Source organism: Phyllobates terribilis, unplaced genomic scaffold (assembly GCF_046119375.1).
Source record: "Phyllobates terribilis strain yellow unplaced genomic scaffold, ASM4611937v1 Scaffold_7__3_contigs__length_470593459, whole genome shotgun sequence".
In the NCBI taxonomy this organism is placed as follows: Eukaryota; Metazoa; Chordata; class Amphibia; order Anura; family Dendrobatidae; genus Phyllobates; species Phyllobates terribilis.
The window spans coordinates 134,917,746-135,061,924 of NW_027362767.1; the positions used below are offsets into that span (position 1 = coordinate 134,917,746).

The 144,179-nt window shown below is 45.7% G+C and overlaps 6 protein-coding genes across 7 annotated transcripts; 5 read left to right on the forward strand and 1 right to left on the reverse strand.

Annotated features, from left to right (window-relative positions):
- The first annotated feature begins 8,278 nt into the window (after positions 1 to 8,278).
- LOC141152943 (nuclear receptor ROR-gamma-like) lies at positions 8,279 to 46,435 on the forward strand. Its single transcript, XM_073637594.1, has 10 exons — positions 8,279 to 8,379; positions 36,639 to 36,724; positions 37,019 to 37,160; positions 38,154 to 38,594; positions 38,690 to 38,811; positions 38,884 to 39,016; positions 39,094 to 39,201; positions 39,278 to 39,388; positions 42,595 to 42,704; positions 45,928 to 46,435. Exons 1-10 carry the CDS (start codon positions 8,337 to 8,339, stop codon positions 46,072 to 46,074), a joined length of 1,443 nt encoding a protein of 480 aa, XP_073493695.1. The 5' UTR covers positions 8,279 to 8,336; the 3' UTR covers positions 46,075 to 46,435.
- Positions 46,436 to 68,896: 22,461 nt separating this feature from the next.
- On the forward strand, positions 68,897 to 73,311 carry LOC141152944 (leucine-rich repeat and immunoglobulin-like domain-containing nogo receptor-interacting protein 4). Its single transcript, XM_073637595.1, has 2 exons — positions 68,897 to 69,282; positions 69,900 to 73,311. The coding sequence occupies exon 2, from the start codon at positions 69,978 to 69,980 to the stop codon at positions 71,832 to 71,834; it is 1,857 nt and encodes a 618-aa protein (XP_073493696.1). The 5' UTR covers positions 68,897 to 69,282; positions 69,900 to 69,977; the 3' UTR covers positions 71,835 to 73,311.
- A 14,883-nt stretch (positions 73,312 to 88,194) lies between these two features.
- On the forward strand, positions 88,195 to 92,417 carry CREB3L4 (cAMP responsive element binding protein 3 like 4). Of its 2 annotated transcripts, none has more exons than XM_073639207.1 (10): positions 88,195 to 88,545; positions 88,778 to 88,979; positions 89,386 to 89,653; positions 90,075 to 90,199; positions 90,273 to 90,359; positions 91,062 to 91,168; positions 91,252 to 91,320; positions 91,418 to 91,502; positions 91,582 to 91,681; positions 91,772 to 92,417. In XM_073639207.1, exons 1-10 carry the CDS (start codon positions 88,262 to 88,264, stop codon positions 92,020 to 92,022), a joined length of 1,578 nt encoding a protein of 525 aa, XP_073495308.1. In that variant the 5' UTR covers positions 88,195 to 88,261; the 3' UTR covers positions 92,023 to 92,417. The 2 variants fall into 2 exon arrangements, with proteins under 2 accessions (XP_073495308.1, XP_073495307.1); XM_073639206.1 differs by having other exon boundaries at positions 88,197 to 88,545; positions 90,072 to 90,199.
- A 918-nt stretch (positions 92,418 to 93,335) lies between these two features.
- Positions 93,336 to 96,503, forward strand: LOC141153925 (cocaine- and amphetamine-regulated transcript protein-like). Its single transcript, XM_073639208.1, has 3 exons — positions 93,336 to 93,666; positions 95,957 to 96,037; positions 96,118 to 96,503. Exons 1-3 carry the CDS (start codon positions 93,505 to 93,507, stop codon positions 96,223 to 96,225), a joined length of 351 nt encoding a protein of 116 aa, XP_073495309.1. The 5' UTR covers positions 93,336 to 93,504; the 3' UTR covers positions 96,226 to 96,503.
- A 15,034-nt stretch (positions 96,504 to 111,537) lies between these two features.
- LOC141152945 (cocaine- and amphetamine-regulated transcript protein-like) lies at positions 111,538 to 115,596 on the forward strand. Its single transcript, XM_073637596.1, has 3 exons — positions 111,538 to 111,742; positions 115,241 to 115,324; positions 115,489 to 115,596. Exons 1-3 carry the CDS (start codon positions 111,596 to 111,598, stop codon positions 115,594 to 115,596), a joined length of 339 nt encoding a protein of 112 aa, XP_073493697.1. The 5' UTR covers positions 111,538 to 111,595.
- A 24,713-nt stretch (positions 115,597 to 140,309) lies between these two features.
- JTB (jumping translocation breakpoint) lies at positions 140,310 to 142,354 on the reverse strand. Its single transcript, XM_073637597.1, has 5 exons — positions 142,229 to 142,354; positions 141,312 to 141,361; positions 141,147 to 141,232; positions 140,985 to 141,064; positions 140,310 to 140,911 (listed from the first exon to the last, which is right to left on the reverse strand). The coding sequence occupies exons 1-5, from the start codon at positions 142,279 to 142,281 to the stop codon at positions 140,755 to 140,757; spliced, it is 426 nt and encodes a 141-aa protein (XP_073493698.1). The 5' UTR covers positions 142,282 to 142,354; the 3' UTR covers positions 140,310 to 140,754.
- Positions 142,355 to 144,179: the final 1,825 nt, after the last annotated feature.

The following is a 144,179-nucleotide window of genomic DNA, read 5'->3' on the forward strand; positions in this document are numbered from 1 at the left end:
GAAAATTTTTTTATGAATTTTCTGTAATAATTGGCGAAACCCAAAAACCTCTGTATCGATTTCAAACCAATAGGCCTAGGCCATTCCTGTACAGCTTGAACTTTAACCGGGTCCATCTCAAAACCTTCGCTGGAGATAATGTAGCCCAAAAAACTAATTCTCTGTACAGCGAACTCACATTTCTCCAGCTTAGCAAAAAGCGAATTGTCCATTAATAACTGTAATACCTCACGCACGCTCCGCCAATGAGACTCCAGATCTGGCGAATAAATCAAAATGTCATCCAAATACACAACCACATTTTTGCCGATCAAAGGTCTAAGGATGTCATTAATAAGATTCTGAAAAAATGCAGGAGCATTAGTAAGACCAAAAGGCATAACCAGATTCTCAAAATGACCCACAGGAGTGTTAAAAGCAGTCTTCCAATCGTCACCCTCCTTCATGCGCAACAGATTGTATGCCCCCTTAAGGTCGATTTTAGAGAACCACTTGGCCCCCATTAACTGGTTAAACAGATCAGGAATCAATGGCAGTGGGTAAGGATTGCGTACAGTAATTTTGTTAATCTCACGAAAATCCAGACAAGGACGTAAACCGCCGTCCTTTTTTTTTACAAAAAAAAATCCAACCGCCACAGGAGACTTAGAGGGCCTAATGTGACCGGCGGCCAAACTTGTCTGTATGTATTCCTCCAAAGCCTTTCTCTCAGGAATAGTAAGGTTAAATAAACGACTTTTAGGAAGAGTCGCTCCAGGGACAAATTCAATAGAACAATCATAGTCTCTATGGGGAGGCAAAACCTGCGATTCCTTCTCAGAAAAAACTCTCCAAAAATCCTGAATAGGAACAGGCAATTCTCCCCTATCCAAAGCTGCAATACGCCCGTTACAACACTTGTCATAACATTTATGGCTCCAGGATTTAATTTCACTGGTAGACCAATCCAGTACAGGATTGTGAAATTTTAACCAGGGCAATCCCAATATTACTGGAGAAGGCAAGTTATTCAAAACTACCAAATCCAATTTCTCATGGTGAACACCATTAATAGTGAGAGGAAATTCACAGACCTTGAGAGTAATATTCTTCAAAGGGGAACCATCCACAGAAACCACAGCAATGGGGGATGATAAAGGTTCGGGTTTTAAATTGAGTCTTTCCAAGAATCCCCCATCAATAACATTCAGAGTAGACCCACAATCAACAAACACCCGAAATTCCATTAATTTTTCCTGAGCAATCGTGGAAGCAGCTAAAAATACACCCTTGGAATTTAAACAGGCAATACGGGCATGACTGACCATTTTTTTTTCTTTCTTGATACGAAGCTCACAGTCTTTAATTAAATGACCAGATTTTCCGCAATAGAAACACAAGCCTTCAGAAAATCTGCGATCTTTTTCTTGAGAGCGAGGTGCCATCGCTCCAATCTCCATCGATTCACCACTGTTAGTACACACATTCTCATAACCAGAAACTGACATAGCAGAGGATTTGCTCTCATTAACCCTTGCACGCAGTCTCCTATCCACCCGTATAGCTAATTGCATAGCCTGTTGCAAATCTTCAGGTGTAGGATAAGCAATTAGCAGGTCTTTAACCCTTTCACTGAGCCCAGCAAGAAATAGACTTTTCAGAGCAGAATCGTTCCACCCTGTTTGAGTAGACCATCAACGGAAATGAGTACAATATTTTTCCACATTACCTGATCCCTGTCTCAAACGTCTTAACTCAGTCTCAGCTGATGAGACACGGTCAGGATCATCATATAATAGTCCCAAAGCAGAAAAAAAACTATCCACTGAACTGAAGCATGTATCACTAGGTTGCAAAGAAAAGGCCCACTCCTGAGCCTCTTTGCGCAAAAGTGACATTATAAACCCTATGCGCTGGGAATCATCCCCAGAGGACTTGGGTCTCAAACGAAAATACAATAAGCAAGCATTTTTAAATGAAAAAAATTCTCGGTGTTCACCAAAAAATAAATCCGGCAAACGTACCTTAGGCTCCAAGAAATGTGCTCCAGGACAGTTACTCACGTGCTGACGGAGCTCGGCCACCTCCAGAGAGAGTCCCTGCAGGTGTTTAGCCAAATCCAGAACCGACACCATGATGGAACAGAAAAATCTTTCCTTAGAGAATTTGCAGGCTGGACTTACTGTTATGTTCTGCTACCAGAGCTAAGGAAAGAGAGGAGATCTGTCCCTACGATAGAACTCAGCTAAATCCCTACGATGTAACAGGGGACCTGATCCTGCGATCAGACCTGCTAAAGTCCTAAGCTAGTCTGTACGGAGACCTATAGATGTGGGGAAGGAATCCCTACAAGTACTAAGGACTGGGAGGAAAATGGGACACCTCCTAACAGAAATAGTAGCAGACAGACGAACAAACAAAATATATAGAACATAGAGGTCCGTAGACCAAGCAAACTAACAGAGTTAGATACAGAGCACAGGCTAGCTAGAAAGTAGTTAAACAATGAAGTCCAGCAAAGCCAGAAGGGCGGAGCAGGATTAAATAGGCCAACAAGGTCATGTGACCAGCAAAGGAAAAAACCTAAGAACAAGGTTCTAACAGTCTGAATATCTACCACTAGCTGAGTTTGCTCTTAATAGCCATACGTCTTCCTCGGCTGGGTGTTCTCCTTTTTTTTGCTGTACAGGGAGGCATCCATCTTTCAGCCCATTTTCTAAAATTAGGGCGGCGGTGCCTGAGGAGGAGAGTTTCTCAGAAAATTTGGAAAGGGTTTGAACCAGGGTACGCCATAATCTTAAAGAGGCGAATAGGAGGTCCAAAAAATATTTTGACAAGAAAATAAGGGAGACATTGTTTGCAGTTGGGGACATGGTTTGGTTGTCCTCTAAGAACCTGCGTTTGAAGATCCCTTCTAAAAAACTGGGGCCTAAGTTTGTAGGACCCTTCAATGTGGTTCAGGTGGTCAACTCGACAGCGGTGAGATTAGACTTTCCCTCATCCTGGAGAATTAATTCAGTTTTTCATGTATCGTTACTGAAGAAAGCGGACACGCCAGATAAGGAGGCGACGCCAACTGTCCCTCCAATTGATGAGGATGAGGAATTTGAAATTTCACTCATTTTAGATTTTAGGTGGCTCAGAGGAGGGTTACAGTATCTCGTGTCCTGGAAAGGATTCGGTCCCGAGGATAATTCTTGGGTGAAAGCTGAGGACGTCTCGGCCTCAAGGCTGATTAAAGCTTTTCACAAGAGATTCCCGAATAAGGCTCGGCCGAGAGGATCCAGAGGATCCTCATAAAAGGGAAGGTACTGTTAGAATCTGTTTATTTGGGACCATCCGCCATTTTGTTGTGGTTTTCTGGCTGTTGGTCTTTTTCCCCTGGTGTTGGTTTTGACTAAGGTCAGATGATTGTATCACACTTTATTACCCAGCATCTGCCTCCTAGTCCTTGCCGGACAACAGTGTTAATCAGCGAGAGTTCTGGCTAGGAGGTTTGGTAGTAGTACTTTCTGTGTTTAGTTTTGTGCAGTTCTAGGATCCTCTAGTTCTGCCTGCTGAAGATTCCTTTATTCCCTCTTTCGTTTCTGCAGCTTCCTCTAGTTACCTGTTAGGAGGTCACCTGTTTGTTTTTTCCCTGTCCTTAGTTCTTTCAGGGTCTCCTTCTCCTCTTCCTTTAGGTCTTCTTTTGAGTTTAGTCTAGGAAACGTCGGTGGGTCTATTCGCTAGGAATAGGTTGCCCACTCCACCGTAGGGCTTCAGTCTAGACCTAGTGCAGGGACAGCTTTTCCCTCTTCTGCCCCAGTGTGGAGTTGCAGTTTCATAACAAATTTAGTATGGAAACACATTTTGAGTCGCCTGTGGTAAATCACAAAAAAGATTCACCTGTGATTAATTGTCGGTGCCTATGTGACATGAATTAGCCAATGAATGATGGCTTCAGTGTTTTAAAAAGCCACATGGTAGGCCCTGTTCCTTTGTCACAATGGTGAAGACAAAGGAGCTGTCTGAGGACATCAAAACTGCTATTAATAGCAAACACAAGACTTCCAAAGGGTATAAAGCCATCTCCAAAGACCTTGGTATGCAAGTTTCAACAGTGCGCAATGTTATTAAGAAGTTTGAGAAGCATGGAACCGTCAAGAACCTCCCTGGACATGGGGAAAAGAGGAAAAATGACAAGAGATGTCGAAGGTTGGTGCAAATGGTAGAAAAAACACCATGCCAAATATCCAAAGAACTGAAGGCCAACGTGGAACAGTCTGGGGTCATGGTTTCAACAAGTACCATACACCGCACCCTAAACCAAGCAGAGCTTTATGGGCTAAGGACAAGGAAGAAACTATTGCTAAAGAAAAGACCTAAAAGGAATGACTGATCTTTGACAAAGACTACCTTCACAAACCACAATCCTTCTGGGAAAATTTTCTGTGGACAGATGAAACAAAAATAGAGCTTTTTGCCAAAGCAACAGTTTGTTATACATAGTCACAGTATTATAGTAGTTATATTATTTCACATAGGAGCAGTATTATAGTAGTTATATTCTTCTACATAGAGGGCAGTATTATAGTAGTTATATTCTTGTACATAGTCACAGTATTATAGTAGTTATATTCTTGTACATAAGGGCAGTATTATAGTAGTTATATTCGTGTACATAGGGGGCAGTATTATAGTAGTTATATTTGTGTACATAGGGGCAGAATTATAGTAGTTATATTCTTGTACATAGGAGCAGTATTATTGTAGTTATATTGTTGTGCACAAGGTGCAGTATTATAGTAGTTATATTCTTGTGCACAAGGTGCAGTATTATAGTAGTTATATTCTTGTGCACAAGGTGCAGTATTATAGTAGTTATATTCTTGTACATAGGGGGCAGTATTATAGTAGTTATATTCTTGTACATAGTGCCTGTATTATTATACTTCAGTATATACAGTATATACTTTGACTACAGCATTGTATGTTATTTCGGTGACTCCCGTGCACTGTATATCCCCTCTCTCTCTCTCTCGCCCGCTCTGTACCTCTTGTTATTGCATATCACTCCCTGTGATGCTTCTTATTGTTGCACTTTTCTGTATCTTTCAATTGGACAATATTCATTGCTGCACTCTATTTGCTTTGCAAGCTTTTTCAAAGAACAGATGTGGTTAGGCCGGGGTCTACATTTTAGTGCACTGTGGTTAACACGTTACAAGGTGTGAAGTGACACGTAGTTTGTCAAACATCCCGCCAGCTGTCACAGGGAATCACGGGCATGAGACGGGCAATGTGCCGGGGAGTGGAGATCCATGTTAGTTATCAGTAACATCTGTATAAAAAATGTGACAGGTGCGTCTCGATATGTCATACATGGGAGGAACGATTGTGACTGCCATTACGTTTGTGATATGTGTGGAGAGAGGGACCATCATACCTAGCAAAGATAATAAAATGTAGAGTACCTCATCCTAGAAAGATTTATAGGATTACGAGCCCCAATTAAACAGTGAACAGTCGACTAAAGGGATTCTGCCCATTTCATACTTTGGCAAAGTGCGGCCCATGGGTCACATAAGTCTCTTTGGCTGTTGTGGTGCAGCCCGCTGACCGGGACAGCCAAAGGGCTTTAGGCGCCTTGCACCATGTAGCTGCCCTCTACCCGCCATCTCACTTTTGCTGGTATCTGCATCCTCCGGATACAGATGCCAGTGAGGACAGTGATGAACGGGGAGCTATCAGCTCCCTCCTCCATCATTGAGCCTCTGTGATGATGTCACTGCATCGCGTCAACTACGCCTAAGTCCACAGCGCAGACTGCAGAAATTGTGGAGACATCATGCTGTGCCTTAAGGGGACTGGGTGGATATATCATTCTGTGTGGGGGGCTGTATGGGGATATAGTACTATGTAAAGGGACTGTGTGAGGACATCATACTGCGTGGGGGGCTCTGTGGTGACATACTGTGTGAAGGACATACTGTAGTACTGCATTGGGACATTCAATGTTAGGGGGCCTCTGTGTGAACATCATACTGTGTGTGGAGCTGTGTGGGGACCTCATACTGTGTGTGGAGCTGTGTGGGGACCTCATACTGTGTGTGGAGCTGTGTGGGGACCTCATACTGCTTGGAGGCTGTGTGGGGACCTCATACTGTGTGTGGAGCTGTGTGGGGACCTCATACTGTGTGTGGAGCTGTGTGGGGACCTCATACTGTGTGTGGAGCTGTGTGGGGACCTCATACTGTGTGTGGAGCTGTGTGGGGACCTCATACTGTGTGTGGAGCTGTGTGGGGACCTTATACTGTGTGTGGAGCTGTGTGGGGACCTCATACTGCTTGGAGGCTGTGTGGGGACCTCATACTGTGTGTGGATCTGTGTGGGGACCTCATACTGTGTGTGGAGCTGTGTGGGGACCTCATACTGTGTGTGGAGCTGTGTGGGGACCTCATGCTGTGTGTGGAGCTGTGTGGGGTCCTCATACTGTGTGTGGAGCTGTGTGGGTACCTCATACTGTGTGTGGAGCTGTGTGGGGACCTCATACTGCTTGGGGGCTGTGTGGGGACACTATACTGTGAAGGGAGCTTTTTGGGACATCATACTATGTGGTGAGCAGCAAGGCGACATAATATTGTGCAAGGGGGAGTGTGGGGATACAATACTATGTAAGGGGGCTTTGTGGGGACATACTGTGTAGGGGGCTGTGTAAAACATCAATCTGTGTGGGGGGCTCTGTGGGAACATCATACTGTGTGGATACATCATACAGTGTGGAGGCTTTTGAGAGGACATCATACTGTGTGGGGAATTGTGGGGACGTTTTACTTTATTAGGGGACATTATACAGTGTGAGGCTTTGTGGAGACATTATGCTGTGTGAGGAGACATTATACAGTGTGAGAGGGTTTGTGGAGACATACTGTGTGGGGGGCTTTGTGGGTACGTCATAATGCGTGACTGGACATTATACAGCATGGGAGAGTTTTGGGGTACATAATACTATGTGGGGAGCTGTGTGGGGACATCATACTACGTTGGGACATCGTAATGTGTTGTGAGCTGTTGATCAAAACAAGGGCTGAATAACAACAGGAGCAGAAAAATTTGCTGCTTTATATAAACTTTATAAAAAGCAGTAAATTATATGGTTTTGATTTGCTGCTACAGAGAAGAACTTGTTACAATAACCCCTATCGTAACATGCATAAACAGTACCAGCAAGTCACCATACTTTATTCTGCTCAATATTAAGTGCTAAAAATTGATATAAAACAATAATAATGAGCAGAATTAAGTTTGGCCAATCGGTTTGGTCCTTCACAATAGTTACGGTCTTTCTTGTGGCCCTTTGTGATAATTCATTACCCACCCCTGGTATAAAGGATATTCCCATCTGCAGGTGCAAAATATAGGTCATACATGTCAGATAGAAGTGGCTTCCCCCACTAGGACCCACACATGTCCCAAGAAGTGGGACCCACCAAGGAAGGGAGAGGTGGCCAAGCGTGCGTGGCTTTCTCTATTCACTTCTATAGAATTTTCAAATTTGGGCGAGTAAGCGTGAACTGCAATGTTCAGACCTCCCATTAAAGAGTGAGGTCTCTCCATCACACACTCCGACAGCTTGGTAGCCATTCAACCCACCATATCGATCACAATGGGCACCATTCTAGGTCCAACACACAGCCAAAAACCTTCCATATAGAAGGCCTCCTGCACGGCACAACTTTACAAATGGCTGCCCACTATGTGGACCAGCTCATTGTCCACTCACCAAACCATCTTCCTCTCCAATGTCAATTGTGTTCAGCCACAACTCATCAGCCTAATAAAACTGTCCCTTTTGGAGTTACGTCTAATGGGGGTCACTCTTGAAACCGTTCCCCAGTTCAAAAAGCACAGGTTTGGTCCTTTATGCGCAAGACACCTCAGACCTGAATCGGTGGATCAGATGAGTTTGCTTCTTAGTTTTCTCTTCTGCTTTGGTATTATCAAGCTTTCTAAAATATCAGGTGCTAGATTAGAGGAATCTTCCTGTCTATACGTGTATATTTCGGATGCTTCTAGCCATGGCCTTGCAGGTGCACTGGTTTATTTCATCTTACTTTGGAGGTTAGAAGATCCTTCACAACTGTGTCAGCGATAGAGCATTAGACGTAGCCAAACGGCATGTGTGGTGCCTCCTCTACCCTGTGCCACCTGTAGGGGGCCCATGTGCCTCTCCCAGGTATGAGACCTTAAATAGCAGAGGTTTTGATTGCTATCAGTCATTGGCTGCTGGTTTTGGGGGCTGCCCAGCCCCCTCAACATTATTGGCTTCTGAAAGCTAAGAATATCACCTGTGATCTGAGGACCACACTGAAGACTGGATGTTGTGGGCAGAAGAGAAGAGGACGATGTCAAACATAAGAGGTATGACCCAGATCAGAGATAACATCACTCCCCCCTATGTCTCTTTCCTTTCTGCATCTGTAGAAGTTTCATTTATTTTTTTGATCAGCTTCTACTACACTTTACATATTAGGAACAACGTGTAATAACTCTGAAATACCAAAATCAGGACCACGGGTGGAGAGGGTGGTGTGAGGGTCCCTTCTTTCTTAGTTGGGGACAATATCTGTTTTTTGAGAAAGGTAAATAGATAAAGCTATATAAATGTACCTCCATATACTTCTCATACAGACGTCTACATGCCATCACAGGGCTGTAAAAAGCCGACGTGAGGCCAGATATCGAGGTGGCATCTCACCACTACTAGATAATGGCTGATCCGAGAGAGTCTGGGCCATGGCCAAAGAGGAGAACTAAATCCGCACATAATATTTCAGCTGCATTGATAGAGTTAACATATGTTTCATTGTTTATCCGACTTTTATGTCTGGGGTGATAGAAACCTTTCCCCGCATAATTATCCACATAACCAACATCCACATATTATCCACATAATAATCTATGACGCTCAGTGAGGTGGACATGATATATTTCCTAGACTCTTCGTTCACAGAACTGAGGTTTTCTAAATCCCAGAAATGTAAGAAAAAAAATTTCTGTAGAAGAAGCAGAGGGTGGCACAGGGGATAGAAAGAGGTGGCAAAAGACAAGAAACCTATACCAGCAGCTTATGCCAGATGACCCGGGTCCCAAGTCCTTAGATTGAGGTTGATGTAACTCTTGAGTCTAGAGGATTGTGATGATTTTTAGATGAGACTTCCATCTAGATTCCTAGTCTGCTTGGTGTATTAACAGTTCATTGTATTTGACTTTATTTGGGGGAATTTTCCATCTTTTATAAAAATCCAGCCAGAAAATGTATTTTTTTGACGTAGAAAATTGCAAAACAGAAGTATAAATGCATTATGTAGTATGTTAGGAACCTTGTGCTTCTGGGTCTTCTGCTGTAATACAGCAGATATTCCCATAGGGAGATAAAAATGTAGAAAAGACAAGAATGTCTGTATTTAATGAAGGGTCTGGAGATCACGAGCATCCAATGTTGACCACCAGCCTTGTCCCTTCTACTCATGGGCATCTCCAGAATATTTGATGATATTATATACTATAGATGGTGAGATATTCACAGTTTTAGCAGTTTTACGTTGAGGATAATTTTACGCACAATTTTTAGATGCAGGTATTCGCAGATTGGCGACCTCTGACCATCTTTGCTTCTGGGAGTCTCTGCCTCTCTCACATGCTCTTTTTATACAGTCATGTAACTTAGTTAAAATTGACCCTCCGGTTGTTTTTCATTAGTACCACTCACTTTTCCGGCCTGTTGTTAACCCGGTCCCAACTTTTTGGTGATGTGTGGCTGCTGTCAATTTCTAAATGTCTAACGTTCAACTTCTGATCTGTGTCCTATGTTCTGTTGTGACTAAAATATGGCAATAAGAGATTTCCAGATAACTGCATTCTTGTTTTCTGCATATTTAAACTGCGGCACAACTTTTAACAACTACGGTATATGTTAATGTACAGTATGTATATTATATATGGATTTTATATATATATATCTTCTGGGCGTGCTTTATTTATGGGCTTGTTATATATTTTTAATATATAATTAGATTAGAATATATGTTAGATATTTAGAAGAATATTTAAATTGTTTCCGTTTCGGTTCACGGTTTATAGTTTAGAAACAATAAAAAACAACAACAAGAGTTTTTTAGATAATTGTCTAACAAAACCAAAACAACAGAAGTTTATTCAAGCTTGACATGTTTGCATCTACCTCTTCTTAGAGAGCATTGTCTTATTTTGTGGCGATCCAATGTCTAGTAATCATTTATCTCCAATCTACAAGTCTCATGTCTATCATACACCTTATACTTATCACAAATCTCCTATCCCTCTATCTGGTGACGGTACTGTTACCTGCTCCCATACATTCTTTAGGTCTGCATAGTATCTGATATATAATAATGCCGCCTGCTATATGGCACCGTTAACCGCTACCTGGTGTGTGGTAACATTACTCGCCATCTCATATAGGCCACTGTTACCCACTCTCTGCTGTACAGTATTGTTACCTGCTATCTGGTGAATTGCACTAATATAGTGATGTGCTGCATAGTCTGTTCCCTACTATATGGTGTACGGCACTATTACCTGCTATCTTGTACAGGGTACTGCTGCCCACTATCTGGTGTACAGTACTGTTATCCGTTATTTGGTGTACGGTACTATTACTTTCCATCTGGTACTGTTACCTGCTCTCATATTTGGCACTGTTTTCCTCTCTCTATTATACGGTACTATTACCTGCATCTGGTGTATGGTACAGTTACTTGTTGATATAGGTTATTGTTACTTGTAATCTACAGTATGTAACTGTTACAGAAAGCTAGAAGAATAGTTCTTCTGGTGTATGGTACTGTTATCTGGTGTACTGTCCTTTTATCCCCATGTAGTGCATGGTAGAGTTCGCTAGTCTACGGCTCTGTCCTATCTGGTGTATAGTACTGTTATATGGTGTATGGTCTTGTTACACCCCCATCTGTTTTACGGTTCTGTTATTCCCTATTTGGTGTATGGTCCTGTTATCTGGTGTACAGTTATGTTATCCCCTTTCTGGTGTGTCGTCATTTATTCTCCATTTGGTGTACGGTTCAGTTATCCCCTGTCTGGTGTATGGTACCGTTATCTGAGGAACAGTCCTGTTATCCCCTATCTTGTGTATGATACTGTTATTCCCTATCTGGTGTATGGTAATGTTATCTGGTGTACGGTTCTTTTATCCCTGAAATGGTGTATGGTACTGTTATCTGGTGTACAGTTCTGTAACCCCTACCTGGTTTATGGTACTGTTTTCCATTGTAAGGTTGTTATCCCTGATCTGATGTATGTTACTATTATCGGGTGAACGGTTCTGTTATCCCTTGTCTGGTGTATGGTACTGTTATCTGGTGTATGGTTCTGTTACCCCAGATCTGGTGTAGGGTACTTTTATTTGGCGTACGGTTTTGTTATCTAGTGTACAGTCCTGTTATTCCCCATCTGGTGTGTGGTACTGTTACTTTGTGTACGGTTCTGTTATCCCCGAACTGGTGTACGGTTCTGTTATCTGGTGTACGGTTCTGTTATCTCCGAACTGGTGTACGGTTCTGTTATCTGGTGTACGGTTCTGTTATCTGGTGTACGGTTCTGTTATCCCCGAACTGGTGTATGGTTCTGTTATCTGGTGTACGGTTCTGTTATCCTCGAACTGGTGTATGGTTCTGTTATCTGGTGTACGGTTCTGTTATCCCCGAACTGGTGTACGGTTCTGTTATCTGGTGTACGGTTCTGTTATCTGGTGTATGGTACTGTTATCTGGTGTACGGTTCTGTTATCCCTTGTCTGGTGTATAGTACTGTTATCTGGTGTATGGTTCTGTTACCCCAGATCTGGTGTAGGGTACTTTTATTTGGCGTACGGTTTTGTTATCTGGTGTACGGTTCTGTTATCCCCCATCTAGTGTACAGTCCTGTTATTCCCCATCTGGTGTGTGGTACTGTTACTTTGTGTACGGTTCTGTTATCCCCGAACTGGTGTACGGTTCTGTTATCTGGTGTACGGTTCTGTTATCCCCGAACTGGTGTACGGTTCTGTTATCTGGTGTACGGTTCTGTTATCCCCGAACTGGTGTATGGTTCTGTTATCTGGTGTACGGTCCTGTTATCTGGTGTATGGTACTGTTATCTGGTGTACGGTTCTGTTATCTGGTGTATGGTTCTGTTATCCCCGAACTGGTGTACGGTTCTGTTATCTGGTGAATGGTACTGTTATCTGGTGTACGGTTCTGTCATCTGGTGTACGGTTCTGTTATCTGGTGTACGGTTCTGTTATCTGGTGTACGGTACTGTTATCTGGTGTACGGTTCTGTTATCTGGTGTACGGTTCTGTTATCTGGTGTATGGTTCTGTTATCTGGTGTATGGTTCTGTTATCTGGTGTATGGTTCTGTTATCCCCGAACTGGTGTACGGTTCTGTTATCTGGTGTACGGTTCTGTTATCTGGTGAATGGTACTGTTATCTGGTGTACGGTTCTGTTATCTGGTGTATGGTTCTGTTATCTGGTGTATGGTACTGTTATCTGGTGTACGGTTCTGTTATCTGGTGTATGGTACTGTTATCTGGTGTACGGTTCTGTTATCTGGTGTACTGTTCTGTTATCCCCAATCCAGTATATAGTACTGTTTTCTGATGCACGGGCCTGTTATCTGAAGAACAGTCTCGCTATTCCTCATCTGGTGTACAGTCCTGGTATTCTCTATCTGGTGTACAGCACTTTTACCTGGTGCACAGTTCTGCTATCCCCTATCTGGTGTATGGTACTGTTATCTGTAGAATGTAAGCCCGTAAGGGCAGGGTCCTCTTCCCCCTATACCAGTCTATCACTGTTAGTTCATTTACTGTAAATGATATCTGTATTTAGTATGTAACCCCTTCTTATGTACAGCGCCATGGAATCAATGGTGTTATATAAATAAATAATAATATCTGGCATACGGTTCTGTTATCCCCAATCTGGTGTATGGTACTGTTATCTGGTGTACGGTTCTGTTATTCCCGATCTGGTGTATGGTCTTGTTATCTGAGGAACAGTCCTGTTATCCCCCATTTGGTGTACAGTCTTGTTATTCCCTAACTGATGTACAGTACTGTTACCTGGTGTACTATTCTGTTATCCCCGAACTGGTGTCCGATTATGTTATCTGGTATACGGTTGTGTTATCCCTCATCTGGTGTATGATCCTGTTAGCTGAGGAACAGTTCTGTTATCTGGTGTACGGGTCTGTTATCTGGTGTACCGGTCTGTTATCTGGTATTTGGTACTGTTATCTGATGTACAGCCCTCTTATCTGAAGAACAGTCCCATTATCCCTCATCTGGTGTAGAGTCCTGTTATTTTATATCTGGTGTATGGCTCTATTACCTGGTGTATTATTCTGTTATCCCCAAACTGGTGCACAGTTCTGTTATCCCGGATCTGGTGTATGGTACTGTTATCTGGTGTACGGTTCTGTTATCTGAAGAACAGTCCCATTATCCCCCATCTGGTGTAAAGTCCAGTTATTCCGTATCTGGTGTGCAGTACTGTTACCTGGTGTATGGTTCTGTTATGCTCTATCTGGTGTGTGGTACTGTTATCTGGTGTATGATTCTGTTATCCCCGATCTGGTTTACGATTCTGTTATCGCCTATCTGGTGTGTTGTAATGTTATCTGTTGTACGGTTCTGTTATCCCCGATCTACTGTTACCTGGTGTATGGTTCTGTTATCCCCTATCTGGTGTGCAGTACTGTTACCTGGTGTATGGTTCTGTTATCCCCTATCTGGTGTGTGGTACTGTTATCTCGTTTATGGTTCTGTTATCCCCGATCTGGTGTATGGTTCTGTTATCCCATATCTGGTGTATGGTACTGTTATCTGGTGCATAGTTCTGTTATCCCCGATCTGGTGTATGGTACTGTTACCTGGTGTATGGTACTGTTTTCTGGTGTATAGTTCATTATCCTCGATCTGGTGTATGGTACTGTTATCTGGGGTATGGTTCTTTTATCCCCGATCTGGTGTATGGTACTGTTTTCTGGTGTATGGTTCTGTTATCCTCAATCTGGTGTATGGTACTGTTTCCTGGTGTATGGTTCATTATCCTCAATCTGGTGTATGGTTCTTTTATCCCTGATCTGGTAAATGGTACTGTTATTTAGTGTATGGTACTGGTATCTGAAGAACAATCCCATTATCCCCCATCTGGTGAAAGTCCAGTTATTTTGCATCTGGTGTACGGTTCTGTTATCCCCGATCTGGTATATGGTACTGTTATCTGAGGAATGGTCCCGCTATCCCCCATCTGGTGTACAGTCGTTATTCCCTATCTGGTGTGCTGAACTGTTACCTGGTGTATGGTTCTGTTATCCCCTATCTTCCCAACCTTACCACTATCTTCATCCCAACCCTAACCCACCTTTTCAATCTGTCACTAACAACTGGTGTCTTCCCCTCATGCTTCAAACATGCCTCGATCACACCCATCCTCAAAAAGCCCTCCCTTGACCTATCCTCTCTGACTAGCTATCGCCCCATATCACTTCTCCCTTACGTCTCAAAACTACTGGAACAACATGTCCACTTTGAACTGTCCACCCACCTCTCCTCCTGCTCTCTCTTTGACTGCCTCCAATCTGGCTTCCGACTGCACCATTCTACTGAAACTGCCCTGATTAAAGTCACCAACCTACTACTAAGCGCCAAATCCAAGCGACACTACTCTGTCCTCCTCCTCCTGGACCTTTCATCTGCCTTCGACACAGTGGACCATTCCTTCTTACTACAGATTCTCTCATCTCTTGGCATCACGGACTTGGCCCTATCTTGGATCTCCTCATACTTAACAGACAGGACATTCAGCGTCTCCCACTCACACACCACCTCCTTATCTCGCCCCCTATCTGTCTGTGTCCCCCAAGGTTCAGTTCTGGGACCTCTGCTCTTCTCCATCTACACCTTAGGTCTGGGACAGCTCATAGAGTCTCATGGCTTTCAGTATAACCTCTATACTGATGACACAGAGATCTACCTCTCCAGACCCGATATCTCCTCCCTACTAACCAAAATCCGACAATGTCTGTCCGCTATTTCATCCTTCTTCTCTGCTAGATTTCTAAAACTTAACATGGATAAAACTGAATTCATCATCTTTCCACCATCTCATTCATCTCCCCCACCTGACCTATCAACGTCAATGGCTAACCACTCTCCCCAGTCCCTCAGGCTCGCTGCTTTGGAGTAACCCTGGACTCTGATCTCTCCCTCAAACCACATATCCAAGCCCTTTCCACTTCCTGCCGACTCCAACTCAAAAATATCTCCCGGATCCGCACATTCCTCAACCACGAATCTGCAAAAACACTAGTGCACGCCCTCATCATCTCCCGCCTCGACTACTGCAACCTCCTGCTCTGTGGCCTCCCTTCCAACACTCTCGCACCCCTCCAATCTATCTTAAACTCTGCTGCCCGACTAATCCACCTGTCCCCCCGCTATTCCCCGGCCTCTCCTCTCTGTCAATCTCTTCACTGGCTCCCCATTGCCCAGAGACTCCAGTTCAAAACCCTAACCATGACATACAAAGCCATCCACAACCTATCTCCTCCATACATCTGTGACCTAGTCTCCTGATACATACCTGCACGCAACCTCCGATCCTCACAAGATCGCCTGCTCTATTCCCCTCTTATCTCCTCTTCTCACAATCGCACACAAGATTTCTCCTGTGCATCCCCCCTACTCTGGAACTCTCTACCCCAACACATCAGACTCTCGCCTACCGTGGAAACCTTCAAATGGAACCTGAAGACCTACCTCTTCCAACAAGCCTACAACCTGCAGTAACCACCGCTCCACCAATACCGCTGCACGACCAGCTCTACCCTCACCTACTGTATCCCTCACCCATTCATTGTAGATTGTGAGCCCTCGCGGGCAGGGTCCTCGCTCCTCCTGTACCAGTCGCCATCACGTTTTGTTCAAGATTATTGTAATTGTTTTTGTATGTTTCCCCCTTTTTCACATGTAAAACGCCATGGAATAAATGGCGCTACAACAATAAATAATAATAATTTGGTGTGCAGTACTGCTACCTGGTGTATGTTATCCTCTATCTGGTGTGTGGTACTGTTATCTGGTGTATGGTTCTGTTATCCCTGATCTGGTGTATGGTACTGTTATCTGGTATATGGTTCTGTTATCCCCGATCTGGGGTATGGTACTGTTATCTGGTGTATGGTCCTGTTATCCTCTATCTGGTGTGTGGTACTGTTATCTGGTGTATGGTCCTGTTATCCCCTATCTGGTGTGCGGTCCTGTTATCTGGTGTATGGTCCTGTTATCCCCTATCTGGTGTGCGGTACTGTTATCTGGTATATGGTTCTGTTATCCCCGATCTGGGGTATGGTACTGTTATCTGGTGTATGGTTCTGTTATCCCCAATCTGGTGTATGGTACTGTTTTCTGGTGTACGGTTCTGTTATCCCAGATCTGGTATATGGTACTCTTATCTGAGGAACAGTCCCGCTATCTCCCATCTGGTGTACAGTCATGTTATTCCCTATCTGGTGTGCGGTACTGTTACCTGGTGTATATTTCTGTTATCCCCTATCTGGTGCATGGTTCTGTTATCCTCTTTCTGGTGTGTGGCACTGTTATCTGGTGTATGATTCTGTTATCCCCGATCTGGTGCATAGTTCTGTTATCCTCTTTCTGGTGTGTGACACTGTTATCTGGTGTATGGTTCTGTTATCCCCGATCTGGTGCATAGATCTGTTATCCCCGATCTGGTGTATGGTACTGTTATCTGGTTTATGGTTCCTTTAGCCCCGATCTTGGGTATGGTACTGTTATCTGGTGTATGGTTCATTTATCCCCAATCTGGTGTATGGTACTGTTATCTGGTGTAAGGTAGTGTTTTGTGGTGTATGGTTCATTATCCTCGATCTGGTGTGTGGCACTGTTATCTGGCGTACCGTTCTGTTATCCCCGATCTGGTATATGGTACTGTTATTTGGCATACAGTTCCGTTATCCCTGATCTGGTATATGATACTGTTATCTGGTGTATGGTTAATTATCACCTGTCTGGTGTATGGTACTGTTATCTGGTGTATGGTTCTGTTATCACCGATCTGGTGTATGGTTCCGTTATCTGGCGTATGGTTCTGTTATCTGGTGTATGGTTCTGTTATCCCCTATCTGGTGTGTAGTACTGTTATCTGGTGCATAGTTCTGTTGTTCCCGATCTGGTGTATGGTACTGTTATCTAGTGTATGGTTCTGTTATCCCCAATCTGGTGTATAGTACTGTTATCTGGTGTATGGTTCTGTTATCCCCAATCTGGTGTATGGTACTGTTATCTGGTGTATGGTTCTGTTATCCCCAATCTGGTGTATGGTACTGTTTTCTGGTGTATGGTTCATTATCCTCGATCTCGTGTATGGTACTGTTATCTGGTGTACGGTTCTGTTATCCCCAATCTGGTGAATGGTACTGTTTTCTTGTGTATAGTTCATTATCCTCAATCTGGTGTGTGGCACTGCTATTTGGCGTACAGTTCTGTTATCCCCGATCTGGTATATGGTACTGTTATCTGTTGTATGGTTAATTATACCCTGTCTGGTGTATGGTACAGTTATCTGAGGAAGAGTCCTGTTATCTCCTATCTTGTGTATAATACTGTTATCTGGTGTATGGTCCTGTTATCCCCTATCTGGTGTGCGGTACTGTTATCTGGTGTATGGTCTTGTTATCCCCTATCTGGTGTGCGGTACTGTTATCTGGTGTATGGTCCTGTTATCCCCTATCTGGTGTGCGGTACTGTTATCTGGTGTATGGTCCTGTTATCCCCGATCTGGTGTATGGTCCTGTCATCTGGTGTATGGTACTGTTATCTGGTGTATGGTTCTGTTATCCCCGATCTGGTGTGTGGTCCTGTTATCCCCTATCTGGTGTGCGGTACTGTTATCTGATGTATAGTCCTGTTATCCCCTATCTGGTGTGCGGTACTGTTATCTGGTGTATGGTTCTGTTATCGCCAATCTGGTGTATGGTCCTGTTATCCCCTATCTGGTGTGCGGTACTGTTATCTGGTATATAGTCCTGTTATCCCCTATCTGGTGTGCGGTACTCTTATCTGGTGTATGGTCCTGTTATCCCCTATCTGGTGTGCGGTACTGTTATCTGGTGTATGGTCCTGTTATCCCCTATCTGGTGTGCGGTACTGTTATCTGGTGTATGGTACTGTTATCTGGTGTATGGTCCTGTTATCCCCTATCTGGTGTATGGCCCTGTTATCCCCTATCTGGTGTGCGGTACTGTTATCTGGTGTATGGTCCTGTTATCCCCTATCTGGTGTGCGGTACTGTTATCTGGTGTATGGTCCTGTTATCCCCGATCTGGTGTATGGTCCTGTCATCTGGTGTATGGTACTGTTATCTGGTGTATGGTCCTGTTATCCCCTATCTGGTGTGCGGTACTGTTATCTGGTGTATGGTCCTGTTATCCCCGATCTGGTGTATGGTCCTGTCATCTGGTGTATGGTACTGTTATCTGGTGTATGGTCCTGTTATCCCCTATCTGGTGTGCGGTACTGTTATCTGGTGTATGGTCCTGTTATCCCCTATCTGGTGTGCGGTACTGTTATCTGGTGTATGGTCCTGTTATCCCCTATCTGCTGTGCGGTACTGTTATCTGGTGTATGGTCCTGTTATCCCCTATCTGGTGTGCGGTACTGTTATCTGGTGTATGGTCCTGTTATCCCCAATCTGGTGTGCGGTACTGTTATCTGGTGTATGGACCTGTTATCCCCTATATGGTGTGCGGTACTGTTATCTGGTGTATGGTACTGTTATCTGGTGTATGGTCCTGTTATCCCCTATCTGGTGTATGGTCCTGTTATCCCCTATCTGGTGTGCGGTTCTGTTATCTGGTGTATGGTCCTGTTATCCCCTATCTGGTGTGCGGTACTGTTATCTGGTGTATGGTCCTGTTATCCCCTATCTGGTGTGCGGTACTGTTATCTGGTGTATGGTCCTGTTATCCCCTATCTGGTGTGCGGTACTGTTATCTGGTGTATGGACCTGTTATCCCCTATCTGGTGTGCGGTACTGTTATCTGGTGTATGGTCCTGTTATCCCCGATCTGGTGTGCAGTACTGTTATCTAGTGTATGGTCCTGTTATCCCCTATATGGTGTGCGGTACTGTTATCTGGTGTATGGTACTGTTATCTGGTGTATGGTCCTGTTATCCCCTATCTGGTGTATGGTCCTGTTATCCCCTATCTGGTGTGCGGTTCTGTTATCTGGTGTATGGTCCTGTTATCCCCTATCTGGTGTGCGGTACTGTTATCTGGTGTATGGTCCTGTTATCCCCTATCTGGTGTGCGGTACTGTTATCTGGTGTATGGTCCTGTTATCCCCGATCTGGTGTGCGGTACTGTTATCTGGTGTATGGATCTGTTATCCCCTATCTGGTGTGCGGTACTGTTATCTGGTGTATGGTCCCGTTATCCCCTATCTGGTGTGCTGTACTGTTATCTGGTGAATGGTCCTGTTATACCCGATCAGGTGTGCGGTACTGTTATCTGGTGTATGGTCCTGTTATCCCCGATCTGGTGTGCGGTACTGTTATCTGGTGTATGGTCCTGTTATCCCCTATCTGGTGTGTGGTACTGTTATCTGGTGTATGGTCCTGTTATCCCCTATCTGGTGTGCGGTACTGTTATCTGGTGTATGGTCCTGTTATCCCCTATCTGGTGTATGGTCCTGTTATCCCCTATCTGGTGTGCGGTACTGTTATCTGGTGTTTGGTCCTGTTATCTCCTATCTGCTGTGCGGTACTGTTATCTGGTGTATGGTACTGTTATCTGGTGTATGGTCCTGTTATCCCCTATCTGGTGTGCGGTACTGTTATCTGGTGTATGGTCCTGTTATCCCCTATCTGGTGTGCGGTACTGTTATCTGGTGTATGGTCCTGTTATCCCCTATCTGCTGTGCGGTACTGTTATCTGGTGTATGGTCCTGTTATCCCCTATCTGCTGTGCGGTACTGTTATCTGGTGTATGGTCCTGTTATCCCCTATCTGGTGTGCGGTACTGTTATCTGGTGTATGGTCCTGTTATCCCCAATCTGGTGTACGGTACTGTTATCTGGTGTATGGACCTGTTATCCCCTATCTGGTGTGCGGTACTGTTATCTGGTGTATGGTCCTGTTATCCCCGATCTGGTGTGCAGTACTGTTATCTAGTGTATGGTCCTGTTATCCCCTATATGGTGTGTGGTACTGTTATCTGGTGTATGGTACTGTTATCTGGTGTATGGTCCTGTTATCCCTTATCTGGTGTATGGTCCTGTTATCCCCTATATGGTGTGTGGTACTGTTATCTGGTGTGCGGTACTGTTATCTGGTGTATGGTCCTGTTATCCCCTATCTGGTGTGCGGTACTGTTATCTGGTGTATGGTCCTGTTATCCCCTATCTGGTGTGCGGTACTGTTATCTGGTGTATGGTTCTGTTATCGCCAATCTGGTGTATGGTCCTGTTATCCCCTATCTGGTGTGCGGTACTGTTATCTGGTGTATGGTCCTGTTATCCCCTATCTGGTGTGCGGTACTGTTATCTGGTGTATGGTCCTGTTATCCCCGATCTGGTGTATGGTCCTGTTATCTGGTGTATGGTCCTGTTATCGTCGATCTGGTGTGCGGTACTGTTATCTGGTATATGGTCCTGTTATCCCCGACCTGGTGTGCGGTACTGTTATCTGGTGTATGGTCTGTTATCCCCTATCTTGTGTATAATACTGTTATCTGGTGTATGGTCCTGTTATCCCCTATCTGGTGTGCGGTACTGTTATCTGGTGTATGGTCCTGTTATCCCCTATCTGGTGTGCGGTACTGTTATCTGGTGTATGGTTCTGTTATCGCCAATCTGGTGTATGGTCCTGTTATCCCCTATCTGGTGTGCGGTACTGTTATCTGGTGTATGGTCCTGTTATCCCCTATCTGGTGTGCGGTACTGTTATCTGGTGTATGGTCCTGTTATCCCCTATCTGGTGTGCGGTACTGTTATCTGGTGTATGGTCCTGTTATCCCCTATCTGGTGTGCGGTACTGATATCTTGTGTATGGTCCAGTTATCCCCATCTGGTGTGCGGTACTGTTATCTGGTGTATGGTCCTGTTATCCCCTATCTGATATGCGGTACTGTTATCTGGTGTATGGTCCTGTTATCCCCGATCTGGTGTATGGTCCTGTTATCTGGTGTATGGTCCTGTTATCGTCGATCTGGTGTGCGGTACTGTTATCTGGTATATGGTCCTGTTATCCCCTATCTGGTGTGCGGTACTGTTATCTGGTGTATGGTTCTGTTATCGCCAATCTGGTCTATGGTCCTGTTATCCCCTATCTGGTGTGCGGTACTGTTATCTGGTGTATGGTCCTGTTATCCCCGATCTGGTGTGCAGTACTGTTATCTAGTGTATGGTCCTGTTATCCCCTATATGGTGTGTGGTACTGTTATCTGGTGTATGGTACTGTTATCTGGTGTATGGTCCTGTTATCCCCTATCTGGTGTGCGGTACTGTTATCTGGTGTATGGTCCTGTTATCCCCTATCTGGTGTGCGGTACTGTTATCTGGTGTATGGTCCTGTTATCCCCTATCTGGTGTGCGGTACTGTTATCTGGTGTATGGTTCTGTTATCGCCAATCTGGTGTATGGTCCTGTTATCCCCTATCTGGTGTGCGGTACTGTTATCTGGTGTATGGTCCTGTTATCCCCAATCTGGTGTGCGGTACTGTTATCTGGTGTATGGACCTGTTATCCCCTATCTGGTGTGCGGTACTGTTATCTGGTGTATGGTCCTGTTATCCCCTATCTGGTGTGCGGTACTGTTATCTGGTGTATGGTCCTGTTATCCCCTATCTGGTGTGCGGTACTGTTATCTGGTGTATGGTTCTGTTATCGCCAATCTGGTGTATGGTCCTGTTATCCCCTATCTGGTGTGCGGTACTGTTATCTGGTGTATGGACCTGTTATCCCCTATCTGGTGTGCGGTACTGTTATCTGGTGTATGGTCCTGTTATCCCCTATCTGGTGTATGGCCCTGTTATCCCCTATCTGGTGTGCGGTACTGTTATCTGGTGTATGGTCCTGTTATCCCCTATCTGGTGTGCGGTACTGTTATCTGGTGTATGGTCCTGTTATCCCCGATCTGGTGTATGGTCCTGTCATCTGGTGTATGGTACTGTTATCTGGTGTATGGTCCTGTTATCCCCTATCTGGTGTGCGGTACTGTTATCTGGTGTATGGTCCTGTTATCCCCGATCTGGTGTATGGTCCTGTCATCTGGTGTATGGTACTGTTATCTGGTGTATGGTCCTGTTATCCCCTATCTGGTGTGCGGTACTGTTATCTGGTGTATGGTCCTGTTATCCCCTATCTGGTGTGCGGTACTGTTATCTGGTGTATGGTCCTGTTATCCCCTATCTGCTGTGCGGTACTGTTATCTGGTGTATGGTCCTGTTATCCCCTATCTGGTGTGCGGTACTGTTATCTGGTGTATGGTCCTGTTATCCCCAATCTGGTGTGCGGTACTGTTATCTGGTGTATGGACCTGTTATCCCCTATATGGTGTGCGGTACTGTTATCTGGTGTATGGTACTGTTATCTGGTGTATGGTCCTGTTATCCCCTATCTGGTGTATGGTCCTGTTATCCCCTATCTGGTGTGCGGTTCTGTTATCTGGTGTATGGTCCTGTTATCCCCTATCTGGTGTGCGGTACTGTTATCTGGTGTATGGTCCTGTTATCCCCTATCTGGTGTGCGGTACTGTTATCTGGTGTATGGTCCTGTTATCCCCTATCTGGTGTGCGGTACTGTTATCTGGTGTATGGACCTGTTATCCCCTATCTGGTGTGCGGTACTGTTATCTGGTGTATGGTCCTGTTATCCCCGATCTGGTGTGCAGTACTGTTATCTAGTGTATGGTCCTGTTATCCCCTATATGGTGTGCGGTACTGTTATCTGGTGTATGGTACTGTTATCTGGTGTATGGTCCTGTTATCCCCTATCTGGTGTATGGTCCTGTTATCCCCTATCTGGTGTGCGGTTCTGTTATCTGGTGTATGGTCCTGTTATCCCCTATCTGGTGTGCGGTACTGTTATCTGGTGTATGGTCCTGTTATCCCCTATCTGGTGTGCGGTACTGTTATCTGGTGTATGGTCCTGTTATCCCCGATCTGGTGTGCGGTACTGTTATCTGGTGTATGGATCTGTTATCCCCTATCTGGTGTGCGGTACTGTTATCTGGTGTATGGTCCTGTTATCCCCTATCTGGTGTGCTGTACTGTTATCTGGTGAATGGTCCTGTTATACCCGATCAGGTGTGCGGTACTGTTATCTGGTGTATGGTCCTGTTATCCCCTATCTGGTGTGCGGTACTGTTATCTGGTGTATGGTCCTGTTATCCCCTATCTGGTGTGTGGTACTGTTATCTGGTGTATGGTCCTGTTATCCCCTATCTGGTGTGCGGTACTGTTATCTGGTGTATGGTCCTGTTATCCCCTATCTGGTGTATGGTCCTGTTATCCCCTATCTGGTGTGCGGTACTGTTATCTGGTGTTTGGTCCTGTTATCTCCTATCTGCTGTGCGGTACTGTTATCTGGTGTATGGTACTGTTATCTGGTGTATGGTCCTGTTATCCCCTATCTGGTGTGCGGTACTGTTATCTGGTGTATGGTCCTGTTATCCCCTATCTGGTGTGCGGTACTGTTATCTGGTGTATGGTCCTGTTATCCCCTATCTGCTGTGCGGTACTGTTATCTGGTGTATGGTCCTGTTATCCCCTATCTGCTGTGCGGTACTGTTATCTGGTGTATGGTCCTGTTATCCCCTATCTGGTGTGCGGTACTGTTATCTGGTGTATGGTCCTGTTATCCCCAATCTGGTGTACGGTACTGTTATCTGGTGTATGGACCTGTTATCCCCTATCTGGTGTGCGGTACTGTTATCTGGTGTATGGTACTGTTATCCCCGATCTGGTGTGCAGTACTGTTATCTAGTGTATGGTCCTGTTATCCCCTATATGGTGTGTGGTACTGTTATCTGGTGTATGGTACTGTTATCTGGTGTATGGTCCTGTTATCCCTTATCTGGTGTATGGTCCTGTTATCCCCTATATGGTGTGTGGTACTGTTATCTGGTGTGCGGTACTGTTATCTGGTGTATGGTCCTGTTATCCCCTATCTGGTGTGCGGTACTGTTATCTGGTGTATGGTCCTGTTATCCCCTATCTGGTGTGCGGTACTGTTATCTGGTGTATGGTTCTGTTATCGCCAATCTGGTGTATGGTCCTGTTATCCCCTATCTGGTGTGCGGTACTGTTATCTGGTGTATGGTCCTGTTATCCCCTATCTGGTGTGCGGTACTGTTATCTGGTGTATGGTCCTGTTATCCCCGATCTGGTGTATGGTCCTGTTATCTGGTGTATGGTCCTGTTATCGTCGATCTGGTGTGCGGTACTGTTATCTGGTATATGGTCCTGTTATCCCCGACCTGGTGTGCGGTACTGTTATCTGGTGTATGGTCTGTTATCCCCTATCTTGTGTATAATACTGTTATCTGGTGTATGGTCCTGTTATCCCCTATCTGGTGTGCGGTACTGTTATCTGGTGTATGGTCCTGTTATCCCCTATCTGGTGTGCGGTACTGTTATCTGGTGTATGGTTCTGTTATCGCCAATCTGGTGTATGGTCCTGTTATCCCCTATCTGGTGTGCGGTACTGTTATCTGGTGTATGGTCCTGTTATCCCCTATCTGGTGTGCGGTACTGTTATCTGGTGTATGGTCCTGTTATCCCCTATCTGGTGTGCGGTACTGTTATCTGGTGTATGGTCCTGTTATCCCCTATCTGGTGTGCGGTACTGATATCTTGTGTATGGTCCAGTTATCCCCATCTGGTGTGCGGTACTGTTATCTGGTGTATGGTCCTGTTATCCCCTATCTGATATGCGGTACTGTTATCTGGTGTATGGTCCTGTTATCCCCGATCTGGTGTATGGTCCTGTTATCTGGTGTATGGTCCTGTTATCGTCGATCTGGTGTGCGGTACTGTTATCTGGTATATGGTCCTGTTATCCCCTATCTGGTGTGCGGTACTGTTATCTGGTGTATGGTTCTGTTATCGCCAATCTGGTCTATGGTCCTGTTATCCCCTATCTGGTGTGCGGTACTGTTATCTGGTGTATGGTCCTGTTATCCCCGATCTGGTGTGCAGTACTGTTATCTAGTGTATGGTCCTGTTATCCCCTATATGGTGTGTGGTACTGTTATCTGGTGTATGGTACTGTTATCTGGTGTATGGTCCTGTTATCCCCTATCTGGTGTGCGGTACTGTTATCTGGTGTATGGTCCTGTTATCCCCTATCTGGTGTGCGGTACTGTTATCTGGTGTATGGTCCTGTTATCCCCTATCTGGTGTGCGGTACTGTTATCTGGTGTATGGTTCTGTTATCGCCAATCTGGTGTATGGTCCTGTTATCCCCTATCTGGTGTGCGGTACTGTTATCTGGTGTATGGTCCTGTTATCCCCAATCTGGTGTGCGGTACTGTTATCTGGTGTATGGACCTGTTATCCCCTATCTGGTGTGCGGTACTGTTATCTGGTGTATGGTCCTGTTATCCCCTATCTGGTGTGCGGTACTGTTATCTGGTGTATGGTCCTGTTATCCCCTATCTGGTGTGCGGTACTGTTATCTGGTGTATGGTTCTGTTATCGCCAATCTGGTGTATGGTCCTGTTATCCCCTATCTGGTGTGCAGTACTGTTATCTGGTGTATGGACCTGTTATCCCCTATCTGGTGTGCGGTACTGTTATCTGGTGTATGGTCCTGTTATCCCCTATCTGGTGTGCGGTATTGATATCTTGTGTATGGTCCAGTTATCCCCATCTGGTGTGCGGTACTGTTATCTGGTGTATGGTCCTGTTATCCCCTATCTGGTGTGCGGTTCTGTTATCTGGTGTATGGTCCTGTTATCCCCTATCTGGTGTGCGGTACTGTTATCTGGTGTATGGTCCTGTTATCCCCTATCTGGTGTGCGGTACTGTTATCTGGTGTATGGTCCTGTTATCCCCGATCTGGTGTGCGGTACTGTTATCTGGTGTATGGATCTGTTATCCCCTATCTGGTGTGCGGTACTGTTATCTGGTGTATGGTCCTGTTATCCCCTATCTGGTGTGCTGTACTGTTATCTGGTGAATGGTCCTGTTATACCCGATCAGGTGTGCGGTACTGTTATCTGGTGTATGGTCCTGTTATCCCCTATCTGGTGTGCGGTACTGTTATCTGGTGTATGGTCCTGTTATCTCCTATCTGCTGTGCGGTACTGTTATCTGGTGTATGGTACTGTTATCTGGTGTATGGTCCTGTTATCCCCTATCTGGTGTGCGGTACTGTTATCTGGTGTATGGTCCTGTTATCCCCTATCTGGTGTGCGGTACTGTTATCTGGTGTATGGTCCTGTTATCCCCTATCTGCTGTGCGGTACTGTTATCTGGTGTATGGTCCTGTTATCCCCTATCTGCTGTGCGGTACTGTTATCTGGTGTATGGTCCTGTTATCCCCTATCTGGTGTGCGGTACTGTTATCTGGTGTATGGTCCTGTTATCCCCAATCTGGTGTACGGTACTGTTATCTGGTGTATGGACCTGTTATCCCCTATCTGGTGTGCGGTACTGTTATCTGGTGTATGTTCCTGTTATCCCCGATCTGGTGTGCAGTACTGTTATCTAGTGTATGGTCCTGTTATCCCCTATATGGTGTGTGGTACTGTTATCTGGTGTATGGTACTGTTATCTGGTGTATGGTCCTGTTATCCCTTATCTGGTGTATGGTCCTGTTATCCCCTATATGGTGTGTGGTACTGTTATCTGGTGTGCGGTACTGTTATCTGGTGTATGGTCCTGTTATCCCCTATCTGGTGTGCGGTACTGTTATCTGGTGTATGGTCCTGTTATCCCCTATCTGGTGTGCGGTACTGTTATCTGGTGTATGGTTCTGTTATCGCCAATCTGGTGTATGGTCCTGTTATCCCCTATCTGGTGTGCGGTACTGTTATCTGGTGTATGGTCCTGTTATCCCCTATCTGGTGTGCGGTACTGTTATCTGGTGTATGGTCCTGTTATCCCCGATCTGGTGTATGGTCCTGTTATCTGGTGTATGGTCCTGTTATCGTCGATCTGGTGTGCGGTACTGTTATCTGGTATATGGTCCTGTTATCCCCGATCTGGTGTGCGGTACTGTTATCTGGTGTATGGTCTGTTATCCCCTATCTTGTGTATAATACTGTTATCTGGTGTATGGTCCTGTTATCCCCTATCTGGTGTGCGGTACTGTTATCTGGTGTATGGTCCTGTTATCCCCTATCTGATGTGCGGTACTGTTATCTGGTGTATGGTTCTGTTATCGCCAATCTGGTGTATGGTCCTGTTATCCCCTATCTGGTGTGCGGTACTGTTATCTGGTGTATGGTCCTGTTATCCCCTATCTGGTGTGCGGTACTGTTATCTGGTGTATGGTCCTGTTATCCCCTATCTGGTGTGCGGTACTGATATCTTGTGTATGGTCCAGTTATCCCCATCTGGTGTGCGGTACTGTTATCTGGTGTATGGTCCTGTTATCCCCTATCTGATATGCGGTACTGTTATCTGGTGTATGGTCCTGTTATCCCCGATCTGGTGTATGGTCCTGTTATCTGGTGTATGGTCCTGTTATCGTCGATCTGGTGTGCGGTACTGTTATCTGGTATATGGTCCTGTTATCCCCTATCTGGTGTGCGGTACTGTTATCTGGTGTATGGTTCTGTTATCGCCAATCTGGTCTATGGTCCTGTTATCCCCTATCTGGTGTGCGGTACTGTTATCTGGTGTATGGTCCTGTTATCCCCGATCTGGTGTGCAGTACTGTTATCTAGTGTATGGTCCTGTTATCCCCTATATGGTGTGTGGTACTGTTATCTGGTGTATGGTACTGTTATCTGGTGTATGGTCCTGTTATCCCCTATCTGGTGTGCGGTACTGTTATCTGGTGTATGGTCCTGTTATCCCCTATCTGGTGTGCGGTACTGTTATCTGGTGTATGGTCCTGTTATCCCCTATCTGGTGTGCGGTACTGTTATCTGGTGTATGGTTCTGTTATCGCCAATCTGGTGTATGGTCCTGTTATCCCCTATCTGGTGTGCGGTACTGTTATCTGGTGTATGGTCCTGTTATCCCCAATCTGGTGTGCGGTACTGTTATCTGGTGTATGGACCTGTTATCCCCTATCTGGTGTGCGGTACTGTTATCTGGTGTATGGTCCTGTTATCCCCTATCTGGTGTGCGGTACTGTTATCTGGTGTATGGTCCTGTTATCCCCTATCTGGTGTGCGGTACTGTTATCTGGTGTATGGTTCTGTTATCGCCAATCTGGTGTATGGTCCTGTTATCCCCTATCTGGTGTGCAGTACTGTTATCTGGTGTATGGACCTGTTATCCCCTATCTGGTGTGCGGTACTGTTATCTGGTGTATGGTCCTGTTATCCCCTATCTGGTGTGCGGTATTGATATCTTGTGTATGGTCCAGTTATCCCCATCTGGTGTGCGGTACTGTTATCTGGTGTATGGTCCTGTTATCCCCTATCTGGTGTGCGGTTCTGTTATCTGGTGTATGGTCCTGTTATCCCCTATCTGGTGTGCGGTACTGTTATCTGGTGTATGGTCCTGTTATCCCCTATCTGGTGTGCGGTACTGTTATCTGGTGTATGGTCCTGTTATCCCCGATCTGGTGTGCGGTACTGTTATCTGGTGTATGGATCTGTTATCCCCTATCTGGTGTGCGGTACTGTTATCTGGTGTATGGTCCTGTTATCCCCTATCTGGTGTGCTGTACTGTTATCTGGTGAATGGTCCTGTTATACCCGATCAGGTGTGCGGTACTGTTATCTGGTGTATGGTCCTGTTATCCCCTATCTGGTGTGCGGTACTGTTATCTGGTGTATGGTCCTGTTATCTCCTATCTGCTGTGCGGTACTGTTATCTGGTGTATGGTACTGTTATCTGGTGTATGGTCCTGTTATCCCCTATCTGGTGTGCGGTACTGTTATCTGGTGTATGGTCCTGTTATCCCCTATCTGGTGTGCGGTACTGTTATCTGGTGTATGGTCCTGTTATCCCCTATCTGGTGTGCGGTACTGTTATCTGGTGTATGGTTCTGTTATCGCCAATCTGGTGTATGGTCCTGTTATCCCCTATCTGGTGTGCGGTACTGTTATCTGGTGTATGGTCCTGTTATCCCCAATCTGGTGTGCGGTACTGTTATCTGGTGTATGGACCTGTTATCCCCTATCTGGTGTGCGGTACTGTTATCTGGTGTATGGTCCTGTTATCCCCTATCTGGTGTGCGGTACTGTTATCTGGTGTATGGTCCTGTTATCCCCTATCTGGTGTGCGGTACTGTTATCTGGTGTATGGTTCTGTTATCGCCAATCTGGTGTATGGTCCTGTTATCCCCTATCTGGTGTGCGGTACTGTTATCTGGTGTATGGACCTGTTATCCCCTATCTGGTGTGCGGTACTGTTATCTGGTGTATGGTCCTGTTATCCCCTATCTGGTGTGCGGTACTGTTATCTGGTGTATGGTTCTGTTATCCCCTATCTGGTGTATGGTCCTGTTATCCCCTATCTGGTGTATGGTTCTGTTATCCCCTATCTGGTGTGCAGTCCTGTTATCTGTTATATGGTCCTGTTATCCCCGATCTGGTGTGCGGTACTGTTATCTGGTGTATGGTCCTGTTATCCCCTATCTTGTGTATAATACTGTTATCTGGTGTATGGTCCTGTTATCTGGTATATGGTCCTGTTATCCCCTATCCGGTGTGTGGTACTGTTATCTGGTGTATGGTCCTGTTATCCCCTATCTGGTGTGCGGTACTGTTATCTGGTGTATGGTCCTGTTATCCCCTATCTGGTGTGCGGTACTGTTATCTGGTGTATGGTCCTGTTATCCCCTATCTGGTGTGCGGTACTGTTATCTGGTGTATGGTCCTGTTATCCCCTATCTGGTGTGCGGTACTGTTATCTGGTGTATGGTCCTGTTATCCCCGATCTGGTGTGCGGTACTGTTATCTGGTATATGGTCCTGTTATCCCTGATCTGGTGTGCGGTACTGTTATCTGGTGTATGGTCCTGTTCTCCCCGATCTGGTGTGCGGTACTGTTATCTGGTGTATGGTCCTGTTATCCCCGATCTGGTGTGCGGTACTGTTATCTGGTGTATGGTCCTGTTATCCCCGATCTGGTGTGCGGTACTGTTATCTGGTGTATGGTCCTGTTATCCCCGATCTGGTGTGCGGTCCTGTTATCTGGTGTGCGGTCCTGTTATCTGGTGTGCGGTACTGTTATCTGGTGTATGGTCCTGTTATCCCCGATCTGGTGTGCGGTCCTGTTATCTGGTGTGCGGTCCTGTTATCTGGTGTGCGGTACTGTTATCTGGTGTATGGTCCTGTTATCCCCGATCTGGTGTGCGGTACTGTTATCTGGTGTATGGTCCTGTTATCCCCTATCTGGTGTGCGGTACTGTTATCTGGTGTATGGTCCTGTTATCCCCGATCTGGTGTATGGTCCTGTTATCCCCTATCTGGTGTATGGTTTTGTTATGCTCTATCTGGTGTGCGGTTCTGTTATCTGCTGTATGGTCCTGTTATCCCCGATCTGGTGTGCGGTACTGTTATCTGGTGTATGGTCGTGTTATCCCCTATCTGGTGTGCGGTACTGTTATCTGGTGTATGGTCCTGTTATCCCCGATCTGGTGTATGGTCCTGTTATCCCCTATCTGGTGTGCGGTACTGTTATCTGGTGTATGGTTCTGTTATGCTCTATCTGGTGTGCGGTACTGTTTTCTGGTGTATGGTTCTGTTATCCCCTATCTGGTGTATGGTCCTGTTATCCCCTATCTGGTGTATGGTTTTGTTATGCTCTATCTGGTGTGCTGTACTGTTATCTGGTGTATGGTCCTGTTATCCCCGATTTGGTGTATGGTCCTGTTATCCCCTATCTGGTGTGCAGTCCTGTTATCTGGTGTATGGTCCTGTTATCCCCGATTTGGTGTATGGTACTGTTATCTGGTGTATGGTCCTGTTATCCCCTATCTGGTGTATGGTTCTGTTATGATCTATCTGGTGTGCGGTACTGTTATCTGGTGTATGGTCCTGTTATCCCCTATCTGGTGTATGGTTCTGTTATGCTCTATCTGGTGTGCGGTCCTGTTATCTGGTGTATGGTCCTGTTATCCCAGATCTGGTGTGCGGTACTGTTATCTGATGTATGGTCCTGTTATCCCCTATCTGGTGTGCGGTCCTGTTATCTGGTGTATGGTCCTGTTATCCCCTATCTGGTGTGCAGTCCTGTTATCTGGTGTATGGTCCTGTTATCCCCTATCTGGTGTGCGGTACTGTTATCTGGTGTATGGTCCTGTTATCCCCTATCTGGTGTGCGGTCCTGTTATCTGGTGTATGCTCCTGTTATCCCCTATCTGGTGTACGGTCCTGTTACAGCAGAGATAGATACTCAAATTTATGGCCTTGTATTCAAGTTATGGGACAGGACTTTGTGCCCCGAAGTGAAAACTCTTTAATGGGTTTCTGTATCTAATGTGAAGACTTGTCTTTCGATATCTGATTAGGGAAAGCCCGGTATCTGCAGAGGCCGCTCCCTATGAGATTGTCAGCTCTTCAAGCTGCAGCCGTGCCTTGTCTGGAGTTTCCTCCATCATGTCACCTGTCCCTTTGATGAATAATGTGGGGATTTATCAGACTGGGAGATCGATGCAGTTACGTTTTAGCACCTGCTGTGGGAGACTTCCACATAAGATGGCTGCTGTGGTTGTGTGCAGTGCTGACACACTTTCGGGAGATTTTCTTTATACTCCCTCTTTGGTCTTTCTTTTATTACATGAATCGATTGTAATTTTTTTTTTAACATAGTACAAAGTGAACCAGATAAAAAAAAAAAAAAAAAGTATGAAAAATAAAAAAAATGTGTTTAGTAAAATGCTCTATATTCATGAAAAATGTCAACACAATTTTTCTTTTTAAATAAAAATCTAAATTGCCCCCAATGGTGGACTGAGCCCTTGGCGACGTCATTGTATTCAAAATAATATAAAACTAAAAGCTACACTACAGGGATAATTTTTCTGGGGCTTAGTCCCCCTATATGACTGTATAGGTGACATCTTGCTATAAAACTTTGCCTTCCGCTAGTTTAGCAATTGTCTTGTAAGTGCCTGCAATGGACCGTGCTGTCTGATGGAAACCTTACATGTCATCGGTGGTGGTGGAGGTAAGAGACGGCTCCTCGGAGGTATATCTGCCTGGCAGTGGCAGCCAGGGGCCAGTATGACCTTTTTGTGGGGTTGGTGTTCCCGTCAGGATTGAGCAGATAAAAGGGAGAGTTACCGTCATTTCAGACTGTCAACCGCTCCTGAGTAATAACCGGCTGCAGGTACTGACTCAGAACGAAATCTATTCTCTGTCACTTTGGTGCTTTAACACCCACAGGAAAAACCTAGACTTACACAACTGTTATCGGGGGTGGTTGAGTTGTGAAATATCCTGTCCAGGGACCTCAGCTCAATGTACTGATTGGAAACACTGCTGTGCGCCTGAACGTACAGAGCGAAGCGTGAGAAACGGACAGAACGTGTCCCAGATAGGCACTATTAAGTCATTATGCCATGGTTTGTTTTTAAAGGTGATCTTTCAGAAGCTTTTTACTACCAAGCATGATATAGAGACAGAGACCCTGATTCCAGCGATGTGCCACTTATTAAGGCTGCCAGCTACAGTTTTGATAAAAATCACAGTTTTATCTGCTGCAGGTTTACTAGTTATTTGCATGTTCAGCCCTCCGCCACTGATTGGCTTCTTTCTGTGTACACCACTGTGCATAGGCAGAAAGCAGACAATCAGTGGTGTGGGTGGTGTGATATACAGATCTACATGCAAATAACTGCTAAAGCTACAGCAGATAAAACAGTAATTTTTATTAAAACTGTAGCTCGTAGCCTAATAACTGATACATCACTGGAATCAGGGTCTATGTCCCTACATTATGCTGGGTAGTAAAAACCTGCTGACAGACTCCCTTTAAGCCATTCACGTTAAAGGCTATTTTACACCTGTGTAACCATTTTTTTTAATTGAGTTCATAAAAATAGAAGACAAGGGTCTTCTAAAACAATGCAGTCATATTTCCTTCCATTACTCCAGAATTGTGGATGAACTTGGGGAAACTTGGTCGCAGAGTTTTCTGTCATTTTGTAAATTTGACCGAAGCTCCAAAAATCTGCAATATGTGAACGGCAGGTTATTAATATCAGGGAAGGTGAGAAGAATCTGCTGAATCAGAAGACAAATAGCTGCAGATACAAATATAGAGAACATATCCAGCTGCCGAGCGCTGGAAATAAACTGCTCTGTTCTCCAACGTCCCACTAGAGTTTCTACAGCTCAGTGGCACCTGGGGCCAACGTACAGGCTCACACTACAATCAGACCACAGGACACAGCAGGGAGCGATCGCCAGGTGAGGCTGTATGAGCACCACAACCGAAGCCTCTAAAAATAGCAGCCGAGACATGCACTATGGCACGGGGTCATTATATATATATATATATATATATATATATATATATATATATATACATATACATATATAATATATACAGTACAAACCAAAAGTTTGGACACACCTTCTCATTTAAAGATTTTTCAGTATTTTCATGACTATGAAAATTGTACATTCACACTGAAGGCATCAAAACTATGAATTAACACATGTTGAATTATATACTTACCAAAAAAGTGTGAAACAGCTGAAAATATGTCTTATATTCTAGGTTCTTCAAAGTAGCCACCTTTTGCTTTGATGACTGCTTTGCACACTCTTGGCATTCTCTTGATGAGCTTCAAGAGGTAGTCACCGGAAATGGTTTTCACTTCACAGGTGTGCCCTGTCAGGTTTAATAAGTGGGATTTCTTGCCTTATAAATGGGGTTGGGACCATCAGTTGTGTTGTGCAGAAGTCTGGTGGATACACAGCTGATAGTCCTACTGAATAGACTGTTAGAATTTGTATTATGGCAAGAAAAAAGCAGCTAAGTAAAGAAAAACGAGTGGCCATCATTACTTTAAGAAATGAAGGTCAGTCAGTACGAAAAATTGGGAAAACTTTGAAAGTGTCCCCAAGTGCAGTTGCAAAAACCATCAAGTGCTACAAAGAAACTGGCTCACATGAGGACCGCCCCAGGAAAGGAAGACCAAGAGTCACCTCGGCTTCTGAGGATAAGTTTATCCGAGTCACCAGCCTCAGAAATCGCAGGTTAACAGCAGCTCAGATTAGAGACCAGGTCAGTGCCACACAGAGCTCTAGCAGCAGACACATCTCTTCAACAACTGTTAAGAGGAGACTTTGTGCAGCAGGCCTTCATGGTAAAATAGCTGCTAGGAAACCACTGCTAAGGACAGGCAACAAGCAGAAGAGACTTGTTTGGGCTAAAGAACACAAGGAATGGACATTAGACCAGTGGAAATCTGTGCTTTGGTCTGATGAGTCCAAATTTGAGATCTTTGGTTCCAACCACCGTGTCTTTGTGCGACGCCGAAAAGGTGAACGGATGGACTCTACATGCCTGGTTCCCACCGTGAAGCATGGAGGAGCAGGTGTGATGGTGTGGGGGTGCTTTGCTGGTGACACTGTTGGGGATTTATTCAAAATTGAAGGAATATTAAACCAGCATGGCTACCACATCATCTTGCAGCGGCATGCTATTCCATCCGGTTTGCATTTAGTTAGACCATCATTTATTTTTCAACAGGACAATGACCCCAAACACACCTCCAGGCTGTGTAAGGGCTATTTGACCAAGAAGGAGAGTGATGGGGTGCTACACCAGATGACCTGGCCTCCACAGTCACCAGACCTGAACCCAATCGAGATGGTTTGGGGTAAGCTGGACCGCAGCGTGAAGGCAAAAGAGCTAACAAGTGCTAAGCATCTCTGGGAACTCCTTCAAGATTGTTGGAAGACCATTTCCGGTGACTACCTCTTGAAGCTCATCAAGAGAATGCCAAGAGTGTGCAAAGCAGTCATCAAAGCAAAAGGTGGCTACTTTGAAGAACCTAGAATATAAGACATATTTTCAGCTGTTTCACACTTTTTTGTTAAGTATATAATTCCACATGTGTTAATTCATAGTTTTGATGCCTTCAGTGTGAATGTACAATTTTCATAGTCATGAAAATACAGAAAAATCTTTAAATGAGAAGGTGTGTCCAAACTTTTGGTCTGTACTATATATATATATATATATATATATATATATATATATATATATATATATATATTACCGGAGCGAGAAAGAAGTGAATAACTCATACATTACACAATGCATTCTTCCATATGTCTGAGTAATGCCCAATCGGCTATGTGTCTGGCGCTGCTATAGAAGTGCGGACATGTCTCTATTATTGCAGCCCTCCTTGTCTGACCCTTTTTATAGGGGCCATCTATTTGGACTTCTTAAAGGAGCCCTCCCAGTCTGCCACTCTCATAGCAGAATCTCCATCTGGCCCTCTCATAAGAGCCCTCCCCATCTGGCCGTCTCATAGTAGCCCTCTCCCCGTCTGGCCCTCTTACAGGATTCCTCCCATTCTGACCCTCTTATAGGAGCCCTCTTTATCTGACCCTCTTATAGGAGCCCTCCCTGTTTGGCCCTCTCATAACAGAACTCCGTCTGGCCCTCTCATAGGAGCCCTCCCCGTCTGGCCCTCTCATAGGTGCCCTCCCCGTCTGGCCCTCTTATACGAGTCCTCCTTGTCTGACCCTCTTATAGGAGCCCTCCCTCTCTGGCCCTCTCATAGGAGTCCTCCCCGTCTGGCCCTCTCATATAAGCCCTCTCTGTCTGGCCCTCTCATATAAGCCCTAACCGCCTGGCCCTCTCATAGTAGCCCTCCCTGTCTGGCCCTCTCATATAAGCCCTAACCGCCTGGCCCTCTTATAAGAGCCTCACGTCTGGCCCTCTTAAAGGATCCCTACATCTTGGACCTATCAGTTCCACAGAAGCAAAAACATAGCAAAAACCTGCTGACAGATTCCCTTTCACCTGAGAAATAATTGCAATGTAGACGTCATTTATTATTATTATTATTATTACTACTATCGAAAATATCAAGGCAAGAGATCAATTAGCAGAAAACCAGTCTATGCAAATATTGCTGCAGTCCTCGAGAAGATGATTAAGACACATCCGGATGTCTGAGGTTTTGCAGCAAGTGGGAAGAGGTTTGCTTGGCTGATGCTTCGTTGTATTTCTCATCATATTCTTTTTTTTTTACTTAACACTTTCAGTCTTAACACTTTCCACCCCAGGTAAAATAAAGGTAATTTCCATAGGTTGAAAATTGCTTACTCAGCAGAGATCATGGAGCAGACATGAATGAAAGCTTTTGAGACAGTGGGAAGTGGGTTTTTTTTTTTTAGCGGCACTGACGGGAAGAACAGCATGTAAATATGTCTTCTGGTTTTTGTTTTTTGTTGTAGCCCAAATTGAAGTAATTCCATGCAAAATTTGTGGAGACAAGTCTTCTGGGATCCACTATGGCGTAATCACATGTGAAGGATGCAAGGTAAGATATCGGGGGAACATCATCCTCTCAGTACACAGAATTACTTTTGCCAATAAAAGAAATAGAAACACACAGAGACGCATAAATCTCAATGATCCTAAATACTGATACAGAGCGCACAGGCACCTTATCGCACGTTTCGCCAACACTGTGCTTCATCGGGAGGAATGAAAAATAAAATCAAACTGCTGTTCTGTACAATTGGTTCCTTAGTGATAAATCTGATTGTAATGTACTGTATGGACCGATTGAAGTGCGTTCTCATAGGTCTGTATTGCTTATTTTATTTGGTAGGGCTTTTTCCGCCGGAGTCAGCAAGGGAAACCAATTTACTCATGCAGCCAACAGCAAAGCTGTCTAATTGACCGCTCCAGTAGGAACCGATGCCAGCACTGCCGACTGCAAAAATGTTTATCCCTGGGCATGTCTCGTGATGGTAAGAACCCATAATGACCTCTCGCTTCCTTGACACAATACACAACACTGAGCACTCTATCCTCTAACTAAGTGTAGACAGTGGTGGTGCCATTTAAACTGAAAAAAATGGCTTTTTTCTTGGGCATGTTCACACGTTTTTATTGTTGAAAGCCTGGCGATCTGTTGAGTTCATCGACAAAAACTCTATTCGGATGAATGCAAATGATCTTAGAAACCCTAATGTCAAAAACTTAAAGGAGTTTTATGAGCTAAGTTTTGGTGCCTCTGTAAATATTGTGTGGGTGGGTGGCTCAAAAATTAATGTGAAGCATCAAACCGAGACCACACGCGGCTGAAGGTGCATGACCACAAGATGTGTCCTAGGGTAACATGGCGAGAACTGGCAGACAGATAAGAACAGTGGTCTGAGTGGTCGGCACCATGGTATAAACTGTGTGACCGCTCCTTGTGATCACAGCCTTACATATCTTGGGTCAGGTTTCCAGGCTTTTATGTGGGTCAAACACTGACAAAGTAGCTATTTTTTCTAGAGAAAAGCTAGTTTGCTTTATTTTTCCCCATAGAGCATTGCTTATAAGACTCCATACATCAGCAGGAAGTCCTCAATAAGCCCATCAAATTTTAAGTGGTTGTCCATTTCCTTGCTTTGGGAGCCTTCCAGCTTCTTGGGTTCTTAAAGATTGACAGTTCAGACCAGCAGCGTGGCCGCATCGTAGGTCTGAATGGTACGTACTCTGATGTCACTGGCAGAGGCAGCATTACCTCTGCAACATCGGAGGAGCTCAAGAGCATCATAGTTGGATCCAGACAACTTTAGAGTTCTAACCAGTGGTCCTTGCCTAGGAAAACCACTACTCTGATAATAATTATAGCTTTATATCATTTAGAGAAAAGCTGGCATCTGAAAATATGGCAATAATGACTGACAATGGTATTATTTTTTATTGTAAGCATGACAACTATTGCAGTCATTCTCAATTTGTGGTTTCAGCTGTCAAATTTGGACGCATGTCTAAGAAGCAGAGGGCTATATTACAAGCGGAGGTGCAGAAACTTCTAAAAGAGCAAAGAACAGAGATTATTGGAGGCCTTCAGATTTCTGACACTCAGGCCGAACAACCAACCACTACAACTCCTGAGCTGCCTCACCCCATCCAACCCTCTGCATGGATAGGTCACGGGAGATGGGACTCCTCTTGTGCCACACGTAACTGTTCTCTGTCTAGGATGCAACTGCAGAGGGAATCTCTTGTGCTTTACACCCCAGAGAAGACACAAACAGAAGCCACAAGTAGGAAGAGCCATCTTCGAGATCTGCAGCCTAATTTGGAGAATGGAAGACCGAATATACTCCACAATCTGGAATCATACTGCAGCCTAAATTTTAGCAGTTTTCTGCCTGTGGAGTGCATGATATCAGCCACTGAGCTTGGTGAGTAGGTCCAATCTAGATGAAAAGGCAAGTCTCGATTTACTTTAGATAAGTACCATCTTCATTAATATTGACTTCTCATTTGATACCTTCAGAACTGCTGATGCAGAATGTGGTCTTTGCACACCAAGAAACCTGCCAGTTTCGTCAGGAGAACCTACAGATATTGAGATGGGAAACGTTTTCATCTGAAGAGATGCAGAACTTCCAGCAAAAGGTGAGTAGATCCTTCATCGCATGGAGCAAATAATGATTGTATGCATGTACCACCTCCCATCTCTCTCGGCAGCCCATGGACCAGATGTGGGAACGTTGTGTCTGTCACATTACAGACGCCATTCAATATATTGTGGAATTCGCCAAGCGACTTAACGGCTTCATGGACCTGAATCCGAATGACCAGATTGTACTCCTGAAAGCAGGTAGCATAGGTCAACATGTACGGAGAAGATCATTAGCTTCTCACACAACCCAACTGAACACCCTGTCTTATCTATAGGTGCAATGGAGCTGCTGCTGATAAGAATGAGCCGAGCCTTCAACTGCTTCAATAATACCGTCTTTTTTGAGGGAAAGTATTCCCAGCTGGAGCTCTTCCATTCCCTAGGTGAGACAATGTCTACAATCCTCACAATCAGATCAGATAGAAGTCAAAATGCTGATCGTAGTCTTTACTCTTTCAGGGTGCACCGACCTCATCAGTTCTATGTTTGATCTCTGTCAGTCACTCTGTGCGCTCAACCTCTCTGAACATGAAATGGCCTTCTTCAGCGCCATGACTCTGCTCGATCCCAGTGAGTTATGCGGTTACTAATACCACTGTTTCTAAGCCGTGTACCTTGTAGCATATTATATCAAAATGATCATAAACTGTGCTGCATAATAGACGTATATCCATGTACAACTCACTGGGTACTATATTTATGGCTGCCAGAAGGGGAAGGAGACTGACAGTAGAACTTAATGGAAACTACAGGTGCTTCTCACAAAATTAGAATATCATCAAAAATGTAATTTATTTTAGTTCTTCAATACAAAAAGTGAAACTCATATATTATATAGAGTCATTACAAACAGAGTGATCTATTTCAAGTGTTTATTTCTGTTAATGTTCATGATTATGGCTTACAGCCAATGAAAACACAAAAGTCATTATCTCAGTAAATTAGAATAATTAAAAAAAAACATCTGTAAAGGCTTCCTAAGCATTTAAAAAGGTCCCTTAGTCAGTTTCAGTAGGCTCCACGATCGTGGGGAAGACTGCTGACTTGACAGATGTCCAGAAGGCAGTCATTGACACACTCCACAAGGAGGGTAAGACACAAAAGGTCATTGCTAAAGAAGCTGGCTGTTCACAGAGTGCTGTATCCGAGCATATTAATGGAAAGTTTAGTGGAAGGAAAAAGTGTGGTAGAAAAAGGAGCACAAGCAACCGGGATAACCGCAGCCTTGAATGGATTGTTAACAAAAGGCCATTCAAAAATTTGTGGGAGATTCACAAGGAGTGGACTGCTGCTGGAGTCATTGCTTCAAGAGCCACCACACACAGACGTATCCAGGACATGGGCTACAAGTGTCACATTCCTTGTGTCAAGCCACTCATGACCAATAGACAACGCCAGAAGAGTCTTACCTGTACCAAGGAGAAAAACACCTGGACTGTGGCTCAGTGATCCAAGGTGTTTTTAGATGAAAGTAAATTTTGCATTTCATTTGGAAATCAAGGTCCCAGAGTCTGGAGGAAGAGTGGAGAGGCCACAATCCAAGCTGCTGGAGGACTAGTGTGAAGTTTCCACAATCAGTGATGGTTTGGGGGGCCATGTCATCTGCTGGTGGAGGTCCACTGTGTTTTATCAAGACCAAAGTCAGCGCAGCCGTCTATCAGGAGATTTTAGAGCCCTTCATGCTTTCCTCTGCCGACAAGCTTTATGGAGATGGAAATGTCATTCTCCAGCAGGACTTGGCGCTTGTCCACACTGCCAAAAGTACCAATACCTGGTTTACACACAACAGTATCACTGTGCTTGATTGACAGCAAACTCGTCTGACCTTAACCCCATAGAGAATCTTTTATTAGGAAGCTATGGGGTATTGTCAAGAGGAAGATGAGAGACACCAGACCCAACAATGCAGATGAGCTGAAGGCTGCTATCAAAGCAACCTGGGCTTCCATAACACCTCAGCAGGGCCACAGGCTGATCGCCTCCATGCCACATTGCCGCATTGATGCAGTAATTGATGCAAAAGGAGTCCCGACCAAGTATTGAGGGCATTTACTGAACATACATTTCACTAGGACAACATTTCGGATTTTAAAAACATTTTTCAAGCTGTTATAAAGTATTCTAATTTACTGAGATAATGACTTTTGTGTTTTCATTGGCTGTAAGCCATAATCATCAATACTTACAGAAATAAACACCTGAAATAGAGTCATTACAAACAGAGTGCTCTATATAATAGGAGTTTCACTTTTTGTATTGAAGAACAGAAATAAATTTAATTTTTGATGATTTTCTAATTTTGTGAGAAGCACCTGTATATTTAGAGCTGACAGAGTGGGAAGGAGATTGATAGTAGAACCTAATGGGTACTAAATTTATAGCTGCCATGATGGGAAGGAGACTGACAGTAGAATTTAATGGGAACTATATTTAAAGCTGCCAGAAGGAGAAGGGGACTGACAGTATAACCTGGAACTATATTTAGAACTAGCAGAAGTGGGAAGAGACTGATAGTAGAACTTAATGGGAATTATATATAGGGGAAAGTGTCTGACCAAGTAACATATTATTTAGAGCTGCCAGAAGGGGCAGGAGACTGATAGTAGAACTTAATGGATACTATATTTATGACTATTAGAAGGTAGAAGACTGACAGTAGATTTTAATGGGAACTATATTTAGAGCTGCCAGAAGGGGAAGCAGATTTAAAATGGAACTTGATGGGACTATGTATAGGGCTGCCAGAGGGAAAAGAGGCTGAATAGAGAACTTATTAGATATTTACTGCTGCCAGATTAGGAGGTAGGCTGACTAATAAAATTGCTAAAAACAGCATTTGCTACCAGAGGGGAAAGGGGACTGACTTTCCATTATGAATAAAAGGGAGTTAAAGAGACATTAAAAAAGTATCATACTTATCAATAACTGGTGACAATACTAATGGAGAACAGGATCCAATGGTAAAAGGTGGATGCAGAAAGATACTGATAAAAAAACACTCACATACCGATCATCCATGGGGGTTTGGGGTTGCTTAGTATTATAATTGCACACGGATAAGACTTGTATAAGGTGCCAGTCACCAGGTATTGTGTGTATAGCTGTAGCTGCATATTTTCCAGTGTTTTTTTTTTTTTAGATTTGATGTCCATTTTCAGTGAATTGGATAAAGTGTTAATATACAAATCCAAACAAGAAGTTTGTGAGTTAGACATAAAAAATTACTTATGAGACATAACAAACAGTCCGACCACAAAAGCACAGAAAAGAAGTGGTGCTAAGGGGAGCACAAAGGGTAAAAAAAAAGAAAATGTTGTGGTTGAAGCAGTGCAAAGTAGTAAAATAGATGGTAGGAAATATTTTTTAGGATAGAGATTTCTAATATCCTATAAGAAAGAAAAAAAACAACTACTTTTCCTTATGCATCATCATTCATAATAATCGCAAATGTTATTTCTAATTTTAAGATGTCATGAAAGTTAATAAAAATACCAAACATGCTGCACATATTCCATTTATTGTCAACTGTAATTACAGATTTAATTTTCTTGAATTGCAAAATTATCCAATTTGTCATGTTCTCAATCTTAATGAATCAGGCTGGTCTTACTCCAGTGGTCCATTACTAAGTCTTGTACCTTTTGAAAATTATCAGGAGAATTTGGATATTGTCTTACTGGCTTCATTTACTCATTTTAGCTTTATCCAGGTGCTGTTTTAACTTACGTATTTCTAGACAGGTCCGTACACAACCATAATAATCTGACTTTCCTTAGGCTACCCCTGGCTCCAAGAGAAGCACAAGGTGGATACTCTGTACAGGAAAATACACTTTGCTTTCAGACATCTTCTCCGGAGGACACATCGCGAATTCATTTTAATGAAGGTTAGATGATTCATTGTTAACACTTGTAATATCCTCACACGTCTCCTTCATGTGATCGTGGCCCTATATAATCCTCACACGTCTCCTTCATGTGATCGCGGCTCCATATAATCCTCACACGTCTCCTTCATGTGATCGCGGCCCTATATAATCCTCACACGTCTCCTTCATGTGATCGGGGCCCTATAGAATCCTCACACGTCTCCTTCATGTGATCGGGGCCCTATATAATCCTCACACGTCTCTTCTTCATGTGATCGGGGCCCTATATAATCCTCACACGTCTCTTCTTCATGTGATCGGGGCCCTATATAATCCTCACACGTCTCTTCTTCATGTGATCGGGGCCCTATATAATCCTCACACGTCTCTTCTTCATGTGATCGGGGCCCTATATAATCCTCACACGTCTCTTCTTCATGTGATCGGGGCCCTATATAATCCTCACACGTCTCCTTCATGTGATCGCAGCACTATATAATCCTCACACGTCTCCTTCATGTGATCGCAGCTCTATATAATCCTCACACGTCTCATCTTCATGTGATGGCGGCTCTATATAATCCTCACACGTCTCTTCTTCATGTGATTGCGGCTCTATATAATTCTCACATCTCTTCTTCATGTGATCGCGGCCCTATATAATCCTCACACGTCTCTTCTCCTTCATGTTATGGCGGCTCTATATAATTCTTACACGTCTCTTCTTCACTTGATCTTGGCTCTATATAATCTGCACACGCCTCAGCTTCATGTGATCGCGGCTCCATATAATCCTCACACATCTCTTCTTCATGAGATGGAGGCTCTATACAATTCTCACATGTCTCTACATAATCTTCACACTTCTCTTCTTCTCCATTTGATGGCGGCTCTATGAAATCCATACACGTCTCTTCTACTCCATCTGATCGTGGCTCCATATAATCCTCACACGTCTCTTCTACATGTGATCGTGCCCCAATATAATCCTCACACGTCTCTTCTTCATGTGATCGTGCCCTTATATAATCCTCACACGTCTCTCCTTCATGTGATCGTGGCTCTATATAATCCTCACACGTCTCCTCTTCTTCATGTGATCGCGGCTCTGTATAATCCTCACACGTCTCTTCTTCACGTAATCGCGGCTCTATATAATCATCACACGTCTCTTCTTCATGTGATGGCGGCTCTATATAATCCTCACATGTCTCTTCTTCATGTGATCGTGGCTCCATATAATCCTCACACGTCTCTTCTTCATGTGATGGCGGCTCTATATAATCCTCACACGTCTCTTCTTCATGTGATCGTGGCTCCATATAATTCTCACACGTCTCTTCTTCATGTAATCGCGGCTCTATATAATCCTCACACGTCTCTTCTTCATGTGATGGCGGCTCTATATAATCCTCACACGTCTCTTCTTCATGTGATCACAGCTCTATATAATCCTCACACGTCTCTTCTTCATGTGATCACGGCTCTATATAATCCTCACACGTCTCTTCTTCATGTGATCGCGGCTCTATATAATCCTCACAAGTCTCTTCTTCATGTGATCACGGCTCTATATAATCCTCACACATCTCTTCTTCTTCATGTGATCGTGGCTCTATATAATCCTCACACGTCTCCTCTTCTTCATGTGATCGTGGCTCTATATAATCCTCACACGTCTCTTCTTCTTCATGTGATCGTGGCTCTATATAATCCTCACACGTCTCCTCTTCTTCATGTGATCACAGTTCTATAGAATTCTCACATGTCTCTTCTTCATGTGATGGCGGCTCCATATAATTCTCACACGTCTCTTCTTCATGTAATCGCGGCTCTATATAATCCTCACACATCTCTTCATGTGATCGTGGCCTTATATAATCCTCACACTTCTCTTCTTCATGTGATCGTGGCTCTATATAATCCTCACATGTCTCTTCTTCATGTGATCGTGGCTCTATATAATCCTCACATGTCTCTTCTTCATGTGATCGTGGCTCCATATAATCCTCACACGTCTCTTCTTCATGTGATTGTGCCCCTATATAATCCTCACACATCTCTTCATGTGATCGTGGCCTTATATAATCCTCACACGTCTCTCCTTCATGTGATCGTGGCTCTATATAATCCTCACACGTCTCCTCTTCTTCATGTGATCACAGCTCTATATAATTCTCACATGTCTCTTCTTCATGTGATCGCGGCTCTATATAATTCTCACACGTCTCTTCTTCATGTGATCGTGGCTCTATATAATTCTCACACGTCTCTTCTTCATGTGATCGTGGCTCTATATAATCCTCACACGTCTCTTCTTCATGTGATTGTGCCCCTATATAATCCTCACACATCTCTTCATGTGATCGTGGCCTTATATAATCCTCACACGTCTCTTCTTCATGTGATCGTGGCTCTATATAATCCTCACACGTCTCTTCTTCATGTGATGGCGGCTCTATATAATCCTCACACGTCTCTTCTTCATGTGACTGCGGCTCTATATAATCCTCACGTCTCTTCTTCATGTGATCGCGGCCCTATATAATCCTCACACATCTCTTCTACATGTGATCGCGGCTCTATATAATCCTCACACGTCTCTTCTTCAGTGATGTGGCTCTATATAATCCTCACGTCTCTTCTTCATGTGATCGCGGCTCCATATAATCCTCACACATCTCTTCTTCATGAGATGGAGGCTCTATACAATTCTCACATGTCTCTACATAATCTTCACACTTCTCTTCTTCTCCATTTGATGGCGGCTCTATGAAATCCACACACGTCTCTTCTATTCCATCTGATCGTGGCTCCATATAATCCTCACAAGTCTCTTCTCCATGTGATCACGACCCTATATAATCCTCACACGCCTCTTCTACTCCATCTGATCGTGGCTCCATATAATCCTCACAAGTCTCTTCTCCATGTGATCACGACCCTATATAATCCACACACGCCTCTTCTACTCCATCTGATCGTGGCTCCATATAATCCTCACAAGTCTCTTCTTCATGTGATCACGACCCTATATAATCCACACACGCCTCTTCGTCATGTGATTGCGACTCTATATAATCCTCACATGTCTTTTTTTCTCCATGGATCTCTGCTCTATATAATCCCAGTATGACCTCGATTTTAAAGAAGTAGAGGTCTAGCCGGAATCCTTTTCTCATGTGCTTTCTTCTTCATGTGTGGATATCTTTTAGCTAATATATTTTTTTATTGTATTCAGCTTCCAGAAAAGGAGAAACTCTCCAACATTTGCCAGATGCACTTGGAAAAGCTGAACATCTTCAGGCAGATGTACCCAACCATTGCGTGGGAGAGATTCCCTCCTCTGTATAAAGAGCTGTTCATCTCGGAAACTGAAAATTCATGAACAGAGCTGGACGTATCGTGTTGCTGACTGCTTAGATCTCTCGTCTCCGCGTCTTTTTGTCCCTAATTAACACGGAGTCCTGGGGCAATAACAATCCTGAAATCATGAAGTCTTCCACTCCATAAGTCCCTACGAAGTAGAGAACTCTTTTATTTGGAACAATGGTTTGGCAATAAAGAGTTTATGAGCAGATCCTAGAATCAGAGGGCATTATAATATAACCTTGTTTTAAGCATTAACTCAAGACATGGGATCCATGACCCCTATGCCAAAAGCTTTGTGAAGAAGAATTAGAATGACCAATGTTCTTCCTTCTATTTTTTTTTTTGCTTATGTTATTGAACCTCTATGCTTGTTTTACGTGGCTGATCATCAATAAGCTATTTGTATGTCCTATTATATCTTTTTGTAATAAAATAAGTTTCCTGATTTAAATGGCATCTTCCATATGCTGGATCATAAACAAGAGACGGGTTATGTTTCTCCACGTGTCTCTTTCAACATCTATGATTTGGACAACCGAGTAGAAGACCGTGCTCTAAACGTGATATCCTCTTTTCTAATAACCAAACTGATGACTTGAACGTTGCCAGGTCAGGGATCAGACCGGGTTGAGGGGATGCGGCAGACGGTAGGGGCTGAGGACATGCTGTGTTTGGTCACACATCACCGAATCTCGGTGTACTACCTATGCATTTCTTCCCCTTTCAGTAAGGGCAGAGTTTATTAAATATTAATGCTTTATAGGTGTAGCATGTCTGTCTCAGTATGATGCCTGCTTTCCAGATGTCTCAGGCAAGCTCTTTCTGGCACTAATCGACATCCAGTAAATGCATAAAGCTGATCAGTGGGACAGAAGCAGGACGGCTGAGGGTGCTGCCCGGCACAGGTAGGCGATCAGTTCTTCATCATTCAGAGCTTTTTGGACAAATCACTAAAAACTAGAATATTCAGATTTCCTACTCCGTAAAGTTTCGATAATGACAGTTTCCAATGACTTTATCATCTTTTGATGATTTTGTGATCTCGATATTCTATAAACTCAGAAATGTATCATTGAAATATTGTATCTTTCCTTAATCTTGGATAAAACAGAAAAATCCAATTAAAACCAGGTAAAAATAACAAACAAAATCAGCAAATGGGGGGGGAGTTCTTCCTCTACAAGTCTGAACCAGAGGACAACAAAATATCAGACATAACTATGGTGTCCACGTGCGTTGGAGAATTGACCACAGACGATCGGATTTTATGTGGTCACATATTTAAAACTTTTCAAATTACAATATGATTAAGAAATTGGGGATATCAAAAGAATTAAGGAAATACGAAAGCCATAAAATAGAGGTCAATAAAAAAATTCCTTTCTACTTAACTTTCCTGTATATGATCCCAGCAAACTGCTAGAGAAGGTATTGACCTGGAGAACCCACCACTTCCACTCATTTACTTCTCATACTTTAGGAGTGTTCCAACATGGACACTTGCGCCCATCTGTGAAGGGGGCCCTTTACAACTACTACGAAAACTAAATAAAAGTAGTCAATCAATATTTCAATAATTGGCCAAGTAATGAATAAGTAATAACTAAAAAAAAGCTCTTTTAAAAAAAAAAGTGGATGATGACAGTAGACTCATCAGACCATACATTGTTCCATCACTGGTGAGATGGGTCCTGGAGAGGAAAGATCAGCAGAGAAACCTTTGTTGTAAGGTTCGCTCACAAACCGAATCACTATGTAATATGTATGCCGATGTCATGAATCTCCCGCCGAAGGCAAATGTTGGAGGAAATAAGTAGGGCACCTGTTCAACTTCACCCAGAGATCTTACAGAGTTGGGGGGGGGGATTGTCTATGGTGTGGTGGCAAAGGGAGGAGAAGAGGTGGCATTCACTCCCAGATTTTCATTGTGTAGGTTGAGGTCACTAGATACGAGTGTGGATGCATAAACATACACCCTGGATAATATGGTGAGACAAACATCCCTATCCTCATTATATAATGGTCTGAGAAACCACTTCTGGACCTGAAAACATTACGTAGGACTTGGGCAAGGTGGAAAAGGAATCAAGACATTACAGAACAGATATTGGAGGGTTGAAGCCAGGTTGAACCCGGGTTAGGAAATGAATTATTAGTGGAAGATGGATGGAAACTAACTTTCAACTGATGCACGCTGCCTTGTATGGTTTTATTATATGACGATCTTAACATCCCAGATGTTGCCCGTAAGTGTCAAATTCTCCTCCTCAACTTATAGCATGAGGTTTGGGAGCGTATGGTCACACAAGATTACTGGAAGGGGATACCAGAATATAATAATAATAATAATCTTTATTTATATAGCACCAACATATTCCGCAGCGCTTTATAATTCCGTGATTCATATACAACAGTCATAAGTAACATAATTAAAGATAATACAAAAATTAAAGCAAAAATAATGACTACCCTGCTCGTAAGAGCTTACAATCTACAATGAGGTGGAGGTGACACAAAGTACAGGGGCTTATTTACAGTGATGGTCCAACCATCTTGAGGGAATGGGGGATTGATCAAGGCTGCATGAGATTTTAGCATCACTTGGAAAGTGCTTGACAACTTGGTCACACTATATAAATCCATGCAAACGGCATGGATTTATATAGTGTGACCATAAAAGAATGATAAAAAATAAATATTATACTTACCTTCTGATGGCCCCCGGTGTCCTTATCTGATCCGTCCTGGCTTGCCGGCAGCTCGCGGTGGACTAAAAGGACCTGCCATGAGGTCATTTAGTCATGTGAAGGGTCACGCGACCGCCGACGTCAGCGGTTGCGTGACCCGTCACATGACTAAATGACATCACCGCAGGTCCTTTTAGTCCACCACGAGCTGCCGGCAAGCCAGGACGGATCGGGTAAGGACACCGGGGGCCATCAGAAGATAAGTATAATGTATATTTTTTATTTTATTCTTTTTTTTACAGGTACTATGGTACCCGGGTCTGGAGGAGAGTCTCCGCACATTGAACCGCATGATATCCGCATGTGCAGAAGCAGTGATGCGGATGTCATGCGTTCCAATGCAAGTCAATGGCGGCGAAAACGCCGCAATTTTGCAAAATAATTGTTAGTGCTGCGGATTTTTCCGCAATGATAACCCGCAGCGGAAATTTACGCAGCATGTGCACAGCACATGCGGATTATCATTGGGGAACATGGCAGACCTTCTACCAAGCGTTTTTTAAGCGTTTCTGCAGTGGAATTGCCGCTGCGGAAATGCTTAGAAAACGCATAGTGGGCACACAGCCTTAAGGTTAAATGTTCCCCTCACTGCACAGGCAAATTTTATTTCACCACCTTACGACCCCCAGATGTTGGTCTATATGGTTCATACAATCTTAGTGGAAGTATTATGATGTCTCTTCCATCAGTGGTTACGGCCAAAGACTCTGGAAATGGCGGCCATCATATTACAATTGAAACTACTGTATAGTACAGTATAGATCAACTTGATACAGAGAGATATGAAGAACAAGATGCACGTAAATTCTTTAAAAAGTGATAAAAAAAGATTGTAGCAAGTCCACAGTGTGAGGATAGAGATCAGCCACAAGTCAAGGGTGAGCTTAGAGAGTGTAGGACCACGAGAGCCAGAAGCCCTAGAAAAGGAGATCAGTACAGCAATGTTTCTTGCAAAACTGTTGGTGTCTTTTATTCCAAAGGTGAAGAGACCTGCACAAAACACAGGGCTGACATGGTGATGCTTGCTGCTGTAACAGCTTAGTCATGGTGGCTATGACTAAGCGTGAAACACGACCAGGTCATCCCAGTGTTTCACGCTAAGGGCTCATACCCATCTGCGTTAATATAATTGGTCCGATGTTGTTCCTGAAAAGTCAGACGAGTGTCATGCAAGTGCCATACGAGCACAATGGATTTTTCTCACCTAGCATCAATATGACATGCGATTTTAACATTAGCTTTTACATAGAGTAATTCTCTATGTCATTTAAAGATAGTTTTCAAAGTAAATATTCTTCGATAGATAGATAGAAATATGTGAGTGAGATATATAATCAGTGCTTTGCATGTGCAGCTTACTGAGTGCTAGTCGATCCCCACTGACCACTAAAGACAACAAGGGGGAACAAACAAGGGAAGATAGCTTAGCTTTTAGTCAACTTCAGAGAGATGAACACCTGTCCTCATAGCTCCAGAGAGGATGAAGTACTGCACTTGCTCCGAGCCTTCACAAAGGGTAATGTGAGTATCACCGGTACCTCCGTCTAGCAGACAGCAGGTATTTATACACCCAGGCCAGGGTGTTAATTAGCCAGAGGAAGGTAGCCGCTGGGTCCTAGAGACAGCTTCTAAGAAGGTGTCTGCAATGCCAAACGTAGAGATCTCCTGCAACCAACTGCAGGACGACTGTCTGTCACTTCTGACACACCCGTGACATCTACTTAGCCTATACTGGTTATTAAAATGGGGGACCCCCAAAAAAATCACGTGGAGTCCCCCCCTATAATTAATAGTTAGTAAAGGCTATGCAGACAGCTGCCGGTGATATTAATAGGCTAGGAAGGGGCCATGAATATTGGCCCCCACCCAGACTAAGAACATCGGTTCTCAGCCGCCCCAGTAATGGCGCATCCATAAGATGCCCTAATTCTGGTGCTTAGCCTCCGCTCTTCCCACTTGTGGCAGTGGCAAGTGGGGTAATAGTATTGGGGTTGAGGTCAGCTTTGTATTGTCAGCTGACATCAAGCCCAGGGGTTACTAATGGAGAGGCGTCTATAACACGCCCCCACTACTTTTTTATATTGTAAAAAATACAAGTCCAGAATAAAGTCCTTTAATTGAAAGAAAGACACTGACACCTTTATTTTAAATAACCCCCCCCTTTTACCCATTGATTATTAAAAAATAATAAACCACCATATTCCTCACCTGTCCGATGAGAAGATAATCTATTTGTTCTGCGACGAGTCTAGCTCTGCCTGCTACATCTAGATGCCTTGCTGAACGGTGGCATGATGCGACTGTTCAGCCTGGCATCCAGAAGAGACACTGACCTGCGCGTGGTAGCGCAGCATGAGTGCCTCGTGGTGACGTGAATAAGGTGAGCGGAATTCATAGCCGACGAACTCCGTTCACCTCACTGCCGTCAGCGCTAGCGCCGTGAGATGAACAGAGTTCATTAACTATGAACTTCCTAGCCTATTAATATCAGCCCTCAGCTGTCTGCCTAGCCTTTTCTGGTTATTAATTATAGGGGGGACGCCACGTCTTTTTTTGGGGGGTCCCACATTTTAATAACCAGTAAAGGCTAAGAATACAGCTGTGAGCTGATATTTAATAGCCTAGGAAGCTCCATGTTTATTACCCCCTTCCCAGGCTTTCAACATCAGCCCCCAGCTGTTGGCTGGTTATTAAAATTTGGGGGGACCGCAATGCCATTTTTTGCTTTAATTTACTGAATTATAAGCTAAATACATGAACATTAAACTACACATGCACTGCACAAATTATATATCTCACTTTTCATATAAAACTGTGGCATGTGTGAAGAAGAAACATTTCTAGAAGAGAAGGGGACCCGTGGTGGTCACCAAGAGTGGCTACAGCTGTGTAATGCAGAACCACAAAGGCTCTGTACAGCTAGGAGGGGCCTGTTACCGTTGCTGCACTACTTTTACTTGAGGTTCAGTAATTATTTTTAACAATAAAGATACTAATCTATAAAAAAAAATTATGATTATAGGCTCAAAAATTGTACATGGCTGCCTAAACAAGAGGTCTCTCCTAGGCACCGGCAGAAAGCTACGACTTGTACATCTTCTCTTATACCCGACGATACAGCTGAAGATCGCGTTTCACTACTGTCACAGAACAGGCAGATAATCTCCTTTGGTTTCAATCAACTGACTGCACTCCCCTGATGTCAACTCTCTTGTCCTGGTGTCTGCATCGAAAGTGAATACCCTACGGGAATTTTCCTGGTAAATGGTAATAAGATGAAGCGCTGCCAAGACCGGACGTCACATCCAGTTATTAATTAAAGCTCTCATTAAGCCTTTCATCATTGAAGTGTACATTGATATGCACAAAAGCCAGGATAACACACACAGACAGACAAACACACACGACTCAGACATACAGACAAACACACACATGATTCAGAAACACGTGTCCAGAAACACGGACACAGCTCAGAAACATGCACACAAATCAGAAACACGCACACACGACTCAGAAACACGGACACATTACTCAAAAACATGGACACAACTCAGAAACACGGACACACGACTAAAACATGTACACGACTCAGAAACACAGACACATTGCTCAAAAACATGCACACACGACTCAGAAACACAGACACATTGCTCAAAAACACGGACACAACTCAGAAACACGCACACACGACTCAGAAACACGCACACACGACTCAGAAACACGCACACACGACTCAGAAACACGCACACACGACTAAAACATGTACACGACTCAGAAACACGGACACACGACTCAGAAACACGGACACATTGCTCAAAAACATGGACACAACTCAGAAACACAGACACATTGCTCAAAAACATGGACACAACTCAGAAACACGGACACACGACTCAGAAACACGGACACACGACTAAAACATGCACACGACTAAAACATGTACACGACTCAGAAACACGCACACACGACTCAGAAACACAAACACATTGCTCAAAAACACGGACACAACTCAGAAACACGGACACACGACTCAGAAACATGCACACATGACTAAAACACGGACACACGACTCAGAAACACGGACACACGACTCAGAAACACGGACACACGACTCAGAAACACGCACACACGACTCAAACACGCACACACGACTCAAACACGCACACACGACTCAAACACGCACACACGACTCAAACACGCACACACGACTCAAACACGCACACACGACTCAGACACAGATACACGGCTCAGAAACACGCACACACGACTCAGACACAGATACACGGCTCAGAAACACGCACACACGACTGAGAAACAAGGACACAACTCAAACACGCACACACGACTCAAACACGCACACACGACTCAAACACGCACACACGACTCAGACACAGATACACGGCTCAGAAACACGCACACACGACTCAGACACAGATACACGGCTCAGAAACACGCACACACGACTGAGAAACAAGGACACAACTCAAACACGCACACACGACTCAGAAACACGCACACACGACTCAGAAACACGCACACATGGCTCAGAGACATAGATACATGGCTCAGAAACACGCAGACATGACTCAGAAACACGGACACAGCTCAGAAACACGCAGACACGACTCAGAGACACAGACACATGGCTCAGAAACACGGACACAACTTAGAAACACGCAGACACGACTCAGACACAGACACATGGCTCAAAAAACACGGACACAACTCAAACACGCACACACGACTCAGAAACACGGACACATTGCTCAAAAACATGGACACGACTCAGAAACACGCACGACTCAGAAACACGCACGACTCAGAAACACGCACGACTCAGAAACACGCACGACTCAGAAACACGCACGACTCAGAAACACGCACGACTCAGAAACACGCACGACTCAGAAACACGCACGACTCAGAAACACGCACGACTCAGAAACACGCACGACTCAGAAACACACACGACTCAGAAACACACACGACTCAGAAACACACACGACTCAGAAACACACACGACTCAGAAACACACACGACTCAGAAACACACACGACTCAGAAACACACACGACTCAGAAACACGCACACACGGCTCAGAGACACAGATACACGGCTCAGAAACACGGACACATTGCTCAAAAACACGGACACACGACTCAGAAACACACACGACTCAGAAACACACACGACTCAGAAACACACACGACTCAGAAACACACACGACTCAGAAACACACACGACTCAGAAACACACACGACTAAGAAACACACACGACTCAGAAACACACACGACTCAGAAACACACACGACTCAGAAACACGCACACACGGCTCAGAGACACAGATACACGGCTCAGAAACACGGACACAACTTAGAAACACGCAGACACGACTCAGAAACACGCACACACGACTCAGAAACACAGACACATTGCTCAAAAACACGGACACAACTCAGAAACACGCACACACGACTCAGAAACACGCACACACGACTCAGAAACACGCACACACGACTCAGAAACACGCACACACGACTCAGAGACACAGATACATGGCTCAAAAAACACGGACACAACTCAGAAAAACGGACACACGACTCAGAAACACGCACACACGACTCAGAAACACGCACACACGACTCAGAAACACGCACACACGACTCAGAAACACGGACACACGACTCAGAAACACGGACACACGACTCAGAAACACGCACACACGACTCAGACACAGACACATGGCTCAAAAAGCACGGACACAACTCAGAAACACGCACACAACTCAGAAACACAAACACATTGCTCAAAAACACGGACACAACTCAGAAACACGGACACACGACTCAGAAACACGGACACACGACTCAGAAACACGGACACACGACTCAGAAACACGCACACACGACTCAGAAACACGGACACACGACTCAGAAACACGGACACACGACTCAGAAACACGGACACACGACTCAGAAACACGCACACACGACTCAGAAACACGCACACACGACTCAAACACGCACACAAGACTCAAACACGCACACACGACTCAGACACAGATACACGGCTCAGAAACACGCACACACGACTCAGACACAGATACACGGCTCAGAAACACGCACACACGACTGAGAAACAAGGACACAACTCAAACACGCACACACGACTCAGAAACACGCACACACGACTCAGAAACACGCACACATGGCTCAGAGACATAGATACATGGCTCAGAAACACGCAGACATGACTCAGAAACACGGACACAGCTCAGAAACACGCAGACACGACTCAGAGACACAGACACATGGCTCAGAAACACGGACACAACTTAGAAACACGCAGACACGACTCAGACACAGACACATGGCTCAAAAAACACGGACACAACTCAAACACGCACACACGACTCAGAAACACGGACACATTGCTCAAAAACATGGACACAACTCAGAAACACAGACACATTGCTCAAAAACATGGACACAACTCAGAAACACGGACACACGACTCAGAAACACGGACACACGACTAAAACATGCACACGACTAAAACATGTACACGACTCAGAAACACGCACACACGACTCAGAAACACAAACACATTGCTCAAAAACACGGACACAACTCAGAAACACGGACACACGACTCAGAAACATGCACACATGACTAAAACATGCACACACGACTCAGACACAGATACACGGCTCAGAAACACGCACACACGACTCAGACACAGATACACGGCTCAGAAACACGCACACACGACTGAGAAACAAGGACACAACTCAAACACGCACACACGACTCAGAAACACGCACACACGACTCAGAAACACGCACACATGGCTCAGAGACATAGATACATGGCTCAGAAACACGCAGACATGACTCAGAAACACGCGCACGACTCAGAAACACGCGCACGACTCAGAAACACGCGCACGACTCAGAAACACGCGCACGACTCAGAAACACGCACGACTCAGAAACACGCACGACTCAGAAACACGCACGACTCAGAAACACGCACGACTCAGAAACACGCACGACTCAGAAACACGCACGACTCAGAAACACGCACGACTCAGAAACACGCACGACTCAGAAACACGCACGACTCAGAAACACGCACGACTCAGAAACACGCACGACTCAGAAACACGCACGACTCAGAAACACGCACGACTCAGAAACACACACGACTCAGAAACACACACGACTCAGAAACACACACGACTCAGAAACACACACGACTCAGAAACACACACGACTCAGAAACACACACGACTCAGAAACACACACGACTCAGAAACACACACGACTCAGAAACACACACGACTCAGAAACACACACGACTCAGAAACACGCACGACTCAGAAACACGCACACACAGCTCAGAGACACAGATACACGGCTCAGAAACACGGACACATTGCTCAAAAACACGGACACGACTCAGAAACACGCACACAACTCAGAAACACGGACACACGACTCAGAAACACACACGACTCAGAAACACACACGACTCAGAAACACACACGACTCAGAAACACACACGACTCAGAAACACGCACACACGGCTCAGAGACACAGATACACGGCTCAGAAACACGGACACAACTTAGAAACACGCAGACACGACTCAGAAACACGCAGACACGACTCAGAAACACAGACACATTGCTCAAAAACACGGACACAACTCAGAAACACGCACACACGACTCAGAAACACGCACACACGACTCAGAAACACGCACACACGACTCAGAAACACGCACACACGACTCAGAAACACGCACACACGACTCAGAAACACGCACACACGACTCAGAAACACGCACACACGACTCAGAGACACAGATACATGGCTCAAAAAACACAGACACAACTCAGAAAAACGGACACACGACTCAGAAACACGGACACACGACTCAGAAACACGCACACACGACTCAGAAACACGCACACACGACTCAGAAACACGCACACACGACTCAGAAACACGGACACACGACTCAGAAACACGGACACATGACTCAGAAACACGGACACACGACTCAGACACAGACACATGGCTCAAAAAGCACGGACACAACTCAGAAACACGCACACAACTCAGAAACACGGACACAACTCAGAAACACGGACACACGACTCAGAAACACGCACACACGACTCAGAAACACAGACACATTGCTCAAAAACACGGACACAACTCAGAAACACGGACACACGACTCAAACACGGACACACGACTAAAACATGCACACACAACTCAGAAACACGGACACACGACTCAGAAACACACACGACTCAGAAACACACACGACTCAGAAACACACACGACTCAGAAACACACACGACTCAGAAACACACACGACTCAGAAACACACACGACTCAGAAACACACACGACTCAGAAACACACACGACTCAGAAACACACACGACTCAGAAACACGCACACACGGCTCAGAGACACAGATACACGGCTCAGAAACACGGACACATTGCTCAAAAACACGGACACGACTCAGAAACACGCACACAACTCAGAAACACGGACACACGACTCAGAAACACACACGACTCAGAAACACACACGACTCAGAAACACACACGACTCAGAAACACACACGACTCAGAAACACACACGACTCAGAAACACGGAGACACGACTCAGAAACACGGACACACGACTCAGAAACACGGACACACGACTCAGAAACACGGACACACGACTCAGAAACACGGACACACGACTCAGAAACACGGACACACGACTCAGAGACACGGATACACGGCTCAGAAACACGCACACACGACTCAGACACAGACACATGGCTCAAAAAACACGGACACAACTCAGAAACACGCACACAACTCAGAAACACGCACACACGACTCAGAAACACGGACACATGACTCAGAAACATGGACACAACTTAGAAACACGCACACAAGACTCAGAAACACGCAGACACGACTCAGAAACACGGACACAACTTAGAAACACGCACACAACTCAGAAACACGCACACAACTCAGAAACACGCACACACGACTCAGAAACATGGACACACGACTCAGAGACACAGATACATGGCTCAAAAAACACGGACACAACTCAGAAAAACGCACACACGACTCAGAAACACGGACACAACTCAGAAACACGGACACACGACTCAGAAACACGGACACACGACTCAGAAACACGGACACACGACTCAGAAACACGGACACACGACTCAGAGACACAGATACATGGCTCAAAAAACACGGACACAACTCAGAAAAACGGACACACGACTCAGAAACACGGACACACGACTCAGAAACACGGAGACACGACTCAGAAACACGGAGACACGACTCAGAAACACGGAGACACGACTCAGAAACACGCACACACGACTCAGAAACATGGACACACGACTCAGAGACACAGATACATGGCTCAAAAAACACGGACACAACTCAGAAAAACGGACACACGACTCAGAAACACGGAGACACGACTCAGAAACACGGACACACGACTCAGAAACACGGACACACGACTCAGAAACACGGACACACGACTCAGAGACACGGATACACGGCTCAGAAACACGCACACACGACTCAGAAACACGTACACACAACTCAGAAACACGGACACATGACTCAGAAACATGGACACAACTTAGAAACACGCACACAACTCAGAAACACGCACACACGACTCAGAAACACGGACACATGACTCAGAAACATGGACACAACTTAGAAACACGCACACAACTCAGAAACACGCACACAACTCAGAAACACGCACACACGACTCAGAGACACGGATACACGGCTCAGAAACACGCACACACGACTCAGAGACACGGACACACGACTCAGAAACACGCACACATGACTCAGAGACACGGATACACGACTCAGAAACACGGACACACGACTCAGAAACACGTACACACAACTCAGAAACACGCACACGACTCAGAAACACGTACACACAACTCAGAAACACGCACACGACTCAGAAACACGCACACGACTCAGAAACACACACGACTCAGAAACACACACGACTCAGAAACACACACGACTCAGAAACACACACGACTCAGAAACACACACGACTCAGAAACACACACGACTCAGAAACACACACGACTCAGAAACACACACGACTCAGAAACACACACGACTCAGAAACACACACGACTCAGAAACACACACGACTCAGAAACACACACGACTCAGAAACACGCACACACGACTCAGAAACACAGACACATTGCTCAAAAACACGGACACAACTCAGAAACACGCACACACGACTCAGAAACACGCACACACGACTCAGAAACACGCACACACGACTCAGAAACACGCACACACGACTCAGAAACACGGACACACGACTCAGAAACACGGACACACGACTCAGAAACACGGACACACGACTCAGACACAGATACATGGCTCAAAAAACACGGACACAACTCAGAAACACGGACACACGACTCAGAAACACGGACACACGACTCAGAAACACGCACACACGACTCAGAAACACGCACACACGACTCAGAAACACGGACACACGACTCAGAAACACGGACACACGACTCAGAAACACGGACACACGACTCAGACACAGACACATGGCTCAAAAAGCACGGACACAACTCAGAAACACGCACACAACTCAAACACGGACACAACTCAGAAACACGGACACACGACTCAGAAACACGCACACACGACTCAGAAACAGACACATTGCTCAAAAACACGGACACAACTCAGAAACACGGACACACGACTCAAACACGGACACACGACTAAAACATGCACACACAACTCAGAAACACGGACACATGACTCAGAAACATGGACACAACTTAGAAACACGCACACAAGACTCAGAAACACGCAGACACGACTCAGAAACACGGACACAACTTAGAAACACGCACACAACTCAGAAACACGCACACAACTCAGAAACACGCACACAACTCAGAAACACGCACACAACTCAGAAACACGCACACAACTCAGAAACACGCACACAACTCAGAAACACGCACACACGACTCAGAGACACAGATACATGGCTCAAAAAACACGGACACAACTCAGAAAAACGCACACACGACTCAGAAACACGGACACAACTCAGAAACATGGACACAACTCAGAAACACGGACACACGACTCAGAAACACGGACACACGACTCAGAGACACAGATACATGGCTCAAAAAACACGGACACAACTCAGAAAAACGGACACACGACTCAGAAACACGGAGACACGACTCAGAAACACGGACACACGACTCAGAAACACGGACACACGACTCAGAGACACGGATACACGGCTCAGAAACACGCACACACGACTCAGACACAGACACATGGCTCAAAAAACACGGACACAACTCAGAAACACGCACACAACTCAGAAACACGCACACACGACTCAGAAACACGGACACATGACTCAGAAACATGGACACAACTTAGAAACACGCACACAAGACTCAGAAACACGCAGACACGACTCAGAAACACGGACACAACTCAGAAACACGCACACACGACTCAGAAACATGGACACACGACTCAGAGACACAGATACATGGCTCAAAAAACACGGACACAACTCAGAAAAACGCACACACGACTCAGAAACACGGACACAACTCAGAAACACGGAGACACGACTCAGAAACACGGACACACGACTCAGAAACACGTACACACGACTCAGAAACACGGACACACGACTCAGAAACACGGATACACGGCTCAGAAACATGCACACACGACTCAGAGACACAGACACATGGCTCAAAAAACACGGACACAACTCAGAAACACGCACACAACTCAGAAACACGGACACAACTCAGAAACACGGACACACGACTCAAACACGGACACACGACTAAAACATGCACACACAACTCAGAAACATGGACACAACTTAGAAACACGCACACAAGACTCAGAAACACGCAGACACGACTCAGAAACACGGACACAACTTAGAAACACGCACACAACTCAGAAACACGCACACAACTCAGAAACACGCACACAACTCAGAAACACGCACACAACTCAGAAACACGCACACACGACTCAGAAACACGCACACACGACTCAGAAACATGGACACACGACTCAGAGACACAGATACATGGCTCAAAAAACACGGACACAACTCAGAAAAACGGACACACGACTCAGAAACACGGAGACACGACTCAGAAACACGGAGACACGACTCAGAAACACGGACACACGACTCAGAGACACGGATACACGGCTCAGAAACACGCACACACGACTCAGACACAGACACATGGCTCAAAAAACACGGACACAACTCAGAAACACGCACACAACTCAGAAACACGCACACACGACTCAGAAACACGGACACATGACTCAGAAACATGGACACAACTTAGAAACACGCACACAACTCAGAAACACGCACACAACTCAGAAACACGCACACAACTCAGAAACACGCACACAACTCAGAAACACGCACACAACTCAGAAACACGCACACACGACTCAGAAACACGGACACACGACTCAGAGACACAGATACATGGCTCAAAAAACACGGACACAACTCAGAAAAACGCACACACGACTCAGAAACACGGACACAACTCAGAAACATGGACACAACTCAGAAACACGGACACACGACTCAGAAACACGGACACACGACTCAGAGACACAGATACATGGCTCAAAAAACACGGACACAACTCAGAAAAACGGACACACGACTCAGAAACACGGACACAAGACTCAGAAACACGGAGACACGACTCAGAAACACGGACACACGACTCAGAAACACGGACACACGACTCAGAAACACGGACACACGACTCAGAAACACGGACACACGACTCAGAAACACGGACACACTACTCAGAAACACGGACACACTACTCAGAAACACGGACACACGACTCAGAAACACGGACACACGACTCAGAGACACGGATACACGGCTCAGAAACATGCACACACGAATCAGAGACACAGACACATGGCTCAAAAAACACGCACACAACTCAGAAACACGGACACGACTCAGAAACACGCACACACGACTCAGAAACACGCACACAAGACTCAGAAACACGCAGACACGACTCAGAAACACGGACACAACTTAGAAACACGCACACAACTCAGAAACACGCACACAACTCAGAAACACGCACACACGACTCAGAAACATGGACACACGACTCAGAGACACAGATACATGGCTCAAAAAACACGGACACAACTCAGAAAAACGCACACACGACTCAGAAACACGGACACAACTCAGAAACATGGACACAACTCAGAAACACGGACACACGACTCAGAAACACGGACACACGACTCAGAAACACGGACACACGACTCAGAAACACGGACACACGACTCAAACACGGACACACGACTCAAACACGGACACACGACTCAAACACGGACACACGACTCAGAGACACAGACACATGGCTCAAAAAACACGGACAACTCAGAAACACGCACACACGACTCAGAAACACGCACACACGACTCAGAAACACGCAGACAACTCAGAAACACAGACACAACTCAGAAACACGGACACACGACTCAGAAACACGCACACAACTCAGAAACACAGACACACGACTAAAACATGCACACACGACTAAAACATGCACACACGACTCAGAAACACACACGACTCAGAAACACGCACACACGACTCAGAAACACACACGACTCAGAAACACGCACACACGACTCAGAAACACACGACTCAGAAACACACACGACTCAGAAACACACACGACTCAGAAACACACACGACTCAGAAACACACACGACTCAGAAACACGCACACACGGCTCAGAGACACAGATACACGGCTCAGAAACACGGACACATTGCTCAAAAACACGGACACGACTCAGAAACACGCACACAACTCAGAAACACGGACACACGACTCAGAAACACACACGACTCAGAAACACACACGACTCAGAAACACACACGACTCAGAAACACACACGACTCAGAAACACGGAGACACGACTCAGAAACACGGACACACGACTCAGAAACACGGACACACGACTCAGAAACACGGACACACGACTCAGAAACACGGACACACGACTCAGAAACACGGACACACGACTCAGAGACACGGATACACGGCTCAGAAACACGCACACACGACTCAGACACAGACACATGGCTCAAAAAACACGGACACAACTCAGAAACACGCACACAACTCAGAAACACGCACACACGACTCAGAAACACGGACACATGACTCAGAAACATGGACACAACTTAGAAACACGCACACAAGACTCAGAAACACGCAGACACGACTCAGAAACACGGACACAACTTAGAAACACGCACACAACTCAGAAACACGCACACAACTCAGAAACACGCACACAACTCAGAAACACGCACACAACTCAGAAACACGCACACACGACTCAGAAACATGGACACACGACTCAGAGACACAGATACATGGCTCAAAAAACACGGACACAACTCAGAAAAACGCACACACGACTCAGAAACACGGACACAACTCAGAAACATGGACACAACTCAGAAACACGGACACACGACTCAGAAACACGGACACACGACTCAGAGACACAGATACATGGCTCAAAAAACACGGACACAACTCAGAAAAACGGACACACGACTCAGAAACACGGACACACGACTCAGAAACACGGAGACACGACTCAGAAACACGGAGACACGACTCAGAAACACGGAGACACGACTCAGAAACACGCACACACGACTCAGAAACATGGACACACGACTCAGAGACACAGATACATGGCTCAAAAAACACGGACACAACTCAGAAAAACGGACACACGACTCAGAAACACGGACACACGACTCAGAAACACGGACACACGACTCAGAGACACGGATACACGGCTCAGAAACACGCACACACGACTCAGACACAGACACATGGCTCAAAAAACACGGACACAACTCAGAAACACGCACACAACTCAGAAACACGCACACACGACTCAGAAACACGGACACATGACTCAGAAACATGGACACAACTTAGAAACACGCACACAACTCAGAAACACGCACACAACTCAGAAACACGCACACACGACTCAGAGACACGGATACACGGCTCAGAAACACGCACACACGACTCAGAGACACGGACACACGACTCAGAGACACGGACACACGACTCAGAAACACGCACACATGACTCAGAGACACGGATACACGACTCAGAAACACGGACACACGACTCAGAAACACGTACACACGACTCAGAAACACGTACACACGACTCAGAAACACGCACACGACTCAAACACGCACACGACTCAGAAACACACACGACTCAGAAACACACACGACTCAGAAACACACACGACTCAGAAACACACACGACTCAGAAACACACACGACTCAGAAACACACACGACTCAGAAACACACACGACTCAGAAACACACACGACTCAGAAACACACACGACTCAGAAACACACACGACTCAGAAACACACACGACTCAGAAACACGCACACACGACTCAGAAACACAGACACATTGCTCAAAAACACGGACACAACTCAGAAACACGCACACACGACTCAGAAACACGCACACACGACTCAGAAACACGCACACACGACTCAGAAACACGCACACACGACTCAGAAACACGCACACACGACTCAAACACGGACACACGACTCAGAAACACGGACACACGACTCAGACACAGATACATGGCTCAAAAAACACGGACACAACTCAGAAACACGGACACACGACTCAGAAACACGGACACACGACTCAGAAACACGCACACACGACTCAGAAACACGCACACACGACTCAGAAACACGCACACACGACTCAGAAACACGCACACACGACTCAGAAACACGCACACACGACTCAGAAACACGGACACACGACTCAGAAACACGGACACACGACTCAGAAACACGGACACACAACTCAGAAACACGGACACACGACTCAGACACAGACACATGGCTCAAAAAGCACGGACACAACTCAGAAACACGCACACAACTCAAACACGGACACAACTCAGAAACACGGACACACGACTCAGAAACACGCACACACGACTCAGAAACAGACACATTGCTCAAAAACACGGACACAACTCAGAAACACGGACACACGACTCAAACACGGACACACGACTAAAACATGCACACACAACTCAGAAACACGGACACATGACTCAGAAACATGGACACAACTTAGAAACACGCACACAAGACTCAGAAACACGCAGACACGACTCAGAAACACGGACACAACTTAGAAACACGCACACAACTCAGAAACACGCACACAACTCAGAAACACGCACACAACTCAGAAACACGCACACAACTCAGAAACACGCACACAACTCAGAAACACGCACACACGACTCAGAGACACAGATACATGGCTCAAAAAACACGGACACAACTCAGAAAAACGCACACACGACTCAGAAACACGGACACAACTCAGAAACATGGACACAACTCAGAAACACGGACACACGACTCAGAAACACGGACACACGACTCAGAGACACAGATACATGGCTCAAAAAACACGGACACAACTCAGAAAAACGGACACACGACTCAGAAACACGGAGACACGACTCAGAAACACGGACACACGACTCAGAAACACGGACACACGACTCAGAAACACGGACACACGACTCAGAGACACGGATACACGGCTCAGAAACACGCACACACGACTCAGACACAGATACATGGCTCAAAAAACACGGACACAACTCAGAAACACGCACACAACTCAGAAACACGCACACACGACTCAGAAACACGGACACATGACTCAGAAACATGGACACAACTTAGAAACACGCACACAAGACTCAGAAACACGCAGACACGACTCAGAAACACGCACACACGACTCAGAAACATGGACACACGACTCAGAGACACAGATACATGGCTCAAAAAACACGGACACAACTCAGAAAAACGCACACACGACTCAGAAACACGGACACAACTCAGAAACACGGAGACACGACTCAGAAACACGGACACACGACTCAGAAACACGTACACACGACTCAGAAACACGGACACACGACTCAGAAACACGGATACACGGCTCAGAAACATGCACACACGACTCAGAGACACAGACACATGGCTCAAAAAACACGGACACAACTCAGAAACACGCACACAACTCAGAAACACGGACACAACTCAGAAACACGGACACACGACTCAAACACGGACACACGACTAAAACATGCACACACAACTCAGAAACATGGACACAACTTAGAAACACGCACACAAGACTCAGAAACACGCAGACACGACTCAGAAACACGGACACAACTTAGAAACACGCACACAACTCAGAAACACGCACACAACTCAGAAACACGCACACAACTCAGAAACACGCACACAACTCAGAAACACGCACACAACTCAGAAACACGCACACACGACTCAGAAACACGCACACACGACTCAGAAACATGGACACACGACTCAGAGACACAGATACATGGCTCAAAAAACACGGACACAACTCAGAAAAACGGACACACGACTCAGAAACACGGAGACACGACTCAGAAACACGGACACACGACTCAGAAACACGGACACACGACTCAGAGACACGGATACACGGCTCAGAAACACGCACACACGACTCAGACACAGACACATGGCTCAAAAAACACGGACACAACTCAGAAACACGCACACAACTCAGAAACACGCACACACGACTCAGAAACACGGACACATGACTCAGAAACATGGACACAACTTAGAAACACGCACACAACTCAGAAACACGCACACAACTCAGAAACACGCACACAACTCAGAAACACGCACACAACTCAGAAACACGCACACAACTCAGAAACACGCACACACGACTCAGAAACACGGACACACGACTCAGAGACACAGATACATGGCTCAAAAAACACGGACACAACTCAGAAAAACGCACACACGACTCAGAAACACGGACACAACTCAGAAACATGGACACAACTCAGAAACACGGACACACGACTCAGAAACACGGACACACGACTCAGAGACACAGATACATGGCTCAAAAAACACGGACACAACTCAGAAAAACGGACACACGACTCAGAAACACGGACACAAGACTCAGAAACACGGAGACACGACTCAGAAACACGGAGACACGACTCAGAAACACGGACACACGACTCAGAAACACGGACACACGACTCAGAAACACGGACACACGACTCAGAAACACGGACACACGACTCAGAAACACGGACACACGACTCAGAAACACGGACACACTACTCAGAAACACGGACACACTACTCAGAAACACGGACACACGACTCAGAGACACGGATACACGGCTCAGAAACATGCACACACGAATCAGAGACACAGACACATGGCTCAAAAAACACGCACACAACTCAGAAACACGGACACGACTCAGAAACACGCACACACGACTCAGAAACACGCACACACGACTCAGAAACACGCACACACGACTCAGAAACACAGACACATTGCTCAAAAACACGGACACAACTCAGAAACACGGACACACGACTAAAACATGCACACACAACTCAGAAACATCGACACAACTTAGAAACACGCACACAAGACTCAGAAACACGCAGACACGACTCAGAAACACGGACACAACTTAGAAACACGCACACAACTCAGAAACACGCACACAACTCAGAAACACGCACACACGACTCAGAAACATGGACACACGACTCAGAGACACAGATACATGGCTCAAAAAACACGGACACAACTCAGAAAAACGCACACACGACTCAGAAACACGGACACAACTCAGAAACATGGACACAACTCAGAAACACGGACACACGACTCAGAAACACGGACACACGACTCAGAAACACGGACACACGACTCAGAAACACGGACACACGACTCAGAAACACGGACACACGACTCAAACACGGACACACGACTCAAACACGGACACACGACTCAGAGACACAGACACATGGCTCAAAAAACACGGACAACTCAGAAACACGCACACACGACTCAGAAACACGCACACACGACTCAGAAACACGCAGACAACTCAGAAACACAGACACAACTCAGAAACACGGACACACGACTCAGAAACACGCACACAACTCAGAAACACAGACACACGACTAAAACATGCACACACGACTAAAACATGCACACACGACTCAGAAACACACACGACTCAGAAACACGCACACACGACTCAGAAACACGCACACACGACTCAGAAACACGCACACACGACTCAGAAACACGCACACACGACTCAGAAACACGCGTGACTCAGATGCATGAACACGACTCTGACACAAGCACACAGGCTGTCATAAAACACATCATTAAGACATTCTACAGAGACTTCTCGGTGATCACAGCTGTTCGTTCTTGTGGTATTGAATGAAACACACACCACTCTGGAATCTCCTTGCACTGAAAGCTGAAGTGATACAACAGACCTCTGCCTGAATTTATGTCTCCTTTCCAGGCAAAAATCGGCTTTCTAGGCAAGCGGTGGCCTGCAAACTGGACTCTGAATTCAACTCACACTTACTACAGACACAGTCCTAGAGCGCCATGCTGTATCATTCAGCTGTACCCCATTGTTGCCTATGACCTCTTTCCAAAAAATATGAACATATAAGGGACATTCATTAATTGGAACCACGTAAATCATCTTTCCTGTCTTTTCAGAGTTTACCAATATTAGTTTTCAGGAGTTTCGTGTTGGTCTTGTGCAGTTTTCTCTTTAGTCGGGGTATTTGTTTTCTACAGCTTGTTGTCTGAGTTACGTACTTTGCTTCATAGTTATTAATAGTCTTTAGATGACCTATGTCTTCTCCCCCCAAGGATGCGGAATTGGTATACTTGACTGTGGGAGGTCTGACGCTCAGACATATGGTCGGCTGATCTTTGCTCACCATTCACATAAGCGTGCCGGAGGAAACCTCATCTTCTCTTTTCATATTTTCCTGGGTTCAACCCTCTCATGTCGCAGGTCGTCTCAAGCCACCAGCCAGGATACAACAAAATTAGCAGATTAAATATTAAGCAGGACGGGCGCTAAGATTTCACATTGATGCCATCAGAACCTCCGTTAACAAGAGGAACGCTGGGACTTTCTCTGCTGCTTCCGTGACACAAAAGGGATCGTTTGCCAGGAAGGATTGAGACAACCTATTAACCTTTGTTTGGCAAGTTAACAGCGCAAATTATAGAGATTGCAACATATATGAAGTTATAAGGAACATAACCGGTAAGAATAGAAGCACATGCCCCCTCTGGTTTGATTGACATCCCTAATAATATAGATATTAATATTAGATATAGAGGAAACTGAACACCAACAGCAGAAGCAATAGGGGATACTTTAGGAAAAACTACTTACAGGATTCCCTTAAAGGGAATCTTCCATCAGGTTTTTGGGAATAGCATAATATAGAGCAAAATAGCCTGATTTCAATGATGTATCACTTATTGGGCAGTGTGCAGTGTTTTATTAGCAGGAGATTATCACTGCAGGACTAGGTGTCATATGTCAGACAGTCCAGTCCTGTGTAGCCCCGCCTGCACTTCTGCTTGGAAGCTTGCTGATTGCACAACACAGGGGTGTGGGCGAAGTTATACACAGCTCAGTGTGCCAACCACTGCTACAGCTACAGCAGAGAAAACAGGGATTGTATCAAAACTGCACCAAGCAGCCCAATAAGTGACATATCATGGGAATCAGGCTCTCTTGCCCTATATTATGCTGCTTTCAGATTATAGAACATTTACATACTCCTAACATGACTTTTGTAGGCTTTGTTTAGTTTTAGGTAATGTAACGGATGTGAACCTGAACCTAACAATGTGCTTTAATTAAACCCACAGGTCAGGAGAAAAGCAGACGAGATCAGCCAGCAGGATGACCATCGCAGGATATACTCCTTTTCTCTCCTGCCTGTGAAGATGGATATCGGGAGGTGCGCTCACGGTCTGCATCCACCCATCCTCCTCCTGTCACTTGGGATCCTACTTCGAGTTTTGTGCACATGTTGTCCTGCCCTTTGTGTCTGTCCTACGCATGACAACGCCACCTTGTGCAAACACAGGCTTCTGAGCCTAGTCCCGGTAGAAATCCCTCTGACTTCCCATTTCCTGGATCTTAGTTATAACCGGATCCGGTCAGTACAACACGGAGCCTTTTCCCACTTGCAGTACCTACAGGAGCTAGACCTGAGCAACAACCAGCTTTCACGCATGGAACCAGGAGCCTTCAGTGGTTTGCCAAACATCCGCATCCTACTAGTCCATCATAACCAGCTGAAGCTTCTGCCTCCCGGGGTCTTTACCGGCATGCCAGACCTGACCTGGCTGGATGTGAGAGCCAACCAACTGGTCATTCTGTTGGATCAGACGTTCCGTGGACTGAGGGAACTCCGACACCTGGAGGTCAGCGACAACCCCCTTCTCTTCATATCTCCGGGGGCTTTTTTGGGAATGCCAATGCTGCAGAGACTGGGGCTTGAGAAAACCAAACTAAGCATGGTGCCGACGCATGCTCTCAGTACTCTCCCACGTCTATCAGAGCTCAGATTAGGAGGCGTCACAAGTACGATACTACACGATCTCTCGTTTTCAGGGATGCCACTCCTGAGAGTACTGGATATGGATCACTGGCCATCCCTAAAGAAACTTGGCACACTAAGTCTGTCTGGAATTAACCTTTCTTCCCTCTCGCTGACCCAGAGTGACCTAACCTCAGTACCGACAGAAGCACTGGTTTCTCAAATCCACCTTCGAAGACTCGATCTTTCTAACAATCCAATTGCTGTCCTTCAAGAGCGATGCTTCAGTTCTCTTAAAAGTCTGGAGGAGCTCCGGCTTTCTGGGGGAAGACTGCACTCCGTACCTTCAGGTACTTTCCATGGTCTTGACCGTCTACGTCTTCTAGACCTTTCTCATAACCCACTTCATTGGGTAGCCAAAGATGCTCTTCCCCCTCCCGGAAACCTAGAAACTTTACTCCTCTCTGGTACAAACCTTTCCTGTGACTGTCGTCTTTGCTGGCTCTTGCATCAGAAAATTAATTTTGGGGGGAACCCACCTGTCTGTGCTGCTCCTGCATTATTACGAGGCACGATTATTCCGGACCATTCGGAGACGCTATGCCCAGAACTTTTTTCCTGCCAGCCTCCTAAAATAGTGGAACAAGGCCTACGAGAGTTAAAAGTTAAAGAAGGCGACCGACTGACCGTAACTTGCCAGAGCCATGGAGTGCCAGAGCCGTCCATGGACTGGGTGCTGCCCAAGATGGCAGATACGGGGTCTTCAGAGGTGGCTGTAACCACAGAGCTTCCTCTTCACACATCTCCATCAGAAGAGGTGACCAGATCAGTATGGAGGGCAATAAACATGCCACTGATGAAGAAGCCTGTGGAGAACTCAGAGGGCAGGATATCTGTCCTACCAGGGGGCTCCCTGCAGTTTTTCCCAGTACTAGCACAGGACAATGGTGCCTACCTCTGTGTTGCTAGTAACGTAGCAGGTAATGACTCTGTCTGGATTCACCTGGAAGTGACACCTTTGAATGGCAGCACCCTCCTTCCCCCACTCTCCATGGTCCATACCCATCTGCTGGCTGTCATTACTGCTGGGGGCATACTGCCCTTCATCAGTTCAGTAACGCTCTGCTTCATCTTCATCTTTCTATGGAGCCGAGGACGCGGGAATATCAAACACACGGCCAACATAGACTATATCCCCAGGACTTCCAGAGGACCTTCATCACCTGAAGACAACAAATTCACAATGAAACTTATCTAAGGGGGAGATATGACGCCGTGTTATCAAATCCGACAGTTTTTTTACACTTAATATAGAAGTTACGAGAAACTGGTCCTTTAACGAGTTGTATCGGCGGTATAGAAATGCTGCAATTGGGGTCTCAGGCTTCTTCTAGGACACTCAGCATCATTTATTCAACAATGTAAATTGCTTGGAGTCTGAGAATAATGTATTTATATATCTGTAGAGATGAGCAATCTGATCTTCCTTGGCACCTTTGACACTTACAAGGCCCTGTGATGACATGACATTAAACACGTAAGCCCCAGAGGTGCCAAGGAGGCCAGGCACAGAAGTGGCTCATCTCTACCTTGTATACCTCTATTTTTCAGCTACATGAAAAAGCACTAATAATGTATTATTTCCATCTTTTACAGCATAGCCATAAAGTATGTACTGACCTCTGGCTCCCTCCAGTGGTGATGCTCGATAATGTAACCACAGACAAATATTTTCTAAAATCTTCCAACACAACCTTGTTGGTTTTATATAATCCCTGTATGTAAATGACCAGAAAAAAAATTGTTAAGTTATGTCATAATCACAACCACTATTCATTAAAACTGCATTTCCATCTTGTAAAGTGATGGCATATCACTAGCCCAAAATGAAATTAGTCTATAAAATCGAATGAAATCGTATAAAGAGAAACTAATAAAGATTATAGACTCTTGACATCCAGTCATGGTTGAAAGTGGTGACATCATTGAAATTGTTCCAGAAAGTGAAGTATTTCTCCCAGAAAATTATTGCAATTACACGTTTTGTTACACCCCAAAAAAATAAACATGTGTATATTGGAACAACACAAAAAAAACACAGAGGAAAAAAAGGCAAATTGGACACAATTTCACACAAAACCTTCCCAAAATTGTGGGTAAACACCTTTGTTTCTGGGATGTGATGCTCGTTCAAACTCACCTGTGGCAAGTAACAAGTGTGGACAGTATGTAAATCACATCTGAAAACAGAAAAAAAAGGGGGAGAAGTTGATAATCTTTGCATTTTGTGTCTGTGTGTGCCAAACTAAGCATGGAGAACAGGAAGAGGAGAAGAGAACTGCCTGAGGACTTGAGAACCAAAAATTGTTGAACAATACCAATAATCTCAACGTTATAAGTCCATCTCCAGAGATCTTGATGTTCCTTTGTCCACGTTACGTAACCAATCAATCAAGAAGTTTACAACCCATGGCACTGTAGCTAATCTCCCTGGACATGGACGGCAGATGAAAAAAATTGATAAAAGGTTGCAACACAGGATAGTACAGATGGAAGATAAGCAGCCCCAATCAAGTTCCAATGAAACTCAAGCTGGCCTGGAGGCTCAGGGTGTAGCAGTGGCAGCACGAACTACCTGTCGATATTTAAAGGGGTTGTCCACCACATGGACAACCCCTTCTTGAACTAAATATTTGGCCCCGATAAAATAAAAAGTCTTATACTCACTTCCCGTGCCGGCGCCATTCCAGTGGTGTCAGCACTCGCGGTCCTAGGGCTCTTGTGCGATTGTTGTGACAAGTGACCCCAGTGCCCAATCAGCGCTGGCGTCACTGTCCCCACTTTCGGACAAATCGAACATGAAGAGGAAGTCGGAGCTGCAGCTGATCTCTGACTTCCTATTTATATTCAATTTGACAGGAGGCAGGGACAGTAATGCCAGCGCTGATTGGGCGTCGGGGTCACATGTCACAACAACAGCATGGGAGCCCTGGGGAGAGCAAGTGCCGACACCGCTGGAAGGGCGCTAGCACGAGAGATGAGTATAAGCTTTTTTTTATTTTATTGGGGCCAAGCATGGGGTATGCCAAGGAGTTGTCCAAGTAGTGGACAACTTCTTTAAATGAAATAAAATGCTATGGTAGGAGAGCCAAGAGGACCCCACTGCTGACACAAAGACGTAAAAAAGCTACACTGCAGTTTGCCAAAATGTACTTGAGTAAGTCAAAATCCTTCTGGGAAAGTGTCTTGTGAACAGATGAGGCCAAGATTAAGCTTTTTTGGTAAAGAACATCATTCTACTGTTTACTGAAAATGGAATGAGGCCTACAAAGAAAAGAACACAGTACCTACAGTCAAATATGGTGGAGGTTCAAATATGTTTTGGGGTTGTATTGCAGCCTCTGGCACCGGGTGCCTTTACTGTGTGCAAGCCATCATGAAATCTGAAGATTACCAAAGGATTTTGGGTCACACTGTAGTGCCCAGTGTCAGGAAGCTGAGTTTGAGTCCTAGGTCATGGGTCTTCCAGCAGGGCAATGACCTAAAACATACTTCAAGAAGCCCCCAGAAAGTGAAGAAATCTTAAAATTGCTGTTGGGAGAAGACACCCTTCAAATATGAGCGACCTGGAGCAGTTTGTAAAAGAAGAGTGGTCCAGGATTCCAGTTGAGAAGTGCAAAAAGCTTGTTGATGGTTATAGGAAGCAATTGATTGCAGTTATTTATTCCAAAGGGTGTGCAACCAGATATTAAGTCGAGGGTGCCAATAATTTGGGGGTTTTGTGTGAAATTATGTCCAATTTGTCTTTTTTTCTCAGGTTTTTTTTTGTGTTGTTCGGATACATACAAAGGAAATAAACATGCGAATAACAAAACATGTGTAATTGCAATCATTTTCTGGGAGAAATATTTCATTTTCTGAAACAATTTCAAGGGTGCCAACACTTTTATATATAGCATATAAATATATATGCTTCTCCATAAGTCACAGGAATTATTCCCAATATCTCGCATTATTTACAGATTAGCAGTAAAGCGGGTGCAGAGCTCTGGCTCCCTGTAATGGTGGAGGCTCAATCCTGTACACAAATAACATTTCCCATAGAATTAATTCTTACCTACAGTAGTTATTATCACTGCTTGCACAGAATCAAACGGGGCCACCGAGCTCTGATCTGTCACCTTACCTCTGTAGCATGAACTGCACATTATGATTCACATGAAAGGGAATGATAATTATGGCCAACGTTTCTCCAGGTGAAGTAGAAAGAGGTTACTGAAATCATCAATATTGGCACTGATCTCCGACGCCCCGAGTTGGGGGTCGTTGCAGCTTTGTTCCTCACGTAGCTCCGCCGCTAACTGCAGAGAACACGAAGGAGTCTAAAAATCACTGGACCTTACAGATAATGGGGTCTGTTCTGAAACGAAAAGGTTAAAGAAAAAATTACATCAGTGATAGCAGTAGCAGCAAAGGGTTAATAACATAACATGGCTGATCAGAGGTGACAATGGGGGATATAGCCACCGAAAAATGGAAGACAGTGCTCAACAGGGCCACGGTTTGTCACTAAGAAGCTAAAATGGAGGATATGATCTGCCAGAAGACGCCTCATGGAGGGTATGGATCTGTCAGTAATGGGTTAATGGAGTGTAAGGCGATGGGACATGCTGCCCATATTTCCCTCTTGAAGAAACAAGCTTGTTATTATGAAAAGTTATGTGATGCAATGTGAACTGTGATGTATAGTGTGACTTGTGATGTGTGTTAAAGGTATTAGCAATACTGATAGTATGTGTAGTTTGACAATAGTGATAATAAGTGTTAATGTTTGGGACTAGCCCTCAGTGGGAGTGGATGAGTTGCAGGGAAAGTGACAATTTCCTGCCAGAGAGTCAGATAAGGAGCTCTTTCTATGCACTCCATACCCTAGGTTCCATGTGAGCAGTGTCACATTCTGGGGTGTCCCTAAGTGAGAGGAGACGAAAGTAAAGAGATAGCAAGATCCGTGGTAGAAGTGACTAAGAGACAGAGTGACCTTCCGGAGGCGGGTTCTGGGAGAGGACACCTAGCAGAAAGGCCTAGAGTTTACAGCTCTCAAGGTAAAGGGCCTGGACAAAACTGATTACGAGAGACAAATAGATTGTCCCGGGCGGGATTTCCAGAGTGTCTGGGAGTTTGAAGTTAAGTCCAGCCATACTAGCACCCTAAGGGGAAAGATGACACAGAACCACGGGGCGAGTAAAGGACTCTTACTAAGCAGGTCTGTAAAGTTAAAGCTGGGTTGGGGTGAAGTAGTGAGAAACAGTGGAAACAGAGGGTCAGTAGAAAGAGTAAAAGTGAGGCAAGAGGGCAAAAGAGGAAAGAAGGAAGAAACTGTGTGGAACATGCTTGGAGTTGCAAAGGAAACGTTTATAAGACTGTGTACCCGCTATCTCTGGTATATATTCCCTATCAGGTACCCGTTCAGTAAAATGTTTATTTTCGAATGGTGGTCTCCCTCACTGAACAGTAAAACATCTGGTCTGGCGAACCAGTAACATTGGTTACATGCGGCCTGCACGGGCAAAGCGCCCTCACCACACAAGTCCACACTCCCAGCCAGAACCCCTACTTTCATGTAATGTGCCAATGTGCCACAGACGAGTGTCTCGCCCACGGCTACCGCCCCACGCCATGTTACACTTGGTGTAGTCGGCAGGATCGAGTCTTGCAGTTAGAAGAACAGAGTGATGCGGGGAAGACTCGAGTTATGTGGAAGACGAAGACCGTTATATGGCCTAAGATGGTGCCGAACATGAACTTTAAAATGGCGGTGAGTGGTACAGAACAGCAAAAAAGGCACCATACATTGTGGGCGTAGAAGGAAAGAAAGGGTGCGAAGCGGTGTCCAGCCCTTCAGAGGTTACACCTACAGGAGAGAGTGTCGGAACCGGGAGTGCCTGTCTACAGCGAGGAGTGGCCATTGCTGTAAAGAGAAGTGGAAGGATAAAGGCTTGCCCAGGAAAATGGGCGGAGAAGATCGAGAAACGGGATAGTGAGTCAGAGAAAACCACACCTAGTGAAAAGTGGAGTCATGACGAGTCTCAAGAGATGGACGAGACGGTGCCATTTGTAGGTTGTGAGTTGGAGGAGCAACAGTGCAGAAATGCTGGGCAGAATGGCAGATGCTGATGGTGCGGAGCTAGGCCCATGAAGGAGTGGTTGGCTGGGAGCGATTGTGGCAGCTGATGGTGGCTGTGGTAGAGGAGGTGGGGCCCTGTGGCTTGATGGAGCCATTGGTGATTAAGCAGGAGCCGGAACCATGGACATGGGCCTGGTTCACAGCCCACAGCAGGGCCAAACACTTAGAGGTTCTGCAGACTCAGATACTGTAGGTTTCCCCTCCGACTACGCAGGAGCCCCCACCAAGTCCGGAGGTAATCCTTAACCCTGGATACACATCTCTTACTCCTCGAGAGAAGTGAATTGCGAGGGTGGTCTAGGTGAAAAAAGAATGAGAACAGTGAGTTTGGACCCAGCTGGACAGCCTCAGTGGAGAGAAGCTCGCCCAGTTGATGATGCAGGGGGTCGTCGTGTACTATGACTGTGAAAGGGGCTTTGGCTTTCTAGTGGAGAATAACACCTTAGATAAAGTATACCTTAACCCAGTTCCATCCGTCACGGTCCCAGCCTCCGGTTCCTGAAGGATGAGGCTGGTTTGCTATCGCGGTCTCCTGAATCCGGTAGGTGACAGCAGAAGTGCCTATAGCATTCCAGCCTCGTCAGGAGGTGTTAGCGCTTAGGGCAGTCACACCCCTGGGGCTAGAGAGAGGAAGAACTGTGGGGAGACCGCTTCGAGTGCCTGTGGACCCTCGGAAGAGGAAAATACTGAGGGACTGTCAGCTGTAGCAGTCAACCCAGCCTTGGTGTATGTGGCCCCGGGTGCTCACTCAGCCATATACATGCGAAGAATAGAGGCTAAGGAGACCTGGGTCTAAGATCGCAAGTTGAGGAACCTTGTTAGAGAAATGTAGACAGGAGTTTGTTAGGCCAAGTTGTGCTGGTTGCACCCTCATGAAAGGACATGATTCCAGTGGGAAAATGATCCACCTCTCCGTGACCCCCCATGTTAATGGCCAAAGTACATGTTTCCCTTTACCTTTGTTTGTAGCACCTGTTGCGTATTCCTCTGCTGGATTAATGAGACACTGCAGTCGCTGGAGGGTCCTACAGGGATTCTGGTTCAGTAGCATTAAGACTAACCAGATGGACTGGCACCAGGTTAGGAAAACAGTTAAATGTACTCGAATGGTCATAAGTTCTAGGGTCCTAACCGAGAGAATCAGCTCACACAGAACGGAAAGAGACGTTCACTAATTTAAGTAATGCGCAGGAGAGTGGTTTGGAAACTTTGGTGGTAACTGGTCTAAGTAAAGTGCAGGAGAGAGGTTTGACGTCCGTTATAAAGGTCTTGGTGACTTCAACTAATGATTCTTAGTTATGTGCAGAAAGACGTGTTGGTGTCGTAATGCTGTAACGTGGCGCGGGGCAGTAGCCACAGGAGAGGCACTCGTCTTCAGCGCCTTGGCACGTTGCATGAAAGTGTGCATCCTGGCTGGGTGTGTGAACTTGTGCTGTGAGTGCCTTACGTCCGTGCAGGCTGAATGTAGCCGGTGTTGTTAAATGGCCAAGAACAGGTGTTTTACAGTTTAGTGAGAGAGACTTCTGTTCCGAAATAAACTCTTTACTGAACGGTAACTTGGTAAGGGTTATATACAAGGGATAGCGGGTACACAGTCTTATGGACGTTTCCTTTACAGTATGAAGCACTTTCCACATAGTATCCTTCCTCTGTAGTTTACTCCAGGGTTAGTGAGGATCAGAGTTTCTCCCTACTTCGCCACACCCAAGCTTTAACGCTACAGTCCTGATCAGCAAGTCTCCTCTCTCATCGGTTCCGCATCCTTTCTCTTCCACTACTGATGCCCTGGAACCCTTGTACCAGGGACCCTCTCTAGTCCCACGTACTTAATTCTGTTTAGATCCCTTACCTTCTGGGTTACAAGCTCTAGGGTTCGTGATTTGGCTTCCTCTCCAAAAACCCCTCTCTGGAAGGACACTGTCTCTTTCAGTCACTTTTTCTTCTGGATCTCACTATCCCTTCCCTTAATCTCCTCTCCCTGTGGATTACCCTTTCGGCTGTACTGCTCTCTCCGCACTCCAAAACTCTACTCTTCAACTAACAGGAAGCGCTCACTTGCTTTAACATTAACCCCCACATCTGTGGGCTAATCCCAAACATTACCTCTATCCTAACTTACCCTATCGTCACTACTTATGCTACAGTCAACTATCTATGTCCCTATATTACCGGTCCTATAACACTATACCTTACATTATACATCCTATACTATACATTACTACACATTATGCATATTATACTTGCATATCACACTCTATACATTTCATATTGCCCATTACATCACAATATTCACAAAGACGCAGGACATTATTCACACTACAATACAACACATAATGTGATTGGGCTCTTCAGGGGTAGGAACGCAATAGCACAATCTACCCCCTTACAATGATTCAGTGTATTACAGTTTCCGGAAGGCTGAGGGTGGCCATTCTTAAGAGAAAGGGAAATGTGAGGCGATGCACATGCTGTCCATGTTTCCCTCTTGAAGAAACAAATTTGTTGTTATGAAAAGTTATGTGATGCAATGTGAACTGTGATGTATAGTGTGACTTTTGATGTGTGTTATAGGTGTTAGCAATACTGATAGGGTGTGCACTTTGACAATAGGGATAGTGCAAGATAATGTTTGGGACTAGCCCTGAGTGGGAGGGGCTGAGTTGCAGGGAAAGTAACAATTTTTTGTTAGAGAGTCAGATAGGACCTGGAGTGCATTGAAAGAGGGCTTAGGTTCCGTGTGAGCAGTGCCGCATTATGGGGTGTCCCTAAGTGAGAGGAGACTGAAGTAAAGAGGTAGCGAGATCCGGGGCAGAAGTGACTAAGGCTATGTGCCCACGTTGCATTTATGAAGCAGAAAATTTCTGCTTCATTTCTGCAAGTCCTCTCCCGGAAAAACGCATGCGGAATTCCGCACGCGTTTATCGCGCATTTTTCGCGCGTTTATCACGCGTTTTTTACATGCGGAATTGCCTTGCGTTTTTTATGCATTGGACAAAGGCAATTCCGCTTGCGGAAACGCAAAATTAAATGACATGCTGCGGATTTTTGAACGCGGCATAAACGCTGCGGAAAAATTCGCAGCATGTGCATTGCCATTGCGGAATGCCATTGGGGACCATGGGGTGCGGATATACATGCGTTTTTCAAGCGTTTACGCTGCGGAAATTCCGCAGCATATACGCTTGAAAAATGCTACGTGGGCACACAGCCTATGAGACAAAGTGACCTTCCAAAGATGCATCCTGGGAGAGGACGCCTAGCATAAACGCTAAAGAGTTTTCAGCTCGCAAGGTAACGGGCCTGGACAGGACTGAATACGAAAGATGAATATATTGTCCCGGGCAGGAGTTCCTGAGGGTCAGCAGCTTGAAGCTGAGTCCGGCCATACTAGCACCCAAAAGGGAAAAAAGACGCAGAACCACGGGGCGAGTAAAGGACTATTGCTAATCAGGACGGTAAAGTTAAAGCTGGATTGTGGTGAAGTAGTGAGAAACTGGAAACAGAGTACGAGTAGAAAGAGTAAAACAGTAAAAGTGAAACTAGAGGGCAAAAGAAAAAAGAAGGAAGAAACTGTGCGAAAATGCTTCACGTTGTAAAGGAAGCATCCATAACACTGTGTACCCGCTATCTCTTTTATATATGGTCTACCAAGTTACTGTTCAGTAAAATGTTTATTTTCAAATGGTGGTCTCCCTCACTGAACAGTCCAACACCTGGTCCTGGCAAACCAGCAACATCAGTCACATGCAGCCTGCACAGCCCCTCACTCACACCCAGCCAAGACCCCTACTGTCATGTAACGACCAGGGTGCAAGAGACTAGTACCTCGCCCACGGCTACTGCCCCGCACCACGTAACAGGAGGACATTTCCTGTCAGCAATGGGTTAACAGAGGACATTTCCTGTCCGCAATGGGTTAACGGAGGACATTTCCTGTCCGCAATGGGTTAACGGAGGACATTTCCTGTCAGCAATGGGTTAACGGAGGACATTTCCTGTCAGCAATGGGTTAACGGAGGACATTTCCTGTCCGCAATGGGTTAACAGAGGACATTTCCTGTCCGCAATGGGTTAACAGAGGACATTTCCTGTCCGCAATGGGTTAACAGAGGACATTTCCTGTCCGCAATGGGTTAACAGAGGACATTTCCTGTCCGCAATGGGTTAACAGAGGACATTTCCTGTCCGCAATGGGTTAACAGAGGACATTTCCTGTCCGCAATGGGTTAACAGAGGACATTTCCTGTCCGCAATGGGTTAACAGAGGACATTTCCTGTCCGCAATGGGTTAACAGAGGACATTTCCTGTCCGCAATGGGTTAACAGAGGACATTTCCTGTCAGCAATGGGTTAACAGAGGACATTTCCTGTCAGCAATGGGTTAACAGAGGACATTTCCTGTCAGCAATGGGTTAACAGAGGACATTTCCTGTCAGCAATGGGTTAACAGAGGACATTTCCTGTCAGCAATGGGTTAACGGAGGACATTTCCTGTCCGCAATGAGTTAACGGAGGACATTTCCTGTCCGCAATGGGTTAACAGAGGACATTTCCTGTCCGCAATGGGTTAACAGAGGACATTTCCTGTCAGCAATGGGTTAACAGAGGACATTTCCTGTCAGCAATGGGTTAACGGAGGACATTTCCTGTCAGCAATGGGTTAACAGAGGACATTTCCTGTCAGCAATGGGTTAACGGAGGACATTTCCTGTCAGTAATGGGTTAATGGAGGACATTTCATCAGTAATGGGTTAATGGAGGCCATATGACCTTTTACTGACAGGCTACATCTTCAGTTATTGGAGGACATTTTGTCAGGTAACACTGAGGATTGTCAGTCACACAGTAATGGCTGTGTACCAGTGTCCTGTCACTACACGACGGACGCCATGTTCCTGTGGACACTGCAAGAACCCGACCTGTACACGACTGTCACCACTGCTGGGGATGGACAGTATCACACAGGACAGGATTAGATACACGGCTCAGCAGACAGTATCACACAGGACAGGATTAGATACACGGCTCAGCAGACAGTATCACACAGGACAGGATTAGATACACGGCTCAGCAGACAGTATCACACAGGAGAGGATTAGATACACAGCTCAACAGACAGTATCACACAGGATAGGATTAGATACACAGCTCAGCAGACAGTATCACACATGATGGGATTAGATACACAGCTCAGCAGACAGTATCACACATGATGGGATTAGATACACAGCTCAGCAGACAGTATCACACAGGACAGGATTAGATACACGGCTCAGCAGACAGTATCACACAGGACAGGATTAGATACACGGCTCAGCAGACAGTATCACACAGGACAGGATTAGATACACAGCTCAGCAGACAGTATCACACAGGATAGGATTAGATACACAGCTCAGCAGACAGTATCACACAGGATAGGCTTAGATACACAGCTCAGCAGACAGTATCACACAGGGTAGGATTAGATACATGGCTCAGCAGACAGTATCACACAGGGTAGGATTAGATACACAGCTCAGCAGACAGTATCACACAGGATAGGATTAGATACACGGCTCAGCAGACAGTATTAAACAGGACAGGATTAGATACACAGCTCAGCAGACAGTATTAAACAGGACAGGATTAGATACACAGCTCAGCAGACAGTATCACACAGGACAGGATTAGATACACGGCTCAGCAGACAGTATCACACAGGACTGGATTAGATACACAGCTCAGCAGACAGTATCACACAGGATAGGATTAGATACACTGCTCAGCAGACAGTATCACACAGGACGGGATTAAATACACTGCTCAGCAGACAGTATCACACAGGACAGGATTAGATACACTGCTCAGCAGACAGTATCACACAGGACGGGATTAAATACACTGCTCAGCAGACAGTATCACACAGGACAGGATTAGATACACTGCTCAGCAGACAGTATCACACAGGACAGGATTAGATACACTGCTCAGCAGACAGTATCACACAGGACGGGATTAGATACACTGCTCAGCAGACAGTATCACACAGGACAGGATTAGATACACTGCTCAGCAGACAGTATCACACAGGACGGGATTAGATACACTGCTCAGCAGACAGTATCACACGGGACAGGATTAGATACACTGCTCAGCAGACAGTATCACACAGGACAGGATTAGATACACTGCTCAGCAGACAGTATCACACAGGACGGGATTAAATACACTGCTCAGCAGACAGTATCACACAGGATAGGATTAGATACACTGCTCAGCAGACAGTATCACACAGGACGGGATTAAATACACTGCTCAGCAGACAGTATCACACAGGACAGGATTAGATACACTGCTCAGCAGACAGTATCACACAGGACAGGATTAGATACACTGCTCAGCAGACAGTATCACACAGGACAGGATTAGATACACTGCTCAGCAGACAGTATCACACAGGACAGGATTAGATACACTGCTCAGCAGACAGTATCACACAGGACGGGATTAGATACACTGCTCAGCAGACAGTATCACACGGGACAGGATTAGATACACTGCTCAGCAGACAGTATCACACAGGACAGGATTAGATACACAGCTCAGCAGACAGTATCACACGGGACAGGATTAGATACACTGCTCAGCAGACAGTATCACACAGGACAGGATTAGATACACAGCTCAGCAGACAGTATCACACGGGACAGGATTAGATACACTGCTCAGCAGACAGTATCACACAGGACGGGATTAGATACACTGCTCAGCAGACAGTATCACACGGGACAGGATTAGATACACTGCTCAGCAGACAGTATCACACAGGATAGGATTAGATACACTGCTCAGCAGACAGTATCACACAGGACGGGATTAAATACACTGCTCAGCAGACAGTATCACACAGGATAGGATTAGATACACTGCTCAGCAGACAGTATCACACAGGACGGGATTAAATACACTGCTCAGCAGACAGTATCACACAGGACAGGATTAGATACACTGCTCAGCAGACAGTATCACACAGGACAGGATTAGATACACTGCTCAGCAGACAGTATCACACAGGACAGGATTAGATACACTGCTCAGCAGACAGTATCACACAGGACAGGATTAGATACACTGCTCAGCAGACAGTATCACACAGGACAGGATTAGATACACTGCTCAGCAGACAGTATCACACAGGACGGGATTAGATACACTGCTCAGCAGACAGTATCACACGGGACAGGATTAGATACACTGCTCAGCAGACAGTATCACACAGGACAGGATTAGATACACTGCTCAGCAGACAGTATCACACAGGACAGGATTAGATACACAGCTCAGCAGACAGTATCACACAGGACAGGATTAAATACACAGCTCAGCAGACAGTATCACACAGGATAGGATTAGATACACATCTCAACAGACAGTATCACACAGGACAGGATTAGATACACAGCTCAGCAGACAGTATCACACAGGACAGGATTAGATACACAACTCAGCAGACAGTATCACACAGGACAGGATTAGATACACAGCTCAGCAGACAGTATCACACAGGACAGGATTAAATACACAGCTCAGCAGACAGTATCACACAGGATAGGATTAGATACACATCTCAACAGACAGTATCACACAGGACAGGATTAGATACACAGCTCAGCAGACAGTATCACACAGGACAGGATTAGATACACAGCTCAGCAGACAGTATCACACAGGACAGGATTAGATACACGGTTCAGCAGACAGTATCACACAGGATAGGATTAGATACACGGCTCAGCACACAGTATCACACAGCATAGGATTAGATACACGGCTCAGCACACAGTATCACACAGCATAGGATTAGATACACAGCTCAGCAGACAGTATCACACAGGACAGGATTAGATACACAGTTCAGCAGACAGTATCACACAGGACAGGATTAGATACACAGCTCAGCAGACAGTATCACACAGGACAGGATTAGATACACAACTCAGCAGCCAGTATCACAGGATAGGATTAGATACACAGCTCAGCAGACAGTATCACACAGGAAAGGATTAGATACACAACTCAGCAGACAGTATCACACAGGACAGGATTAGATACACAACTCAGCAGACAGTATCACACAAGACAGGATTAGATTCACAACTCAGCAGACAGTATCACAGGATAGGATTAGATACACAGCTCAGCAGACACTATCACACAGGATAGAATTAGATACACAACTCAGCAGCCAGTATCACAGGATAGGATTAGATACACAGCTCAGCAGACAGTATCACACAGGAGATGATTAGATACACAGCTCAGCAGACAGTATCACACAGGAGATGATTAGATACACAGCTCAGCAGACAGTATCACACAGGATAGGATTAGATACACGGCTCAGCAGACAGTATCACATAGGAGATGATTAGATACACTGCTCAGCAGACAGTATCACACAGGAGATGATTAGATACACTGCTCAGCAGTCAGTATCACAGCACAGGATTAGATACACAGCTCAGCAGACAGTATCACACGGGACAGGATTAGATACACAACTCAGCAGACAGTATCACACAAGACAGGATTAGATTCACAACTCAGCAGACAGTATCACACAGGAGAGGATTAGATACACAGCTCAGCAGACAGTATCACACAGGATAGGATTAGATACACAGCTCAGCAGACAGTATCACAGGATAGGATTAGATACACAGCTCAGCAGACACTATCACACAGGATAGGATTTGATACACAACTCAGCAGCCAGTATCACAGGATAGGATTAGATACACAGCTCAGCAGACAGTATCACACAGGACAGGATTAGATACACAGCTCAGAAGTCAGTATCACACAGAATGGGATTACAGTTCGGTCCATATATATTTGGACAGAGACAACATTTTTCTAGTTTTGGTTCTAGACATTACCACAATGAATTTTAAACAGAACAGTTCAGATGCAGTTGAAGTTCAGACTTTCAGCTTTCATTTGAGGGTATCCACATTAAAATTGGATGAAGGGTTTAGGAGTTTCAGCTCCTTAACATGTGCCACCCTGTTTTTAAAGGGACCAAAAGTAATTGGACAATTGACTCCAAGGCTATTTCATGGACAGGTGTGTGCAATCCCTTTGTTATGTCATTGTCAGTTAAGCAGATAAAAGGCCTGGAGTTGATTTGAGGTGTGGTGCTTGCATTTGGAAGGTTTTGCTGTGAAGTAAACATGCGGTCAAAGGAGCTCTCCATGCAGGTGAAACAAGCCATCCTTAAGCTGCAAAAACAGAAAAAACCCATCCGAGAAATTGCTACAATATTAGGAGTGGCAAAATCTACAGTTTGGTACATCCTGAGAAAGAAAGAAGGCACTGGTGAACTCATCAATGCAAAAAGACCTGGGTGTCCACGGAAGACAACCGTGGTGGATGATCGCGGAGTCATCTCCATGGTGAAGAGAAACCCCTTCACAACGGCCAACCAAGTGACCACCACTCTCCAGGAGGTAGGCGTATCAATATCCAAATCTACCATAAAGAGAAGACTGCATGAAAGTAAATACAGAGGGTTGACTGCACGGTGCAAGCCACTCATAAGCATCAAGAAGAAAAAGGCTAGACTGGACTTTGCTAAAAAAACATCTAAAAAAGCCAGCACAGTTCAGGAAGAACATTCTTTGGACAGATGAAACCAAGATCAACCTCTACCAGAATGATGGAAAGAGAAAAGTATGGCGAAGGCGTGGTACAGCTCATGATCCAAAGCATACCACATCATCTGTAAAACACGGCGGAGGCAGTGTGATGGCTTGGGCATGCATGGCTGCCAGGGTACTGGGTCACTAGTGTTTATTGATGATGTGACACAGGACAGAAGCAGCCGAATAAATTCTGATGTATTCAGAGCCATACTGTGTGCTCAGATCCAGCCAAATGCAGCCAAACTGATTGGTCGTCGTTTCATACTACAGATGGACAATGACCCAAAACATAAAGCCAAAGCAACCCAGGCGTTTATTAAAGCAAAGAAGTGGAATATTCTTGAATGGCCAAGTCAGTCACCTGATCTCAACCCAATTGAGCATGCATTTCACTTGTTAAAGACTAAACTTCAGACAGAAAGGCCCACAAACAAACAGCAACTGAAAACCACCGCAGTGAAGGCCTGGCAGAGCATCAAAAAGGAGGAAACACAGCGTCTGGTGATGTCCATGAGTTCAAGACTTCAGGCAGTCATTGCCAACAAAGGGTTTTCAACCAAGTACTAGAAATGAACATTTTATTTACAATTATTTAATCTGTCCAATTACTTTTGGTTCATTTAAAAACAGGGTGGCACATGTTAAGGAGCAGAAACTCCTAAACCCTTCATCCAATTTTAATGTGGATACCCTCAAATGAAAGCTGAAAGTCTGAACTTCAACTGCATCTGAATTGTTTTGTTTAAAATTCATTGTGGTAATGTCTAGAACCTAAATTAGAAAAATGTTGTCTCTGTCCAAATATATATGGACCTAACTGTAGATACACAGCTCAGCGGACAACATCACACAGGATAGGATTAGATACAGGGCTTAGCAGACAGTATTACACAGGACAGATATTGGGGCATCAGAGCCGGCAATCTACGTCCACAGTAATGTGGCAGGTACATACAGAGGTGGTACTACCCCCATCAACCTCCTGCCCTCCCCTGTACCAGGCTCAGGTGTTTGTGCCTCCCATAGGATGGTGATAAAGCATCAGAGTGATGGGACAGTATATAGGTTCTCGCCATCATTTCCCTGTGGGGGGCGCTGCACTTGTAGTTTGGTCTTTTCCCTGTGGGGGCGCTGCGCTCGTGGTTTGGTCTTTTCCCTGTGGGAGCGCTGCGCTCGTGGTTTGGTCTTTTCCCTGTGGGGGCGCTGCGCTCGTGGTTTGGTCTTTTCCCTGTGGGGGCGCTGCGCTCGTGGTTTGGTCTTTTCCCTGTGGGGGCGCTGCGCTCGTGGTTTGGTCTTTTCCCTGTGGGGGCGCTGCGCTCGTGGTTTGGTCTTTTCCCTGTGGGGGCGCTGCGCTCGTGGTTTGGTCTTTTCCCTGTGGGGGCGCTGCGCTCGTGGTTTGGTCTTTTCTCTGTGGGGGCGCTGCGCTCGTGGTTTGGTCTTTTCCCTGTGGGGGCGCTGCGCTCGTGGTTTGGTCTTTTCCCTGTGGGGGCGCTGCGCTCGTGGTTTGGTCTTTTCCCTGTGGGGGCGCTGCGCTCGTGGTTTGGTCTTTTCCCTGTGGGGGCGCTGCGCTCGTGGTTTGGTCTTTTCTCTGTGGGGGCGCTGCGCTCGTGGTTTGGTCTTTTCCCTGTGGGGGCGCTGCGCTCGTGGTTTGGTAGTCTTTTGTCTGTGGGGCGCTGCCCCTAGTGGCCACAACAACGTAAGAGATGGCCAAACAGGGAGTAGCTTTCGGTGGAGGTTCTGGAGCCTCAGCTGCAGTCTCAGGAGGACACTCCTGCTCCCTGTGGACAGTGGTGCGGCCGTTCCTCCCACTGGTGGATGATTTGCAGGGGCGCGGGCCCTACAGAGCAGGCAGGGTCTTCCTGGCTGTGTACACCTCAGCACACTCCACCTGCAGACTGTGCTGCTCTTGCTGAGGGACACACCTGTGTAATCTCGGTCACCATTTCCAGCCTGTGCGACAGGTGCAAGGGGAGGCCCACACCCAGGAAACCTGCTGAACAACAGCTCCGGTCCCCTTTAAGGAGGAGGGTGCTACCTGGCCGCCCCATCCAGGATGTGCAGATCCTGGAAGCGTGCAGTCTGACCAGAGCAGGCTCAGGGTAAGCAGGTGGCCCCTGCTGGGGAGGGGGATGTGCGGGGTGGCTGGGGGGCTCAAACTGCAAAACTCAGTCCTATAGGGAGGATTGGGGTTGTTTTCAGACCACCAAACCTCCATCCAGGTTCAGCCTCCTGCCAGCAGTGTTGGCTGATCCAGGCTGTACCCCTATAGTTGTGAATGTTGGGGGGGATACGTTACCTGACGTTACACCTATATTGACCGTGTCTTCATAGGAATAGTACTGCACCTCCCTTCCCTCATACGATGGACTCTTCCAGACCGGACCTCTTACTTGGGTGCATATTCGAGCCGCAGGACAATCTATTCCCTTCCGAGGGGTTCCCAGGGACGGACGCAGTAACTTTCCCGCTACCCGAACCCCAGGGATTTCCAGGTGACAAGCTGTATGAAGAATGGCCGGTCAGTGGACGGGCGGTAAGTTCTGTTGTTTTTGCTGGTGTTGTTTCCACCAGGTGGCGCTGCGATCAGACGGACGTTAGTATATACAGAGGCTGGGGTATCCCGTCCCGCATTGCATGCACTTATTTATAGCGGGGCGGGTCATTGCTGACTATATTTGGGGGGGGTTACATAACTTTTCCAGATGAGTGGCTGCTGAGACTTGTACTTCCACAGCCGCTCACATCCTGTTAGCCGTTGGGATTACGGACCTTCAATCAGACATGATTACATGTTTGCTCTTAATGCCCTCAATCCATGGGCAAATATTTGCTTTGGACTAGAATCGCAGCCACGTGGGCGGACGGTCAGACTGATCGCGCGTGGCCGCTGCTTTAGGGTCCCGCTCCGGGATTTAATCTTAATCACCTCTGATTTTTAGGGTCTCAGCGACAGAGAAGATCCCGATGAATTTCTACAGATGATGATCAACCCCAACGATGTTTACAGCACGGAGGCGGCAGCCAGCGAGTCCCCCGAGAGCGACAGCGGCTTCTCTGATGACCCCCGACCCGACACCCCTTCGACATGTGAGGGGGGCACCACACTGCCGCAGCCCACCCCAATCTATGAGCTGGTGTACAACATCGGGGCTGCGGGAGAGCAGAAAGCGGCCGGAGACATGAGCAGCGTCATATCTATACAGCTGGGTACGTCAGGAGCGGTCATAGCACCCCCAAATAACCAACCCCCACAACACTGCTCTCCATGGATCGTGCAGCTGAGTGCACTCTAATGCTTCCTGTTATCAGCTGTTTTCTGGGAGTTTTAGTGGGATGAGTGCCTCTGGCTTCTAAGGGGTGAGACAGCCGGGATCGGAGCGATCTCCAGTCCTGGTCATTACTGCTCCTGTGTCGTGTATGGGGGAAGCGGGGAGTATGTGTCGCTCATAAAGTACATGAGTCTCATTATGGGCTTCATTCTGCGCTTCCCCTGGTGGATCCAAACTGTTCCTGCGGCCAAGTCTCCTGCCTGGCTTTATCCTGGACTATTGCCCTTGGATGCAGCAGGTATCTGCTGGGACCTGTGGTGCCCGCTTCTTATGCTATGGCCCTTTGTGTCTTCCAGCAGAGGACTGGCACACCCCTGTGCTCATACCTGACAGCTGTATAGTCAGCGAGCTCTCCGGCCTCCGCAAGCCTGTGACGTTTCCCGGCCGAGGCAGCACTCCAGACCTGCTCTCTATGGAGTCTCTGGTAAGAGGTCACTGCATTGTACCCATTCCTCTGCCATTATCTCTGGTACCCGCTGATATGTCTGCGTCCGCAGTATCCGGAGCTTCACCTGACCGATGAGGAGAAAAGGCTGCTGTCACAGGAGGGCATTGCGCTGCCAAACAACCTGCCGCTCACTAAGGTACACAGCACAGCACTGCCATTTATAGACTTAAGAACCACTGACGACCACAGGGTGGCACGCTATCATTATATGTCATCGCCGATCAGAACTGTAGTACCACTGATGACCACCAAGTGGCATGCTGTCCTTGCATGTGATTTATACCATTACCCCTATCCTAGCTGTAATACCACTGATGACCCACCAGGTGGTCCGCTGTCCTTGCATGTGATTTATACCATTACCCCTATCCTGGCTGTAATACCACTGATTACCACCAGATGGCATGCTGTCCCTGCATGTAATTTATACCATTACCCCTATCCAGACTGTAATGCCATAGATGACCACCAGGTGGTCTGCTGTCCTTACATGTAATTAGTACATTACCCCTATGCAGCACCACTGATGACCACATGGTGGCATGCTGTCCTCACATGTGATCAAGACTGAAGTGTCACTGATCACGACCAGATGGTACATTGTCATTACATGTAATCTCCGATCAGGACTGAATTACCACGGCTGGCCACGAGGTGGCACGCTGTCCTTGCATGTAATCCCCGATCATGCCTGTAGTACCGCTGATGACCACGCTGTCCTTACATATGACGGTAGTACCACTGATGACCACCAGGTGGCACGTTATCCTGCCCCCCTCTGGAGCAGTATATCTGGACTTTAGTGCAGGATTCATCGTGCTTCTTATTGTCTTTTCAGGCAGAGGAACGAATTCTTAAGAAAGTCCGGAGGAAGATCAGGAATAAGCAGTCGGCGCAGGACAGCAGGAGGCGCAAGAAGGAATATATTGATGGTCTGGAGAGCAGGTGGGAGCTGGATCCTCTAAGCTCACAGCGCCCCCTGCTGTGTGTGGTGGGTACTATAATGTAAGCGCTGTCTCTTTCATCAGAGTTACTGCCTGTTCTGTACAGAATCAGGAGCTTCATAAAAAGGTTCTGGAGCTGGAAAAGCACAACATGTGAGTGCACCAGGGGCCAGTCAGAGGGGTGGAGCCAGTCAGGGGGCGGGGCCAGGATGACAGCAGGAAATCACTCCAATCATCTGATTTCTCCCAGATCACTGATCACACAGCTCCGCAAACTGCAGACTCTGATCAAGCAGACGGCAAACAAAGCCGCCCAGACGGGCACCTGCGTCCTGGTAAGTCCTGGCCGAAGGGCAGCACTGGCATCCTGCCTGCGGCCCCCACGCATCCCCCTGAGCTGACCCTCTCTTACAGATTCTCTTCTTCTCCCTGGGGTTACTGATCTACCCTAACTACCACCCGCTACGCGCCGGAGACCCCCCGAAGGATGGGGCCACTTACATGCCGACTGGAGGTAAGGGAGGGGTGCACTTCCCCTTTAAGGTGCCCTGGTGGGTTTGTGGGGTTCCCCCTTACAGAGTGCTGACCGTGTTTTCTGCTGCAGTGATCTCTAGGAATATTCTGAATAAAGATGGATTTGTGGAGAGCACCGACACTGCGCTAGCAGAAGCCTCACCTGCCAATCTGCAGGACAAGAGGGCGGCGCCGGAGGTCAGGACTCTGGACCCTCCTGATCAGGAGCAGATGAGGTTGGAGGTCTCTTTGGACAGAATCCCTCCTGTCCCCTCCAAAGAGACTCAAGAGAGCGCTGCCGTGAGGGACGGTGCTAAGATGGGGAGGATGGATGAGATGTGAGCACTCTGCTGCCACACAGAATCCCACTAGTGACAATCCCACTGACTGAGAGTGGAGACGTCACACGTAGACTGGTGCAAGGATAAGAGGGGGCTGCGAGCACCTCTGTAGACCCTATGTGGCAATGATCGGGGTGGTCCGGATCCAAAGAAGCCTCACAAGTGGCAAAACAAGGCAGAGATGGTACAGGACCTGAGACTGCATCCTTAGTGATGTCATCACCAGGGGGCGGAGCTGACCTCTCACACTATTTCCAGGCTGCTTGTCAGTATACGGTGTATGGTGCCACCCTCTATCCCCTCCCCCTCTCGCTGTACAATATGTATCTGTGTATAATAACCTCCGGGGATTACCAGATTTGTAAAACATTATAATAAAGTAATATTTAGTTTGTATGTTTCCGGCTGTGGGCGAGTACTCAAGGTGTCACCCCGTGGGGCGAGCTGTGTCATGTGACGCATGTATGGTTTTCACTGTGTCGACATAGGTGGTGGCGGAGCATACTACATATGAAGAGGGAAAGGTTCTGCTCCACCTTCATCCATATAAGTCATGCCCACAATAAGGGCCCCTCCCACATGACTTATAGGACTCTAGTGACAGATGCCGCAGCAAGGTTTACTCTTCATGGCTATCCTCCTGACGGTGGACTCATTACTAGAGATGAGCGAACCGAACTGTAAAGTTCAGGGTTTGTATCAGACACCTAGTGTCCAGGGCTGAACTCCGCACATGGACTTCTCCTGGAAATCCGTTTTACAGTCCGGGAGAGAGAGTGTGTGTGTGTGTTCAGGTATATTTTTGGTAACCGAATCGAACTTTAGACTAAAGTTCGGTCAGGTGCCAGAACCCGAACTTCCACGGGTCCGCTCACCCCGACTCATTACCATTAGCTAATGTGAGAGCAGCCTTTAGTTGCTTGGAGGTGACCTTGAGTTCCTTTTGTGACATGAGATGATCCTTATTGGCCGACGGCTCCTGAATGTCCTACATGTGAGGACAATCACGCTGATGAGGGAGATAAAAATCCTTTAGAGAAAATTTTGTAAACTTTTCCACCATCAATAACTCTTCTGAGATTCAGAAACTTTTTCTGCCATGATACAGCACAAATGTTGAACTGTGATACATCTTGTTCTTTATATAAACAGGTCACTCACTCACCAAATTGTCCACCCATTGATAGAAAACTCCTCACTGTTCTGTCACCTTTAAATGATCTGCTCATCCTAAAGGTTCACATACTTTAGCATTCACAGACATCTGGATCATAGTAACAACCCCTCAGCACAATGCGGGGGCTTGTAAAAAAAAAAAAAAAAAAAAAAGAGGGTTGGATTTTTCATCTCTGTTCCTCTCGTCTCAGTCGCTGATCAGTATCAGAAATCAGAAGGGGCGAGCGTTTCTCTAGATTTGGGGGAGGGAGGACGTATATATAAGTCCTGAGCCACAGCCGTCACATTACACCCTGCACAGCCAGCCATGGAGAGAGGGAGGCTCTGCCCCAGACTCACCGGGGGACCCCCAAAACACTGCACCCTCCTGTTGGCCCTGTGCCTGTCTGCACTCATCCTGCCGGGGAGAAGCCAGGACCCACGACTGCAGATATCCCAGGAAGAGGTCCCCCTGCAGAGCAACAGCCTGGTGAGTAGCCCTACACCACTGAGCCCTCTGCAGAGCATCACTCCTTCACCCCATGATAGACAGTGATATATCCTGCAGATTATTACACCACTGAGCTCTCTGCAGAGCATTGCTCCTTCACCCCATGATCGTGATATATCCTGAAGATTATTACACCACTGAGCTCTCTGCATAGCATCACTCCTTCACCCCATGATAGACAGTGATATATCCTGCAGATTATTACACCACTGAGCTCTCTGCAGAGCATTGCTCCTTCACCCCATGATCGTGATATATCCTGAAGATTATTACACCACTGAGCTCTCTGCATAGCATCACTCCTTCACCCCATGATAGACAGTGATATATCCTGCAGATTATCACACCACTGAGCTCTCTGCAGAGCATTGCTCCTTCACCCCATGATCGTGATATATCCTGAAGATTTACACCACTGAGCTCTCTGCAGAGCATCACTCCTTCACCCCATGATAGACAGTGATATATCCTGCAGATTATCACACCACTGAGCTCTCTGCAGAGCATTGCTCCTTCACCCCATGATCGTGATATATCCTGAAGATTATTACACCACTGAGCTCTCTGCAGAGCATCGCTCCTTCACCCCATGATAGACAGTGATATATGCTGCAGATTATTACTCCACTGAGCATTCTGCAGAGCATCGCTCTTTCACTCCATGATAGTGATATATCCTGCAGATTATTACACCACTGAGCTCTCTACAGAACATCGCTCCTCCACCACCTGATAGACACACACATACAGTTGTGCTCAAAAGTTTACATACCCTGACAGAATTTTTCCTTTCTGGGCCTTGTTCCAGAGAATAAGTGATAACAAGAAAACTTTTTCTCCACTCATGGTTATTGGTTGGGTGAAGCCATTTATTGTCAAACTACTGTGTTTTCTCTTTTTAAATCTTAATGACAACCAAAAACATCCAAATGACCCTGATCAAAAGTTCACATACCCCAGTTCTTAATACCGTGTATTGCCCCCTCTAACATCAATGACAGCTTGAAGTCTTTTGTGGTAGTTGTGGACAAGGTTCTTTATTTTCTCAGATGGTAAAGCTGCCCATTCTTCTTGGCAAAAAGCCTCCAGTTCCTGTAAATTCCTGGGCTGTCTAGCATGAACTGTGCTGTAGGTGAGATACTTTGTGGCATTTGCACAGTAATGGCTTTCTTCTGGCGACTCGGCCATGAAGCCCATTTTTCTTCAAGTGCCTCCTTATTGTGCATCTTGAAACAGCCACACCGCTAGTTTTCAGAGAGTCCTGAATTTCACCTGATGTTATTTGTGGGTTTTTCTTTGCATCCCAAACAATTTTCCTGGCAGTTGTGGGCAAAATTTTTGTTTGTCTGCCTGACCGTGGTTTGGTTTTTACAGAGCCCCTGATTTTACATTTGTTAATCACAATTTGAACGCTGCTGACTGGCATTATCAATTCCTTGGATATCTTTGTATCCCTTTCCTGTGTTATACAGCTCAACTACCTTTTCCCGTAGATCCGTTGACAATTCTTTTGCTTTCCTCACAATCCAGAAATGTCAGTGGCGGGATGAAAAATGCAAGAGCCTGTCTGGATCCCAGAAACTCACTCAGCTTTTATACACACACACTGATTACAAGCAAACAGGTCACAGGTGAGGATGTTAGCTTTAGTAGCCATTCAAACCCATTTGTGTCAAATTCTGAGCATGTTATCAGGCCAAAATCACCAGGGTATGTGAACCTTTGATCAGGGTCATTTGGTTGTCATTAAGATTTAAAAAGAGAAAACACAGTAGTTTGACAATAAATGGCTTCACCCAACCAATAACCATGAGTGGAGAAAACAAAAAAACTTTATCATTCATATTCCCTGAAACAAGGCCAGGAAAGGAAAAATTCTGCCGGGGTATGTAAACTTTTGAGTACAACTTGTATATCCTGCAGATTATTACACCACTGACCTCTCTGCAGAACTTCGCTCCTCCACCTCCTCATAGATACAGGTGCATCTCACTAAGTTAGAATATCATCAAAAATTTAATTTATTTCAGTTCTTCACTTTTTGTATTGAAATACTGAATATTGAAATAAATTAACTTTTTGATATTCTAATTTAGTGAGATACACCTGTACATAGTGATATATCCTGCAGATTATTACACCACTGACCTCTCTGCAGAATATCGCTCCTCCACCTCCTGACAGATACATAGTGATTATATATATTTTGCCAGCACAGGGGTGATGGTTTGCAGGGCCAGTGATTAACCCTCTGTGTCCTGTCCCCCAGGCGGTGGCTCTCGGAGAACTGCTGGAGTATAACCAGGATCGGGCCATGGCTGTGGAGAAGAAGGCCGTGCAGGTGCCGCGGGTGAGGACTGCGCCAGGACCCCACATTGTGTAAGCTTAGGTTTTCTCGCCCAGTGAGCTGACCGTCTATTCTCTGCACAGTGTGACATGGGGGAGCGTTGCGCCATGAAGCACGGACCCCGGATTGGGAAGCTGTGTGACTGCCTGCGTGGAGCCTCCTGCAACTCCTTCATGCTGCGCTGCTACTAGGCTCGGGGCCACACGTCTGCCCATTATACCTCTCCCTGTAGCCCCCTATATCTCCGTCTCCCCATGTTTTACTGTTCTGCCCGATACATGACCTCATAGAGGGGTCCCCACATCTGTGTCGCCCCTATGGGCTCTACAGACCCCAATACTCCACGTCTGATTGTGAGGGTCCAGAGGTGTCAGATACCAGAGAACAACAGCCCCCCTCCACCCGCTATCAGCCTGGATGTGTTTTATATGATGCTTTGTATGATAATAAAAGATTATTACCTCTGCAATCATCTGTGCTGCTGTGACAAATGTGCAGACACACAGGTTTTGTCTAATCTATTCACGGGCACTAACTCCTTTTTCAAACAAACTATTAATATTTTCAAACCTGATAAATGAAAACTGGATAGGGAAGGGAAAAGGGAAAAGAAAGGAAAAAAACTCAAGTAGACTTCCTTCCTTGGTTTAATAGGGAACTACTGCACAGTACTACTCTGTGTCTTCCCGGACTGAGAGTCCGCAGTTCTCTGAGCCGGGTGTCAAGCTGACAGCCGACTCGGAGAAGCTGCAGCGCGCCGGCTCCCAGTGTTCAATTGTAGTCGCATCCTTCAGACACGAGTACAATTGAAGCTCTGACCGCCGGGTCAGAGAGTCGCTAGCAGCGTGATCAGGTCATGTGATCACACTGCTGACGTCACTCGCTGGCGCAGCAGACAGAGGCGCCAACGGTGGTAAGTGCTCTGTGCTCAAGACACTGAAGATGGGGGGGGGTATTTACTGCAGGGGGGTATAATTACTGCCTGGGAGTGTATTCTCTGCGAGGGGGTGTATTCACTGCAAGGGGAGTGTATTCACTGGAGGGGGTGTATAATTACTGCATGGGGGGGATAATTACTGTAGGGGGGTATAATTACTGCAGAGGGGTGTATTTACTGCAGGAGGTGTTTATTCACTGCAGGGGGCGTATAATTACTGCAGGGGGGTGTATTTACTACAGGAGGGGTATTTACTGCTTGGGGGTGTAGTTACTGCTTGTGTGTGGGGGGTATTTACTGCGTGTGTGTGAGGAGGTATTTACTGTGGTGGGGGAGATTTAGTGTAACGAGGGGGTAATATGAGGACACAAGTTTGGGGAGCAAAGAAGGGACAGGTGCAGACACAATATGGGGAGAGGGAGAAATTTGAAGACACAGTATGAGGAGCAAGGGGTGAGATGGGGGGCATTTATGGGGGGATTGGTGTAGACACAGTATGGTGAGTGGGGGGGATGGGTGGGGACACAGTATGAGGAGTGAGGGGAAAATGTATGTGAACACAATTTGGGGAGCGAGGCTGATGGGATGAGTGCGGACACAGTATGGGGAGTTGGGGGGATTTGTGAGAAGGCCGTATGGAAAGTGAGAGGCTAAATGTGTGAGAAGACTATTGAGGGGATTAGTGTGAGGAGACAGTATGGGGGAAGAAAAGTGTGAGTGGGCACAGAATAGAGACTGGGTAGTGTGGGGGATAGCATGGGGGAACAGTGTAAGGTCACAGCCAGGAGGGGACAGTATGCCAATTAGGGAGAGTGTGGTGAGGGGGCACAGTATAGAGACTGGGCCCTATTGGGGGGATCCAGTGTGAGAGGACAGTGTGAAGAGAGGCCAAATATAGAAAGGAGAGAGCAGTGTGAAGGGCATGTACCATAAGAGGGACAGTGTGTGGGTCATATTTTCTGCAGGGAATATAGTGAGGGGGGCAATTATTTATTCAGGGGCTCAGCGTAGGGCAGATATTTTTATTCAGGAGCATTATAATGACGCTGCTATTTTTAAGGGCATCATGTCGCGATGTGCTGCAGATGACTGGAGAAGATGGAAGTCTACTGAGACGGCTGTGGATGAGAAAAGTCATCATGGAGTATGGACAAGATGAAGAAGAAAAGAAAGAGAACGGCTCCAGAGACGTCATCTATCAGGTACCTGGATCTAAATATTTTTTGTGATACTATTTCTCTTGTTTTTAATCATGTTAGAAGCATTAAGGGGGTTGTCCAAGTTTATGTTGAGCCTGATGTCGTACTATGTGACTGCAGACTCCTGAGTTCTCAGGCTGTGTGCCCACTATGCGTTTTTCAAGCATTTTTGATGCAGAATTTCCGCTGCAGAAACGCTTTAAAAACGCTTCGTAATCCGTGCCCCATTGTCCCCAAGGAAAATCCGCATGTTCTGTGCCCATGCTGCGGAATTTTCCGCTGCGGATTTTCTGTGTGGAAAAATCCGCAGCATGTCCATTATTTGTGCATTTCCGCATGCAGATTTGACTACTCAATGCATTTGAAAAACGCAAGTCAAATCTGCATGTAAAAACGCTGCAAAAACGCTTACAAAACGCATGTAAAATCCGCAAGCGTTTTTACTGCCAAGGACATGCAGAAACGCTGCAGAAATTTTCTGCATCGTGGGCACATAGCCTTACAGTGCGCACGATGCAGAAATGCTGCAGATTTTTTCCGCATCTCCCTGGCAGGAAAAACGCATGCGGATTTTACATGCGGATTTTACATGCGTTTTTCCCGCCAGATAGAAGCGTTTGTCAAGCGTTTTTGCAGCATTTCTGCATGCGGGTTATCAAGCGCTTTTCCAAGCGATTTTAGCATCACTTGGAAAGTGCTTGACAACTTGTTCACACTATATAAATCCATGCAACCGGCATGGATTTATAGTAGTGTGACCAAGTTAGTTAAAAAAAAAAAAAGAATAAGAAAGGTAAAAAATAAAGCTAATACTCACCTTCCGATGTCCTCCCGGTGTTTTCTCCGCTCCGTCCGGTCTCTTGCATTGCTCGCGGTGGTGTGAAGGACCTGCGGTGACATCATTCAGTCATGTCTCAGGTCACATGACTCAATGACGTCATGGCAGGTCCTTCACAACACTGCGACCCATACAGCAGACCAGAGGGAGGGGAGAAAACACCGGGAGGACATCGGAAGGTAAGTATAATCTTTATTTTTTATTTTAAATTATTTTTTTAACATGTTCTATGGTTCGCGGATCTGGAGGAGAGTCTCATCCTCTCCAAACCCGGGTACCATCCGCAAATAGAAACGCATAATATCCGTGTGTACAAATGTGCTGACACGGATATTATGATTTTCAATGCAAGTCAAGGGCGGCAATTACGCAGCGTGTCCGCAAAATTAATGGATATGCTGCGTATTTTTCCGCAATGATAATCCGCAGCGGAAATTTCCGCAGCATGTGCACAGCACATGCGGATTATCATTGGGGACCATGGGGCACGTATTACCAAGAATTTTTTAAGCGTTTTCGCTGTGGAAATTCCGCGGCAAAAAAGCTTGAAAAACGCATAGTGGGCACGCAGCCTTGGGATTCTCTGGTGCCAAGTGATTTGCATTCATGCAGTCACATGCCGACTAGACATGCGTGGTCTCACTCAGTGAAAATTAATTGTGCGAGGCCGGAAACGTCTAGTCAGAATGTGCCCAGAAGTATACAATATACAAATTGCATACTTGTGCAAGGGAGCTTCCTAAAAGTGTGCAGTGCATGCGCTGTGAGAATTCAGAAGCCTGCAGTCACATAGACTGACTACAGACTTTCATCTCAAACCTGGCGAGCCCTTTAATTATAAAATGAAGCCCTGCAGCATGGCAATCCTAACAGTGTGTAATATCCTCACTGTCAGGATTCAGCTCTGCCTGCAGGTTCCATCAGTCATCACATAGCCACTTCACTCATATACGATTTTCATACTTAGTCATGTGACAACGAGCTTCTCTTCTGCTTCTCTCACTTTTTAGGGGGAATTAGGGAGAGCAGCTGGTCGGCACGTGACTAAGTGTGCAAATCACGTATGTGCTTGGTGGGGGGGGGGCGCCAAACTGGATTCATGTTCATGCCCTGGGTGCCAGAAAGCCTAGATACACCTCGGGTATGCATGACTTCTTTCATATGAATTATGCAAAGTAATCTTATCAATAATATCATTAACAACAGGTACTGATTTTTCTTTCCAAAGTGCTGCTACGGCATTCTTGGTTACTAAAAAGTTGTGAATAATTATTGGTTTTTAGGTTGAATTAACGGATTCTAGATCTAAGGAGCGCAAAGCCATTTTAGGTGTTAGATTTATATTTAGCTGTGTTAGATTATTAATCAAAATAGATATGTCCTTCCAGAGAGGCCACAATTTAGGACATCCCCAAAACATATGTATTAAATCACCTTTAAGGCCGCATCCTCTCCAGCAATCTGAAGATTGACTTGGAAAGGCTTTGGCTATCTTTGCAGGAGTGAAGTACCACCTTGACACTATCTTGAAAAAGGATTCGTGCAGTGACGCACAAATATTAGATGAGTATGTCGCTTTTAAGGACATCTGCCATTGCTCTAAGGGTAAAGGAACTGTTTAAGTCCTTTTACCAATTCATTAAAAAAGAGGATTTTTTTCCAATTCTGGAGTCTTGATTTAAAAAGCCATAAATATTCTTTGATTTCCAGTAAAGTTTGTTACTAGGATTACATAACTAAAGGCTGATAGTCTCTGTGATTAAAGATCTATTTCTCAGAAGAAATAGCAATGAGTTCTTTATTCGGGCGAGGGAGGTAAATTCTTTTGTGTTGTTAGTTGTTGGTGCGAGATAACTTCATTACCATCATGAAGATCCTTCATTTTTGGAATGTTCTTGAGTTTCCAGGAGTCAGGTATTTTCTGGTCTGATATCAGTTCAAGAAATTTTAATAAGTTTGTTAATTTGGTCGTATCTGCTTTTCTCTTTTTTGTTGTTGTCCTGCTAAGTATCTCCATGCCTGTATATAGGTAAGTTGAGTAGGAGGGGACAGATAGGGGGACAACAAGTGATTCAAAATTAAATTCATTAGTGGGGTGTTGTTCTTTAAGAATTGCTCAATTTCAGCCCAGGCCAGAGGATTTTCGGTCTTGATCCAATTAAGCGACTAGTTAACTAAGTTAGCATTATAATAATGAATTAAATTGGGAAGAGCTAATCCTCCATTAAGTTTGCCTTTGAGCAAAGTTTTATTTGCTACTCTTTTTATTCCATATAAAATTAAGAAGAGTTTGAAGTCTTCTCAGAAACTTCAGTGGAATGGCCCTAAAAAGCGTATAATATTTTTGATAAGGAAAATAATTTGAAGGTGATAATTCATAACCTGAAAAATAGTTTAGATCAATTTGTATAGATTTAGTGATATTCAGTCTTGAGATGATTCCTGGATAGATATATAACTAGATATTGAATGGCATCTTTTTTTCCCATTCAAAAGAAGAACATATTTTAATCTCGTTAATCATAGAGTCGTTAATATTAAAGTCCAGTATTTTCGATTTGGATATGTTAATTTTATAGTAAGATAATTTCGAAAATTCTTCAATAGTTAAAAGAGTTTCTCTAATGGAAATTAAGGGATTAGAAAGACTAAGTATAACGTCGTCCGCAAACAATCCTATCTTATAATGATTTTTATAGCAATATGGATGTACCGGACAATACTGCTAATGAACGTGACAGAAAGTGTTGTCGTGAGGGGTAGAAGCAGATTTTGTCATCTTATAAACGTTCTCAGTGTGAAGCGCAAATGATGACAAAAGACGGACAGGAGGGGCCGCCGCCAAGAAAATCACATAGACTGTTATGTAATAATCTAAATGTGGCGTCACCTCAGAGATCACAGATAAGCACAGATTATGTCACATGTTATATAAGGAGATTACCCTCATCATCCACAGGTACACGACCGCCATAAACACCAACGTCACCGCGAGCATTACTGACAGGAAAACAAACACCGCGTCCTGGGACACTGTGTCTAATCCCATCATGTGTGATACTGTCTGCTGAGCCACGTCTAATCCTGTACAGGATATACCTACTATAAGACCGCCCCTATGTACAAGAATATAACTACTATAATACTGCCCCTATGTACAAGAATATAACTACTATAATACAGCCCCCTATGTACAAGAATATAACTACTATAATACTGCCCCTATGTACAAGAATATAACTACTATAAGACCGCCCCTATGTACAAGAATATAACTACTATAATACTGCCCCTATGTACAAGAATATAACTACTATAATACTGCCCCCTATGTACAAGAATATAACTACTATAATACTGTCCCCTATGTACAAGAATATAGCTACTATAATGCTGCCCCTATGTACAAGAATATAACTACTATAATACTGCCCCTATGTACAAGAATATAACTACTATAATACTGCCCCTATGTACAAGAATATAACTACTATAATACTGCCCCCTATGTACAAGAATATAACTACTATAATACTGCCCCTATGTACAAGAATATAACTACTATAATACTGCCCCCTATGTACAAGAATATAACTACTATAATACTGCTCCTATGTACAAGAATATAACTACTATAATACTATCCCTATGTACAAGAATATAACTACTATAATACTGCCCCTATGTACAAGAATATAACTACTATAATACTGCCCCTATGTACAAGAATATAACTACTATAATACTGCCCCTATGTACAAGAATATAACTACTATAATACTGCTCCTATGTACAAGAATATAACTACTATAATACTGCTCCAATATACAAGAATATAACTACAATAATACTGCCCCTATGTACAAGAATATAACTACTATAATACTGCCCCCTATGTACAAGAATATAACTACTATAATACTGCCCCTATGTACAAGAATATAACTACTATAATACTGCCCCTATGTACAAGAATATAACTACTATAATACTGCCCCCTATGTACAAGAATATAACTACTATAATACTGCCCCCTATGTACAAGAATATAACTACTATAATACTGCCCCTATGTACAAGAATATAACTACTATAATACTGCTCCTATGTACAAGAATATAACTACTATAATACTATCCCTATGTACAAGAATATAACTACTATAATACTGCCCCCTATGTACAAGAATATAACTACTATAATACTGCCCCTATGTACAAGAATATAACTACTATAATACTGCTCCTATGTACAAGAATATAACTACTATAATACTATCCCTATGTACAAGAATATAACTACTATAATACTGCCCCTATGTACAAGAATATAACTACTATAATACTGCCCCTATGTACAAGAATATAACTACTATAATACTGCCCCTATGTACAAGAATATAACTACTATAATACTGCTCCAATATACAAGAATATAACTACAATAATACTGCCCCTATGTACAAGAATATAACTACTATAATACTGCCCCCTATGTACAAGAATATAACTACTATAATACTGCCCCTATGTACAAGAATATAACTACTATAATACTGCCCCTATGTACAAGAATATAACTACTATAATACTGCCCCCTATGTACAAGAATATAACTACTATAATACTGCCCCCTATGTACAAGAATATAACTACTATAATACTGCCCCTATGTACAAGAATATAACTACTATAATACTGCTCCTATGTACAAGAATATAACTACTATAATACTATCCCTATGTACAAGAATATAACTACTATAATACTGCCCCTATGTACAAGAATATAACTACTATAATACTGCCCCTATGTACAAGAATATAACTACTATAATACTGCCCCTATGTACAAGAATATAACTACTATAATACTGCTCCAATATACAAGAATATAACTACAATAATACTGCCCCTATGTACAAGAATATAACTACTATAATACTGCCCCCTATGTACAAGAATATAACTACTATAATACTGCTCCTATGTACAAGAATATAACTACTATAATACTGCCCCTATGTACAAGAATATAACTACTATAATACTGCTCCAATATACAAGAATATAACTACAATAATACTGCTCCAATATACAAGAATATAACTACAATAATACTGCCCCTATGTACAAGAATATAACTACTATAATACTGCCCCCTATGTACAAGAATATAACTATTATAATACTGCTCCTATGTACAAGAATATAACTACTATAATACTGCCCCTATGTACAAGAATATAACTACTATAATACTGCTCCCTATGTACAAGAATATAACTACTATAATACTGCTCCCTATGTACAAGAATATAACTACTATAATACTGCCCCTATGTACAAGAATATAACTACTATAATACTGCCCCTATGTACAAGAATATAACTACTATAATACTGCTCCTATGTACAAGAATATAACTACTATAATACTGCCCCTTATGTACAAGAATATAACTACTATAATACTGCCCCTATGTACAAGAATATAACTACTATAATACTGCTCCTATATACAAGAATATAACTACTATAATACTACCCCTATGTACAAGAATATAACTACTATAATACTGCTCCCTATGTACAAGAATATAACTACTATAATCCTACCCCCTATGTACAAGAATATACCTACTATAATACTGCCCCCTATGTACAAGAATATAACTACTATAATCCTACCCCCTATGTACAAGAATATACCTACTATAATACTGCCCCTATGTACAAGAATATAACTACTATAATACAGCCCCCTATGTACAAGAATATAACTATTATAATACTACACCTATGTATAAGAATATAACTACTATAATACTGCTCCTATTCACAAGAATATAACTACTATAATACTGCCCCTTATGTACAAGAATATAACTACTATAATACTGCCCCCTATGTACAAGAATATAACTACTATAATACTGCTCCTATGTACAAAAATATAACTACTATAATACTATCCTTTATGTACAAGAATATTACTACTATAATACTGCCCCTTATGTACAATAATATAACTACTATAATACTGCCCCTTATGTACAAGAATATAACTACTATAATACTGCCCCCTATATACAAGAATATAACTACTATAATACTGCCCCCTATATACAAGAATATAACTACTATAATACTGCTCCTATGTACAAGAATATAACTACTATAATACTGCTCCTATGTACAAGAATATAGCTACTATAATACTGCCCCCTATGTACAAGAATATAACTACTATAATACTGCCCCTTATGTACAAGACTATAACTACTATAATACTGCCCCCTATGTACAAGAATATAACTACTATAATACTGCTCCTATGTACAAGAATATAACTACTATAATACTATCCCTTATGTACAAGAATATTACTACTATAATACTGACCCTTATGTACAAGAATATAACTACTATAATACTGCCTCTATGTACAAGAATATAACTACTATAATACTACCCCCTATGTACAAGAATATAACTACTATAATACTACCCCCTATGTACAAGAATATAACTACTATAATACTGCCCCTATGTACAAGAATATAACTACTATAATACTGCCCCTATGTACAAGAATATAACTACTATAATACTGCTCCTATGTACAAGAATATAACTACTATAATACTACCCCTATGTACAAGAATATAACTACTATAATACTGCTCCCTATGTACAAGAATATAACTACTATAATCCTACCCCCTATGTACAAGAATATACCTACTATAATACTGCCCCTATGTACAAGAATATAACTACTATAATACAGCCCCCTATGTACAAGAATATAACTACTATAATACTACACCCTATGTATAAGAATATAACTACTATAATACTGCTCCTATTCACAAGAATATAACTACTATAATACTGCCCCTTATGTACAAGAATATAACTACTATAATACTGCCCCCTATGTACAAGAATATAACTACTATAATACTGCTCCTATGTACAAAAATATAACTACTATAATACTATCCTTTATGTACAAGAATATTACTACTATAATACTGCCCCTTATGTACAATAATATAACTACTATAATACTGCCCCTTATGTACAAGAATATAACTACTATAATACTGCCCCCTATATACAAGAATATAACTACTATAATACCGCTCCCTATGTACAAGAATATAACTACTATAATACTGCCCCTTATGTACAAGAATATAACTACTATAATACTGCTCCTATGTACAAGAATATAACTACTATAATACTGCTCCTATGTACAAGAATATAGCTACTATAATACTGCCCCCTATGTACAAGAATATAACTACTATAATACTGCCCCTTATGTACAAGACTATAACTACTATAATACTGCCCCCTATGTACAAGAATATAACTACTATAATACTGCTCCTATGTACAAGAATATAACTACTATAATACTATCCCTTATGTACAAGAATATTACTACTATAATACTGACCCTTATGTACAAGAATATAACTACTATAATACTGCCTCTATGTACAAGAATATAACTACTATAATACTACCCCCTATGTACAAGAATATAACTACTATAATACTACCCCCTATGTACAAGAATATAACTACTATAATACTACCCCCTATGTACAAGAATATAACTACTATAATACTGCCCCCTATGTACAAGAATATAACTACTATAATACTGCTCCTATGTACAAGAATATAACTACTATAATACTGCCCCTATGTACAAGAATATAACTACTATAATACTGCTCCTATGTACAGGAATATAACTACTATAATACTGCTCCTATGTACAAGAATATAACTACTATAATACTGCTCCTATGTACAAGAATATAACTACTATAATACTGCTCCTATGTACAAGAATATAACTACTATAATACTGCCCCCTATGTACAAGAATATAACTACTATAATACTGCCCCCTATGTACAAGAATATAACTACTATAATACTGCCCCCTATGTACAAGAATATAACTACTATAATACTGCCCCTATGTACAAGAATATAACTACTATAATACTGCCCCTCTGTACAAGAATATAACTACTATAATACTGCCCCCTATGTACAAGAATATAACTACTATAATACTGCCCCCTATGTACAAGAATATAACTACTATAATACTGCCCCTATGTACAAGAATATAACTACTATAATACTGCTCCTATGTACAAGAATATAACTACTATAATACTGCCCCTATGTACAAGAATATAACTACTATAATACTGCCCCCTATGTACAAGAATATAACTACTATAATACTGCCCCCTATGTACAAGAATATAACTACTATAATACTGCCCCCTATGTACAAGAATATAACTACTATAATACTGCCCCCTATGTACAAGAATATAACTACTATAATACTGCTCCTATGTACAAGAATATAACTAGTATAATACTGCCCCCTATGCACAAGAATATAACTACTATAATACTGCCTCCCTGGTCGTGTAAGCTCCCCAAGCAAGGCCCAGGCTTTCAGGCCTACACTGGGAAGAAACTCCGAAGTTCTTTCTAATGTGGATGCAAATCCCAAAGTGACTTCTGAGGAAAAGAGAGCTCCGAATGGAAGTAACAGCCGCAACAAGAAAGATGAAGTTGTGAAAGTGAGTAAAGTAAAGGAAGAAGGAAAAGCCATGGTCGTATGTAAGAAGGTCTCAGTAAAGCAGCCGGCCAGCCAAGGCAAGCAGAGTGAAGTGCAATTAGGAAAGGTCCAGAAGGAATCTACTGCTGAGAAGCTGCATGGAGGAAAGCAGCTTGTTGGCCAGGAGGTGAGGCAGATCCCATCACCGGCCTCAGGTGTGCAGCTTACTCCAGGCAGGCAGAGGAGAACATCACTGGGGAGACAGACCCTCCAGGAGAACCTGCAGCAGAAGACACGTATGGCATGCTCTGGAGACACAGGGTCGCAGTCAGGAGGCAGCAGTAAAAGTGCTGTGGAGCCTGGAGCCACAAAACCAACGGTGGTAAAAACCAAGGAGAAAATTGAGTCCAAGCAGCCAGAGACATCGCTGAAGGCAAGACCTCAAAAGGAGACTCCATGTGTACCTGAGCTGCAGCTCGCAGAGGAAATCCCAGGACTGGTCAAGAAGTTTGGTGAGTTAGAACAGCAGAAACACCTACTACAGGTTGAAATAGACAGTACAGTATATAAAAAGTAAAGGATGATGATCCCGGGGATCACATCATGTGTGACCAGAGGCTGAACTCAATGGGTGTAGTGCTGGCCAATGCGGTTAGGTACATGGACTGCATCCTAGAGAGGCTGGGACCCCTGGCAGAGACTTATAGGAAACAAGAACAGTTTATGTTGTACAAGCAGAACTCTGGTGATTCCAGGTCAGACATTGTCCCAGGTGGGCCCCAGAAGCAAGTACGGCCAGTGCTGCAACCCGCAAGCTTCTGCTTCCAAAAGGGGCAAATATTGCACCTGCAGCCGCAACAGCCTGCAGCAGATCCCAAAAAGGAGCATGGAGTGCAGAGTCCAATAGAGGTATCACAAGTCCCAGGATGCCCAGCACAACAGCTGGGCAGTGAACTTGTGTCATTATTTTCTGATGGTGCCCCGCAGGGCTCTGATGCTGGGGATAACCGTACTGTATCTGAAGGGTCAGGGGCTGGAGGGACCACAGAATCTGTGGTGGACGTTGCACAGTCTGATAATAGCATTGATGTGGATGATAACAATGTGCATAATAATGTCTGTGATTTTCCCCCTTTCATTCCAAGCACACAAGGTGTGAAAGGTCCCCCTGAAGCAGACCTTCACCCCGTCAGCCAGCCCAGTGTGACCCAGCAAGTTTCCCACAGTAATGCCTGGAGCCGTGGTGCCCTGTCTTTTACCTTTGGCATCAATTATACTGGCCAGGCATTTAAACGGAGGAACGTGGTGCAATTCAGGCACAGAGGTGCCAAGGAGGAGCTGCTGGACAGGAGGTTTGTGGTCAGGGAGCTCCTGTGCCACCAGATTGGGTTTCTGCCAGTTAACATCTTGGCATTAATTAATTTACCAGACAGGCAGGGCTCTGATGTCGGCTTTAAGCTCATGTCTGATCTGGACAGATTCTGGGCCAATTTCCCCAAGTTTAGAGACGCTGAAGGCTGGAGTAAGCTCAGCTTTATTCCTATCTTAAAAGTCTGATACTGTGACTGTTAATTTCATCTTCTGGAATAAGTCTGTTCCCCCCCCGCAGGATATTGTGGTGTGGCTCCGAAGGCATTGTGACCTTGTCTCTGACTTCACCAAAAGCAGAGACAACGATGGTATCTGGACGGGAGGGTGGAAGGTCCTGGTGAAGCTGCGCCAGTGTAATAACATCACTGTTTACTTACCCAACTCCTTCATTGGGAGGGAAAAGGGTGTATATTTCTATCCTGGCCAGCCAAGAAAGTGCTTTGAATGTGGCAAGGCGGGTCACCTGGCGAATACCTGTACAGTGGTGAAGTGCAGCCTGTGCGGGGAAGTCGGCCATGTAGCTGCAGACTGCCTGAACATCAGATGCAACCTCTGTGGTAAGATCGGCCACCCTCACCGGGACTGTCCAGATGCCTGGCACAACATCTGTAAGGACTTTCCTGATGAGAATTCGGTGGCGGGGGCAGAGATTCTGGAGGAATCCAACTGGAGTATTTTCTATTCACACCAATAAAGAAGAGTTGGATTTTCATGGCGCTGGATTTTTCTTTCTTTACTATAATAGTGCCCCTATGTACCAGAATAAAACTACTATAATACTGATTATATGTACCAGAATATTTCCCCCCATATACAGGAATATAACTACTTGCCCCTACAGTAGTGTTCAAAATAATAGCAGTCCAATATGACTAATTAGATTAATCAATGTTTTTGGTATAAATTCTATGACCACATGTCAAACAATTTACCAGTTGGTACAGTAGATTCTAAAAAAAACACCAGACTCCGCATTCATGATCTGCATTGTTTTTATGTTTTTGAGTCTGTGTATTCGAATAATTAATTGAAAGGGGGCAAGTTCAAAATAATAGCAATATGGAGTTCAATTAGTGAGGACAATCATTCTGTGATAAGGGTGAAGTCAGCACATGTTGTACTTGCATTTCTCCTTGAAAGCCTGAAAAATATGGGTCGTTTGAGACATTGTTCAGAAGAACAGCGTACTTTGATTAAAAAGTTGATTGGAGAGGGCAAAACTTATATAGAAGTGCCGACAATGATAGGCTGTTCAGCTAAAATGATGTCCAATGCTTTAAAATGGAAAGCAAAACCAGAGAGACGTGGAACAAAATGGAAGACTACCATTCAAATGGATCGAAGAATAGCCAGAATGGCTGAAGACAGTGAAGCATGGTGGTGCAAGCATCATGATATGGGCATGTTTCTCTTACTATGGTGCCGGTCCTATTTACCACATACCAGGGATCATGGACCAGTTTGCATATATAAAAATACTTGAAGAGGTCATGTTGCCTTACGCTGAAGAGGATATGCCCTTGAAATGGGTGTTTCAACAAGACAACGACCCTAAACACACCAGTAAATAAGAAAAATCTAGCTTCCAGTCCAACAAAATGGAGGTTATGGAGTGTTCAGCCCAATCCCCGGACCTTAATCCAATAGAACACTTGTGGGGTGACATCAAAAATGCCGTTTCTGAGGCAAAGCCAACAAATGCCGAAAAATTGTGGGATGTAGTCAAAGCATCCTGGGCTGGAATAACAGGTGACAGGTGGCAGAAGTTGGTTGACTCTATGCAACATAGATGTGAAGCAGTTCTAAAAAAATGTGGATATACAACTAAATATTAGGTTAGTGATTCAAAGTGATTCTATATCCTCCAAAAAAAAGAGAGAGGACATATTGTGAGTTCTTAAAGACAAATGCAGACACTGCTATTTTTTAAGAACAGCCCAATGTTCATTTTTTGTTATTTTCTGTAAAGAAGTTATATACATATATATCTTTACTCTGTTCTGTCATCATGGAGATAAGATATGAAGCTGACACAATGTGAAGAGTATAATCTGATAGGAGACGACAATCACAGACAATTTCTCCAATGATGCAGGAGATGGGAGCAGCGGCGACACGACGGGTACAGGCGATAGTGATCACTGCCCCCAGGCAGCAGCAGAGAGGAGAGACAAAGAGGCAGAGACGTCATCATCTGCTGTATGTAAACAGATGAGCATAAATACACGCGAGAGGATTAGATACGGTAGGCAGTATCACACTTGATAGGATTAGATACAGCAGGTAGTATCACACTCAATAGGATTAGATACAGCAGGCAGTATCGCACAGAATAGGATTAGATACAGCAGGCGGTATTACACACAACAGGAATAGATACGGTAGGCAGTATCAAACTCGATAGGATTGGATACAGCAGACAATATTACACATTCCCGGGTTGGATACGGTGTGGGTACATTTATCCCAGGAGGTGGGCTGTGTAGAGAAGGAGACGTTTCTGGAGGATTATCCCCCGTGCTCGCTGTCATTATCACATTAAAGCACTGGTATAATCTCCACTGCTGGGCAGAGGACTGGTCAGTGTTTGCCCGGTGTCTAGGAATGAGGCTGGTGATGGCTGACCGCTGCCCACTGCTCCCTCTCTCTTTGTGCCTTATCCTTGTCTTGACCATGTCACTGATGGAGGCGACATCTGCAGAGGCGGCAGACAGCAACAGAGACGTCCAGGGGGTGAACGAGAAGGAACTGGTGAGTCCCTGTCACTCCAGATCTCATCTCCCCCCAACCACTGTAGATCAGAGCCTGTCCCAGCACCAGTCACAGAGCCTGAACAGTATCTGTCCTAGGTCTCATCCAAGTACCACTCCTAGAACCTACCTAAGACCAGTCACAGAACTTGTCCCAGGTCCCATCCAAGAACCAGTTCCAGAGCTTTTCCCAACACCAGTCCAGCACCAGTTTCAGAGCTCGTCCCAGTAACAGAGCTCGTCCTAGCACCAGTCACAGAACTCGTCCCAGAGCTCGTCGCACCACTAGAGCACCAGTTTCAGAGCTTGTCCCAGCACCAGTCTCGGAGCTTGTCCTAGTAATAGAGCTCATCCCAGCACTAGAGCACTAGTCTCAGAGATTGTCCCAGCACCAGTTTCAGAGCTTGTCCTAGTAACAGAGCTCGTCCCAGCACCAGTCTCAGAGCTTGTCCCAGTAACAGAGCTCATCCCAGCACCAGTCTCGGAGCTTGTCCAAGTAACAGAGCTCGTCCCAGCACCAGTCTCGGAGCTTGTCCAAGTAACAGAGCTCGTCCCAGCACCAGTCTCGGAGCTCGTCCTAGTAACAGAGCTCGTCCCAGCACTAGAGCTCTCGTCTAAGAGATTGTCCCAGCACCAGTTTCAGAGCTTGTTCTAGTAACAGAGCTCATCCCAGCACCAGTCTCAGAGCTTGTCCTAGTAATAGAGCTCATCCCAGCATCAGTCTCAGAGCTTGTCCTAGTAATAGAGCTCATCCCAGCACTAGAGCACTAGTCTCAGAGATTGTCCCAGCACCAGTCTCGGAGCTTGTCCTAGTAACAGAGCTCATCCCAGCACTAGAGCACTAGTCTCAGAGATTGTCCCAGCACCAGTCTCGGAGCTTGTCCTAGTAACAGAGCTCGTCCCAGCACCAGTCTCACAGCTTGTCCCAGTAACAGAGCTCATCCCAGCACCAGTCTCAGAGCTTGTCCCAGTAACAGAGCTCATCCCAGCACCAGTCTCAGAGCTTGTCCCAGTAACAGAGCTCATCCCAGCACCAGTCTCAGAGCTTGTCCCAGTAACAGAGCTCATCCCAGCACCAGTTTCAGAGCTTGTCCTAGTAACAGAGCTCGTCCCAGCACCAGTCTCAGAGCTTGTCCTAGTAACAGAGTTCATCCCAGCACCAGTTTCAGAGCTTGTCCTAGTAACAGAGCTCGTCCCAGCACCAGTCTCAGAGCTTGTCCTAGTAACAGAGCTCGTCCCAGCACCAGTCTCAGAGCTTGTCCTAGTAACAGAGCTCATCCCAGCACCAGTTTCAGAGCTTGTCCTAGTAACAGAGCTCGTCCCAGCACTAGAGCTCTCGTCTAAGAGATTGTCCCAGCACCAGTTTCAGAGCTTGTTCTAGTAACAGAGCTCATCCCAGCACCAGTCTCAGAGCTTGTCCTAGTAATAGAGCTCATCCCAGCACCAGTCTCAGAGCTTGTCCTAGTAATAGAGCTCATCCCAGCACTAGAGCACTAGTCTCAGAGATTGTCCCAGCACCAGTCTCGGAGCTTGTCCTAGTAACAGAGCTCATCCCAGCACTAGAGCACTAGTCTCAGAGATTGTCCCAGCACCAGTCTCGGAGCTTGTCCTAGTAACAGAGCTCGTCCCAGCACCAGTCTCAGAGCTTGTCCCAGTAACAGAGCTCATCCCAGCACCAGTCTCAGAGCTTGTCCCAGTAACAGAGCTCATCCCAGCACCAGTCTCAGAGCTTGTCCCAGTAACAGAGCTCATCCCAGCACCAGTTTCAGAGCTTGTCCTAGTAACAGAGCTCGTCCCAGCACCAGTCTCAGAGCTTGTCCTAGTAACAGAGCTCATCCCAGCACCAGTTTCAGAGCTTGTCCTAGTAACAGAGCTCGTCCCAGCACCAGTCTCAGAGCTTGTCCTAGTAACAGAGCTCATCCCAGCACCAGTTTCAGAGCTTGTCCTAGTAACAGAGCTCATCCCAGCACCAGTTTCAGAGCTTGTCCTAGTAACAGAGCTCGTCCCAGCACCAGTCTCAGAGCTTGTCCTAGTAACAGAGCTCATCCCAGCACCAGTCTCGGAGCTTGTCCTAGTAACAGAGCTCATCCCAGCACTAGAGCACTAGTCTCAGAGATTGTCCCAGTAACAGAGCTCATCCCAGCACCAGTCTCAGAGCTTGTCCCAGTAACAGAGCTCATCCCAGCACCAGTCTCAGAGCTTGTCCCAGTAACAGAGCTCATCCCAGCACCAGTCTCAGAGCTTGTCCTAGTAACAGAGATCATCCCAGCACTAGAGCACTAGTCTCAGAGATTGTCCCAGCACCATAGCTCGTCCCAGCATGAGTCTCAGAGATCTGACCAGCAAAAGTCCCAGAACCTGTCCCAACACCAGTCCCAGAGCTTATCCCAGCACCCGAGCTTGTCCCAGCAGCAGTGCTTGTCCCAGTACCAGTCCCCAGCTTGCACAGCATCAGTCACAAACTGCACAGCACCAGTCCCAGACCTTGTCACAGCACCAATCTCATTGATTGTCCCAGTAACAGAGCTCATCCCAGCACCAGTCCCAGAAATTATTCCAGCGTGTCTCAGCACTTGTCGTAGCAACAGTCCCACAACCTGCCCAGCATCCGTAACAGAAAGTGCACAGCACTAGTCCCAGGCCTTGTCCCAGCGCAAGTCCCAGAGCACGTTGTAGCACCAGTCCTAGAGCTTGTCCCAGCACCAGAGCTTGTTCCAGTCCTAATCTTAGAGCTTGCCCCAGCACCAGTCCCACAGCCTGCCCACCATCAGTCACAGAAACTGCACTGCACCAGTCTCAGAGTTCTTCCTAGCACCAGTGCCAGAGCCTGCCCAGTCCCAGGTCTGATACAAGCACCAGTGACAGAGCCTGACCAACGCCAGTCCCATAGCCTGGCCAGGGCCAGTAACAGATCCTGCCCAGTGTAACAGAGCTTGTCCCAGCACGGGTCTCAGAGCTCGTCCCAGCACGGGTCTCAGAGCTCGTCCCAGCACGGGTCTCAGAGCTCGTCCCAGCACGGGTCTCAGAGCTCGTCCCAGCACGGGTCTCAGAGCTCGTCCCAGCACGGGTCTCAGAGCTCGTCCCAGCACGGGTCTCAGAGCTCGTCCCAGCACGGGTCTCAGAGCTCGTCCCAGCAAGGGTCTCAGAGCTCGTCCCAGCACGGGTCTCAGAGCTTGCCCAGTCCCAGGGCCGATCTAAGCACCAGTGACAGAGCCTGACCAACACTAGTCCCAGAGCCTGCCCAGTACCAGTAAGAGAGCCTGCCCATTACCAGTAACAGAGCCTGCCCAGTACCAGTAACAGTGGCTGCCCATTACCAGTACCAATGCTCTTCACTGTACCAATCGCACAGCCCATCCCAGCAATCACCCAGCCTGTCCCCGCAGCAGTCCCTGCACTGCTCCAGCAGGGCTTTCCTATGATAATGTATTGGCTGCAAGGCTCTGTAGTAGTCATGGACATGTACGATGCACCTTGCTGACTGTTTCCACTGTTACAGCTTCTGGAGCTACAAGACGTTCTGTACAAACTGCAATCCAAGCGGAGTTCGTTCTGGGAGAGCAAATATATTCAGCTACCCAAGGTAAGCATCACCATACAAAGCGAGGAGGGGGGGTGTCATAGCAGCACTGAGTATTTTAGATTAGTGTGCTCATCTTATTATCTAATTGTATAGTGGCATGGGGCAGAATGCTAGAAGCACAAGAGTATTTAAGTGAACCTTTCTCTTATTATTTCATTTCTCAGTGCATTATGGGAGATGCCTGTGCGGTGAAGCGAGGAGCACGGATAGGAAAGCTGTGCGACTGCCCCCAGCGTAGCACCTGCAGCTACTTCTTCATGAGATGTCTCTGAGGCGCCCCCTCTGCTCACAGCAAGGACTCACGTCTTCCGAGAAGACTTGTGGAGAGCCGCGACCTGACGCCAAGGGCAGCGTTACCGCTTATCTCACGCCGCTCCGCTTATCCGCGGCTGCACTGACTATTTCTCATTACACAGAATGACCTACAGGTGATTACGGTGCAATCATCTCTCCCCGGGACCTGTATATAATCCCCTGCCATGTACGAGATTATCCACAGACCCCCAACCCCAGCACCGAGGGAAGGAATACAATATTTTATATATAATTATCTTGTGTCTGACTCCATCTTATCAGTCATCACAACATCCGAGGATCGGTCCCTGCTCCAGAGCTGCGCTCACTATTCTGCTGGCGTGTCACTGTGTACATACATTACATTACTGATCCTGTACTGATCCTGAGTTACATCCTGTAGTATACTCCAGAGCTGCACTCACTATTCTGCTGGCGTGTCTCTGTGTACATACATTACATTACTGATCCTGTACTGATCCTGAGTTACATCCTGTATTATACTCCAGAGCTGCACTCACTATTCTGCTGGTGCAGTCACTGTGTACATACATTACATTACTTATCCTGTACTGATCCTGAGTTACATCCTGTATTATACTACAGAGCTACATTCACTATTCTGCTGGTGCAGTCACTGTATACATACATTACTATCCTGTACTGATCCTGAGTTACATCCTGCATTATACTACAGAGCTACATTCACTATTCTGCTGGTGCAGTCACTGTGTACATACATTACTATCCTGTACTGATCCTGAGTTACATCATGTATTACACTCCAGAGCTGCACTCACTATTCTGCTGGTGCAGTCACTGTGTACATACATTACATTACTGATCCTGAGTTACACCCTGTATTATACTACAGAGCTACATTCACTATTCTGCTGGTGCAGTCACTGTATACATACATTACTATCCTGTACTGATCCTGAGTTACATCCTGCATTATACTACAGAGCTACATTCACTATTCTGCTGGTGCAGTCACTGTGTACATACATTACTATCCTGTACTGATCCTGAGTTACATCATGTATTACACTCCAGAGCTGCACTCACTATTCTGCTGGTGCAGTCACTGTGTACATACATTACATTACTATCCTGTACTGATCCTGAGTTACATCCTGTATTATACTCCAGAGCTGCGCTCACTATTCTGCTGGTGCAGTCACTGTGTACATACATTACTTATCCTGTACTGATCCTGAGTTACATCCTGTATTATACTCCAGAGCTGCGCTCACTATTCTGCTGGTGCAGTCACTGTGTACATACATTACTATCCTGTACTGATCCTGAGTTACATCCTGTATTATACTACAGAGCTGAACTCACTATTCTGCTGGTGCAGTCACTATGTACAAACATTAGATGACTTAACCTGTATTATACTCCAGAGCAGCACTCATTATTCAGCTGGTGGAGTCACTGTGTACATACGGTACATCACTTATCCTGTATTATACCCCACAGCTGCCTTAATTACTTATCCCGCACTGATCCTGAGTTACATCCTGTATTATGTTCCAGAGCTGCACTCACTATTCTGCTGGTGGATTCACTGTGTGCATACATTACATTACTGATCCTGTACTGATCCTAAATTACATTCTGTATTATACTACAGAGCTGCACTCGCTATTCATTCACTGTGTACATACATTACTGATCCTGTACTGATCCAGCGTTACATCCTGCATTATACTCCAGAGCTGCACTCACTATTCTGCTGGTGCAGTCACTGTGTACATCATTAATTATCCTGTACTGATCCTGAGTTACATCCTGTATTATCCTCCAGTGCTACACTCGCTATTCTGCTTGTGCAGTCACTGTGCGTCCATGTGTGATACCTAACCACTGTGCTAAGTAAAAATAAGATGCAGCGGTCCCGACCACCCAGGTCTCTGAATGCTCCATAGGCGCATTCCGCATAAAAGAATTCGGGCAATTGGAACAAGCCAATGGAGATGCCCACCCTGTTGTACACCTCTTGTTAAAGGGACAATGAAGCAGGAAGTGGTGCATGCTTTCCAGCACGGTACCACAATGCTCCCAAGAACAGTTCCTGTCCTCAGAGCGCCTACACTTCAGATTGTGCCTCACACAGTTTTTCATGGAAGCTGCGCCAAGCCAAGTCCCAAAACCTTCAGGAGATCCTAATAGAATTCAAAAGATGCAGACACACCCCAAGACTTGGGCAATCCCTGAGCACCAGCGGCTTCTGAAAATGGGTCAACAGAACCCTTTTGTGAGGCTATGTGCCCACGATGCGTTTTTTAAGCATTTCCGCAACAGCAAAAATGCTGCAGAAACGCTCAAAAAACGCATGGTAGAAGGTCTGCCATTGTCCCCAATGATAATCCGCATGTGCTGTGCACATGCTTCAGAAATTTACGCTGCGGGTTATCATTGTGGAAAAAAAACGCAGCACTACCAATTATTTTGCGGAAGCGCTGCGTTTTCGCCGCCATTAACTTGCATTGAAACACATGGATTCCGCATCACTGCATATGTAGATGCGCATTCCATGCGTTTCAATGTGCAGATGGTACCCGGGTCTGGGAGGCCAGGAGACTCTCCTCCGGACCCGGGTATCATAGAACCTGTAAAAAAAAAGAATAAAATAAAAAATAAATCATTTTTACCTTCTGATGGCCCCAGCTGCGCTTGTCTTCCCTTGCCAGCAGCTCGCGATGGACTGAAGGACCTGCGCTGAAGTCATAGTCACGTGACGGCCGGTCCTTCAGCGTACCGTGATCTGCCGGCAAGGGAGGACGGAGCGAAGCAAGACTCCGGGGGCCATCGGAAGGTAAGTATAGATTTATTTTTTTATTTTTATACATTCTTTAAGGTCACAGTATATAAATCCATGCAGTTTGCATGGATTTATATAGTGTGACCAAGTTGACAAGCACGTTCCAAGTGATGCTACAATCGTTTGGAAAGAGCTTGACAACCCGCATGCGGAAATGCAAGTGAAGACCGCTTCACATCCGCTTGTCCCTGGCAGGAAAAACGCATGTACAATCCGCATGCGTTTTTTCTGCCAGGGAGATGCAGAAACGCTCAGGAAAAAATCCTGAGCATTTCTGCATCATGGGCACATAGCCTGAAGGAGTTTACTTGGTAGAGTCCTGATCTCCCACATTCCTAGACCCCACCTACGAATTACCTTCAGAACCAGGGCAGTGTAAGCCGGAAGATATCCATGCAGTGTGCGAAGATCCTTCACTTGCCCTCCTGTCTCTCATTCCTGGAAGAAAGGTTTGAGCTATCCCCTGCAGGTGAATACCCACAGAGGAGCTCTCTCTTTCCAGAGGTTTGCAATACTGTATCCTCACCCATCCCTTGTAGACTGTGAGCCCTTGTGGGCAGGGTCCTCGCTCCTCCTGTACCAGTCGCCGTCACGTTTTGTTAAAGATCATTGTAATTGTTTTTGTATGTATACCCCTTTTTTCACATGTAAAGCACCATGAAATAAATGGCGCTCTAATAATATAGAATAATAATAATATTGATCTTAATGAAGGCATTCACAAGGAATACAAAGGGTTGACCACAACCAAACCTCCTAGTCTCCTCGTATGGTAAGTGACCAGGTTCAGCCTATTCTCAAATAACAGTTGGAAGAACAAACTGTAGACCCAAGTCCAGAAAGGCTCTGGCAAGATGCAGACACTGCCCAGATAGATCAGTAAAGGGAGCAGGTAAGTTTTGATCAGGTTTACCCTTTTGCTTAGGGTCAAAGAGCAACCCTTCCGTTGGTTCACCTTCTGAGTGGCGATCTCTCTAGCCTGCTGTCCTAATTTTGTTTAGGGTAATCCCCCGGGTCAAATTCAATGGCAAGAACTTTTGGACTTTGGGTCCTGGACGGGTGTCCGGGAGATCAAAACCAGGATCTCCTCCCAGCCAGAGATTCACACTTATCCCGGTTGATCATGAACCCGAATGCCTCCGAGTAGCGATTTACCTCTGACATCACCCGCTCTGCCTCCCATCAGAGGAAATAAAAACGGTGACAATCAGCATACGCCACCACCCGGTCTATCCCGACCCCGGCCAACGGTCCACGCTCCTAAGAAGTGGGTCAATTGCAAACACGTACAGCAGCGGGCTCAAGGGACAACACTGGCAAACACAAGACGCAACCTCAAAAGAGCTGCCAATCCAACCGTTCACAAGCAGGAAACTCTCCACCCCAGCGAACAAGGTCTTAAGCCAATCAACAAAACTCCCCGACAGACCATACCTCAGAAGGACAGACCAGAGGTACTCATGATTAACCGGATCTAACCCTTTTGCCTGGTCCAGTGACAGCATGTACTCCCCTCCAGTGGCCAGCCATACCCTGCTCCACTGCCTCTCGGACACAGAGCACAGCTCTAAATGTACTGCAGCCTAGAACAGAGCAATGCTGAGCCCCCCGAAAGGAGCCAGGGTGCAAATTTTACCAGCCGATTAAACAGCACCTTTGCCAAAACCTTCCTGTCTGCATTGAGAAGCGCTATGTGACACTAATTCACAATGCAAGATGGGTCCTTACTCTTTGACAAGATGATCAGGGCAGACCTCCTCATTGACTTTGGCAGAGTGCCCGAGGAAAGACACTCATTGAATACCTCACTCAAGAGGGGAACCAAGACGTCCTTAAAGGTCTTATAGAATTCAGATGTTAAGGCATATGGACCGGGACATTTCTTTACGGCAAGCCCTTCAATCGCCAACTTAACTTCCTCTTCCCTGGTTATCACTGTCAAAACGCCAAGAGAGGGGTTTACCCCAGGTTCAGGGATGGCTTCAGCCAGGAAAGCCGACATCCCATCCCAATCAAGATCCCTCTTCTCCAAGAGGGGCGAGTAGAAGGATCTGACGACCTCCAGGATCCCTGATGTGGATCTTTTCAGTGACCCCGCAGTGTCAACCAGTCCTGTAACTACTTTACTATTCAAGTACACCAAAAGAAAAAGTGGGCACTGCTGGGGAATAATAATCACAAATAGAAAGGGGTGCTACAGTAACCCGATGTAAAGACACAAAATTATTCGGAAGAAAAAGACTCAGGATATATAACCATGCACACCCAATGTTGGAAAAGTGAAAAAAATCTTTATTACATGATTACATTTAGACAACAAAAGAAAAAATTATTAAAAGCATTTAAAACTGACAAAAACATGTGCAATCTTCATATGGGGGAATTCATGATAATAATATGCATAAAAATAGCAATAAACCCCATTATGTTATGTGCCACAGGTATATTTTACATCACTTATATAACATTCGATCAATGTAGACCACCTAAGCAACCCTGGCTATAAATAGCACAGCACAACCAGTCAAAATATGTGTTTATGACAAAGCAAACCCCCCTAAATAATATAAGTGAATCAAGGAATGAGTAGGAGAGATGGTCTATTGGCAATGGGGGCCCATATTTTAGGGGTATTGGCCAAGTTGTGTCACCAAAGTCATATATGACGTGGCACAGTTGATACAAATATAAATAACAGGCCAGGCATTCCTGAGTGGTCAAGTCAAGAAAATAAGTAAATAAAAAAATATATGGAAGAATAATTACCTGCTGGCACCAGAGACCCTACGCGTTACGCTGCTCAGACGCAGCTTCGTATACCCCATATGAAGATTGCACATGTTTTTGTCTGTTTTAAATGCTTTTAATACTTTACTATTCACTGACATCTTGCAGTTTCTGTAAGGGTCGGGAGAGCAGTACTTCCCATAATCCCTCTCAAAAACAAAAGATGTATGTCCATCACACTGACACCTCATTAGCAAAAGATTTCACTCTGCAGATCTCCTCGTGGCTACCTCCAGTTGAGACAAGATGTTTGAGTCTCCTCCTCAGACCCTGATACAGGCAGTACCTGACCAGACTCCTGAGGCTCGAGAGCTGGTTGAAGAATCTCACCACCCTTTTCTTGAACATCTCCCACCACTCTGACTTACTACTACAAATATCCAGTAGGGGTACCTGGTGCTGAAGAAAATCCTCAAAGGACTGTCTTGTCTCCACTTCTTCCAAGAGAGACGAATTGAGCCTCCAAAAGCCTCCTCCCATCCGGGGGGTCTCTGTACCCTTCAGGGAAAACAAAATCAAACAATTGTCTGAGAACTCCACCTCAACAACAGACACTGCTGAAGGGATGGATTCCTTCTTTAAATAAAACCTGTCTATTCTGGACCTACAGTTCCCTCTATGATAGGTGAACCCCTCGTGGCCTGGGGTGTGCCGGATGTGGACATCCACCAGACAAGTCTCACTAGCTATACCATTAAGGGCAACGCTATGATAAGTCAACTTGTCTCTGGAACCTCCTCTATCTCGGGGCCTCGTGACAGTGTTGAAGTTGCCTCTAAAGACAATCTGCTGACTAGTAAAAAGGTAGGGCTTGATCCTCATAAAGAGGCACCTCCGGTCCCACTTAGATTGTGTACCATAGATGTTAATGAGCCGGAGCTCTTGTCTCTTCATGAGGACACCTAAGATCAGGCACCTCCCCATTTCTAACTCAATACCCGTCAGCATTCCACCAGTGCGGTAAAAAGGACCGGAAGAGACTAATAGGAGGGCCCGAGCCTCCACTCCCTCTTAGCTTTAAACATGTCTGCCATGTTTGGCAGCATGGTCTTTTGCAAAAAGAAAATGTCAGCTTCAACCGGGCTGAAAAAAATCAAAGGCCGCAAATCTAGCCATATTTGACTTAATGCTGGCAACATTAATGGACGCCAGCATCAACGGAGTGGGCACCGCCATCATTGGCGATTGGGTTAGATGGATTTCTTCTTCCCACGCCTTCTTTTCTTCCGCCTCAGAGGAGAAATCCTTCCCACTCTATAATAACACAGAGGTGTCCATTCTCACGTTTTTTTCCTGTTTCATCCTTGTTTCCCGACTTTGAGCCAGTCCCTTCCACCGAGGACCTTGCATCCCCAGAAGAAGGAGAGAAACTTGGCACATCCTGTAAGCCCTATTGAAGCCAGAACCTCACCCTCAGCTTCCTTCTCAGACGAAGAGATGTTCTCAAGGGTTTGGAACCGGTTAGAAAGACCAACCAGAGGGGAGTCAGTTTTACTTTCCTTCGGTACCTTGGTCAGAGAAGATGTTTTATCGCCCTTCTTTTTAGTGCCGAGCTTACGCTTGTCCTCTAGCCACTGCTTACTATCCTCATCCATACTTTCATAATGAGAGGATTCTGAGGAAGTGGTGCTTTCCTCCCTGTGGATCTTCCCGATCTTTTCATCTAACTCATCATCCATCAGGGCCTCAGCAGCAAAACTGGCATCCAGGGCAGGGGCTGCCCCAGTAACCCAGGGCTCGACCAGCTCCTTCTCTTATCTGCGCTTATCTAGATGCCTCAGCTAGGCAGGCGTCTTTTTCTTGCTTTTCCTCCCTGACCTCTCAGCTCTTTCACCTTTGCTAGTCCCTTCCCCAGCAAAATCAGCCCCATGGCTTTCTCGCACCGAGGTCAAGACACATTAGCGAAGGAGCGAGAACAACGGCTGAATGGGTGCCTTTACTCACCACACAGGTGGCACCTAATCGCCACACAAGATGCAGCAAGATGGCTGACAACCCACACACGAAACACATTTCTGCACAGTGCAGTTTGCACTGAAGTGTGAAGAGTTGCTGCACTTGTGATAGAGCTTCGGTTGCCCCTGGTAGAAGACCAGGATACGATCCCTACTCAGGAAGGCATATAATGGAATGTGGGTCACCATACCACCTGAACGTTTAAGTTTTATCATAAACGTCCAGGCTCCTGACCAGATCTCAAACTCGTCATGGTTTTTCTTTGGCACCTCTATCACCTCTCTATACTGACAAAGCCACTTCATGTCATCATAACAAGAAAGCGACTCATTACAAGTCATCATGGCAAAGTCTCGCCACCTGGGCTCATTTTGTGCCAACTAGTAATTCGACCAGAAGAGCCCAAGTCCCTCTGGCCGAACAAAGTGGACATCAAACTCAGGAGTGGAGTAGGGATGTATCAAGGCGTAGATGTCAATCACCTAGAAGCCTATCCTCAGCAGAAGCTCCACAACCGTAGACCTTGGAGAACACGCATCACTGCTCCTGCAACAAAGACAGACCACGTTCCTATGCACACTGCCCAGCCCGGCTGTTTGGAGGGACCACACTGTATCACCTCTTTTTCGCTCTTGGAAGGCCCCAAGGCCATGTCTCTCTATCCAGAATGATAGATCAACCTCTCGATCCTCTACCATTAGTGATCTCTCCCCATCCTTTAGAGCCTCCGGGAGACGCCGCTGCAACATGCCGTCCCCAGAACCCGGAGACGAGGAGGATGACTTATTTTCCCTGGAGGTGACACTGGCATAACTCCTGGCAGGCACTGCCACCGCCAGGGGGCAACCGGACTAGTTACTACATCAGCTACAACAGTATCACTATTACCCACCTCCATCACTATCCCTCCCTCCACCAAACGAGCAACCACACCACTAGAGAATGAATTTGCTTAATTCAAACCCACCACCGGATTCACTCCTGCTGGACCAGTAACAACAGTGGGTGACATTATGACCTCAGCATCATCAGGCACAAAGGGCTTAGCCACCTCCATAGAACTAGAGGCTACCTTACCCCTGGTTTTATGTGTGCCCTCCGCGTCATCAGTTGGTAATTTGCGTTGCCTCATATTTGATACCAGGTGCCACTGATCCTTAGCATCAGGATCTTGCTAACCAGCGGCGCCAACACAGAATAACACTTTGGTGGGAGAACCGGAACTCTCAGCCCCGGCAGCCCAATCACACTGCTGCCGCTTCTCAATTAAGTGATCAGCGGCAACAGCATTCAGAGGTGCCGAGGCTACTGGAGCTGCCCCCAACATCTTGCCTTCTCTGGAAGATAATCACCAAGGTGGAAATTCTGAAGGCACACTGGGGACTCCAGAAGCTTCATCTCCACCATTAGCGCCTCTCCCTAGCTGCTGTTGTTACTGTCCTCCCCAGAGCCGGCAGAACTGCGAACCGGATGTCACTGTCGCCTGTCCTGCAGGGAACTCACTGAACATGGCCTGCGGTTGACTTTGCAAGCTACTAGGTGGGGCTTACTGCTGGTCATCATCACTCTCATCATCCACCTGACTCTCAGGCTGCAGCCTCATCTGCCTTTGCTTTCTGTTATCAGCCATATCTGTGAATCGATCTTCATTCATAAGCTTTTTCTTAAACGGTCCACTTTTTTCTCTCGTGAAACCATTCCGTACTTCCAATTCATTTATTTCAAGCTTAAGTCTCTTTACCTCCACCTAGAGCTGAGCCTTCCTCTGTTTGTGCAGCGCAGCTCCTCCCAGAGCCTCCTGATAGTCTTACTTGCTTCTTCATACTGACGGAGGTGGCTCATGACCCAGGAACCATAGGTGGAAAAAAGACTCCATGAAGTCGGCGTCACCTCAGTGAGCAATCTGATTTCCTGCGAAAGGATCACCATTGTAAGGTGCCCCAGCGAGGTAGTCATGGGAAAGCTGTAGCCCTTACTCGCTCTGGCACCCTACAGACAAAGTGTGTCCTCCCTCTGATGTACTGCAGTGTATGTGGTGTTTTCCACTTATTCTGACCAGTCGTTCTCTGCGGTCTCCAGGGCTTTCTCTTCTAGAACCAGGGCAGCAATGAAGTCAGAGGACACAAAGCTCATAACAATAACTGGGACTTTACTGGGTAACAGGGAGTATGTACAATATTTACAGGCAGCTATAAAGTATAAGACCCAACAGGTTGTCATCTTTCCCACAGGTACTTGATACAACTTCAGCCCTGGTTCCCAATTGAAGTGAAGCATCTCTGTTCTCTAACCTTAGAGAATCTTCCTCATCAGTGACAGTATATCCAGATCCTAAATCTTTCCACATACTAGCCTTGAGTCCTAACTTCTTCTGCAGTCTTGCAGACAGAATGCGCCCCTAGGTCCCTGACGACTTTCGAGGTTCCTAGGCGGCTAAGGGGACTCCTGTTTAGAGATTCTTGTCTGATGATCCACTATCTGGGATACTAAGGTCCACATCTATCCTAGCAGCCAGTATATGGAGCCTGTCACTTTTCTGAAGTCCTATACACTACTGAACTATTCACTTCCTGTACTCAACAATGGCACTGGATTCCCCCTCCCTCTACTGGGCTGGATTATCACAGCTAACCCCTTAACTGGACTTAACTGCAGCCCAGAGAGATCTAACTTTCGGGAACATGCCTTTTAACTATTTTAGTGCCAGAAGGAAGCTACTTCCTTCACCAATACTACATTCCCCCACACTTTAATTACGGTCGTCCTCTAGGGAAGCTCTAGGGAAATACAGGGTTTAGGTTCCTGTGTGGCGATTGGTGAGGAACCAATATGGGGACGGTAGGGGAGACAGGGTGAAATCAGATCAGCCTAGGAGGTCTCCACTCCCCCTTCCCCTCTTCCCTTCATGTTACACTTAGTCTTTCCCACACCTTGCGTGACATTATCACCAGCCATGCACATTTTGAGAAAAAAAACAAAACAAAACTGACAGGTTTATTTGCGGGTTTTTTTTCGGGCATGCTTTTTTTTCCTTTCTCCCTTGGTTGCAGAGCGGCTGCGCTGTGTCTCTGGAGGTGAATGACATCCGTTTTGAGGTTCAGCAAGAGCATCAGCGGCTACAGGTCACTAATGTGGGAGTCTCTGCAGGTAGGCCCATCCAGCCTTAACCCAAGGTTGCCCTCCTGGAAAGGTTTTCAGGTGGTAGGGAGAAGTTTTTTGTGTTCAAGGAGGCCTGCAAACTGTACTTTAAATGTGATCCTTAAGCCTTCGGAAGTGAGGAGCAACGGGTGGGAATTGTGATATCACAGCTGCAGGGAGATTCTCAATCCTGGGCGTTTTCTTTACCGCAGGATTTGGTTTGTCTCTAGTCTGTGGAGGTTTTTTTGGGGGCTCTGGCCCTCATCTATGATAACCCTGACTGGGTCGCCTTGGCTGAGTCTAGGCTACGTCACCTTCAGCAGGGGAATCGGTCAGTGCAGACATACAGCTCTGAATTCCATAGATGGGCAACGGATTAAAAATGGAATGACTCTGCTCTTAGAAGCCAATCTTGTGAGGGCCTTACTGAAAGGTTTAAAGATACTTTGGCAGTGTATGAAACCCCTAAGTCCTTGGAGGCTGCCATGTCAGTGGCTATAAGTATTGATAGACGCCTTCGAGATAGGTGGGTGACACCACCTTCTGCGGGGCCTTCTTGTCGGGGTTATGTACCTCTGATGGAGGAGCGGTCTGGCGGTGAACCAGTACTGGGGGAGGTGGAGGAAACCATGCAGTTAGGGGGTGCCTCTGCATCATATATTTCCCTGGAAATTCGCAATAAAAAAGGTGTATGTTTTTTTGTGGGAAAAAGGGACATTTTATTGAGGTCTGTCCTTTGATTCCTAAGCAAAAGGAAACTCGATTAGTAGTCTGGAGTTGGATAAGCAAGGGGTGCATTTTTCATCCAACCTGCAGTTCCCGGTTTGTCCTGACAGCAGAGGTGGTGCTAGAGAGAAAAACCCAGAAAATTTGTGTTTGTTGTCAGTGGAGCTGGAGTCAGAATGGTTGATGCTGAGTTTGTGAAAACTCATGGTCTTGCTTGCTTTACTTTCGCTAAGCCTATTCCCGTCTTCGCCATCGACTAAGCGCCACTTGCACAGAAAGCATTAACTCAGATTGTACATAATGTAAAACTGAGGGTGGGGTTCGTTCATTGTGAAATAATCCCTTGCTATGCCCTGGATGGTCTTCCCACCCCAATTGTTTTGTGTCTTCCCTGGTTGGTGAAACATAATCTGGCAAGCCAGAGAGATCATTGAATGGGGAGATTACTGCCATGAGACTGTTTAGATATTTCCCTTGCTACTGTCTCTACGGAAATATTACCTGCTTTTCTGTCTGGTTTTGAGGACATTTTTTCTGAGAGGGGGAGTTAGGATTTGCTTCCTCATCGGGCATCAGACTGTCCTATTAACCTGACCCCCGGAGCTAAACTTCCGAAGTCCAGACTGTATAATCTTTCTAGCCCTGAGAGACAAGCCATGAAGGATTTCATTGCGGAAAGTCTGGAGAAGGGACATATCAGGTCCTCATCTTCGCCTGTGGCGGCAGGGTTCTTCTTCGAGACGAAAAAAGATGGTGGCCTGCGTCCCTGTTTAGATTTCCGGGAATTAAATCAAATTACTATCCGAGAGCTGTATCCTCTTTCTCTGATTCCAGATTTGTTCAGCCAGGTTGTGGGAGCTAAGGTATTCTCCAAGTTGGATTTAAGGGGAGCCTACAATCTGGTTAGAATTAGAGAAAGGGATGAATGGAAAACAGCATTCAATACCCCTGAAGGGCATTTCGAGAGTCTGATTATGCCTTTCAATTTGACCAACGCACCTGCGGTGTTCCAGCATTTCATAAATTATATTTTCCATCATTTGGTGGGGAGGTTGGTGGTGGTCTATCTGGACGATGTTTTTCGCTATTCAGGAGGTGCAGTTTTTGGGGTACTTGTTGTCATCTTCAGGTTTTCGGATGGATCCGGAGAAGGTCCGTGCAGTCCTTGATTGGGACCGTCCCGAGAACCTGAAGGCTTTACAATGTTTTCTGGGCTTTACTAATTTTTACCGGAAATTCATTCAAAATTACTCAATAATCGTGAAACCCCTTACTGCCATGACTAGGAAGGGGTCTGATTTTTCCAAATGGTCGGATGCTTCCCTCCAGGCTTTTTCTTCCTTAAAAAATAGTTTTGCCACGGCACCTATACTCAGTCAACCCGATGTTTCTCAAACCCTTTATTGTTGAAGTTGACGCGTCGGATGTGGGAGTTGGGGCTGTGTTGTCTCAGGGTCCGTCCCCTGGTAAATGGTGTCTATGCGATTTCTTTTCTAAAAAATTGCCCTCGGCTGAGAGAAATTATGACGTGGGTAATATAGAACTTTTGGCAATCAAATTGGCGTTTGAAGAATGGCGACATTGGTTGGAGGGGGCTGTCCATCCGATTACTGTTATTAATGACCATAAGAACCTGTCATATCTCCAATCAGCTAAACGTCTCAACCTGAACTGGAAGGTGAAGTGTTGGAAGCTCAGGGGGACGCTCCTGCCTCCTGCCCTTCAGAAAGTTATTTGTAAATTCTAATCTGCGCCGCAAAGTAATTAAGGAACATCACAACTCTGTACGTGGTTCCCTCCGATGTGGTGTCAGATCGGGGGACCCAGTTTGTTTCCAAGTTCTGGAAAGCATTCTGTTCTCGACTGGGGGTGCAGCTGTCCTTTTCCTCTGCCTTCCACCCTCAGTCGAATGGACAGCCCGAGCGCGTCAATCAGAATTTGGAGACCTACCTCAGGTGTTTCGTCTCCGAAAATCAGGAGGATTAGGCATCCTACTTACCACTGGCAAAATTTGCCATTAATACTCATTGTCAAGAATCCCCTGGCAGGTCACTGTTCTTTGGTGCATATGGTTACCATCCACAGTTTGGTACCTTTAGTGAGGAGCTTTGGGAGTTCCTGAGGAGGAACGTTTTGATTCGTCGCTTTCCTCGGTGTGGCGGGGGATTCTGAGTAATTTAAAGATCATGGGAGACAGGTATAAACAAATGGCTGACAGAAATCGCTTGCCAGGTCTGTACCTGAATGTAAATGCCTTTGTGTGGTTGTCTGCCAGGAATATCAAGTTGAAAGTCCCTTCTTGGAAGCTGGGACCTAGGTTTATTGTTCCCTATAAAATAACCGCCGTCATTAACCCAGCAGCGTTTCGTCTTGAGCTTCTTCGGGCCCTTAATGTCCACAATGTTTTCCACAGGTCCTTACTCAAGAAATATGTGGAACCTCTTGAGTCCTCAACCCTACTGCCGCCCCCAATAATGGTTGATGGTAATCTGGAGTTTCAGATTTCGAGAATTTTAGATTCTCATCAACATCGTCGTTCCCTGCAATACTTGGTGCATTGGAAGGGTTATGGTCCAGAAGAGAAGATGTGGGTTTCAGCATCAGAGGTGAATGCTCCCAGGTTGGTTCGTTCATTTCACACCTCTTATCCTGAGAAACCTGGTCCTGAGTGTCCGGAGGCCACTCGTAGAGGGGGGGGGGGTACTGTCACGGGTGTGTCAGATGTGACAGTCTCCCTGCAGTTAGTTACAGAAGATCTCTTCGTTTGGCATTACAGACGCCTTCTTAGATCTGTATCACTCTAGGACCCAGCGGCTACCTCCTTCCTGCTAATTGACACCCAGGCATGGGTGTTTAGATACTTTCTATTTGCTACAGGGAGGTGCTGGTGATATTCACATGTTTCCTTGTGAAGGCTTGGTGCTACTGCAGTCTGTTTACTTCCTCTCTGGTGCTAGGAGGATGTGTAGTTTAATCTCTCTGAAGTCGGCTCAATGTAAGTTACTTTCCCCCCGTGTTTGTCTCCCTTGTCTTTAGTTGTTAGTGGGGACTGACTAGTGCTCACCACCCACCCCCCTTCCCTATCCAGGGCACTGGGTTCCCCCTCCCTCTACTGGGCTGGATTATCACAGCTAACACCTTAATTGGACCTAACTGCAGCCCAGAGCGATCTAACTTTCGGGAACATGCCTTTTAACACTTTTAGTGCCAGAGGGAAGCTACTTCCTTCACCAATACTACACCATCACATACGCTGGCAGACTTATACTCCATGTTGGAAGTGTTACGGCGTCTCTGGGTCTCAAGAGACTCGGGGGGAAGAGGTGCCACATTACTGCGACTCCTAGTGGAGGGTCTCACCCGAGTTCTCCGATTTGCAGGCTGGTTGCTGGCTTCTGCCCCCTGCCGGCCTGGTTACTGGAACAGAAGCCTGGTTATTGGCTCCATAACTCATCCCAGGAAACCTACTCCCTCCCTGAGTAGGAGAGGAAGCAGGTCCCCAGGCGGAAAGGTCTTGCTTCTCAGAGCTCAGGAGCACACAGCAAGATCAGTAGCAACCACCCCCGCCAATCAAATCAGTGAGCAACAGCTGATCAACGCTGCACTCATTATTCTGCTGGTGCAGTCACTGTGTACATATATTACATTACTTATCCTGCGTTACATCTGTATTATATTCCAGAGCTGCACTCACTATTCTGTTGGTGCAGTCACTGTGTACATTCATATGTCAAAGATAGCAGCCGGGGGTCGCGCAGATCCCACCGTCGTCACCTTTATGTCACGTGTAACACCGGGGAGAGCACACAGATCCCACCACTGCCATCTCTATCAGGGAGACGCAACTCCGCTGCCTCCAATCAGGACAATTATGCAATTGATTGACGAGTGATGGACGAGGTCGCAGCAGCTTCCACTACTAGGCCAGTTATTGATAAACTCACCTTGAGCGTATGGTGTATACACATCAGATTCCACTGCAAGGAATATATATATGCCCCAATATGGTCACTGCCAACTCCACAATTACAAAAAGAACCACTAGCTGTCATCACCCATAGTTTATAGAGGCTGATTAGACACCAGTTACAGGCAGCGTGTGGCCTCAGGGGTGCAGTTTACAGAGCAAGAGGAACAGAGATATTCAATTTTAGATATTTAATCTTCAAAGGCAGGCAGTGTTTATAAAAAAAAATATAAAGATAAAACAAAATGGGAACAAAACAATACGGTATATACAATTACATTGAATAAAAAGAAATAACTAAAGATTATGCAGGAATGGCTCTCATCTTTATGGAGGGAAGCGCTTAGATTAGAAAAGTGGAACACTCTCAAAGCAAAATATGCCTCCCAGAATAAACGAAGACAGACACCCAAACTCTAATTTTTATTAGATCAAGGTTACGCCCACACACCTCTCCTTGGTGGGCTCAAATGGGTGCTGCTTGTGGGATGCGCTAGGTCTGTTAGAATGTTATGAGTTCCTTAACATTCAGGATATCTTCGCCCCTGGTGGTCCCAGGCGGTAGATATTGTCATCATATTTCCTATTGGGATTTTATCTTTCTATAGAGATGAAACATGACATGGATAGCAACATCCATCGGACCAATATTAAGTGGGAGGGGTTGGAATGGCCTTATGGTGAGGGAAGTGAATGCGTTATGTTGGTCCCCTCGCTAAGACACTGAAAATATAGCTCCCATAAATATTGGATCGATGCAAACCCCAATATTCATCACTGACCACTGGCTCCAAAATGTCTCAGAACCGTGTTTTGATCAGAGGAAGCTCTATCCCTTGGAAGTGTACTTCCCCGCCACAGCATAAAGAGATCCCAGTCTTAGTGTCTGGCTCTCAAAGTTACAAGTGCTTCTCACTAAATTACAATATCATCAAAAAGTTAAATTTCAGTTCTTCAATACAAAAAGTGAAACTCATATTATATAAAGTCATTACAGAGTGATCTATTTCAAGTGTTTATTTCTATTAATGTTGAGGATTATGGCTTACAGCCAATGAAAACACAAAAGTCATTATCTCAGTAAATTAGAATACTTTATAACAACAGCTTGAAAAATGTTTTTAAAATCCGAAATGTTGTCCTAGTGAAATGTATGCTCAGTAAATGCCCTCAATACTTGGTCGGTCTCCTTTTGCATCAATTACTGCATCAATGCGGCAATGTGGCATGGAGGGATCAGCCTGTGGCACTGCTGAGGTGTTATGGAAGCCCAGGTGGCTTTGATAGCAGCCTTCAGCTCATCTGCATTGTTGGGTCTGGTGTCTCTCATCTTCCTCTTGACAATACCCCTAGATTCTCTATAATAGATTCTCTATGGGGTTAAGGTCAGGCGAGTTTGCTGACCAATCAAGCACAGTGATACTGTTGTGTGTAAACCAGGTATTGGTACTTTTGGCAGTGTGGACAGGGGCCAAGTCCTGCTGGAGAATGACATTTCCATCTCCATAAAGCTTGTCAGCAGAGGGAAGCATGAAGGGCTCTAAAATGTCCTGGTAGACGGCTGCGTCACTGACTTTGGTCTTGATAAAACACAGTGGACCTCCACCAGCAGATGACATGGCTCCCCAAACCATCACTGATTGTGGAAACTTCACACTAGACCTCCAGCAGCTTGGATTGTGGCCTCTCCACTCTTCCTCCAGACTCTGGACCTTGATTTCCAAATGAAATGCAAAATTTTCTTTCATCTGAAAACACCTCGGACCACTGAGCATCAGTCCAGGTCTTTTCTCCTTGGCCCAGGTAAGACGCTCCTGGCGTTGTCTATTGGTCATGAGTGGCTTGACACAAGGAATGTGACACTTGTAGCCCATGTCCTGGATACGTCTGTGTGTGGTGGCTCTTGAAGCAATGACTCCAGCAGCAGTCCACTCCTTGTGAATCTCCCCCAAATTTTTGAATGGCCTTTTCTTAACAAATCTTTCAAGGCTGCGGTTATCCCGGTTGCTTGTGCACCTTTTTCTACCACACTTTTTCCTTCCATTCAACTTCCCATTAATATGCTTGGATACAGCACTCTGAACAGCCAGCTTCTTTAGCAATGACCTTTTGTGGCTTACCGTCCTTGTGGAGTGTGTCAGTGACTGCCTTCTGGACATCTGTCAAGTCAGCAGTTTTCCCCATGATTGTAGAGCCTACTGAAACAGACTAAGGGACCCTTTTAAACACATCGGAAGCCTTTGCAGGTGTTTTTTGTTAATTATTCTAATTTACTGAGATAATGACTTTTGTATTTTCATTGGCTGTAAGCCACAATCATCAACATTAACAGAAATAAACACTTGAAATAGATCACTCTGTTTGTAATGACTCTATATAATATAGGAGTTTCACTTTTTGTATTGAAGAACTGAAAAATTAAATTTTTGATGATATTCTAATTTAGTGAGAAGCACTTATATTACCTTGTCGCTGCAGGAGGTCCCTACTTCAATGGAGGTTGAATGTTAGTTCTTCTTACTTCTCCAGTTATAATTAGTTTCTCTCTTCCCCAGCTATAATTAATCCCATATGTTTAATTTGGAGTCCTACTTCAATGGAGGTTGAAGTGTTAGTTCTTTCTCTCCTTGCCCAGCTATAGTTAATCCCACAAGTTCAATGTGAGGGTGATATGTCCCCTCTCCAGGGATGTGTTATGGATTTTAATGTTTCTCCATGCCGCCTCCCCCTTTTAGAGGCGGCATGGGAGACTGATTTACAGATGGTCTCCCATGCCCACCTTACGACACAACCTCCCTGGATCCCACAATACCCTCTCCTTCTTGGACTCGGAGATGGGCTTCTCCATGTGAACACTCAGTGCCTCAAAACTGGCATCTATGGATGGTTCAGTCTGAAACTCCTGGTTAGATGGAGCCAGAAGTGACGTTAAGGCCTCAACCTCACAGGACCCCTCTTGGACCTGCTCTGGGTCAGTAACTGGTCCTGTTATCTCACTTGATGATGAGGGTCTAGAAGACAACGCATTACCTGCATTCTGGGCACTCTGACTGTGGGTGACAGCGGCTATGTAGGCTGTCTCCCAAGAGGAAAACAACATTTTTCCATCAGCATGTCAGGATGGTGGGAAAGTAGTATCACCAGTCTGACAGGCTGTGGGACACACTTTCCCACCTCCCTGACAGACAGGGGATACTACTTTCCCACCACCCTGACAGGCTGAGGGTACCACTTTCCCATCACCCTGACAGGCTGGGGATAAAACCTTCCCCGCCTCCCCTGTTACTTCAGATGTGCTAACCATGGGGAAGCTACAACCGGCCATGTCACAGTCCGTCGTGACACTGGTCAGCTGCACGCAACCACCTTCTTTATGCTCCTCATGCCTATCCCCATCTTCCCCTAATACCTGAGGAGCAGTGCTAATCATGGGGCAGCTACCACCAGCCAAACATAGTCCGTAACAAGGGTCAGCTGCACAAGACCACCTGCTTCATGACCCCCGCGCCTGTTCCCATCGCCCTTAGCATTGATGCTTCCTCCTTTTAGGTGATCCTCAGCAACATCACCCAGCACAGCGAGACTTGTCCGCGTTCTCCTGTACCACGAAACACATTATCATCATGCATAACATTGACACCCAAGTTATCCACATTTGAATTATATCTGGGAGAGTTGTCAGGAACATATTGAGCGACCAACCGTCCCAGGTCAGTCCCCAATAAACCTTGTGGGGAGGTTCTCGGACACCCCCACTTCTCTTAATGGTCTCCCGGCATGCCAGTCTAGGAAACCCATGTCAAAGGTCAACAAACACCCCCAGTCCTGGTGACAGTCAGGGTCATCCCAGGGATAAGCTCTTCAGGGACCACAAATTCAGGGTGGATGGGGGTTCGTTCTGTAACGTTGTCCTTGAGCCTCACAGTGACAGTGTCGTCTACAGTAACAGGTTGCCAGTTTGCATGGGCTAATTTGGTCGCCGGTATAACACCGGCGTGAGTCAGATGCAGGTGCTTTAAAATGGGGCTAGACCCACCCAGGACCGGCTGGCAGGGGCATTGGGTGTCGGCTTACCCCCTTTTCAGCTGGCAAAGGCTGACTTCCACACCTCAGGTGTATGGTTGGCCTCATAGGTATAAGCAAGCTGTGTGGCCTTGGAGGCCTCCTTTTGCTCCCAGTCCATCACAAACTGTTGTACCTCCATGGGGCAAAGAAGAATAAATTGGTCCTTCACCATCAGGTGCTTCAACTCCTCGAAGGTGGAAACCGATAGTTCCCGGACCCACCTCTCGAAGTTGGTTCTGAGCCCGTCCACAACATCACCATAGCTGTTGTTAGGTCCATGTTGAAGGGTCCAGAACTTTTTTCGGTACACTTCAGGAATCAGCTGATATTTCTTTATCAGGGCCAGTTTGATGGCCTCATAGTTTCCATCATGTTCTGGAGGGAGAGCAGTGATCACCTCCAGAGCTTTGCCTCCTAGCCTTGGGGTTAAATATCATGCCCACTGGTCATCAGGCAACTGGTACTGTCTGCAGGCCTTTTCAAACTCCCGCAAAAATGTGTCCAGAATCAAATTCTTGTCCATGACAGGAAAATGCTCAGGAGGGGGTTTTAAAGTGTTGACATTACTGGACTCACTGTTCAGTGGGATAGATTGCTCCTTCTGGAGTCAGGCTAACCTCAACTGGTGGTCTCTGTCAGCCTGTCGCTCTCATGCTGCCGCCTCTTGCTCAGCCTGGCAGTTGGCTCTGTCAGCCTGCCGCTCTGCAAACTCACGCTCTGCGTTCTTGTAGCACAAGCTGCATCCGCATTTGAGGGTCACATCCTCCCAGTTGCAGCAGAATGAGTGTCAATCAAGAGTCCATTCCACTCTGCGAGCTATGGCTGTGGCTGGGCCCCTCTAAGTCAGACAGTTCTGGAACCGGTTCCACAACTGGGCAAATCCTAGTGCTCCACTGGTCCCAGGCTCTGGTGTCACATCATGTTGGCGCCTGGCATCATCCTCCAGCAAAGGTATAGATCAACATGTCTTTGTTCTTGTCGGACCCATTGAGACCTCACTCCTCACACGAACGGATCAGCACAGCTTTCTCAGGCTTCTTATAAGCAACTGCCGTCTTAGCAGTCACTCGCCAAATAAAAGATAGAACAGAAAAGCAAGAGACGGGGAGGGTGTAACTGATACACGTACAGTATTGTCCCAGGTAAAAATAATGGCTGACATGAACAAAAGAAATGGAGTTTTAAGGTTTTTAAGTAAAAATATATAATTAAATACATAAGAAATAAACCATGTTAACAAAATACAAGTAACGTGTGTGGGAGAGCTACAATGACACTAGTAGTAAGGGCGCAGAAACTCCAGGGAGCCAGTTAAGCTAGATGGTGAGGGCAGAACGAAAAGAAATCACAGAAAGGCATTCAACCCAGGGAGTACAAAATGGCCAAATCCCCCATGGACCCAATGGTATGTAAATGTAATAGAATAAGTAAAAGGGACAGATGGCCAAAACGTGATGTAGACAAAAACACCTTGGAGAATGGATCTAGTGTCATTGTAGCTCTCCCACACACGTTACTTGTATTTTGTCTGCATGGTTCATTTCTTATGTATTTAATAAAATTACATATTTTTACTTATAAACCTTAAAACTCCGTTTCTTTTGTTCATTCTATGTTTTCTGGAGTGTTTTTTTCAGCGGCGGCACACACCTGCTTGTGTGTGTCGATGTGCCAGCCAGCATCATGCTTTTGGGATTCTTGTCATTAAAAATAAAGACTGAGTCCGATCCTCAAACCTCTGGACAGAATCCTCCAGGGATCGGGCAAGTTTTTAGTGACAGGGAAGATTGCTCAAACAAGATCACTAATGCTCTGTGATCCCATCAGTGCCACCAGTTGTCAGGAATGACAGCATGGGGAGTCACACAGATCCCACCGCCGTCACCAATTTGTCAAAGCTAACAGCCGGGGGGGCCCCCAGATCCCACCGCCAATCGTCAGGACAATTACGCAATTTACTGACGAGTGACGGACGTAGCTGGTTATTGGGAAACTCACAGCACACACACATATCCCGTACGTTCACTGCCAACTCCACAATAACAAAAAAAAAACAACTACTAGCTGCCATCATCAATTGTTTATACAGGAAAATTGGACACCCGTTACAGGCAGTGTATGTCTTCAGGGGGTGAAGTTTATAAAGCAAGAGGAACAGAGCTATTAGATTTTATATATTTAATCCGCACACCAATTTAACCCCATAACTGTTGTTACGCATTAACACGGCGGCCGCTAAGGGACCATATTCTCTTGTTGCCGTTTTAAAATGGCGATCGGGAATAAGGGTATAGCGCCCCCCAGAGTTGGAACATCTTCAGGGTCTCAGGTACTTGGGGTAGCTGAGACCCTGGAGAACATGATGAGGGCCAGATTTTCTGGTCACCGATCACCGTTATTTAGTGAATAATGGCGATCGTGAAAAGAAATATGATTACGATATGATGACTAGTGTTCAGCACAAGTGCTTGCTACTCGAGTTTGCATTGTATGCTCGGGTATGCACCGAGTATCGCAGGTCCTCGAGGGCCATGCTCGAGTCCCCGCCGCACATTTTGGGGCTATTAGACAGCCAAAAAAAGCATGCGGGGATTGCCTGCCATATACGGGCAATCCTCACATTTTTTTGGGGTGTCTTAACAGCCACGAAGCATGCGAGGCGGGGACTCAAGCATGTCACTCGAGCACTTACGATACCCGAGCACCCAATGCAAACTCAAGTAGCGAGAACTTGTGCTCAACACTAATGACGACGTATTCAATATGACAACCTAATCTTATCAAATTCTGTAGTACCTTTGGGTTCAAAATCCTCACTATAACCCTGGATAAAATCCTTGAAGAGTGTAGTTTCCAAAATGGGGTCATTTTTGGGTAATTTCTGCTGTTTAGGCACATCAGGGGCTCTGCAAATGCGACATGGTAACTGCAATCTATTTCAGCCAATTTGTGTTTCAAAATTCAAATATTGATCCTTCCACTCCGAGCTCTGCCGTTTGTCCTAACAGAACTTTTTGACTACATGTTGAATATCGCCACGCTCGTAAGAAAGTGGGTAACAAACTGTGGGGGGGCATGCATGGTCTCAGAAGCTTTCCGTAGCTTGGTGACCTGGGGGTCGTCCCAGGTCACCATGGCAATGGTCGGGCCCCCATGGGGGCGCTGATCTGAAGGCAGAGGGAGCTCCCGTCCCTCTACCTGCCTCCTGATCACGCTTGATCGCAGCATTCAGGGGAATAACAGCTAGGGGCGGCACTGAAACCGTTCCTGGCTGTTTCGTGCAGGAGCTCGGACACCCATCAGCGATGAGCTCCTGCTGTGATCGGGCAGGAGACGCTGATATTTCAGCTTCTTCTGTGCAATCGTGCAGATTGACTGATCGCAGATATCTGGGTACTGGGGCCGTCGGCATGGGTCCCTGCACTGCTTCCCCTGCCGCTCAGCTGCCTGTGACAGCTGTCAGCACTGAATTGTCACTGCGTGTTTAACCGGGATAACCCGTCATGGTGCGCAAGCTAGCATACAGCCATCACAGGTTATCCCCAGTCATTGGGCGTTATTGGGATATGGTTATGCCCACATACCTCCTATTGGTAAGCTCATATAGGGGCTGGTTGTGGGATGTGCCAAGTCTGTTAAAATTCTATGAGATCCCTAAGTTTCAAGATATCGTCGCCCCTGGAGGTCCCAGGCAATAGATATTGTTGTCATGCTTCCTATTGAGATTTTACCTTTCTATAGAGATGAAACATGACATAGATAGTATCAGCCTTTGGAGCAATATTACGTTGGAGGGGATAGAATGGCCTTACGGTGATGGGAGTGAATGCGTTATTTTCATCCCTTCACTACGACGCTTAAAATATATCTCCCATAAATATAAGATCGATGCAAACCCCAATATTCATCATTGACCTCTGGCTCCACAATGTCTCAGAACCGTGCTTTGATCAGAGGAAGCTCTATCCCTGGGTACTCCTCCGTCTCTGTGTAAACGGATCCCAGTCTTAATATCTGATTCTCAGAGCAGATCATGCTTTAATTACCCGGTCACTACAGGAGGCCTCCACTTCAATGGATGTCGAATGTTAGGTCTTTTTCACTTCTCCAGTTATAATTAATCCCATATGTTCAATGCGAGGGCAATATGTCCCTTCTCCCGAGATGTCTTATGGATTTTAATTTTTCTGTAAGACATTACATTACTGATCCTGTGTTACATCCAGTATTATACTCCAGAGCTGCACTCACTATTCTACTGGTGCAGTCACTGTGTACATACATTACATTACTTATTCTGTACTGATCCTGAGTTACATCCTGTATTATACTCCAGAGCTGCACTCACTATTCTGCTGGTACAGTCACTGTGTACATACATTACATTACTGATCCTGTACTGATCTTGAGTTACATCCTGTATTATACTCCAGAGCTGCACTCACTATTCTACTGGTGCAGTCACTGTGTACATACATTACATTACTTATTCTGTACTGATCCTGAGTTACATCCTGTATTATACTCCAGAGCTGCACTCACTATTCTGCTGGTGCAGTCACTGTGTACATACATTATATTACTGATCCTGAGTTACATCCTGTATTATACTCCAGAGCTGCACTCACTATTCTGCTGGTGCAGTCATTGTGTACATACATTACTTATCCTGTACTGATCCTGAGTTACATCCTGTATTATACCCCAGAGCTGCACTCACTACTCTGCTTGTGCAGTCACTGTGTACATACATTACATTACTGATTCTGTACTGATCCTGAGTTACCTCCTGTATTACACTCCAGAGCTGCACTCACTATTCTGCTGGTGCAGTCACTGTGTACATACATTACATTACTGATCCTGAGTTACATCCTGTATTATACTCCAGAGCTGCACTCACTATTCTGCTGGTGCTGTCACTGTGTACATACATTACATTACTGATCCTGAGTTACATCCTGTATTATACTCCAGAGCTGCACTCACTATTCTGCTGGTGCAGTCACTGTGTACATACATTACTGATCCTGTACTGATCCTGAGTTATATCCTGTATTATACTCCAGAGCTGTACTCTCTATTCTGCTGGTGGAGTCACTGTGTACATACATTACATTACTGATCCTGTACTGATCCTGAGTTACATCCTGTATTATACCCCAGAGCTGCACTCACTATTCTGCTGGTGGTGTTAGATAATGGAGCGCTCACATTGGAAAGACTTTCATTCTGTCATAACTTTATTGTCCAAAAAATGAAAACCATGACATGATGTGTAATAAATAGAGTCCAGTCAGTGAGTCCGCCATCGTTACTTCGCCCCATGCTGGTGGAGCACTTGTGGGATTTCCAGGGTTTCCTGGTCTCTGATTGGCTGGGAGCCATCACCACATGTAAATATCCGATGAGGGTGAATTTCCATATCCGCCATAATGCACACATACGACAATGTAGAGAGCACAGGATGGCGCCGGACACATGGGAGGATCCAGGATAAGGCGGATGCTCTGCAGGAGCGGGTCCGCTGTGACCCCACACAGGGGCGGGTCCACTGTGACCCCACACAGGGGCGGGTCTACTGTGACCCCACACAGGGGCGGGTCCACTGTGACCCCACACAGGGGCGGGTCCACTGTGACCCCGCAGCCTTAGACCCGCCTCTGATTAGATGGACTCGATCTGTTTGCGCACTTTCTCCAGTGCTCGCCGATCCAGCATCCTCTGCCGTGAAATCACCAGGAGGGAAAGTGCAACGGTCCCCGCCAACATGACACCCACAAACTGCCAGAACACCCGCTTCTCCATGGGGGCCGAGCGACAGCTGTAGAGGAGGGGCAGAGCAGTTACACAGGGAGAAGGCACCCAGAGCCACCCAGACCCCGGTGACCACTCACCTCTTATACTCTGACTTGTCGGATGTGGTGCAGGAGACCTGCTCAACAAAACCAGTGATGCTGCACTGACCGAGGGTCTTCTGTACAGAGGGGACAAGATGGCGGTTATTATTGTATAACAGACGAGGACCTGTGACCACGGAGGGGGGAGAGGGCACTCACCGCCTCAAACTGGTTACAGCTGTAGCACTCCCGGGATATGGTGTACTCCTCCGTCTGCCAGCAGGGGGCAGTCACAGCCAGGGGGTCTGCAACACAGGACATGGGGGTCACTCGACAGGATGGGGGCACAAAACGCAACACGTGCAGTTCAAAGGTCACACTTACTGTGCTGCACGGGAGACTGCTCCTCCTGCGCCGGAAGCGACAGCACCCAACTACAAAGGAAACATAGATCACTGACAATCGAGGCGGGGACAGTATATAATGTGCCACCCAGGAGATGAGGGGGACAGTATATAATGTGCCACCCAGGAGATGAGGGGGACAGTATATAATGTGACACCCAGGAGATGAGGGGACGGTATATAATGTGACACCCAGGAGATGAGGGGGACGGTATATAATGTGCCACCCAGGAGATGAGGGGGACGGTATATAATGTGCCACCCAGGAGATGAGGGGGACGGTATATAATGTGCCACCCAGGAGATGAGGGGGACAGTATATAATGTGCCACCCAGGAGATGAAGGGGGCGGTATATAATGTGCCACCCAGGAGATGAGGGGACGGTATATAATGTGACACCCAGGAGATGAGGGGACGGTATATAATGTGCCACCCAGGAGATGAGGGGACGGTATATAATGTGCCACCCAGGAGATGAGGGGACGGTATATAATGTGCCACCCAGGAGATGAGGGGACGGTATATAATGTGCCACCCAGGAGATGAGGGGACGGTATATAAAGTGACACCCAGGAGATGAGGGGACGGTATATAAAGTGACACCCAGGAGATGAGGGGGACGGTATATAATGTGCCACCCAGGAGATGAGGGGGACAGTATATAATGTGCCACCCAGGAGATGAGGGGACAGTATATAATGTGCCACCCAGGAGATGAGGGGACAGTATATAATGTGACACCCAGGAGATGAGGGGGACGGTATATAATGTGCCACCCAGGAGATGAGGGGACGGTATATAATGTGACACCCAGGAGATGAGGGGGACGGTATATAATGTGACACTCGGGCTGTGGGGGGGAAGGGGGGAGCGCTATATGAGGGGCAGCTCTCACCGGTGGACGCTCAGCAGGAGGACGCTCCTCAGGACACATCCCGCCGTCTCCATCTCTCGCTTCTCACGAGCCACTTCCTGATAGAGGATTCAGCACTTCCGGCCGCGCCCTCTTGTGGCTGGAGGTGGAATAACGGCGCTGTCCGGGGTCCTCTGCTGCCCTCCAGTGGTGACTGGCGGTGTTGCAGGACATGGTGATATTTCTTCTTGAGGGTCTGGGATGCTCTGGATGGGGGACAGTGCCCCCCTCACAATGCATCAGCTCTGACTTTACCTTGTGCACTGTAATAATTTTGTCATCATACTGTACATTATATATTGAACAATTTCCTCTGCGACTCCCCCACAGCCTGGGATTACAGGCCCCCAGTAATGGTGGGCACATTGGTTGTTGCAGCGGTACACAGTTTCTCTGTGTACCGGGCAGCAGCTCCCAAACGTTCCCTTGTGCGACCCCCCCAGGATCGGTCACAGCCCACAGATAATCAATGGAACTTTATCACAGCTGCAATGCTCTACGTGAATAATTTGGGGAACAGTCGCTGTTTTGTGGGAGTTGAGCATCAGTGCTCTCTGGCGCCCATCACCCTGGCACCGGCTCTACTTTGGACATGATTGGTAAATACCAACCACTGCATATGGGAGTGGACTGTGAGGTGCGGTGTATGCCGATAGTGACCACTGCGGGCCTATGCCAAGAACGTCTCTCGAGGCTGCTGTATGTCATGAATTTCCCTCAAGGCCACAGTATGCCAAGAACGTCCCCTGTCGCCCGTCCTACGCCAAGAACGTCCCTCAAAGCCCATCACATGACAAGGACACTACTCGAGGTCCACCCTACACCAAGAACGTCCCCTGTGGCCCAACCTACGCCAAGAACGTCCCTCAAAGCCCATCACATGACAAGGACACTACTCGGTCCACCCTACACCAAGAACGTACCCTGTAGCCCGACCTACGCCAAGAACGTCCCTCAAAGCCCATCACATGACAAGGACACTACTCGAGGTCCACCCTACACCAAGAACGTCCCTCAAAGCCCATCACATGACAAGGACACCACTCTAGGCCCGCCCTACGCCAAGAACGTCCCTCAAAGCCCATCACATGACAAGGACATCCCTCGAGGTCCACCCTACACCAAGAACGTCCCCTGTGGCCCGACCTACGCCAAGAACGTCCCTCAAAGCCCATCACATGACAAGGACACCACTCTAGGCCCGCCCTACGCCAAGAACGTCCCTCAAAGCCCATCACATGACAAGGACATCCCTCGAGGTCCACCCTACACCAAGAACGTACCCTGTGGCCCGACCTACGCCAAGAACGTCCCTCAAAGTCCATCACATGACAAGGACACTACTCGAGGTCCACCCTACACCAAGAACGTCCCCTGTGGCCCGCCCTACGCCAAGAAGGTCTCTCAAAGCCCATCACATGACAAGGACACCACTCGAGGTCTGCCCTACGCCAAGAACGTCCCTCAAAGCCCATCACATGACAAGGACACCACTCGAGGTCCACCCTACACCAAGAACGTCCCCTGTGGCCCGCCCTACGCCAAGAAGGTCTCTCAAAGCCCATCACATGACAAGGACACCACTCGAGGTCTGCCCTACGCCAAGAACGTCCCTCAAAGCCCATCACATGACAAGGACACTACTCGAGGTCCACCCTACACCAAGAACGTCCCCTGTGGCCCGCCCTACGCCAAGAAGGTCTCTCAAAGCCCATCACATGACAAGGACACCACTCGAGGTCTGCCCTACGCCAAGAACGTCCCTCAAAGCCCATCACATGACAAGGACATCCCTCGAGGTCCACCCTACACCAAGAACGTCCCCTGTGGCCCGCCCTATGCCAAGAACGTCCCTCAAAGCCCATCACATGACAAGAACGCCCCTCGAGATCCGTCCTATGCCAAGAATGCCCCTTGAAACCCCACTACATGC

What these genes read in the sequence shown, in the direction of transcription:
- LOC141152943 (XM_073637594.1), top strand. Translation starts at nt 8,337, where the DNA reads ATGTTGTGGGCAGAAGAGAAGAGGACGATGTCAAACATAAGAG. An exon ending in TCACATGTGAAGGATGCAAG is followed by an intron (nt 36,725 to 37,018) that starts GTAAGATATCGG and finishes TTTATTTGGTAG; the next exon opens with GGCTTTTTCCGCCGGAGTCA. An exon ending in CCTGGGCATGTCTCGTGATG is followed by an intron (nt 37,161 to 38,153) that starts GTAAGAACCCAT and finishes TTGTGGTTTCAG; the next exon opens with CTGTCAAATTTGGACGCATG.
- LOC141152944 (XM_073637595.1), top strand. Translation starts at nt 69,978, where the DNA reads ATGGATATCGGGAGGTGCGCTCACGGTCTGCATCCACCCATCCTCCTC.
- CREB3L4 (XM_073639206.1), top strand. Translation starts at nt 88,262, where the DNA reads ATGATTTGCAGGGGCGCGGGCCCTACAGAGCAGGCAGGGTCTTCCTGG. An exon ending in ACAACCTGCCGCTCACTAAG is followed by an intron (nt 90,360 to 91,061) that starts GTACACAGCACA and finishes TTGTCTTTTCAG; the next exon opens with GCAGAGGAACGAATTCTTAA. An exon ending in GAGCTGGAAAAGCACAACAT is followed by an intron (nt 91,321 to 91,417) that starts GTGAGTGCACCA and finishes GATTTCTCCCAG; the next exon opens with ATCACTGATCACACAGCTCC.
- LOC141153925 (XM_073639208.1), top strand. Translation starts at nt 93,505, where the DNA reads ATGGAGAGAGGGAGGCTCTGCCCCAGACTCACCGGGGGACCCCCAAAA. An exon ending in CCCTGCAGAGCAACAGCCTG is followed by an intron (nt 93,667 to 95,956) that starts GTGAGTAGCCCT and finishes CCTGTCCCCCAG; the next exon opens with GCGGTGGCTCTCGGAGAACT. An exon ending in AGGCCGTGCAGGTGCCGCGG is followed by an intron (nt 96,038 to 96,117) that starts GTGAGGACTGCG and finishes TTCTCTGCACAG; the next exon opens with TGTGACATGGGGGAGCGTTG.
- LOC141152945 (XM_073637596.1), top strand. Translation starts at nt 111,596, where the DNA reads ATGAGGCTGGTGATGGCTGACCGCTGCCCACTGCTCCCTCTCTCTTTG. An exon ending in GGGTGAACGAGAAGGAACTG is followed by an intron (nt 111,743 to 115,240) that starts GTGAGTCCCTGT and finishes CCACTGTTACAG; the next exon opens with CTTCTGGAGCTACAAGACGT. An exon ending in AATATATTCAGCTACCCAAG is followed by an intron (nt 115,325 to 115,488) that starts GTAAGCATCACC and finishes TTCATTTCTCAG; the next exon opens with TGCATTATGGGAGATGCCTG.
- JTB (XM_073637597.1), bottom strand. Translation starts at nt 142,281, where the DNA reads ATGGAGACGGCGGGATGTGTCCTGAGGAGCGTCCTCCTGCTGAGCGTC. An exon ending in CTCCTGCTGAGCGTCCACCG is followed by an intron (nt 141,362 to 142,228) that starts GTGAGAGCTGCC and finishes TTTCCTTTGTAG; the next exon opens with TTGGGTGCTGTCGCTTCCGG. An exon ending in GCTGTAACCAGTTTGAGGCG is followed by an intron (nt 141,065 to 141,146) that starts GTGAGTGCCCTC and finishes CCCTCTGTACAG; the next exon opens with AAGACCCTCGGTCAGTGCAG.